Source organism: Pleurodeles waltl, chromosome 12 (genome assembly GCF_031143425.1).
Source record: "Pleurodeles waltl isolate 20211129_DDA chromosome 12, aPleWal1.hap1.20221129, whole genome shotgun sequence".
NCBI classification, from domain to species: domain Eukaryota; kingdom Metazoa; phylum Chordata; class Amphibia; order Caudata; family Salamandridae; genus Pleurodeles; species Pleurodeles waltl.
Genome location: NC_090451.1, coordinates 689620152 through 689764330, shown reverse-complemented (window position 1 = coordinate 689764330; position 144179 = coordinate 689620152). Strand labels below are relative to the sequence as shown.

The 144179-nt window shown below is 46.2% G+C and overlaps 1 protein-coding gene across 1 annotated transcript; it reads left to right on the top strand.

Moving 5' to 3' along the window:
- Positions 1–23741: 23741 nt before the first annotated feature.
- Positions 23742–123005, top strand: SLC2A4 (solute carrier family 2 member 4). The gene is made up of 11 exons (XM_069215518.1): positions 23742–24116; positions 80459–80575; positions 84677–84849; positions 85762–85886; positions 99508–99623; positions 101218–101380; positions 101857–102044; positions 106610–106714; positions 108056–108157; positions 116376–116579; positions 121940–123005. Exons 1-11 carry the CDS (start codon positions 24081–24083, stop codon positions 122147–122149), a joined length of 1539 nt encoding a protein of 512 aa, XP_069071619.1. The 5' UTR covers positions 23742–24080; the 3' UTR covers positions 122150–123005.
- Positions 123006–144179: the final 21174 nt, after the last annotated feature.

Here is a 144179-nt window from a genome sequence, read left to right as displayed (position 1 = left end):
TCACCAGCCCACTCTCTGACCCCTCCAGCAGCCATGTTCCTTTTGCAGATGGCGTGCTGTGAAAGAGCTTAAAGGAGGGTTATTGCTTTTATGCAAATGACTTTTCTCCAATGGCTTTATCCTCACATTGCAGGGTTTTGATGGTTACACTCAAGAAATACCCATTAACAAAATGCAAAAGCCCACACAGTGCGGTCTCTGTGTGAAAGGGTGACCTTGCAGTTAGAGCTGCCGACTTTGGAACTGGGTAAACAGGTTTGAATCCTGGCTTCAGCTCAACAGCCTTTGATTCTGGGAAAATCACGTTACCTCCCAATGCCAAAAAAATAATGATGTAATTGTGCTCTCATGTAAAGTGCTTTTATGCCCTTGGGCCAAGGCCGGGCTATATACAACTTGGAAAAACCCTCTGTGGGCTCCTTAGGCCTTTGTTTGGAGGTAGAGCCTCACCTGAGATCTTCTGAGATCAGGCTCTTTGTTAAGTCATGGGAAGCAGGTGATGATGACGTTAAAGTCCATACCCTGCCTTCTCTTAATATTGTAAATGTTTCTAGGAAAAATTCTCATTTCAACTGGATTGTGATCTGGAAGCCGCGGACCGTGAGGACGACGTGGGAGCCGTGGATCAGGATGGGCCGCTACCCCAGTTCCCCGGGGGAACCACGAAGAGTTCACCACCCAGAAGTCTCTATGACTTCTGGGTTAAGAGCCGCAAAGGGGACAACACCGACAGATGTGAGGAGAAAGGAGCAGGAAGAATGAGGAGCGCGAAAGAAGGAGAGAGGGGACCAAACCATGTAGAAGAGCCAGGAATCGAGGTGAAGATGACCAGGGTTGGAGGAGCGATCCACCAGAAGCCAGCGGAGGAGTCGAGCGGACCCAAGGGGAAAGACAGACGCACACTCGCAGCCACGTTCCAGGAGGAAAGTGGCTGCCCAAGGTAGGGACCCTCTTAGGGTGAGGAAGGGAAAAGGGAAGGGGTGGGGAAAAAGAGGGGGAAGGGAACAGGGCCAACTGAGGTTGCATGCAAGGACACTCCAACAACCCTGGGCCTTGTATTATATGAACACTGTGGAGCACCAAGAAGTCCGGTATCACTACAGAGGAACCCTTTGCTTTTTACCCCCACTAGCACTACCCCTTTTTCCTTAAAAACCCAGAGAACACTTACCTGATTTCTTGTCCCTTTACTGTTCCACCGAGGTACGATGTACTTCGACAGCGGCACCACCTGGGGAGAAAAGGAACAGGAAAGACTATTACCGCAGTGAACGAAGGCAAACGACGGAAGAGAACACCTATCAGCTCTAACCACAAATATACTTGACCTAACAACAATTAAAAAATAAATACTAGAGTAACCCTTTGCACAGTGAGTTCATTAATTTCAGTATAACAGGGACGCGCAGCCACCAGGCACCAGTTACATAGATTTAACAAGAAATATGTGTAATTATTTAAGACTGTGTACTCTCTTAGTTTAAAAACAATTAAAGATAAAGCTTATCCTTTGATGTAAAACAGGAGAGAGAAAGACAGTTAACATATGTGATGAAAACACAAACAAGCAAAGAAACTCTCTAGACTCGGTTCAGGTAAGAACTGTTTATGAGTACCAATGCCTGGTGCTAAGGGAACACAGCCAATTCATTAGCCCCCTAGCCTGCATCTACCAGCCTCAGATTTAAACATCCTCTCTTCACCAACATTTTACATTATCCACATTACACACATGCACCCTACCTACATTCTGCAATCTACATTTCTCACCTGCAGTCACGTTCCATATGCCATCATACCACACATCTCCTCCCTTAGCAATAAAATACAAACTATGTACATGGGACACTGAAATACGAAGATCCAGAATAACACTGGAAAGAGTGCACCACATACGGCCTGATTTCGAGTTTGACGGAATGATTATTTTGTCACAACACTGACAGATATACTGCCCGCCAAAATCTAAACCCCATTATATTCAATGGGATTTTGATTTCGGCGGACGGGATATTTGCTACCGTTGTCAAGGAGCAACTTGTCCACCGAGTTCTAAATCAGGTCTTAATCCCTTAACGGGACTAGCATAACACAAATCCTTTTTACCTGCCCCCGCCATTAGTTGCACTTTGTATACCACTGACACAAACACCACCATCACCATGAACAGTCGTCTCAGCTTATTTTCTCAATCCAACCTCCATATCAACATGCAAAAATACAATATCTTAGGTTCACTTGTCATTCCTCCAATGCTCAGATTGTAACCTCTCCTTCGCCTTTGAAATACAGCAAAGGCATTGTCTAAACCAGAAGGCATTCTTTTGTGGGGGTTTGCTCTTCCTAGAATGATGAAAATTTTAAAGGGCTAAGATTCCTCATCCAAATCCCACTAGGTGGTAAGCACTTCTGCAATCACTTGTATAAAATACAGTGGATCCAGCCCACACACAGTTCCTGTAAAGTAAATCTGGTAATGAAAAGCTATCTATACAAATATCATCATTTAGACACCGAAGACCTACACAAAGTCTCAAACCTCCTGAACATTTCAATGAAATCACCATTGGGCATAACCAGTCTGAAGACTGTACGGGTTAAATCCTTTGTACACAAGTCTTGCAAAAAACACTTTGAGTTTTCCTTTATATCTCATCTGAACAGTTCTTAATTTCTGGCATACAGGTTTTACAATGTGTCTGATCACCGTCTTATTTTTAAAACACCTGTACTTTTCCAACTTTTTTAAACACTTCTTGGATTTCAACCTTAAGTGCATCATATAATCTTCATACATCCTGGAACTTTCATCCATTGCATACGCATGAGGATTCGGGCTCTGGAATTCAGCTTTATAGCTAATTTTTCTTGGTGAGGCAAACCCAGGATAGCTACACCATGTTTTGCAACAAACACATTCCCTGTCATCCTATGACCCTTGAAATTTATTTCAGACCAAAATTAAACCTGGAGTTCAAATCTATATCCTGAACAACTTGATGGACACACATTAGTGAATTCTAACTTTTTTCCTGCCCACAATAATTTAAACAAAACACTCCCCTCGATTGTATACTACACCAAAGAGCCTACTATCATATTCACCAACACTCTATCCATAAGTACATCATACCTTCGTAATCCTTTACTCTTACCTCCAGTGCTCTGACCGGTATATAAAAGCACATCATCACTTACATTCATACAAGTATCTTCAACATCTGAGAGAACACAATTCACTCAAATCCTTGCACACCCTTCCAAAATGTTGTCTTTTCTTACACTGATTACACACCTCGTCAATTGGTGGTCAATTTTTTGCAATTGCTACATTTGTTGGACTACCACATCTGTAACAACACCCCTCCTTTTCCGATCTTTTAATTAATGGTGCTACCATGCGTCAGATCACTATTTTTGGTACCTTCATTAAGGAACTCCAAGTCTGGACACAAAATTCACAGTTACACCTTCAATATCTTTCATAGCTTCCTCCACATACCTTTCCAATAACTCTATCCTTCCTGCAGCATCAATTGCACCCTGCAATGTAGTATCTGTCAAAGCCCTCACTCTCTCTTGTTTTTTTAAAACTTTTACTTCATTAAAACTTAATCATGCAATACTTGCTCGTATGTAATGTGCTCAAAGTGGCACAACAAAGCTAAAGCTCGCCACGTGGAAATATATTGATCAATACTTTTCCATTCTTTCTGACCTCTTGAATAAAATGTACAATGTTCTGAAACCGTATTCACATAATTCTGATATCTCTCTTGCATCTGTCTTACTGCATTTTGGTACAAATGTAAATACCAGTATTTTTCACAAAGTCAAGATTTTGAATTCTTTAAGCTCCAGTGCCCTCAAAGACAATTTCAATAATGATAATTGCCTTTGCTGAGTACATAGGCCTTTCTTCAACATATTAACATATGCATGAAATAAATCAATCCACATGTCCCACTCGATGGGCACTTCTCCTGACAGAGTCAAAATTGGGAATAGGTTGCACTCTTGACATTTTAAAGATGTGTCTCGTCGAGAGCCCAGACAGGTAAGCAGCAAAGTACCAGTAAATCTACAATTAAAATCCAGCTGTGCCTGGCGGGCAGCTCCATCAAACCATGCCAGTCCAGCAGTGCCAAGTGATCTGATTGACTGTCCACAACATTGAGAGAAATGCTGCGGCCGCCATGACAGGACACGGGGACTTGATCCCAATGCCCCGCCTTTGCGTTTGTGCGGGACTTACTGGTTCTTATTCAGTGTTATAAGTATTTTAAGCCCTTGTATGGCACTGCTTTTGAATTTTATGTTTCTACCAAACAATAAGTTTGTTAACTCAATTGCTCACTGTACTCCGGACATACAACTGCATGTGTACACAATGTTATTGTGTCCACTCTTGTGGAGTGTACCATGTTTCTGCCTGTGGTGAGGGAGGCAACCGAAGGATACACCTATGTTAGACACCAGATGGTAGCGTCCCAGGCTTCTCGTCATTGGTGCAATCCCTTTACGTCAGGGCCCCTGCTGTGCGTTAGGCTGACTTCCTGGCAGGACCCAAGGATGGAGGAGGGTGTTGGCAGGCCAGCTCATATTTTTGTTTGCCTCCCCTCCCTCCAAATGCCTGAGATTGCAGGCAGGTGCTGACAGGTCGTGCCTTTAAATTAACTTCCTCTTAGTCCCTGCCAAAGCCTAAACTCCTAAAAGGACAGAAGGCAAGTACAGTGCAAGGCTTGGTCTGCCCTTCCAAATAAACATTTTAAAAGCAACTAGCTCCCTCCCTGCGGTAGAAGAAAACATTTTGTAATGGAGAGCCTGTGTGTTTGTGAGGCTTACTTCCAAAAAAACGAATTTGTTTGGATACTGATAAAAAATGTGCTCTGGTTTATATCATGGTTTTCTTTACAATATGTTACTATATAAGATTTTCAGATTTCACATTTTCTTTTAACTTAGACACCAGGTTTGACGCTGTAACTTGTTTGTTAGTTATGGTTGTTCATCATGTCTTAAGTTAATTTTTTCATGAATGTATCATTTTTCTATTTTCTCTTTAAGTAGGTCTTTTATTGAAAAATAATAAAGGATTTAGAACAAAGAATGAGGCTGTGGTCGGCACCTCAACATTATGTAATGATATTAATAATAATAATAATATTAATTGTATAATTATTGGACACATTGTATTCATCAGTGTAACGCATGGGATGACTAAGGCTGGAGTGAAATGCTGCCTAGTAATCCAGCCGCATATCACACAAAGTAAACAAGTGCAGCAGGAGCTCTAACCCTCTTCCAGATGGTTGTGACCTCAAGAGAAGTTTTTAAAAATGTGACCAGATAGGCACACTACCCCGCGGCATGTTTTCTTCGCAGCAGCAGCAAATGTTTGTCCCTAGACGTTCAATGTGTGCTCTCCCTGAGGTGCTTAGAAGCCTTAGCAGGCACTTCTAAAGGCACCCAGTACACTCCCGAAGGGCCCAGTTGTGAATGACGCTGAAAGTGTGAACGTGAGGAAATACTAGAGGTGCGGGGACGTTGTGAAGGTTTTTCCTCCTCAACTTTGGAAAGATGTTTGTAAAAACTTCACAAGGTTTATTGATTCTTACGAAGCTTAAGCAAGAATGCTGGAGAGTGCCGAAGCAGATGTGTGGGCTGATAAACAAGAGACCGTGCCAGATAAATACAGAGCCAGCGGCATGGCTGACTCGGTGGCGGGCAGAAGCCCTGCTGGGAAGAGCTCGCATTGTGTATTACAATTATGTCAACCCTGGTGAGAGGTTTCTGCTGCTGTCTCTGGGCCACTGGAATTATGAGATCGGTGGCAATTTTCACACAATTACAGATTTGCCGCATTTGCCACATAATCTGCAGATTTTAGCAAAAAAGAATTTTGATTCTAGATCAAACGGTTCAATTCAGCAACACGTGTTACTGTGTGGTGGAAGGCCTTTTGCAAAGTTGGACTGATCGCCTTTCGTCTGCTTATTGCTGTATTAGGATGTTATATTGTTACTAATGGGGTACAACCCACACCCAGACAGTGTTACTTAGTTTTAAAATGACAAAATAATTAAGTAATAATATTTCAAAATGTACTGCATTATGCTGCATGATTTCTCCTCGCTTGCCACATAATTTACTCAACCCTGCCACATAATTGGGCCATCTCCTCTCCTGCTGCATAATTCCAGTGGTGAAAATATTGGTATTACCCAATACAAATATGTCAGTCCTGCTGAAATGTATTGATATAATTGCAGATACATTATCAATATTCACTATGGAGAACTGGTTGAAGTTTGAGAATTGCGGCCTTTGGCTATCGGAGCAGTTCTAAGAGAGGGCATCTGGAGACCAGATTCATTGACCTAGCACCACTATTGGTCAAACGTCAGATCGCTATGGCTTGGATATCTGCGAAGGCATTTCTGCTGGGAATGGGCCGAAGGTGACACTTGAATTGCTGGGCAAAAACAGGTGCACAAACTGCTTGATGTAACTGCATGGAACGAGTTATGAATAGCACTAGAGAGCAAAGGTGATGAAAAGACCACCACAGCAGGTGAGAGGGTAGGGAGATATTGTTGACTGTCAACTACAAGGTACTCCTCTCCCTACATACATTGTAGACTACAACGTGTACCGTAGGGTATATTGTGTGTATGACAAATGCCCAGCTGCCTGGGTATATTCATACGATCAAACAAAATGGGCCTTAATTCACAGAGGTAAACTTACACTTTTGATGTAAGGTCACTATCTTTTGCTATTCACAAACTAAGAGTGTAGTTCTACGTGCAATATCTTTAAGACTGCAGAGACTGTATTATCTTTTAATGTGCAGAGCTCTCCGCAGCCTTAAAGATACTACATGTAAAACTACACCCTTAGTTTGTGAATAGCAAACACAATCGTAAAATTACAGTAAAAATGCATGTTTACCTTTGTAAATAAGGTCCAATGCGTCTAGGATTCATACACCCATGAACATTAAGTCAACATCCACTACGTCTAGTACATCTCAGCACGCAAAGCCAAGCCGAGGTTTACCCAAGACTTCCAACTTAAGAGAAGGTGAAGTTCTTTGCAAGCCTTACACAGTATGAGACTGCACTGATGGAGCTCCCAAGACACATTCCAAGGGTTCATCAGTCCAAGCACAAGAACTGTAAACCAATCAAGAACTCCAAAACTAACCCTGAAGCCTTCAAGGTACAACAAATTGTTTTCTTGCCCAACTCACAGGACACACGCTAAATGTAATATTTGCAAAGCTAGGACAAGCCACAGTTACAAACTCCTCCAAAAGCTGGAGCGACCACAAAATCATTACCCTCAAGATCCACACACCTATCGGTAACAACACTTCAAACACAACAAAAATTAACAACAAATGCTCGTACAGACAATGGAAAAAAAGACATCCAGGATCTCAACACCCAGATCACTGACAGAATATTGGAATTAAAGGTCTTGTGTAGCCAGAATATCATGTTAAATATATTGAGGACCAAAATATCGAGAAGATAAGTGCAACTAGAAAAGTATAGATTTGCTATTCCTAATGTCACATCTATGTACCTTGAAGATATATAAATAGTTAAGGTACAGATCTGTGGAGTCATATATAGTCAAAATTTGCTTGCCTATAGATTCTTACTTTCACAATATTTGTGTCCTCAATATTCTTGACACAATATTTAGTCCCACAATATTTTTGGTTCTGATACTCTGTCTAAACACGTCAACACCCATCTTGAAAAAAAACATATGAACATGCAGCCGAAAGGCATGCACAGCTTTTACAACTGGATCTCAACAGCCCACATCCAGAGTTGAACACAAACAAAACACAACATGGGCTATGACAAGATCAAAAGAATGAAAACATAACTCAACACACTTCAACACAAACGGAGAATATCAGGGGATGAAACAGAGAAAACCACCCCCTGGCACTATAAAAGATCCTTCAAAAGAGCCGTCAGACCCAGAAAAAGACACCAGTGCTTCACATGTGTGACTGAAGCAGAGTGCTCGTCCAAGTAACTCCATAAACTTCTGGCAGAATTCTGACAGAGCGCCTAAACACAGAAACACCACAGTCACAAGTCTTCAGTGACAAAATCTCCAATGAACTGATCTAAGAAATTACAAAGATTGAAAATTACCTGAAGGAGAATACAGACAACACTGCAACAACGCATGACCTATCCACCACAAAAAATACACCAATAACCATTCTTCAATACGTACCTTCAATACCCTGCCACAAAGAGGTGTTCCCTACATTAGCATACAGTGGCATCATCAGGACCCTCATTAGACCCAGTACGCCAAGGATCTTTACAGCTATTCTGTGCTTAACCTGTGCAGCAGAGATAGCCAGATGCCTGCTCAACAGGTCAGTGGAATTAGGTTTATTCCCACCTCAGCTCAAACCCTCCTACATCAGACCTCTCCCCAAAAAGGAAAAACCAATGTGATTTAGCAAACTACAGGCCCATATCAAATGGACAATATTTGAGAAAAATGTTTGAGAGAGCAATGTTCAGTCAACTCTCTAATTTTACCAAACATTATGAGTTCATGTCAGACCAGCAATCCGGTTTCAGACCAGGCAAAGGCGCGGAGTCAGCCATCATATCCATCTGGGATGATTTAAGACTCACAGTGGACAAAGACGGAGTGACTGGCATATTGCATTTGGCTTTATCAGTTTCATTTGACACTGTTGACCACCACACACTAATGCAAAGACTTCACAATTTAAGAATCTGGGAATATGCTTTAAAATTGATTGCTTCTTATCTCACAGACAAAGTGTAGCCTACCTACCCCCTTTGGCATCAGCCCCTCACACATAGCAGTGTGGCTTTCCTCACAGGTTCATCCTATCCCCTCTATTTTTCAACATCAACCAAAACCCTAAAAGCTTATACATGTGGGCCTTGGTACCTTTGCTCTCCATGAGATAAAAAGAAAGTGTAGGGTGATGGAAAAAAAAGAGACATGAATTGGAGTGAAGACTAGACAGCCTCTGCATTCAGCAGTGCAGACAATAGACTTCCAAGAAAGTGTTTGGGCCTTTACACATGTTTATTTTACACATTAAGCACTGTATATGGGGGGTGAACTCATGTCAGCCTATTACGCTTGGTTGCATGAGGGTCCCCGGCTATCTTGCTACACAACTGTCTGAAATAGACTTTTGTGGCGCCCAAATGTATAAATATTGTGGCCAATTATTTTTTCAGAACTTGGGAAACACTTAGAAATGAAAAAGCAACGTTTTCTGAGGAGGAAAAGATGCTGGGTCAGTTAGGAGGATCAAATGAAGAACAGGGCGGCACAGAGATACAGTTAAAGGGAATATTCAACCCTTGTCTTTATCACAGATGGAGCCTCAACTAGCCTCTATGGACGTCATCATGCATTGACGCCCTTTTGTAAATTATCCACTTCATGGAGCACGTAATTCGTGGCTCACCAGCCCTGTCAAGTGTCACACATGGGGGGTTAGTCTAACGCATTTCAGTGTCTGATCCCACAGCGACCATCTGAAAAACTTTAGTCATGTGAATGAGCATCTCTGGATTCTCGTCAAGGGCCTCTGACAATAAAGAGTGAGAGCTCCGCCGTCAGCCTGCTGTGCTGATAGGGAAGGGGTGCCGACAGTAAGAGAGTGGGACCAGGAGAGGTAGCAATGGATGTGAGCATGTGGCTTTCCGAGGCCTGGCATCGCCTCTTTAATCTGTATGAATAATGACAGTATATGCTAGCAGAAAAAAACTAATGGGCATTTTTTCACTTTAGTTATTCCAGTTGAGCTTTTCTAGTTTTGAGATAGCTTTAATTTTGTGCATATTGTTTATTCTACTGAACCGTGATGCACCCTATTTCTAACACCTAATTAGTGGTATTTTGACTACTAGAACATTAGAATGCTGAGGGCTCCTTTGGTGACGACGGAGTGGTTATGGGCTTATAAAGGCTGTATAAGCCCAGAGCTCCAGCATTCCAAAGTTCATCTTTATGTTTCTCTCTTTTTAATTTAGAACATTTCACTCTATGTTCTAATAACCTTATTCCCTTTGGACTCCGGCTATACGAGTTGCAAAAGGCCTTCTCCCTTGTTATATCCTCTCTGCCAGGGTATCTACCCCCCAGGTGTTGGATCATCACAGTGCCTGTTGAATTTGTTCCTATCAGAAGACATATAATAGGATTAAAAGTCCCAGAATGCACCAGGATGTGTTAGTCACCCAGCATTGGCATTCCAGCTGTTTGAAGGTTGTTTCTAGACAATTATATAATATAAAAGAGGTAATTTTGGAACTGTGTTCATGGCATGAACATATCGGCTTTATTTGCGGGGAAACAAATGCCACTCAAAGTGTCATAAATATGGCATTAAGGCGTTACACAGGAGAGCGCTGAAAACAAAAAATGTCACTCATGAGCAAATTGGAAACTTAGCAGCTGTGGCTGAAAGAAACCAGCCACTGCAGAGACAAAGCGTGCATTACAGTATGTCGCACTGAAGGTGAACAGATGTACCTCGCCTTCGACAGGTAGAATTGGCGCCATATGTGATGGATGGACCATGGGTACGCTCTGGCAACCCCTGCTGGTGTTATTGTGGATGATTATAATTAAGGCTCCCGGTTTTATGGTATTTAATTATTTAAGATTTCCGTCTGTATTTATCCATATTTATTTTGTGTTTTGAGAATAAATGGATTAATAAAATTGTATATTTCATTTATTTAACTGATCAGCATACACTTATGCTTTCATACCAGTCACGTTTTAGAAAATTAAGCAGCCAAATATAATAGAACACTGCACCCACAGGGAAATATTAGCATACTGTATAAATATAAGCTAACATATGCCCTTATTTAAGGAACTCTCATCCGGTGTGTTCTCTCTCGATGCTGTGTTTCTGCTCAGTCTCCCTGGAGAGACATTCACATGAAGAACAATTTCCTGTATTCGTCTGTTTTTACAAATACATACAGAGAGTAAACACATTGCTCTCTGTCTGTATTAAGCTGTAATGAAGTCAGTGAAAAAGGAAAACTGGGAGCCCTATTCCCATGTTCTTGCAAAGGCTCTCGCAGCTTCGCATTCCGACCGCTAGATGGCGCTCGTCACACACGATGGAGGGCGGCCGGCAGCCGGGCGGTCACACCTCCGCCCCATGCATCGCCTCCCGTCTGCACATGATGTCCCTTGAATGCAAGCCTTCCTTCCAGGGAGGGGGCGCGTGCCGCTGGTGCTGGGGGGGGGGGGGGGAGGGGGTGGAGGGGAGCGTCCTTTTATTTTTATATGTGCCCAGACTTTCTGAGGACTCAGTAAATCAAAGGCTGCAACAGGCGTCTCTGGCCACCCTCCCCACGAGCACACACACACAGACCCACGCACACACACGGCTCTGCACGCGCTATTTTGGGTTTTAGGCGAAATGCAGGCGGCACATGACTTGAGCCCTTTGCGCAAGGACGTGAGATGCCACCTGGTCCATGTGACACTGACACATAAATAACCTTTTACACCCTGCCTGACATTTGACAACACAGGCCTAAAAATACCGCGGTTTCTCACTTCTGTCACCTCCGACTTAGACGTGGGCACCTGGCAGCCGCGCAAGCGACGCTTGGGAGCACCCGGAGTGGAATCAGTGACCCCCTCCGCCGTGCCTAGCTTCAAGGGAGGGGGGGTGGTGTTTGGGGTGTCACCCTCCAATGTATTTTCGGAGGGGTACATGTGCTTTCAGTCGGACATGGTGAGGTGTCTGTGGAATTCCATACAGGGATTTGTGCACGCACACACTGACGAACATGCACACACATTCTCTCATCTCTGTCTTGACAGCCCTAAACAATGTTCATGTTATGTTACAAAACATTGTGTTTCTCTCATTTAGTACTCCTGCCAATTCGCATACATCTTAAGTTCAGCTGCCACTCAGGCCCCTCTCTGCGCCCTACGTGTTGTATGATGTATTTAAACACTATACGCGAGACTGATTCTCGATAAATCTGGAGTTCAAACCACCCCCCACAAACTTAGTGACCAAGCTACGTCCCTGCATTGTAAACACTTTATAACATAAACTTAAAAAAAGGTAACAGAAATTAAAGCGTCTAACTGCACACCTGATGTGTATGCACATTGAACAGCCAGTACTTATAGTTCATATAAAACATAATACGTTTTAAAAACACACTCAGACTTATCTCCGACGAGGAAGGAACTAGTTTTAGGCAGCTGTGAAAAATGTGCACATGTTGAGCAGTCACTGAAATGGAATGCAGCCATTGGCATAAGTAGCCCCTCCCATGCCGCATGCTGTGATAGGCGGAAGCAAAATGTGAATGACAGGTTTACAGACCAATGGATGAAGAGGACTGCCCATCTAGGTATGCATATGACATAAGAAAGTCTGGGAAAAACAATAGTCTCATGAGACAGCTAGAGTTGTCTGTAAGACGAGTCCTAAATAGTAGCCTTTGGCCCTAATTTTTAAAAGGCCGAGGACCCGTGAGAAATCCCAAAACAGCCCAATATAAGGTCGGACTCCTAACCTGCGCGCGCTTGGTGCAATGGGACTGGCAGGAAAACATATCCAGGCTGTTGTTCCTGCCCAGCTCTCTTCTGATGGAAGCGTCAGCAGAGTGGGCACAAGGTTTGGGGGAGGCACGTGGGCCCCGGCAGGAGTTCGTTGTCCTCACCACAGTGAGTGCCAGCTGCAGACATCCCCATAAGAACGTGCCCACTTCACCCTTGCACCGTCCCCTCTGGCTCCTGTGGTACATGCCACTACATGATGGAGAGTGCGTACATGGCACCATGGCTAACAGCCCGTGCCAGAGAGACTGCAATGAGTTACAGGGCTGCCCGTGCCAGCCCCAGAGACCCTGCGTGCAACGAGATATAGGGCAGTCCGTGCCAGCCTCAGGGAGGCTGCATGCAATGAGTTACAGGGCAGTCCGTGCCAGTCTCAGGGAGGCTGCATGCAATGAGTTACAGGGCCGTCCGTGCCAGCCCCAGAGACCCTGCATGCAACGAGATATAGGACAGTCTGTGCCAGCCCCAGAGACCCTGCATGCAGTGAGTTACAGGGCCGTCCGTGCCAGCCTCAGGGAGGCTGCATGCAATGAGATACAGGGCTGCCAGCCTGTGCCAGCCTCAGAGAGACAGCATGCAGTAAGTTACAGGGCTGCCTGTGCCAGCCTCAGAGAGGCTGCATGCAATGAGCTACAGGGCTGCCAGCCTGTGCCAGCCTCAGAGAGACAGCATGCAGTAAATTACAGGGCTGCCTGTGCCAGCCTCAGAGAGGCTGCATGCAATGAGCTACAGGGCTGCCAGCCTGTGCCAGCCTCAGAGAGACAGCATGCAATAAGTTACTGGGCTGCCTGTGCCAGCCTCAGAGAGGCTGCATGCAATGAGATACAGGGCTGCCAGCCTGTGCCAACCTCAGAGAGACAGCATGCAGTAAGTTACAGGGCTGTCTGTGCCAGCCTCAGAGAGACAGCATGCAATAAGTTACTGGGCTGCCTGTGCCAGCCTCAGAGAGGCTGCATGCAATGAGATACAGGGCTGCCAGCCTGTGCCAACCTCAGAGAGACAGCATGCAATAAGTTACTGGGCTGTCTGTGCCAGCCCCCGTAAGTCTGTCAGTTTGTCAACCTCCTGTGAGCATGCAGTGCCAGGGCTGCTAGCCCGTGCCATCACGAGTGAGTGAGGCTGCAGTATGTTAAAGGGATGCCAGCCTGTGCCATCTAGGGAGTGGAACTGCAGTGGGTTTTAAGGCTGCCAGCTGGTGCCCCCTCCAGTGTGTGGTCAGTAGTTAGAAGGCCGCCTGCCTGCGCCACCCCCACGTGAGCGAGACAATAATACCCGGCGCCAGTCACAACACCCGCCTCCCTCTGCCACCCCCGCCCCCATCTGCCACCCCCGCCCCCCATCCACCACCCTCTCCCTCTCATGAGGCTTGAGGACAGGTGCCCGCATGAGGGTCACTCTTGGGTCGAGTCCTACCGCCCAGCTCCCGTGTCCTCGCGGATCATAACACTGGCATTGTCCGGCTGGAGGGCACAGCCCAAACCCCCCCCCCACCCCCTCCCCCTCCACCCTTAAGGAGCCTAGAGGTCACCTTCAGTGAGCAGCAGTGACGTAGCCAGGATACCTAGATATGGGAGATTTTGGGATTAAAAAAGGGAGGTGGTCACTGAAGGGGGCGTGGCCTGTGCAATTATGACGTGGATTAAACGCGTAAATTACATTTATGTAATGTCCATGGTGTGCCACCCGACCAGTGCTCCGGTGCCTCTCTGAACTTCCTGTTATTGCACCCAGACGTAAAGCACGACTGACATACCCCTGAAACCAGCCAGGACCACTGAGTTCGTCAATATTTGCTAGACGTTCGACATTAACGATTCACGACAATGATTTTATTGTAAAGAATATTGAAAATGTTTAAATTCTGCAATTGGGAAATTGAGACACTGAAAGGGGATGTGCACATCTTACACGTCATCTCGTCACCTTTTTTTCACTCTCTCCTGAATGCACTTCATCGTGTCTCATTCACCCACTCACCTGTAAGCACTGAATTTTCTTTTACTTTCGTCTTGTCAATATTTTGACAACCGTGTGCTTCCTTCATACACCAAATCCTGCACAGAATCATAATTGCACCTGCAATATGTGCCCATTTCTCAGTGAGCTCTGCAGAGAGGCCAAGCATTGGATGGCCACGTACTTTGAACACATTTTTCACCCACTAAGAGGCAGTGTCAGAAACTCTCATAGCTTTAAGTCTTAACCTATGAGCTCTCAATCGCAATTCGTTAGAAATACTTGAACGTGACTCAGTTCAGTGTATGCACTGTACTACAGTAACAATGGTACACTGCAGATGCAGAAACACATCATCCTTGATATAGTTTACTTAATTTTGCATTCCTTAATAACTGTGCTTAATTTGTACTAAAACGTGCCAGTTCACAAAACCCTCCTCTTAAACATGCGGCTGCTGCAATTAAATGTGCCAACACGGAATACTGAGGCAGCGCAATCCTGAAGCCTTGTTGGTCCTCTTTAATCCATTTACAGCCACTTTCTGCCCTTTCAGCTCACTTTTGCAGCCTTCTGTTTCTCCCATTGTGACACTTTTTTGTTTTTCTCTTCCTCCATCTTTTCCATTTGCTGGAAGTAGAAGTGCTGGCCCTTAAAAATAAGTGCCAGTGCTCTGCACGGGAAACAACAAGCACAAATTAAGCACTGCCTAAGAGTATTAAACGTGAAATATAATCAAGAACTAAGGGCCTGATTTAGAGTTTGCCAGATGAGGGTACTCCGTCAGAAATGTGACGGATCATCTGCCTGCTGTATTACAATCCCATTAAATCCAACGGGAAACATAACACAGGACATTTGATGTTTTTTACATTCATTCTTCAGAAATCGATCAGTGTTTTTACCACTAAAGGTAAGGACAAGAACATAGGACCTGTTAAAGAAAAGTTTCAATGTCTGTTCTTAAATACTACTGGGACTGACACCTGGAAGGACCTGGTCCACTTAAAGCCTTTGTCTTGGTCCAAATAGTATTTGGCTACATGTAGGTAGGACGAGCCTGTCACCAGCTCTCAGCTACATGGGTGCACTCCTAGAAACTACGAGCTGTATTTAAGTTATTTGTGTGTTTTCTTCAGCATGGCCTGGGCGAATGTATTAGATTACTTTTCAGTGATTGTGCTTAAGAACACAGGATCTTATACAAGGAAACCTGGAAGCAGCAAAGAAAAAATAAATTTTACCCACTGGCAGGCAGATTGCAGTTTGGTTTCCCAAGAAAGACACAAGCCTCAACCAAGGAAACTGCTGGCTTTGCTGTGACTGGAGGCCTGTAGAAACTGGACTATTACTGGACCAAAGAGGACTTCAAGAGACACTGAACCCTGTGGCCAAGGTTGCCCCACGTGGACCATGGACCAAGAAGTAGCCCCTGGAAGCCCCTGTCGACCGTACAGCATCCGCAGCATGTTACAGCATCTTCAGCATTCTGTATCCCTTGCATCAGGACCACTCCGTTAAAGTCTATGGCGGTTCACCAATAGAGCCAGGAACTGGACAGGATACTGCTTTAGTGACAAGGTAACTGTTCTATAACTCCTTACTTGGCCCCTTGACCTCCTTCCTGCCAGAGTTAGTCACCCAAAGAGGACGAAATAGCGAAACACGTCATTTAAAAAAAAAAATAATACAAAGTTTTTTAACTTTCCGCCTACCAGTGCTTGTTGGAATTTGAGTGCAAAACAGTGATTTAACATTGACTTAAAAATCTGTATTTCCAGAACCCTCTGGTCAATTTTATTTATTTTGGTGTCTAAATATTCAGAAAAATAAGATATATTTTTATAAAATGGTGTGAGATTTCCTTTGTGTTGTATGACTTCCTTATTTTGTTGTTAGGGTGCTTCTAAATGCTTTACACCTTTTCCCTTGTTGAAGCTGAACTGCACAAACCCACAGCTACCCAGAGTTGAACGAAGGTTTAAAAAACGAGCATGACTGGAAGCAAGTCAGTAACATGAGTATGTTACACGGTCTGGTCCCACAACTATGCCAGATAATAACCATTTTCCTCATATGTGGTAACAGAAATTACTACACATACCAGAACTATCTCCAGCACTCATAATCAGACACACAAAAGCAGATGTGAGGAATACTTGCAGATCGCAACCACTATCATAAGCTCAAAGTATTCCAACTCTACGATGGAATGGAATGCTACCAAGAGTAATTGCCAGTGGGTTAGACTCTTTGCAGACATTTGTCCCATCACTCTTTGTGTGTTCCATGTAGTAGTCATAATCAGAGCGTAAGTCAGTTGTGGCTGTTGCATGACCCACAGCCCATAAAGTGGCTGAAATTAAGATTTCTGAGTCTGGGTAAACATCGCTTCTCCATGTTCCGGGTTATGCGATATTGTTAGGCCTGCTGTATACGGTGCTGGGTGAATACTTTCAATCTTGGTAGGGTGTTTCCCTATTTTTATTATGAATATCCTCGTCCCAGAAAACTTGCTGCAAGTTCTTCCAGAGCTGCCAATAGGGAGGATGTTACAAATAAAAAGGTTTGTGAACTTTCCCAATCCAAGATGGAGGCCCACTCCAGGTGAAATATTCAACCTCGGGGAGGATAAACGGGGACTGGTAGGTGGCAGCCATATTGGAATCTTTAGTATAACATAATGTTTACCATGGAGCTCGCTGCTTCCAAATCAGTGTTTGCCACCTCCTTGCTTCTGTATCTGATTGATGGTAGTTGCTTTACTGTTGGATCAGTTTTTTCCAGTAGCCTTCACTCGTACGAGGGTAGTATTGTGTTTCTGAATTCCATTTTGCAGAACAATTCCTACTAGGTTGAATATCCAGGTTATGATGTTAACAACCCTTTCTCCTGAAAGACCCTAAACTGAGATGACAGGACTACAAGTCCCAGATTTTATAGGAAATACAACTGGACTGGAGCAGCACAGCACGCAAGGAACAAATAACTTGGCAGCTATGACTGGTGTTAAATTCTTCAATACACATTACACTGATTAAAGAGGAAACCTAAGCCTGTGTAAACTATAGTGTTGTGTGTTACAGGAGCATTACCTAAGCCTCATAAAGTATGTGTAATTGCAGAGTGCTTGCAGGAATAATGTTGCCTTGTGTACTTGAGCACAGTTCAGGAGAAGAATCCATACCAGGTCCAAGTGAGGGGAGTGTACAGCAGTGTGCATGTTCTCAAGTCCCTATCTCCTTGTGCACTCGATTGCAGCTTCTTTGGAGAACAAGGTGGGCGAGATACAGCTGCAAGTCCTGAGACTCTTGCAGTTTAAACACAAGTCTAACACATGGGTTGGGCTAGACTTACAGCACTCTCGCCCGGACGTGTCCCAGGGTGTCGCTGTTAAAACACTACTTGCTCCCACTTTATGTGGACTGTTACCTCAGTTGCAATCACAGCCCTGACCAACAGATGTCGCTGTAAGACAACTGTTTTGCTCTCCTTTGATTAATGTAGTCGAAGTTTGCTTGTTGAAGCAGCGCTTCTGGCCAATTTCTTGTGAGCAAGATAGATAATGTATAGGGTGACCAGATTTTGAAAAGGTAAAACTGGGACTGGTTAGACATAAAAGTAGGACTAAAGCCTTTAGTCTCACTTTTATATCTGGCCTGTCCTGTAAATGTGTGTGTGTCTGTGTGTGTATATACACCCCCACAACACACACAAGAGCAGGCAGCAAAAGTATTTAAGACTCTAGAGGTGCATGTGACAGGAGAGCTCACCTTTTACTTCCGATTCCGACAGGACACCTGGACAGTCCTTTGAAAATGAGGACTTCTGGTCACCCTAATAATGTAGGTGTGTGTTGCTGTGCGTATGTGTTTGTATATCAGTATAGAGGTAGGGGCATAACCTGGTCAGGAAGACTGGAGGGTGTAATCTTTGGTTTTCCAACAATCACGCGGGTATATAATGTCAAAATACATTATACGACAAGCAGGACACGTGAGAGGGGCCCTAGGTGGCAGTGGCAAGGGAGACTAATGTGGCTTGGTAAGGGTACTAAGAGAGAGAAACTGAATATTTTGTAAAATAACCAACATTTTGGAAGACTTTTAAATCAGAGAGGGAGAGTGTGTGTGCTTTTGTCTGTGTTTTTGAAACCATTCCTTGTGAAATCTGACAAACACCTCACAATACCCGATGGAAACCACCTGTACCCAACTATTTTCCTGAAAATACTTTTTTTAGGGGGGTGTAACATCCCCCCTAAAAGTACGCCCCTGTATGGGGGACACACCAAGTATACTTGTTTTAAAGTGTACTCATCTCCACATGCCTTTGGTTGTGAACATGTACTTTATGGAAAGTTGTGCAAGCTGAAAAGGGCGCAAATGTTTATTCTGGTTTGAACACGAGGTGCACTGGTGGGATCGCTCACATTCTGTTTGTTTGCACAAGCATAGGACCTTTTTCTGTGTGCACAGGGTAATCAAAGTCGTACGTTTGTGTGCACTTTAGGTCTGTTTTGTGCACATAAAGGATGACATTTTGTGCACGTAATTTTTTGTTTGAGCATAAGTTCTGCTTTTGGGCACTATAGTGCAATGTGTGTGTGTGTTTGCACATTCCATTCTGTTTGTGTGCACATGAGGCTTGCAGTTTTTGGGTGAACTGCTCAGCCAACTGAAATAACACCCTCACGAAGGCAACGCTGTGCACCGGGAGTGCTGTGTGTATCCTCAGCAGAGGAGGTAATGAGTTACCTCTGTATGCACCAGAAGTGCCATTTGTGTGGACCACAATTACTGCTCGCGGGCACATACGTTCTATTTGTGTGAACATAAGATGTGTTTGTGTGCACTCTGAGCCTCTCTTGAGAATGTTGTGCACAAGGTCAGTTTATGTGCATTCCATGGGTAGGGTGACCAACTATCCGTAACTGATACAGATGCCCGAAATTTAGGGCAATTGTCAGTCATTCAGAATTGAAGCTTTCAATGACAGCATTTGTCCTTTATTTCAATGGTGATTATTGACAGTCAGTCATGGGGCTTCATATGGCCACCACTGGCACCAGGGCGAAGAGGACACAGCATGGTGTGGACCTCTTATGTCCTAGGCCTGCGTTATGACTGCATGGTAATGTGTGGAAATGACTGCATGGTAAGGGTAATGCATGGCATTGGGTGCATGGTAATGGTAATGCGTGGTACTGACTGCGTGGTAAGGGTAATGCATGGTATTGGGTGCATGGTAATGGTAATGCGTGGTACTGACTGCGTGGTAAGGGTAATGCATGGTATTGGGTGCATGGTAATGGCAATACCTGGTATTGACTGTGTGGTAATGGTAATGCGTTATACTGACTGCGTGGAATTTGTCATTCCTCTTTGCCCCCCCCCCCACCACGGATCCTCAACTTAATCCTCTTCTGTGACCTCTACTACCACCTTGAGGACCTCACTGATCCCATCATGCCCATTCTCAAGGACATGTCCAACCTCAGACTTTCCTGGTGAGTGGAAGGCCACCCACGTGCCGCCTAACACCTAATGGACCCCACCTTCACCAGTTTTAGTGACATCACAGTAGTCACCGAACATCTGGTCTGACCACACCCTCATCAACTTCAGCATACCCGTTCAATACCACTGCAGAAACACCATCACCAAATCTTCGCAAGGGGCCAAGAACAAGATCTTAGAAATATCCTGATCTTCAAAAATCCTACACTATTGGCCTCAACCTCCCTGAATCCGTCTCCAACTTCAGCGCCTGAATCACTGGCTGCACAGATACCCTGACTCCTCTTAAAGCCACGAGAAACAGATGGCAAGCAAGGTGGTACACAGAAGAGCCCAAGCTCACCAAACACCACTGCAAGCAACTTGAACACAGATTGCGGCAAAGCCAAAACAATACTGACAACAGCACCTACAATTCTGCCTTCAAACGGAAACATCAGCAAATCAGAGCCACCAATGCTCCATGAACAGCAACTGTATCGAAAGCAGGGCCAACAGCACTGAAGAAATCTATGCCTTAGTGAAAGATTTCACCTCTCCAGCAGCAAACGTCACCATTGTAACACCCACTCAGGACCTCTGCACCCATCTGTTCCTATTCTTCAGCAACAAGATCACTATCATCTATGAAAACGTCAATCCCCAATCAGACCCTTCCGCTCTCACAGCCCTTCTGCTCATCTCTGTCATCACCCAGGGGACCACCCTCACCACCTGATCCACCATTATCCCTTAAGAAACTAAGACAAGCATGTAGTCTATACACTGTAAAGCACCCGCAGACCACTGCCCTTACCAATGGACTGGACCCCATTAGTGCAACCCTCACCCTAATATCCTAAACAACTCAATCATCACAGCCACCTACCTGGATATCTGGAAACACACCACAGTAGTCCTTCCCATCAAGTAACCCTCAGCAGATCCAAAGATGCTAACTAACTTCTGGCCTATCTCCCTGCTACCATCCACAGCAAAAGTCATGGAAATGACGATAAACAAATGCCAAACCACCCACCGCACTGACAGCCACCTCCCCAACACCACTCAATTGGGATTCATACCCAACAAAAATACAAAGACCACTCTCATCGCCACCATGGGTGACATCCGGTTGATCATGACCGGAGGTGGCATCACAGCCATGATCGTATTGGATATATCTGAAGCCTTTGACACCGTCTCCCACCCATTCTTACTCAACCACTGCAGGAATCTGGCAACCAAGGTCCTGCCGTTCACTGGATTTGCTCCTACCTGACAAGCCACACTCAGTCAGCCTAGCCACTTCACCTTGGACGTCATCAATCAATCAGGATTTATAAAGGGCGGTAAATCAGCTGTGAGGGTCTCAAAGCGCTCGTCGTCAACGTAATCTGTGGATGTCACAAGGATTCTCACTCAGCTCCACTCTACTCAACGCCTACATGACCCCACTGAACACCAGCTTCAGTAGCCACGGTATCAGGATCATATCCTATACTGATGCAACTCATACTCTCCCTCACTGACGATACACCAAGCATCTGGATCAATTTATCCACCAGCATGACCAAACTCACCAGATAGATGAAAACCGAAAGCCTCAAGCTGAACACGGACAAGACAGAAGTAGAAATCTTCAGCAAAGACACCTTGCTCTGGGACTCCTCCTGGTGACCTGCCATACTCACACCCTCACCCCTCCCAGCAACACGTGCAAAGAACCTCGGAATAGTAATCGACATCCAACTCACCATGACTGGCCAAGTGAACGCAGTTTGGGTTTAACATTATTCCAAGTGCTAGAGTAAATAATAGATTTATCAAAGTCGGTGGCAACAGCTGCTTAGAAGTAAAGTCCTCAAGGTGCTTACCAAGGAGCAGTTTTATATCACCAAGGGTTATGAGTTAGTTTTTATGACAAGTGAAGACAGGAAAGGTATCAAAGAATGTGTGAATTGAGGAAGTAGGAGATTTATTTGGACGATGGATAACCATTATGGACGTAGAGGTTTTGGGTAATAAAGTCAGGATGGTTCTTATGACATCATCGCCTATGGCTAAATATTGAGGGTCAAATTTACAAAAAGCTGCACAGCAGCAATTGCTATGTTGTGTGAACCAGGGACAGAAGAATTGTGGCATATCTACCAAGACGTGGCGCAGTTCTGCTCTCTCCCCCACGCTGGCACACTATCAGCAGAGATGCGCCAATGCAGGCATCCTTGCGCCAAGGTGCAAGTTTGTGGTCAGCATAGATTTTGTACAGGGAGGAGTCTCTAAAACTATGCTTTAAGGCAATGGTTCCCAACCTTGTGACTTCTGTGGACCCCCACTTTATCATTACTGGAACCCAGGGACCCCCACTGAATCATTATAGGAATCCGGAGACCCCCTACACTGACTGCTGGGACCTAATCTGTTAATATTATTTAATTTTCTAAGCAGTCGCGGACCTCCTGAGGAGGCTTCGAGGACCCCCAGGGGTCCCCGGACCACAGGTTGGGAACCACCGCTTTAAGGCAATTTCTTCTTCCTATGCAAAGAGGAAAAATACAAAATGTTACACCAGCCTCAGGTACACCCCTTGACGCAAAGTAAAACAAAGTAGCGTGCTGCGTTGCGTTACTTTTGGTTACAAACGAGCACAAATCGCCATTTGCGTTGATGGGTAAATACCAACCTGGATTTTGCGTTAGGTCTGCATTAAAAAGTACTGCAAACCCAATGCAAAATGTTTGTTAATCTGGGCCTGAGTGTGGCTAATCTGCACTGCACGGGATGTTGGTAGGTACCTCCTTCAAGCCTGAGTGGTTACACGTGCACATGGTCCAGCTTGACATTCTTCAGGCCTCTTGTGGGTATTCAGTTCCATTCATTCAGTACCTCTGCTCAGTGCATCACCTGGCCTTGTCAAAGTGTCGGTCTGACCCAGACCTTACCTCTGGGGCTTAACCAGGACCTCCGTTAACAAGCGAAATGTGGGGTGGGGGAGATCTTGGAACTTCCCCTGACGTCGGCTGTCACGCCCTGCGTGAAGTCTGCCTGTGAATGTCTGATGAGTACTATTACGTGTCATACAAACCGCGGAACACAACACCTACCTCCGTCAGGGGTCTCTGTTATTACTGCCCGGCCTTCTCGGGTGGTCACTAGAACTGCTCTTCTCTCCTGAAATTTGTCCTTCAGTTGGACTTAATACTGACATTTTTGCAGTCATCTTCCAGAATTTGCCTCCATCCAGGTGATGACCTTATCCACGAGATACTCACGAAGACTCTCGAGGAGTTTGCGCACCGGGGGTGCAGTTTTATGTGCACGTAGGGAGGGCAGTTTGTTTGTGCACACGAGGAGTGCAGTTTGTGTGTGAACATGCGATGAAGCTTGTGTGCACACTAGAGCGCAGCCTGTGTATGCACACGCAGCTTGTGTGTGCGCACCCCAGAGCGCACTTCCTCTGCACACCTTGGCCCCCGCGGTGCCCTCTCCCCCCGTGGGTGCCCGCTGCCTGTAAACTGCTCCCAGCAGTGAATGCCCTCTGCTGGAAGCTGGCTCCTCAAATGTCACCTCACCCCCCCTCCCGGCCGAAAGGGGCGGCGCGAGGGGCAAGGCCATGGAAGAAGTCTTTTTAAGATCTCCTCTCTGAAGGACGTTTCAGCCCCTGGGAAGCTCGAGCGAGAAGCTGCTGCCCCACTCACCTCCCACTGCACCCACCCTTCCAGCCCTGCCCCCTCCGCACCCCTCCTGCCCACACTTGCCTCAGAGCCCCCTGAGGCAGCGCCAAGAAGCCGCCCTCTCCCACAGAAGGTGACTTCCTGGCCCCATCACCCTTTGTCTCCCTGGGTCCCCATCCCATGGCTCCGTGAGGACTTGAGAAGTTTTTGCAGAAGGAAGGCTCAGCGGGGCACAACCTCTGGTGACCTTCCACTTTGGCCAAGGTCGAGGCCCGAGCAGCCTCCTACCCAGGACTGAGCCATGCCGGCCGGGTTCCGGCCCATCGCGGGCAGCGAGGTAAGTGTCTGAATGCTTTTGTGTGTCTTTCTATAGCGCTTTGAGCCAGAGAAGGCCGCCTCCAGGCGCTGGCCATCGGACAGTTCCTATAAAACGAGATTTCGACTTGTACCCGGGGACCCGGATTTCCTACTCGAGGGTCTCTCCAGAGTGGGGGTCCTCTGGCCTTCATGGGGGTGTCTACGTTACTTCTGGGGAGATACATGGCCTTAGCCTGGCATTAACAATACGCATCTCCCTTTGCTAATGTCGACTTCTTTACCGGTACATTTGCATTTATTTTCGTTTAAAATACCTTTACATACGGTTGCCACTTGCAACAGATATAAAGCGCTTTAACGCCATTGGCGCGTGTTCGTTCCTCATAAACCAAAACACAAAGTAAAAAAACAATATATAAGTGAGTGCTTCGAAGCCTACCAGGCGAGACGTGCTAGAGCTACCGGCATTGGTCCAGGGCGGGCACTGAAACCAGTCTGACAGTGTACCCAATTGGCCATCTCAAGGAGCTGCCAGGCCATTCTCGATAGACCGTGCCTTCGAGTCGTGAGGCGCTATATCGAGACCGCCCAAGTGTCCCATTTCCTGCAGCACCGTACTCCTACAGTTGGAATGCGAGCATTTAGACTTTTTTTAAGCGCTATATCATTAAAGACCCTGATGTGAACTAAGCACCTTGAATCCTCCTGGCTAGAGTTCTTCAGAGCAACCGGTTCTGGGCACGGGTGACGCAGAGCTCCAGGGGGTGAGCCAGTGAGGGAGGCTGTGCTGTGGAGTTCAACAAAGAACGAGGGCGTGCACAGGCTCAAAGTTTTTATTCAAGTAGGAGCCAGGATCACCACGGAGGTTTCCTAGCGTCAGTGCGTGGTGATTCCCCGGCGACTGCTCTGATTTGGCAGAACCGACTTCAAGCAATGCTTCGGGCAGCAGAGAGGGATTTCAACCAATAGGAAACCAACAAACATTTATTTTTTACTCGTTAAAATGCGCATAATAATATACAACCTATGTCATGGGCCAATAAATACCCCCTGGAGCTTCGAGCAAACTGCTGAGCCTCAGGCCTGTGGCTTATTACCTCTACCAGAACCGAACCCCTTCCAGAGCCCCCTTTCACATTCAAAGTTGGAAAAGTTTGCTGAAAACAAAACCTTTCTCCGTCGTTACCTCGAGGAGGCGTACATTTTGGCTCAAAGCCCTGTCTACCTTTTTTGGTAGCAGGGCTTTGTGTCAAAATCCACGTAGCGCCTAAGATCCGCTCCCTTGACTCAGAGTAACATAAAGTGGTGCATAGTGCCTCGTAGCATGACTTTAGGAACACTTTACAACAGTTCATGAAGCCTGTGGGAGAACTGGGTCTCTGTGTTTATGAATTTCCACAAGTATGCGTGGGTGTTGTCTACTTGTCTGATTGCATGTGTGTGTCATTTTTTCAGTCTCCCTAAAGAGGCTGTATAAGGTTTGGTGTGTGTGTGGGGGGAGGGGGGGGGGGGAGTGTTGTATCCAGTGCTGGGGGTCCCCTCTGGGGTGTTGTGCCCAGTGCTGTGGGCCTCCTCTGGAGTGTTGTATCCAGTGCTGTGGGCCTCCTCTGGAGTGTTGTGCCCAGTGCTGTGGGCCCCCTCTGGAGTGTTGTGTACAGTGCTGTGGGCCTCCTCTGGAGTGTTGTGTACAGTGCTGTGGGCCTCCTCTGGAGTGTTGTATCCAGTGCTGTGGGCCTCCTCTGGAGTGTTGTGCCCAGGTCCGTGGGCCTCCTCTGGAGTGTTGTGTCCAGTGCTGTGGGTCCCCTCTGGAGTGTTGTGCCCAGTGCTGTGGGTCCCCTCTGGAGTGTTGTGCCCAGTGCTGTGGGCCCCCTCTGGAGTGTTGTGCCCAGTGCTGTGGGCCCCCTCTGGAGAGTTGTGCCCAGGTCTGTGGGCCTCCTCTGGAGTGTTGTGTACAGTGCTGTGGGCCTCCTCTGGAGTGTTGTGCCCAGTGCTGTGGGTCCCCTCTGGAGTGTTGTGCCCAGTGCTGTGGGCCCCCTCTGGAGTGTTGTGCCCAGTGCTGTGGGCCCCCTCTGGAGTGTTGTGCCCAGTGCTGTGGGCCTACTCTGGAGTGTTGTGTACAGTGCTGTGGGCCTCCTCTGGAGTGTTGTGTCCAGTGCTGTGGGCCTCCTCTGGAGTGTTGTGCCCAGGTCTGTGGGCCTCCTCTGGAGTGTTGTATCCAGTTCTGTGGGTCCCATCTGGAGTGTTGTTTCCAGTTCTGTGGGTCCCATCTGGAGTGTTGTGTCCAGTTCTGTGGGTCCCATCTGGAGTGTTGTGCCCACTCTGGAGTGTTGTGCCCAGTGCTGTGGGCCTCCTCTGGAGTGTTGTATCCAGTGTTGTGGGCCCCCTCTGGAGTGTTGTGCCCACTCTGGAGTGTTGTGCCCAGTGATGTGGGCCTCCTATGGAGTGTTGTGTCCAGTGTTGTGGGCCCCATCTGGAGTGTTGTGTCCAGTTCTCCGGGCCTCCTCTGGAATGTTGTGTCCAGTTCTCTGGGCCTCCTCTGCAGTGATGTGTACAGTTCTGGAGGTCTCATCTATAAGGGCTGTGCCCAGCTCGAGCGGCCTTTTTAAGAATGATGTGGTCCTTTCCAATCACTTTACCTCTATAGTGGGGTGTTTTGTTACTTTGTGACTATTTCTCACTTGAAGAGGACCTCCTGCTGGCTGTAGGGTGACATCCAAAGACATTTACAGGTCACTCCTCGGCCCTTTCACCAAGCCACCGGATGCCATCTCTAGGGTAGAAAAAGGCTCTCCCTGGAGCAGTCAAGGGACCATGAATGCCCTTCCAAGGGCAGCCGTCCCTGACCTCTAGCAGCCTGGGTCAAGCACAAATGGCCCACCTCCTGAGGATAGGATATGGGCGGTCCCACGGAGACAGCAACCAGTGAGCTCGCTCCAGTTCTAACTCCGCCAGCAGTGACGTCACTTGCTCAGTTTGTCATGGATTGATGACATCACCGGGCACGCTACCAACGAGGGCCTGCTTACATGGGCGTCAGTATGCAAATGGATTCTACGGAGAACATTTGAATCCGGTTGTATCTTGGAATCAGCCATTGATGTCTAAGGTTTCTGCTGTTGGATATGTTTACAGCCCTGTTAAGTTTCCTAGGTCTGTCTGTGATGTGCTGCTCCAGTTCGGGTTTCTTATTTAAATTCTGGGACTTGTATATGTTGTTAATTACATTATAAAACAGGACTACAAGTCCCAGAATTCAAAGAAAATAAGAGAGACTTGAGCAATATATCATGAACGGACTTAGGAAACCTGCCAGCTATGTGTTTAGTGTTCAATTTACACTTGGTGTAACCAAAGCCAGCAGAAACCATTTTTATCTGGTATGGTGGAATTTGGATGGGGGATTGTCAGCCACTGATGAATTCACTCCCCTGAAGTTTAAGGGTACCAGATGTCTCCATGTTACCAAGATTGTGGTGCACCAGTCCTGGCTTTTATTTTCCAGCCTAATGCATTCTGGGAGTTGTAGTCCTGGTGCACTGCACATGATATAAATGAAATAAGGGATGTGCCTTGCGTTACCTGGTGTTGGGAAGGCTTTTCATGGGTGTAGCATGTGCATTCCCAAACATCCACCCATGGATTTTGGTGCATTCTCTGATTTACCATGGCTTGTAAACCTGGGAATTTGTCAAAATGCTACACTTTCCCCAGTGAGGCGCAAAAAAGAAGAAATATCATTAGTTGTCCTCGTTGCATCCTCTTAGTACGCATACTGCATTCTGCAGGACACACAGAAAGAGGGGAATCTCCTTTAACAATTGTTTTTCTGTGTTAAGGAATACTTTCCGGTTCAAACACAATCTTGCCTGTAAAACGGACACCCTTGCACCATGATGCAAGGGTGCTTGCGATGGCACTAAGCAGCACACAGTGCATTGGGGTTAGGAGGCAGCAAAAATGAGCCATATCTTAGTAGGTATGGAGCAATCCTACAGTCTCCCTTTCACATAGCGCAGTGACATTGCTTGCTGCCCTCCGCGAAAAATTAGGAAATCTACCCGTAAATCTCTGCATGAAATTCCAGGGAGGAATGGGAAATTACTGGGGGAATGGGACCAAAATTTACAGATTTACGTAGAAAGCCATCATCTTAATGAGAAAGCTTGGGGTTCCACTTGATTTCCACATTGACACTGATGCCCCAGACTTACCGGTAACCCCAATATTTGTAAGTGTGCGGGGGCAGACTCTCCTGGAGGTTTACCAAGGCACCTGGGATGAGGGCCTAAGCCTGGCTGACATCCAAATTGGTCCCAGGGTAAAGGGGCAACAGGGAGAGTGGGAATAAACTGAGGGTCAGGGACCATGGCAGAGGATGGCTATCTTAAATATTCAGCTACCACTAAGAGCTTGAGAGAACCCTCCCCCATCCAAGCCTCTCCTGATGGCAGGGATGGGGTCTACCATTAACGGTAGGCAGGGCCTCTGTAGAGGCACAAGACTACAAGCCTTGCTCGCAGGCTGCCCATAGGCCCTAGAAGTAGGGGTTCGGGTGAGGGGGGTGCTGCAATGCCCCCAAAATAGCCATGCTGAAGTTCAGAAGGTGAATGATCAAGAAAGGTGCCTTTAACATTTGTTTTTTATCTCGTCAGATTTGCTGTGCTTTCAAAGACAGGTCAAATGTCAGACTATGTCTTATGACAAATGAACATTGAAATTGGTGCTTAGTTTTCTTTCTTCGACTGCAAAGTGAGAAGAGTTTCTCAGATGTGCTATGAGACTATCTTGCTGGCGTGAAAGGAAAGGCTATAGAATGTCATTTGTTTCTTAATAGTTAAACAAAGTTTAAATACCTGTAAATGAACTGTACAAATATTTAAAAATATATCAGCAGTTTGAAAACACAAATGAAGCTGTTTTTTATAATTCTGAAGTGAGGCACAGATTTGTATTGGTTCAAACCGAGCCACTCCAGTTGGTGATACGCAAATGACAAATATTCACGGAAACACGATTTCCACACTTTATCATTCATGTGCTATATAGTTTTATCAATAAAACTGAATGCCTGTGAAAAATCAGTGGCCATTACAATGGAGAATGCCAGTGTGGTGCCATACAACGCTTTTATAATATATCTGAAACAAGGTTGTCCAGCATGCACAACTGGTTATATACTACACCCTTACCACCAGTTCTTAATCTGTGCTTGTTGTTTCTGGTGGGGGGCACTGGCACTTATTTGTGAGGGCCGGCACTTATTTTTCTGCCTCAAGCATTTACTCAGAGCAAAAGACACATATGAGAAAGGCAGAGGACGAGAAACAAGTGTCACAAAGGGGGAAAGCAGAAAACTGCAAAAGTGAGCTCAAGGGGCAAGGAGTGGCTGTAAATGGATTAAAGATACCCGAGATGGCTTCAGGATGACACTGCCTCAGTATTCCGTGTGCACACATTTAATTGCAGCAGCCACATGTTTAAGATGAGGGGTTTGGGCACCGGCACGATTTATTTACAAATTAAGCACTGCCTACCATTCTCCTGCTGAGTGGGCGTGGCTCTTTTGCTTGAGCGAAACCTGGAATTTTCTCAAACCCTATGAATTTAGTGATGTAACAGTGATGGCAGCCCCCCAACCCCACCTCCAAACTTGTTTCAGTACCACTGAGGCTGCCGGGAGTGCTCTGTCCATCTCTGCCTACTTGGGATGAACAGAGGGGTTTTGAATGATTACGTGTGGAATTGCAGGGCAGCCAGGGGCATTGCACGGTCAGTAAGTTTGGGGGTAGGTGAACTTCAGATTTCTGAACAATCACCTTGGGATATCTTCCTAAATACATTAAGAGAAGCAGGACTCAAGGGAGGCTTAAGAGAAGGTGGAAAACAAAAGCAGTACAGATTGTTAGGGGTACTTAAAACACAATAGTTTTCAAAGTAACCAAGTTTCAAGGTAGAGACGAAAAAGAGAAAGCAAGTGTGTATGTGTGTGTGTTTTTTTTCAGTGTGGGCATGTACAAATCCAGGGTGAAATCTGACATATACCACACCATGCTAGACTGAAAGCACCTGCTGCCAACTATTTACTACAGAATACATTTTTAAATGGGGTGCAACACCCCAGACATCTCCCGAAGCTATGCTCCCTAAGGGCAGCCTATCACCCCAGACTGTAAGACTCCTTTTCAATTGCATACATAGCCGTCCAGTGATGGAAGTGAAAACTGATCATGCAAAAAAAACTTTCATTCTGGTAGAGCTAGGCTTCATTAGGACAGTAACAGGTAGCGGATTAATGACACCATCGCAAATGGCCACAAGAGGATACAAGAATCCAGCAAATTGATTACATTGGGCCTCTAGCTAGATGTAAGGAAGAATCCAAACAGCAAAATATTAGTTTGCCTGGAGTCTTTGGACTGTAGCGGTAGGTACTTAGACTGGAGCTTTGTCCGTGACCAATAGCAACTATTATTTAGGTTAAAAATGAACACCTAGGCAGGGTAATAAAAGGACAGATACAAACACCTTATAGATCACCAGTTTATTTTCCTGTAAGTCTGCATTCTCATCCAATACTACACAGAGCTATCATAAACTCAAGAGCAGAGGCATTACAATGGCCAGTCATGCATTGTACAGTCTGCTCCTCTAACAGTCCATGCTGTCAAAGTAGCGAAAACACCAGAGCAATGACTATCCGTGCTGCATACAGTGTGCTCCTCTAGACTCTATGCTCTCAAAGAAGGTTCAATAGTGCCCAACTGAGCAACAACTTCAGAGTACTTAGGTTTGTGCATCCCGGACTGAGCCTAGAAGGTGTGGTGGCTTGTGTTAGTCCTAAGAGATGTCCCAAGCTACCCTATCAAAGGCCTCTTTAAAGCTCCGCCAAGACGGAACATGCATCTGACTGCATGGTCCAGTGGGTGTAAGGCTTACATCAAAGTAGAACTTTACACTAGTGGTTCCAGAGTTTTTTGGTGCCACATGTTTCCCATCCCTCCCCCGGGTAGACTAGGATCGACAATACTGCATAAAGAACAAGAAACATCCCCAGCGCTAGAAACCTTTGCCCAAGCTAGGATGGACTTGCCACTTTTTCTCAAAGATCCATGATTCACCAGTGATTTTAGAAGGAGGGGAATCCAGTGAACCAGGACAGTGATAAAACGAACACGCAGGGTGCATGTGAGCAGCCAAGGGAGCAGTGAGTAACGTGGTAGCTTAGTCAACCCTGCACTCAGGGGAAAACCTTGTTGCACCCGCCATGATCTCTGAGTGATGCAAGAATGGACACCTCCCAGATCTAGATGGAGGTCGCCATTCTGGCTACGAGGGTGTCTAGAGACACTTGGGCTTCCGGAAGATCTCCAGCGAGCATAAGCATTAAAGATCAAACACCAGCAGCAACACTGAACTCCAACTAGTTCCTTTGTGCACTGAACTTCCAAACCCATCTAAATGGTACCCAAGGTCTGCAGAGACCCACCAATAAAATACCTTTCTGTATTGCAACCAGTGGCTCCTGTGATTTAGTATCCAATTGGACTACAGGAGTCCCAGAACATTCAGTGAGCAAAAGCATTTAGACTGCATCCAACAGATCCATGTTAAGGGCCCTGAAAGCCGTCTGATACACCGACCCTTGCCCTTGAGCAGATCTCTCAAGCTTCTAAGTACTGCACGAGTAGGTCATCCAGCCAAGTTTATTCTTTCCATTCTAGGAACTGCAGCCCTGATTTTATAATGGGATATAAACAGAACTACAAATTTCAGAATGCAAAGAAAAATTCTGGGATGGGTGATCTGCTCGAACAGAGATTTTGGAAACTTGAATGCTGTGCGTGGGTTCCCGGTTCCCCCAGGGCTATCACTGGAGAGTGAGTCATTGCTAACCTTTACAAGCAACTGAAGCCAGTGTCATTGGATAGTCGGAGAGTCTCTGGCGCCCACACTGGTTTCTACAGATGTCCACCTGTAAACCCATCCTGCATGAGGTTGCCAGATCTCTCCATGTCACCAGTTCTGGGATTTTCTTTTACAAATCATTGTTTCCATGTATGCGCTTTTGAATCCACTGAAGCGTAACAGGAATTCAACTCCCAGAATGCATGTGGTTGCTAAATGACATCCCATAACTACAGTATTACTACATGGAGTCACGATGATCTGTAGAAAAAAAAATCTTGCAATTTCCAGCCTTGGGTATATTTATAAATTGCCCAGACACCCTCTAGAGACCTCATCTGACCCTGTTGCTGTAGAGAAGAGCTGTGCTGTTGGCATAACATAAACTCATCACGCCTCCAGGACAGCAAAGCCTGCCGCAATCTCTAAACGTGGTGGAAGGCTTGCACTTTAAGAACATATGGTTCAGAAAAGAGAAATAAATAGTAAGAACTCACTGTCCAACTTGGTGCAGCATCAAGCTACTGTGGGTTGAGCATTAAGGGAAATGCTTCAATTACTTATCGGTAATTGCATTTTGCCAAGTCCTACCTCGGTTTGATTCATTACATGGGAGGCAGCCATGCTCCAGACACAACCAATCAGCATTTGAGATTTATAAAAGCCATCCTTCCCCTTACCTCTTACTCGTCCTCTTAGTACGCAAGCCACAGACAATTCAGTGGGCCTGGACCCTCAGCGGGGAGTGCGGTGGGTGTTAACGAATCCCAGCGAGGAAGGACTCTGCATAATGCAATTACCAGGAATGAACTGAGACATTGCTACCTCATCCCTTCTCTTTGTTTCATTCCATGCGAGAAGTACCAGGTCAGTACCAGGACATCTGAACACATGCTTATACTTTAGAAGCAAACACATTATTGAGCTCAAGCTCCTGTATTGTTCTGTAATGCTTCGTAAAAGTTGAGGGCACAATCTTGCGTCACTGCTTTACATATCTCAGTTCGTCCGGTGTCCTGGATCTCTGCCACTGTTGCTGACAGCCATCCCCTGGTAGGCCTACCCTGAACTCCTGAAGGTGAGGGATGCCCTGGTGCATTGTAAGCCATCTCTACAGGAGGTCCTACTCATCTGCTCATAGTCTTGACTGAGGGTTTAATCGATTTCTTCGCTGGCCAAAGTTCACAAAGAGGGCTGAGGAGGCTCTGAGCTCTTCTATCTTGCCAGATAACATAAAAGAGCTCTCCTAACAGCTAATGCATGGAGACACCTTTCTTCTCAATCTGATAGGACTGGAAAAAAGGAACAGCGGAACAATATCTTGGTCTCTGAGAAAAGCTGTATTTACTGTTGGACTAAACAAAGGTCCTGGTTCCAAACAATCGTCTTCAAAAGCCTTAAGAAATGGATGTCTGACTGAGAGAAAGCCCAACTCTCATGACTGCCGCCAAGAAAATGGGTTTCAACATTAGGATACTGATGTCTACGGAGTGTAAGGGCTCAGATGGAGGATTCTTCAGAGCCTCAAGCACTAACAGTAAATCCAGAGAGAGAAGTAGCTGAACCACTGTTGGCCTCATATTCCGAAAACCCTTAAAAAGACAAGCTCTAGCCATGTGCCAAATTGTTCTGGGAAGCATGAACCACCTTTTTCAGGAACCATTGTATTCTCTATGATGGGCCTTTTAATCCCAAACAGAATCCATCCTCAAGGATGGATAACATGCTCGACAAATCTGCTAGCTAAGGATCTGGATTTCTTGAGGAACATTGATTACAAAAAGACGTCTAATGTTTGTTATGTGATTTTAAAGTGGTAGACATCCTGGAAACCTGCAGTGAAACAGCCACCTTCTCTGAAATCGCTTTACTTCTCAAACCTTTCCACTCAAGTTCCTCCCGAAATATATATATATATATATATATATATATATATACGATACATCAAACACAAAAAAGTGTGTTAGCTGGCATTATTGTTATAAGTCTAACCACTTGCAATCGCTCATGGCAGCATTCCACCCTAAAGTTATTTTGCTTACCATGTCAGCTCTGTCTGGACACAGCCATATGCAAATCAGTCTTGACCCTGCTGTTCTGCAAACTGTCCAGTCTGAAATACCTGGCCAGGTCCTCCCTGAACAGGACACAAGCAGCCCAGGACTGGTTTCACCCTGATTATGGCTCTTCAGTAGAGTGTAGCTTGGTTCCAGTGTTACAGCAAGCACGGTACCCACGTCTGTGCATACCCTTGCCACTTGGAGTGATATATCAAACACATAGAAGGTGTTGGCAGGTATGCTTGCAATACGTCTAAACACTGGCAGTCGCTCAAGGTAGCATCCCTATCCATCGGTCCTGTGCTCACCACGCCTCTTCAGTGTGGACCCAGCCATATGCAAATCAGTCTTGACCCTGCTCCAATAGGCACAGTCTAGCCTGAACTGACAAGCCAGGTCCTCCCTGAACTGGAACACATGCAGCCCAGGACCGGTTCATGGGAAATCATGGGAATCCCGTCATCGCTGTGAGTTCCATTTGTCAACCAACGAAATGCCGCTGAGTCACTGAACTGCTTTTGCAAAAAAAAGCTATAAGGTTACAACTTGTTGGCGGTCTGTGAGACCCTGGTTGCCCAATCTCTTCTGCTGCCAGGACACCTGTTTCAAGCTGTCCTTTTACAAATCCTTGGTGTGCTAGTCCAACTGGATCAGTTAAAGAAAGACTGCAGCACCAAACTTCTCAGTAAAATGCTCTTCATAATGTATCAGTGAAACATTTAAAAAGAGAAAAAAAAAATAACACATGCACTTGCAAAATGGTGCCTAAACCTCACAGTTTAATGGCGCTAAACTGGCATAGGATTTTTAAGACTGGGGCAGATGTGGGATTTTACTGCGCAATTTTCCATCGAAGTTTGCTAATAAGTAAAAGGTTTTACAGGTAGTTCTGAAGGTGCACTTAGTAAATATTCCAATAGTTCACAGTCTGCTGAGCATGCCCGCCCCTTCTTACGGTAGTTTCAGGGTGCTTTTGCTGGAATAAAATTCTGAAAAGTTTGGGCCAAATGGTGTCATGGGATTGCAGTTGTTTGAAATTATTATTTTATGCAATAATGGCCTGCTATAATGTTTTCTCAAAATGTATAAACTATTCATTTGTACCTTTCCATTTAATTCCATTTTCCAATCTTACCCAATTGCATTAGATTATGAAACATGTAAAAGGTCCGAGATTGTACTTAATAAAGACATAAAGGGACGATGGAAAGTTACACTGGTTTCATGATGCCAGGACGCAGACTGCAGGGCTATACCTCAGGTTACACAGAAAGTACACAATCAGACACAGGAATTACTACTAGGATTATATGGAACTTTAAAGTTCACCCAACAGACACATCCACTGAGTCACACCAATCTACAAACCCTGTCCCACAACTGCAGCAATGTAGAGTGTAATAATGTTATACTAAGCTGTCAGTATAGACAATGAAATGTTTCCACGCAACTCATGAAATAACGCCCAGTACAGAAAACAGGGCCGTCTCAAGGTTGGCACTTTCCCAAGCATGGGAATTCTACTGACCTATCCAACTCTTTTTGACACCCATGTTACAACAAGATTGTTCAATACTTCAAGGGTGACATCCCAAAGCAAAAGGTGACAAACACAGAAAGAGCCCTGAGCAGCAATTGTCCTCTGGCACAAAGCAAATAATGCTAATACGTAAGCAATAAATATCTCCATTTTGGCTTGGATTAATATTTAAACGGCAGCTTTAAAACTATTCGGAAAATACTCATATATCCAACTCGCACATTAACATGTAATTTTCTGAAAATACACAAATAAACACCCTTTATAAAAGCACTTGTCTCCAAAAATCAGCTTTTGCTTTCAAGTAAATCCCCTTCCTCGCCAATCAATAGCACACAAATTTATGAAAACACACACCAATGTCATCACATACTCATGTTTTGTAAATTCATTACTTTAGTACTCAAATATAAGGTTGTGTATTTTTTTTTTAAATAACGTACTTTCTCCCTTGTTTATCTTTATTAGTCTTGCTGCTTAAGTCGCCAAATTTCAGCATGGAGTTTTCAATGGGCCTGCTCATTTTCCACTGTCACGCATCACACAAACTGTGTCACTGTCCATTGTGCAACCTCACATGCTCACGTTCAGTCTAGCATGCTTAGGGCCAGCTTTTTAATACCTTTAACACTAATGTTTGTTGGGGTAGTCACCGGATACCAAAGGTTATCATTATGTGAGGCAATCCCATCTTCGTGTCAGGTGGCCACAATATCTCGTCAGAGATCCCTGCCGTATGCCCATGGTGGCCCCGCTAATGCCAGGTCTGGCTACAGTACTGCCAGGGATCACCAGCTTTATGCCAGGGATGGGCACCATTATGTCAGGGAGGGCACCCATTATGCCAGGGATGGGCACCATTATGTCAGGGATAGCACCCATTGTGCCAGGGACGGCCTATTTAATGCCAGGACTGGCTGCAGTAGTCCCATGATCACCACAATAATTCAAGTGATGGCCCAATGTGATAGGGATGCCCAAGATTGTGCCAGGGAAGGCCGCCGTCATGTCGGCCATAGACACAATTATGTCATGGATAGCCACAGAATACCAGGGATGCATAATATAACGCAAAGGATAAAGACGTCATTCTAGGCATGACCACCATCTTGCCAGGTTTGGCCATCATTATTTGGGGATGGGCACCATAATGCTAGCAACTGGAGAAGCCCATATGTCCATTCTCCCTGCCTCTTTCTCTGTCTTGCGCACAGACGTGTGCCTGCTGCAACAGAACTACCTTTATTAATACACATTCTCCCAAGCCACTGCCCTAATTACTTTCCTGCTGTTAGGTCTGAAGTTGCTCACTGGCAACGCTCACCTCTACTCCGGTCCTCATAGGGTGGGTGGTGGCTGCGGGACATGGGGAGGGTGGTGGCTGCGGGACATGGGGACTGTGTGGTTGCAGGACCAGGGGAGGGAGGTGGTTGTGGGACATAGGGCTGTGTTGGTAGGCAAAGTCCACAACTTTTCTACATCTCTGCAGGACCGGACTCAAGTGCTGGCCTTGGGAAGCTCAGATCCTCCTCGAAGATGAGAACGACTGGAGGACCCCAGGGCTCCGCGTTGAGCCCCACTCTGTTCAACTTGTAAGTGGCCCCTCTTGCCTCACTTATGGACTCCTTCGACATTTCTTTGCAAACCTATGCCGATGACACACAGTGATTTTCAGACATGTTTGCAATAAAACAGAAGGTGCTACCACCCTTAGAAATTGCCACCAAGCAGTGTCAAGGTGGTTGGTCTTAAAACTCCATATTTGTAAACTGTGATGAACGAAAATCATAGTATTTGGACCAGATACATCATGGCCAGCTGAGTGGTGGCGGTAGACTCTAGGGGACTTGTCCCTGTCCTCATCTCAGACTCGTAATCTGGGTGCAATGATTGCTAACAAACTGACTTCTACTGAACATGCCAAATCCATTTCTTCCACTGGGTCCCATCTTCTACTTACAATTAGGAAGTTTCTCCCTTTTATACCTTCGAATCCTGGCTAGGATTTGTTGCAGCCAGTTATCTTGGCTAGAACGGATTACTGTATTGCCCTTCTGGTTGGCCTGCCCAAAATATTTGAGTCAAAGAGGACAGCTTCTAAAAGCACGGCTGCGAGAATGATACCAGGACTCAAAGGAGAACCATCTCCCATCTTCTGCAATAACTCCTTTGGTTGCTTATAATCAAAAGAAGCATCTTCAAGGCTTTATGTCTTTACATAAAACATTGAGAACGGTTGCTAGGAAACCTATATGCCAACTCTTTTTTAATAGTACACACTTTCAAAGGGTCTCAGGTATAAACATATAACTTTGATCAAAATCCCCACGTTTCAAAATTAGGTCAAGAGGTCGCTTTTTAGAGGTATTAACGGCTAAGGCCTGGAATTCCCTGACAGTCTGTTTTCCCTCTCAATCAAATCTTTGGATTTTTTTTGGAGGCAGTTTAGGACATTTTTGTTCACAGATAATCTTAACTCTGGTTAATCTTTTAGTACCGACCTTTGGGTTTGTTCCTTCATGAGCGCCAGGACACTTCTACCTGAAGTTGCAGTTGGCGCTTTAGAAGTGATTTCTCTCACTCCAGTAAACAGAAGCTTACTAAGCCACGGTGTAGGCCCGGCATTAGGAAAGCCTGGGAGCACCTCAATACAGATAACTCCACCTTGGAGCCCGCCAGACACACACAGCACCAACAGGGCCCAGGAGCACCCGAGGGACCAGGGGCCGATGGGAGAGAGTTGGGATGGCAACCAACAAGGACAAAAATGGGGTCCGCCAAGATCCCCCTTCTCCCACCATTGGTTGGCTTTTGTTGTCTGTCAGATCCAGCCAACCAATTCGGAGTAGAGGCTGCTGTTGCTTGTCAATGTCAAGCATCCATTGAGGGACAAGGCAGGGACTGGGGGCGGGCTTTGTCTGCACTGAGAGCACAGGTATGACACAACATCACCTAAGGGCAAGCTTCCTCTGCTCTATTCCTGCTCTTACACGCACACTGTGCATGTCACGTGCACGGACAGCAACAGCCTGGCACATGTGCAGTGTGAACATGCAACGGCTCGCAGCCAAGGTGATGAGAAGATGTGGCCTTCTGCCTAGAGCAGCTGCCCTTGGAACAGAGGAACCACTCAGGAAATGGCTGCCTAAAAATGTGTGACTTGCTGGTGCTCACGTAAAGCGCTCTGATGCCCTGGGGCCAGGTTGGTGCTTTATAGACTTGTATAAAATAAAATAAGCTTCACTGCTAACGTTGGAATGCGCCGACAGCGGATATATGCGTTTCCTGACTTTCTATAACACATGGGTCTATTCCCCGGGCAGTTACGGTAAAACTCAAACAGGAATTTCCTTTGCGGAGCAGCAGTTAGACTGCAATGTGTGGAAGGAAATGCAAACCTGGCCAAAAACAAAAAAAACACACACACAAAAAGAAGGTCAAATCTCATTCGTGAGTGCGGATTTCAGTTTTTATTCCGACTGATCACTTATAAGAGACGGTAATATGCATATGATTTAATGCGTTTCATATTTTTGTCAACCTACTATAGGGAATAAAGTACCCCGGCCTGCAGATTAAAGGGGGGGGGGAGGTGTTAACACAGATTGGTTTTGTGCCCCAAAATGCACGCGATCAGAGGATGAGCGCTTTGGACAGGCGCAGAGCTCCCCTGTGAGTTATCACTGGGGCTCCAGGTTGTATGCTGTTTTTAACATTTCTGTCTATTTATCCATAGCTATCTTTTCTCAGCGTATTTGTGTTTTTTACACATATTTTTCTCTGGTAGCATATTTAAATGCCATGTACAATAAAATAAAGCAGTCTAATCACCGGAAAAAAACAGCATTGTAATTATGCCGCGTTCATAAGAAGACGCGTCACCGAGTCCTTTTTATTATTAATAAAAACATTTCCACATTGACAATATGCTCCGCTTTAGTCACGATTCCAGAGACTCAAAAGCATGTCTAATTCAGCATTTTTCCTTTTTTGAAACAAATACAACAGGGAAACAGATTGTTTTTTGTGTTTACATAAAAAAAACACACACACGTGTCTTACTTGATGACAACCTTCGGATTTGCATTTGGTGCGGGACATTTTTCAACACAATCTGAAAGGGAACATCATTCTGCATTGATGCACTCAGCAGCGCCTTGAAGCTATGACCCGTGCTGCAGTGCTTAGAAGTGCTGAAATGAATGCGCACCAGGGCATTTTAATCAGAAGGTGGACTAGGTTGTCGTGTCTGTATTATTTACAGACATAGAGATGACAGGGCAGCACAGCGGCAATGTGCCTCTGGGAGAAGGTTTTACTCGGCGCTTTTTTATTAAGGTGTAACACCAGGTGTTGTGAAGGTTTCTGTTGCTTTTCGTCTGCCTCACACAGTAGCCCTCCTGCATTCTGAATGGTGTGACGTGCATCAATGGTGTAATTGTAAATTGTATTTATATAGCGCTTACTACCCGTGTTGAGCCGTTATAGCGCTTTGCAGTAAGTAGCAAGCTACTCTGGAGCAACAGCTCCAAGGGGGTAGGTCAGTAAAACTGCTTCTTTTTCCCTGTAGGATTATTTCTCTGAAGTTTGTTAAACCTGAACTCTTGAGGTCTCATCTCCTGTTTCACAGAGGTGGCCCCCTGCCTAAAATACCAAATAAACTGAGTTGCATGTATTTGCATACCAGGATGGGACTGCCAAGCCTCTCTATTTGTAACTCTCTGGATGAAGGATGCTAGCTGGTGACCCCGTGACCAGTCAGTCTGGACTTCCTCGAACCCTCACTCTAAGTTTCTCCCTTTTACGCACACCTTGCGCATGGTTGCGCTTTACGCTATATAAACCTCTATTAACGTATAATCCGGAGGCTCCAGGCCACTTTTTTTTTTATTATGAGCGTTTTAATTGAACCGGGTCTGTTCGGGTCATAGACCCGCCAGCAATTAACAAGCATTTGCAATGAAATGGGTCTCGCGTTTGCTCGAGTTAGAACTATTAGTGTTGTAAATTCCTACCTGGACATTTGTTGCCACATAAATTGAAAAGTAAAACAGTTGACAAGCCGATTCAACGCGCCATAGCTGCCATGTGCGTGAGCGCAAAGGAGAGACACAAAAGGAAAAAGAAGTTCGCTCGCAGTCAGTAGTAGGGGCAAAAGTGCAATTATTCATGTAACAGGGTCGATGGCCAAGGTGGTAACAAAACTGCCCCAATGAGGGAAAAACGTAAAGCATTTACCAATGATAACAAAGGATTTTTGAAAGGCAAGCCCATGAACGAGTGATGGTGATGGGCGTGCGGTGGGCGTGGTTAAAAACCCACAGATAGGATTACCACAGGCCAGAGCGCTTGAGCGCTCAACCTAAAAACTGACATTTAAATGGGTCCCTATCAGGCCATATCGTAATGTCATTAACATTACTGCCAAAAACAACGATTGATTTCTAAACAATGAATGTAAAAAACAACATTAAGGTAATCTATGACATCCATTTAATTTCTAATTATATTTCACATGTTTAACCCTTTTAGTGAATGCAAGACTGAGTACGCTACTTCCAGGATGTTGTGTTTCTGTATTTTTAAGGGTAGTACATTACCCTTGTACAGTGCATTCTGTGAACAGGTCGCCCCCAGTGTTTATAACAGGTCACAATTGGGAGCTCTGGAGCTGAGACTGAAGGCATTGTCAGTTTCTTTTTCAAGGTGCCTGTCAGTGGCTCAAATAAGCTGTTGAGAATACATGGCCATCCGATCCTTGGCCTCTCTGCAGACCTCGCGGATCAGTGGGCACATATTCCAGTTGCAATTGTGATTCTGTGCAAATGTCAGGGAAGGAGGTGCACAGTTGTCAAAATATCAACAAGACAATGTAAAAGATAATGGATGTGCACAGGTGAGTGGGTGAGTTGTGTGTTGGTGGGAGGTGAAGTGAAGGAGATGCGAGGAAGTGCATCCAGGAGAAAGTGAAAAGAGGGTGCTGGAGAGAAAAAGATGAGGTGTAAGTTATGCAGATGAACAAGAGACTGGGAGAAAAAGGGAGTACGTGTATGTCAGAGCCATTATAGGAGTGAAAGAGATGCTCTGAAGGCCAATACCCCTTTCACAGGCCTCAGTAATGTTTAATTCACAGTCTCAATTTCAGAATTAAAACATTTTCAATATTATTTACAACAAACGTATTGTTGCTGCTCATTTATATTAAACGGTTAGCTAGTTCCTTAGGCTGCACCAACTAACAATGACCTACAAAGTTACTGAAGTTTCTCAATACATGGAAGGCTAAAGGCTCAACACAGCTGCTGATGTGCACTGAGAATGGTCTCAGAATTTGCATATTCACTCACTCATCATATACATTTCTCTCAGTGAGTTAAGCCCTCACTTTATAGATCTGTCTTTAGCCTACATATCACTAACAACTTAGGTGTACATACTCTGTGAGCGATGACATTTTGCACAACTCTGCCCTGGTGAATGTGCTCTGTGGGAAATGGAAAATTGCACTAACGCTTTCTGAGAGAGAGGGAAGCTTGCTTTGCTACTGCCAATCTGCCCCTATTTTGAGTGGCAGTGAAGCTTGCACTGGTGCTGCCAAATTTGTACCTGTCCTGGGACGAGAAAAGGTTGTGCTGAGGCTACTCTATTGGTACCAATCCTCTGGAGGAGGGAAGGCACACTGTTTCTGCCCAGTGTGTAGCTGTTTCATGACGAGGGGTGTTTCCTCTGCTGTTGCTCCTTCCTATAAAAACAAAGGGTATCTGAATGCACTTGCAAAACATGCCCTGGTCAGTGAGACGCTGTTATTGAACCCAGGGCAAAACTAGTTGAGGTGCCCTAACCCAGAGACCCTGATTTCAATCCCAGTTTCCCAGCCTGGACAAACTGTGTGACCCTGGGCAATTACTCTTCTTCAGTGATGTTCATATTTGAGAGCACCTTCAAAATAATTCAGTTCAAGATGTGCACTGTACTAAAGCCCCTCTCTTCTGTATAATTTAATAAAATTGTCATCAGGGCAGAATAGGTAAAAAATGTGATATCCACCCAGGAACTGAACTGCACAATGTGGCATCAGGAAACCTGGTTTCAAAAAAAACATCCAGAATCAGTCAAACAGTGTAATCTTAGGCACTTACCCTTTCCCCTGTGCGTCTTTTACCATGATCACCACATTTGAGCAGCACCTTTAAACGGTTCAGGATGCAGTCTGTACAACAATCTGTCTTTTGTATGGTTTAAAAGACCATAATGTTGCTGTATTTATAATAGAAATAAAGGCTTATGCAAAAGAAACAAGACAATTGACTTGCATCCCGAGTTATTAATAAAATTGGCACTGCAGAGAGGGTGTGGGTGACAAATTTTAATAAAACCCACTCACTGAAGTGATATATTCTAAGATTCTAAAGTGAAACAATCCTAAATAAATTTTTCATATGTAAAATGTATAAATACAGTGGTAATCAGTGACATTTACAGCCATTCCAGGCTGATCTAAAAGCTGCTTTCATGCTGCTGATTTTCCAGACAGGCTACAATTCAGATGGAGCCGTGGGAAATTACGGGACTTGGCCGTCACTTCCACTGTCCTATCGATGCAGGTAGCGAGGTAGGAGATGCCTTGATGCTGGGTGCATAATATGCAGTCTCAAGGCCTATGCCTTCCTGCTGTCCATACCCAGGGACCTGGGAGGGCAGCATGTCATGGCCTGTTTCATAGCTCAAGCTATGATTACAGCGACTCGCCCTGCAAAACATGCTGCAGGTGATGACAGTGACACCAACAGCATGTTGCAAAAAAAAAAACTTTCCAAAAAGTGGGACCTGGGGGAAATTTGCCCTATCACTCCCTTCTGAGGGATTATTTCACAATATTTGATGTGCGATACCTGTATTCCTTTGGAAGGCACCGGAGCCCAAAACAGCCCCGAATTCAAGCACTGAAACATTTTGATAGAAAAGAGAAGTAAGGTCTATTTGCTCAGCCCCCTTGATTACAATTTTGTGGTAGGGACACACCAGTACATAATATTTTTTGATTCACCCACAAAAATGTTTAATGTAAGTCCGACAGTTTAACAAGTAGAGAACATACATGCTAACATAAGTGACATGAACTCACCCAAACTAGCGAACCCATAGCTAGGAAACTGTAGAAACAGTGAATAGTAGTTCTCTTGAATGCTGCCCAGTGCAAGATGTGGAACCCACTGATGACACATACTATACTAGTTAGGTGAACATTCATCAACCTATATAAGTACATTAATGTATGGTAATTCCATGAGAGGTTTGGCTGTTTTTTGCAGGTGATTTGTGCCTCCTGTATGTTTATAAATGCTTATTAATATCCTACAACAGTCTTTTAACACCTCTCAGGCACTCTTTGGTGTGTTAGCTACCTGTGGTGTGAGGGTATAGTATGGTGTTCCTTCTGCTATTGCCCCCTGTCATTTACTGATACTTTGTGTTAAGATAGGGTTGTGCAGCTGCTATCCATGTTGTACGTTTGCGTTGTGAGGCTCGGTATAAAACTTTGCACTACAGTAAAGAAAAATCAAATCACATTGTGAATGTTTGTGAATGAAAGATTGAACCCTCACAAAATATGTGAGCAGAGCATATTTTCGGCTTTACAAGTCAAACAAGCATTTTTGTACTGGAGCAGGTAACTTTATAAAAATTTAAAACCTAGCTGACAAGTGGTTCCATGTCGTGTATAACGCATCTAGCCAATTTTGGCCATTTTTGCAAGCTGGGGTTGTGAACCCATTAAATGTAAAAAAAAATATATATATATACTACAATCCTCCAGAAAGCAACATGCTGCTCGCTGAAAAAAATACATGTTCCTGGCTCTCTGTCTGTTTATTTCTTGTAGGCAATCATGAGTCAAACAGCCCAGTGGGTGGGAGGGCAGAGGTGCCTTCCTGATTCAAATGTGAGCTTCTCCTTTTAATGGGCAAACATTACCACGTGTTGGAGAAACTGTATTTAAGAGGACCGTATTTACCAGACACAGAGAGCACCAGCAGTTAACACTGACTAGAGACACAGGGAAGGGAAAAATAATGAGATGTCACCCATCTTCATGACCCCATCCTCAAGGCCTGTGTGATTTACGTGGCTCACTTACAACTCCAGTGTAATGTGCCCTGCGTTAAAGAAGTGCATTACTTGCTGCAGGTGCTACCCCGAGAGGACTCTTAGGGCCAGATGTAGCAAAGGTTTTTACCCATTCTGTGTCTATGGAAAAAAGTGTTCGTACATATGGCCCTTAGTGCTCAAACCTATTCCATCATGACTTCTTCTCTGAGTTCCTTTTCCTGTCTCGTGTTTCCTGTTTCGGGCTTGGAGACAGCCCTGAAGCTCATCTTCAGCCTCCCTCCCTGACTCGTTGTCTATCAGTCCTTCCAGTTTGTCCTTCTGCGGCCGTATTACAGAAGTGCCCCAGGGGTGCAACGGGCAAGTGCACCCCCTTTGTGCACCTGGTGGGACTTTTGTATTACCGAAGAGGTCGCAGACGCCTCACTGTACTACAGATGCGGGAGCAAAGGCTAAGAAGCTGTCAGGAAGCGCACTGAAAATGTGCCATAAGTAGGTGGTGTACTCTCCACGCACCCCTAAGGGCAGCCTTCTCGAGGGGCCAAAGGGGGTCCTATGGACAGATATCCCCTTGCATGTGGGTGCTGTTGCTTCCTGTTTGCACACAGCGCACCTGTTTAAAGGACAGCCATGGCGCAAACAATAAAAGTGCAGCCTTATCGTATTACAGCCCCAGACCAATCATATTTTTATGCCATGATTCTTCAGATGATTAAATTATTTTTTCACTTCCACAAGCCAACGGGTCAAGCTCTAATCTAACTTTTAAGCACAGCAGTAGCCAGCCTAAAGATTCAGACCCCTGATCCAGATCCCAGGGGCCTGAAGATCGAGCATCATTTCCAAGCCACTGGTCCAGGTCTCAAGAACCTAAAGATTGAGCATCATTTCCAGGCCCCTGGTCCAGCTCTCGAGAGCCTAAAGAGCGAGAAACATCTCCAGGCCACAGGTCCAGTTCCCAGGAGCTTGAAGATCGAGTTTCATCTCCAGGCCACTGTCCCAGGTCTCAAGAGCCTGACGATCATGTATCATTTCTAGGCCACTGGTCCAGGTCTCAAGAGTCTTAAAATCGAGCTTTGTTTTCACATGGACCAAGGAACCTAGGCTGGGCTGAGGTTCATTGTCACACTGCGCTCCCTAGTCTGTGACCGGACACTTTAGGGGTGCTGGTACACTGAGTGCCACTTTGCATCCCTGGTTCCTGAGGGTATATCATGGTGTCTTTTGTTCTGAGTGTGACTCTACTCTGCCTGATTCCCGAGTGTGTACCCCAGTGGTTCTGGTTCTTAGTGTGACTCTGCTACCACTGATTCCTGAGTGTGTACCCCAGTGGTTCTGGTTCTTAGTGTGACTCTGCTACCACTGGTTCCTGAGTGTGTACCCCAGTGGTTCTGGTTCTTAGTGTGACTCTGCTACCACTGGTTCCTGAGTGTGTCCTCGGTGTTTCTGGTTCATGTTCTTAGAGTGACTCTGCTCTTGCTAGTTCCTGAGTGGGTTCTCTTGTTTTCTTGCTCTTTTTCTGAGTGAGACTTTGCTCTCTATGGTTGCTAGTGTGTATCCCGGTGTTTCTAGTTCGTTTTTTGAGAGTGACTGCTCTTCTGAGGTGTTTCTGGCTCGTTTTCTGAGTTTACCTCTACTTTGCCTGGCTTCTGAGTGGGTTCTCGTGTTTCTAGCTGGGGCCCTGCAGTATGTTGAACCAAGGAGCACAAGAAGTGGCAGTGGTATGTTTCTTTAGCGAGGCGAGGGGCGAGGCCTCCAGATCACACAACGTGAAATACCTGAAGGAAGCCGAGGAATCCGTCCTCCACCCCAGCTTGTTCCAGGGCGTGTCACAGACGTATGTCTGCTGCAGGGTGTGAATGCCAGGAAAAACTGCAGTTATAGCAAGCTTTGGCCGAGCCAAAGCTTGTTTTTTTATCCTGAGTCTGCCAAAGCTTTTTTGCCAATGCAGTTCATAGTCAGCCCCCAAACAATACAAGGCCTGAATTAGAGTTTGGCTGTGACGGATATCCCATCCGCAGTATTACGATGTCCGTAGGACATAATGGAATCATAATATGGCGGAATCGATATCCGTCACATTTGTGACAGGGTAATCTTCTCCTACAAACTCTAAATCAGGCCCATAGCTCCTTCTAATCTGGACATCGTTATAAAAAGAAATGTTGCACATGTTTAATCACACATGCACATGTAAGCATCTTGACGCTCTCGGCTCCAATGTCACAGTGCATGTGTGTGCATGCATCACCAATCTTGTACATGCTTCCAAGATGGTGGATGCCTATCTTAGAACAGTAAACAAAAACAAAATCAAAGTGCGATAAAACACATTGTTTGTAAAAAAAAATACAAAAAAAAAAATGCTGTCAGGCACTAAACTGCAACTAAAACACAACAGTGTGGAGTGCTGAGGGAGGGTTTGGGGGATTGAAATTAAAAAGCAGCAGTGGCGAGAAACGAAGGATCTTTGTGGGTCAAGGGTTAAATAAAAAAAAAAACTGAAATCTCGAGCAAGACGGGACCAGGAAGCAACGCAGAGTGTGGGAGCACGATGAGAGGTGGGGGAGGCAAGAGACGAGTAGGGAGGGAGGAGCAACACAAAGCATCGGCGGACCGCCCAGGGCAGCAACTGCTGCATGTGCTGCGCCTGTTCTACGCAGTAAAGTATACAAAACGTGATGGACAGAAAGGGAACACAAGCAGCCCAAGACTCTCCCTCATTACGGGCTCATCAGCCAGGTACAGCTTAGTTCCAGTAACAGTGTGCACGAGACCCACGCCTGTGCATACCAGTGGATGAAATTAATTCAAGCATTCCATCCATCAGTTTTTCTGTACATTAGTGTGCCGCCTTAAGTGTGCCAGGGATGCACAGATGAGGGTACCATACACACTGTTACTGGAACCAAGCAACACCCGGCAGATGAGCCCATAGCAAGTCAGTTTAAAAGCAAATAAATGTTCACTGCATAATGCCTCGTACCTCCTTAATAATTACCTTTTCTGCGCTAATATGGGGCCATCCATGCAGAAGAGGCTGTTCAGATATGATGTTAGGGGCCATCCCCTACCCCCCATGAGTACAATTCTCCTCACAAGGGTGACATTGTTAAGTACCACTGGCAGATAACAAGTTGCAGAATGGGACCACCAGGGCTGACATGCAACCACCTCACTTAGCTGGGCAGCCACTAGCGGTCGCCACAGGTCACCCGTCTCTCCCCTGACATGGTACAACCCACTTTTCCCTACAGTAAAACACAACAACCCCACACTTTCCTGCAACTTTTCAGAACTCCTAGTGACTCGAAATTATTGGGCTTGTTGTCCTCTTGGGCAGACCCGCTGTGTGGGTGGTGCATCCACACTGCCATCTGGTTACTGTCCCCACCTCTTGGCTTTGGCCAATGCCTTGGAGGGTGTTCTTGGGGTGTTGACTTTTGCATTGCACCCTTCCCGCTCCCCTCCCTCCACCTGCACCACAGTCAACTCCCCTGATGACAAGCAGGACAGGAAGGCCTAGAGACCATGCTATTAAATTTTCCTGCAAGAAGTTGAATACCTAGATGTTCAACTAAGACCACCTGCAGGCCTATGCTTCTGCTTCAGCGCCTTGATACCCTCACGAGTGATAAGCTTTTGCACACAAATCTACATAACATTAAATTAAATGTTCAGCTCATTTGAAAAAAGTAATTAATTGTAAACTAAAACATACAGGTGAGAGATATATCAAGCATTTCACATGCAGCAAACCTCTCCTTTGCATTAAACAGATGTGAGACTGAACACATTAACAATAGTAATACTGCAAGGTATAATGAATGCATCAATCAGTTCTATGTAAATGCCTGCCAGCTGTCCCTAAGTAAATTCTTCCATTCTTTAAATAAAAATATTATTCTTAACTTTTTTCCTCAGTGTACTCCTTATGAGGAATCTCTTTGCCTGATCGATTCATCTGTCACCACATGCTCAGTCTTCTACTGACACCCACAGGGGGTGTTTGCATTCATCACATGCTCCACGCGTTCCCTTCTGTGCATCAGCAGGGGTTGGAAGCCTTTTAGGCTGGTGTAAGCTTTATACACTCGTGAAATGTTTCCACACTAAGATTATGGACCTGCATGGGGCAATGAGAAGGCCACTGACACTCAGTCATCCACAAAGACATGGCGAGTTGAAGACGCTCGAGTGTGGACCCTGGTACGGAGCACCGACTGTGCCACTGCCTCAGGGACACTGAAAAATGGATATTAACAATGGCATGGGGCACTTTCACTGATAGGCATGCTAGAGCAATGACTGACAGGGAGACGCTGGGGCACTCACTGAGACACTGTCTCACAGGCACCAATGAGGGCTTGAAGTGGGATGAAAAAACTGGGGGCCTCTCAAAGAGGTGTGGCTGGTGTAGTTAAGGGCGTGGCTTAAAAACACGTAAGCTAAAAATCTATGCTTAGCATAGTGTGCCGGCGACTGGTATTTTGATGCTTGTTTCTGTCAGGGCATCCAGATATATAATACAACAACTGACATTACACTGACAACAAGGCAAGTCTATTGGCTTTCTCAGTGGTTGTTAGTTGCATTACAATGAATAAGCAACAACAATGGCTTTGGTGTGTAACTTATTGAAAAAGCTCTGAAATGATGAAACTGTGAAAGAACTATGATGAGTCTCTTAGGAGTTGCATCAAAGGCAGGGAAGGGTGGTACTGTTGCAGTGTTGAGAATATTTTTCACCCCGAGGAAGAGGGCAAAAATGAAGAGCCCGATAGGGAACCGTCATAGCACCTGCTTTAAGAACTCAGCACCGGCAGGACCCAGCCCACTTAAAGCCCTGACACCAACACTTGGACACTGGTCACAAGACATTGAGATTGACACACAGGAAGATTGCCAAAAGCACGATGACATATGATCGCCGACACTGAAATATTAACAATGATGACATTCCTTCGAGACATTGACGCAGGAAGACTCACACTGAAGGTGTGGAAACCCTAATATCTCGTTCTCTAGTCTTGTTTGCACAGCCTGGCTCCCCTTGAAACTTTCTGACTATGTTCCTACTCCACTTGAATTTTAACCCGATTTTAAGACATATGAAAGTAACGTTGCTCATCGACATCACTAGTAAATGGCCAGCCCCAGAGGATAGGAGTTTTGGATTTTCACGCTCATCGAAGACTGCTCATCTGTAAGCCTAAGGACACTATGGGCTGAGCCTGCAGCATGGATCCTGCTGTTCTCTAGGAAATAGTGCATCCTCCTTGTTTCAATGGTATTCATCAAGCACGGGCAACTGGACTTATGCGTTTGGGTCAACTTCAGTCCACAAACCTGTGATCAGTTTCTAATGATGGGCATAGAACTACTAAAGTCCCAGAATCCAGAGGGCTGATTAAAAAGCACCGGCTGAAAGGGTGACCCTGGTGGCACAGGGTCAGTTGGCATCTCCTTCTCTTCCCTCACAGGGATATCAGGGACCTTCTTTGATAAAATGACAATGTGCGTTTGTAAAGCACACATTCACATAACACTACAACACGCTGGTTGTAAATGCTGGTACAGACTAATGTAAGCATGGCAGCCATGATGGTAAGAAGCGTTGCCCAATAAAAGTTTGAAAACTGTGCTAAGAACAGAGTCCAAAATGGGTGGAATCGGACAAGCACGACATCCCCATCATTTTTTATTTTATGAAAAACGGTCCACCTACTTTTTGTGAAAAGACAACCATCCCGGGAAGGTTCATTTTAACAGTTGAAATGGTTCAGGTGAAGTCTAAGACATGAAGAGGTCATTATGACCACGGCTATAGGTGGTAATGTGGCGGTAGTACCGCCAACAGGCTGGCTGTACATACCGCCACATTATGACATTGGCAGGTTGGCTACAGCCAACCTGCCAATTTACCATCCGTACCGCCATGGTTGTAGCAGCCGCCGGGCCAGAGATAACAAATCTCCTGCCCCGCGGCCGCTATTGTACCGCCGGTGGCATTTTGAGCCTGCCTACTGCCATGGTTTTTGTGGCGTTAACAACACCACAAAAACCGTGGCAGCAGGCCCTACCAGTGACAGGGAATTCCTTCCCTGTCACTGGTAGGAAGCTCACCCACCTCCCCACACACTCCCCAGATGTCCCCCACCCTCCCTCCATCCACAATCACCCCCTTCTGATCCCCTATTCGCCCATACACGCACACACTCGCAGACACGCACCACGCATACACCCACTCACTCACACTGGCATAACGCATTCATTCACGCATACATCCATTCATGCTTGCACACATCCGTACACACATTCACACTGACATGCAGACACACATTCACATTTCCATTTGTACACGCATTCACACACATGCATACACCCATGCAAAAAATACTACACACAGATGCATTCATGCACACACTCTCATATTCATGCACACACACACACACAAAACACCTCCTCACCCCCTCTCCTGTCAGAAGCCCAACTGACCTGCATCCAGGTGATCTTCCGGCAGGGAACGGGAAAGGGGTGCTGCTACCACCAGCAGCGCCTGCTAGCAGAACACCGGCAGACCATATCAAATGTCATGATATGGCTTGCAGTGGTCTACTGGCGTGGCAGTGCTGGTGGTAGCAGCGCCACCTTACCACCATCTTCCAGTATGGCCACGGCCGAATTTCCGCCGTTCTTGTGGAAGAAGTCCGGCTGTGGTCATAATTTGGTGGACAGATGTCTTAATAAGGGCCGGAGTCTCCTGTGCTGTGAAACCGAGAGTGGGACAGACAGGTAAACAAGCCTGCTTGCAACTGTGCCTGCTGCCTGAAAGAAATATAAATGTGTGTTAATCTACAATGTAAAGGGTGCTTGGAAGCAGGTATTGGCTTTAATTGATGTAATCACTTGAAGCTTCATGATAATACAGGTTTATTTCTGAGTGGTAGTGCAAGGGAGTTACCACCTGAGCTCTGAAGTGTGTGCTTTTGAGGAACAGTTTGATATATTTAAAAAAAAAAAAAAAAGTGCATTAGGTACTTCTGGGTATAACTAAAATCTATATTTTGTAAACACTTTTTTAACTTGAAATTTTTTTAGTATTTTGGAGTAGCCTATTTTATACTGTGTGTAATGCAACTTTAGAATAATGACCTAAATATTCATAATGCTTTCTGTCACAGGCTTGGATCTTGTAGCACTAAAAATACAAAAGTCACTATTCTCCACTGCACAAACCTGATTGAGTTCTGTGGCTCTCTGGTTACACACAGAGACCTCTGCAGCGCATTAACTAACAGAGGTTTCATGATATCCGCTGATTAATTTAACTTGTATTTGTTTTTATGGGCGAGCGCAAAGCGCTCCGTCCATTCTGTAATCTCTCTTTGGGCTTCAAACCATGCCCATGTCAGGTCCATCACTTTCATTGGTTCGTGGGCTTGCCTTTTAAAACCTGCTTGCTTTCATTTGTGAAAGAAATGCATACTTCATGCCTTTTCCAGGTGTTTAGCCCACCTACAGAGCACCGGTAAGCGACTAAAAACCTATGAGGCTCGATGTTTTCAGCCTCTGGTCCGGACTACTTTATCTGTTTATTTTCCACGCGGTGCGATCGCGCTGCATTTTACATAACGCGATCACGCTGCGTATTTTTGTTCTTTACATCGCTAATAGCTCTAACTCAAGCAAATGCGAGACCCGTTGCATTGAAAATGCTTGTTCATTTAAGCTGTGAATTATTTTATACATAGTTACCTGAAAGTGAAGGACCAAACAAAACGTACTGAATATTTTGTTTTTTTAGTCACACCTTTGACCTCGCTCCACCCCCCCCATACTCAGTGACCCCGCCCAACTGAATGCAGAATCACAGTTCCCATTCTTCTTTTCACTACGCTTCGACTGCTGGCTAAGAAGTACTGGTACATTCCACTGGTTTTGGAGCCATGCGGTGAGGTATTGGTAATGTCCAGTAATGTACAGAGGACCTACTGTCAATACCAAAAAAATAATGTCACAAGGGCAGACTGCAGCATTGCTGAAAATGCTGGCCCCATCCCAGGAAAGAGTTGGTAACTCTGGTGAAAAGCGCTTTTACTGACGTCATTGGCTCCTTTCACTGCATTTCACCCACGCACCAGACAGCTGCCTCAAATCAAGGTGAACCAACCATGCCACCACCTTCTACAGTAAATTGTTTTTTATTTCGAGCACTGATACAATTGTAATGTACTTTAAAAAGCACAATTAGCCATATTTTTTTACAAAAGAAAGAGACCTCAAACTCACTTTAAAGTGGTGTTTAAACTTTATTATTTTTTTCAACAGTGTGGCTGGCCCAAAAAGCAACATGTTACTCATGTCAACCAAAACTACGCGTGGAACATATCCAGTACCCGATGTATAAATATTTATCTTAGCTGGGCTGCTTTAAAACAAATGATTTGCCTTAGGGTATAATTTTAATCATGACAAATAATATAAATATTACAATAAAACATAGTGTTTGAGAGGTGTCCGTTGGAGAATACAATTTACCCTCCCTCTAAAAGCCCCTATAACATACACTCCTGGTTGCGGCTCTGCCCCCAGGCTAAGAGATTCCTATTGGAGTGTGATCCTGGTTTCATATGTTAATCCACACTCTTCCATGTCCTGGAGAGAGCCAGATGCTCACCAGTCAGTCCTCTTATAAGCAAGGCCCATGCACATTATGTGCAATGCCCAAGGTCACACGGGAAGTCTGCAGGAAGCCGCAATCAAGCACCGGTCCCCGTGCCCTAGGCCGGAGATGACGTCCCTTGCAGGAGACCAACTCAGTCGGTGCACATTTATAATTGAGTTTAATTGCAGGTTTTGAGCGCGCGCCGCCCTCCCAAGCCATCCAATGGGAGGCGGAGGCTGCGATGGGCCCATGGGCTCGACAGGCAGAGCTGCCCAGATTGGCCGAGGGTGACGTCAGCAACGCACGTGCACCCCCCTCACCTGACCTCGCTGCACAATCACGTGCGCACGAGGTGTCATGGTATCTGGGCCCAGCTGTGTGCACCCGATACAAGCAATGGAGGCCCCGTCTCCATGGTGAGTCTGGAGACCGGGTGGGGAGGACTCAAAGTCACCGAGTCCACGCTCCACCGCCTGACCTTGGGCCTGCGGAAAACTTTACAGGTATTTTCGGTGCCCTGGGCGAAGGGACATTTGGCTGCCTCCTTCCCCGAGCAGCTGCCACAACAGAGAATGGAGAGAGACAGAAGAGTTCCTGCTCAGACATTGGTGTTGTGATGAATAGCTCTGATTTGCAAATGCACCAGGGTAAACTTGATAGAATTGTTCCCACAAAAATGTCTCCAACTCGGGAATAGCTTCACAATTTCAATGTTATTCCATGTTTAAGAGGGCAAATATGTGAAACTAGTTGCAATCCCACTGTACTATTGTATTCCTAAATTATCAGCAGTGCATGAAGTGGACAACTGTATTGCAATTCCCGCTGTGGTTAAAATCAAGGCCTGCGTCACTGGCGCAGTAGCCAACGATGGATGGATGAGCAGCGACTTCTTGGAAGTAAACCCATTTGAACAAGAACATCTGGGTTGGATGGGTCTCTCAATGGTGTATAAATGATGGGGCCCCGGCCCAGCTCCTTTGCTCATAATTGAGAACTTGGTGTTACCGATGACTTAGAACCTAAACACATTCCTCAGATATTCAACCTGGTAAAACAAAGGTGCCAGAGAAGCAAAAGACTGAGTCCAAGACTGTCAGAACAACCACACAAGTTTTTATACAATAAATTATCGTTCTGGCCAACGCAATCCTTTGCCTCAGCAAGTATTTCCCAGTGACTGTGCGCAAATTCAGCTTAGTAGGAGGCTGGCCCTTACTGTGGTCTGGATTAGTCTCCCTTTCATTTAAAGATTATTAGAAAACCCAGTCCTGTTTACAAATTAGCACAAAAAGGGGCACTTATTGAATTGATGTATGAGTGATTTCTTCAGCGACAAGGGACCATCTTTGAACGCTTTACAAATTATTTTAGTGTAACAGTCTGAACACTGATGGTGACCGGAGGAGCAGTGCACGGCATCATGTGTTTTAGCTCCTCAGTGCCCTTACGGATATTGATAAGTATCTGCAAATCAATCTATGCACCACCACAAAATGGACAGACAAGTCCATGCTGCAAGGACATGCTTCCTTCTGAATATAAATACCGGCGACCGCTGCGATGTCACTGCCCAGCACGACTCCTGTGTACTTGCACCATTGAGGCGACTGACCAAGCTTCCACATACAACTTCCTCCACAACCTCACTGTAGTGAATTGCCCATAAAACTGTAGGAAGTACTTCTTTTGGGGAGCACAGTGCCATGTCAGAGTTGGTGGGCACAAGACCCTAAGAAAATAGGCCACCACCATAGGCGAATGGTGCATTTCATAGCATGCAAGACCAGGACCAGTGGCCAGTGCCTGCAAAAACGTAAAGACCATATTTTATGAGAACATGGGACTTTTCTCCCAAAGGAAGACGACAAGTGCTAATTAGTGCATTTTGTTTCATTTTAGTCAATGCTATTGGCCACACGCCATTCCCGACTGTCCAGGCACAGAGATGGGCAGCTTCCTTATGCTCGGTTGCAGGTATGGGCAGTGTCCACAAGCTCTTGCACTACATCCTTCTCTGTACTTCTCCCTCTCTCCTCCATAATACTCTCTCTGCGCCTGCTGCCAGGTACACTCAAAGTATTATCGCTAGATGCAGCATTGAGGGAAGCCAGGCCACCCTCCATCTATCTCAAATTACAAGGGAATCAGAGCTAAGAGAGACTCCCATCACAGGACGTGCGGTACCAAATCTGAAGGACTGAAGTCTCTGTGGTGAGGGTCCTAAAGGGTGTCCTTTTAAATAATACAAATAAGCTATTAAAGTGAATATCTTTAACACTGACATCTATGTAGATTTTTCTCTACTGCTTTCTATGGTACTATGGAACTTCCACTATGCCGACGGGGAAGCATGTGAATCTATGAAAGATCCATTACTGGAGGAGAAGAAAATAAGTTACTTACCTGTAACTGCATTTCTCCAGTATTGGTATCTTGTCTATCGAACAGACTGGAGGGGCCCCACAATGAGTAAACACAGCCCTTCCCAAAAATTACAGGTGTTCCTTAAGAATGGGCTCCTTCTCACTCAAAGGTGAAAGAAGGTTCCTGTATTGCTCGGTTTCCTATATCTCACAGGGTAAAAAAGGTTTGTGAAGGAGTGGGATTCCTCTACCGCAGGTGAAAGAGGGTTTCATGCACAAAGACTTTACATCAAAGGCACATAATGACCACAGAAGTCTCAGAACATCGTTACCACCTGTAGCCAACCAACGGACAACCGTACAACCGAACCAGAAGGAAGCAAACATCAACGTCCTTTGACAAACATGTCCATGCATGTAATGATCCACACAGATCCATAACAAAGTCTAGCCATTAATCCTACATGATCCATCATTGACCAATACACAAGTCCACTCAGACCTCAAGAGCAGCTATCCAGTATTACTCCGCTCCCCAGGTTTATTCAAGCTGGCAGAGCAGGGGCATAAAGTGCATCGGATGGGGGAGAGAGCAGATGGGAGGAAAAGAGGAGGAGAAGTACTGTAGGAAGTTGGCTCTGTATGCACTATTTCAAAGTAAGGAATAGCATGCACAGAGTCCAAGGGTTACCCTCAGAGGTAAGATAGTGGCAAAAAGAGATAATACTAATGCTCTATTTTGTGGTAGTGTGGTCGAGCAGTATGCTTATCAAAGGAGTAGTGTTAAGCATTTGTTGTACACACACAGGCAATAAATGAGGAACACACACTCAGAGACAATTCCAGGCCAATAGGTTTTTGTATAGAAAAATATATTTTCTTAGTTTATTTTAAGAACAACAGGTTCAAATTCTACATGTAATACTTTGCATGAAAGGTATTGCAGGTAAGTACTTTAGGAACTTTGAATAATCACAATAACATATATACTTTTCAAATAAAACACATATAGCTTTTTTAAACTAGACACAGTTCCTAGGGGAGGTAAGTAATTGTTAGTTCTTGCAGGTAAGTAAACCACCTACGGGGTTCAAGCTTGGGTCCAAGGTAGCACACCGTTGGGGGTTCAGAGCAACCCCAAAGTTACCACACCAGCAGCTCAGGGCCGGTCAGGTGCAGAGTTCAAAGTGGTGCCCAAAACACATAGGCTTCAATGGAGAAGGGGGTGCCCCGGTTCCAGTCTGCCAACAGGTAAGTAACCGTGTCTTCGGAGGGCAGACCAGGGGGGTTTTGTAGGGCACCGGGGGGGACACAAGTTAGCACAGAAAGTACACCCTCAGCAGCACGGGGGCGGCGGGTGCAGTGTGCAAACACACGTCGGGTTTTCAATTGGAATCAATGGGAGACCAAGGGGTATCTTCAGTGATGCAGGCATGCAAGGGGGGGGGCTCCTCGGGTAGCCACCACCTGGGCAAGGGAGAGGGCCTCCTGGGGGTCACTCCTGCACTGGAGTTCTGATCTTTCAGGTCCTGGGGGCTGCGGGTGCAGGGTCTTTTCCAGGCGTCGGGGTCTGGGAGTCAGGCAGTCGCGGTCAGGGGGAGCCTCGGGATTCCCTCTGCAGGCATCGCTGTGGGGGCTCAGGGGGGACAACTTTGGTTACTCACAGTCTCGGAGTCGCCGGGGAGTCCTCCCTGAAGCGTTGTTTCTCCACAAGTCGAGCCAGGGGCGTTGGGTGCAGAGTTGCAAGTCTCACGCTTCTGGCGGGAAACGCAGTTGTCTTGAAGTTGCTTCTTTGGAAACAAAGTTACAGTCTTTGGTGAACAGGGCCGCTGTTCTCAGGAGTTTCTTGGTCCTTTTAGAGCAGGGCAGTCCTCTGAGGATTCAGAGGTCGCTGGTCCTGGGGAAAGCGTCGCTGGAGCAGTTTTCTTCTGAAGGGGGGAGACAGGCCGGTAGAGCTGGGGCCAAAGCAGTTGGTGTCTCCGTCTTCTCTGCAGGGTTTTTCAGCTTAGCAGTCCTCTTCTTCTTAGGTTGTAGGAATCTGAGTTCCTAGGTTCAGGGGAGCCCCTAAATACAGAATTTAGGGGTGTGTTTAGGTCAGGGAGGGCAGTAGCCAATGGCTACTAGCCCTGAGGGTGGCTACACTCTCTTTGTGCCTCCTCCCCAGGGGAGGGGGTCACATTCCTATCCCTATTGGGGGGATCCTCCATCTGCACGATGGAGGATTCCTAAAAGTCAGAGTCACTTCAGCTCAGGTTGCCTTAGGGGCTGTCCTGACTGGTCAGTGACTCCTCCTTGTTTTTCTCATTATCTCCTCCGGCCTTGCCGCCAAAAGTGGAGCTGTGGCCGGAAGGGGCGGGCAACTCCACTAGCTGGAATGACCTGTGGTGCTGGAACAAAGGGGGTGAGCCTTTGAGGCTCACCGCCAGGTGTTACAGCTCCTGCCTGGGGGAGGTGATAGCATCTCCACCCAGTGCAGGCTTTGTTACTAGCCACAGAGTGACAAAGGCACTCTCCCCATGTGGCCAGCAACATGTCTCGAGTGTGGCAGGCTGCTAAAACCAGTCAGCCTACACGGGTAGTTGGTTAAGGTTTCAGGGGGCACCTCTAAGGTGCCCTCTGGGGTGTATTTTACAATAAAATGTACACTGGCATCAGTGTGCATTTATTGTGCTGAGAAGTTTGATACCAAACTTTCCAGTTTTCAGTGTAGCCACTATGGTGCTGTGGAGTTTGTGTTTGACAGACTCCCAGACCATATACTCTTATGGCTACCCTGCACTTACAATGTCTAAGGTTTGGCTGAGACACTGTAGGGGCACAGTGCTCATGCACTGGTGCCCTCACCTATGGTATAGTGCACCCTGCCTTAGGGCTGTAAAGCCTGCTAGAGGGGTGACTTATCTATACTGCATAGGCAGCGTGATGTTGGCATGGCACCCTGAGGGGAGTGCCATGTCGACTTACTCGTTTTGTCCTCACCAGCACACAGAAGCTGACAAGCAGTGTGTCTGTGCTGAGTGAGGGGTCCCCAGGGTGGCATAAGATATGCTGCAGCCCTTAGAGACCTTCCCTGGCATCAGGGCCCTTGGTACTAGGGGTACCAGTTACAAGGGACTTACCTGGATGCCAGGGTGTGCCAATTGTGTAAACAAAAGTACAGGTTAGTGAAAGAACACTCGTGCTGGGGCCTGGTTAGCAGGCCTCAGCACACTTTCGATTCAAAACATAGCATTAGCAAAAGCAAAAAGTCAGGGGGTAACCATGCCAAGGAGGCATTTCCTTACAGGTAGGGATGGAAAAAAAAGAAAGGAAGGTATGCGTGGGGCTACTTTAGTTCACAGTCAGGCCTCGCCCATGGGTTGGGCAGATGGCGAGGTTCCGATTGGCCCTCCGCGTGGGCGCTGCCTCACCTGACCTACCCACTACAAACACAAGCACACAAGTTGCATTTGGTACAACTGGACAAAGCTGGCTTTGTAATCTTGATATAAACAATGGAAGCTCCGTCTCAATGGTGACCATGGAGACCGCTGGCCAGGCAGCACCCCGGAGGGCTAACTCCAGCACTCACTCAATGTCACTCACTCCATAGCTGCTGCCTGACCTTGGGTTGTGGACAACAGAGCAAGGATATCTGGTGCCGTTAGCAAAGTGACATTTGTTCACCACTTTTATTGCACTGCAGCGCAAATGTGATGCATGAAAATGTGGGTAGGAACTATTAGACTCTAATTCCGAGACCCGGTGCTGTTATTCATCGCCAAGATATCTCCATGGGTGAAAGTGCACTTCACAAATACATGCTATATTGTATCATGGTATTCTATATTATCCAGGGCGGGGCCAGAGTCCGATGCCTTGAGTGGAAAACATGATTTCTGTGGAAATGTAGGCGACGGGTAACACTACATCCATTTATATCACCTGCACTAAAGCTAGACATTGTCACCAAGTATCCTTTAAAATTTATATCCACTCCTAATTCAACTATTGGCTATGGCCACTTGGTCACTGTAACTTTTTTATGCCCACGAGACCAAGGATACTAATTCACCAAAACGCGAGACACAGCAGAAGTGACATCACACAAACCTGATGACATCATAAGATTGATCCCCCGTCTCATGCTTTGCCCCTCAACAGCCTCCTATTTGCGGTTTAGAGGCTAGTGGTCTTGCAGAAAGTTATACCACTTTATTGAGCTCCTGTTGAAATTAATATATGAAGGGACCTTGGGAAAGAAAGACTGAATGCCTTGAGTCCTCATTCTGTACCTCATGGTAAGTTTGTGGATTTTGGTCTTTGCTATTGAATGAGTTAATGTCCCAATTACTTACCAGCAATCTTCATTACTTTGAATCTGGCCTACTGTGTCACAGTCTTAACACGCAAGGGGAGCCCTAATCCAGGCACAGGCATTTCCTTTGACACCGACTCCCTACTCTTGCCCATGTCAGGGATCACGAAGGCACTGCCAAAAGAGAAAATCAACATTAATCTAACACTCTTTATACTTTCTGTAGTTTACACTTCTTGCAAATGTCAGGCAGCTGTTGAAGGCCCAAGTGTGCTACAAGGGTCCAAACCTCTGATGTCAACAAGGGATAAATGGTACATGATGTCACTTCTCCTCTCCCTGGCATTTTGGTGAATCATTGCCCGTGCACGAGGTGAGGTGTTGTGAACATGAGACATTGTGTTTTGGACTGACTGCCAGGAGAAGAGGACACGGGACTCAATAGATGGCAGAAGTTCAGAGAATGTTTCTGGGAAGATTCCTTCTCACTGAACTGAAGCAGATGGCAATCAACTGTACCTTAAATACAATAAGGGTGGCAGTCAGGGTATTCATAGAATGCTAAGATCAGCATAGTGAGAGAGAAGACGAATAGGACTGGGGCTTTCCAAACCAAGGACACAGGACATCCCTGAGTGCCAACAAGGAGCAGGAGCGGCACACCTGAAACCTAATCCTAGGGGCGAAAAAGGGTGGACTCACCATCCTCTCCCACACAGTCTCCTTTGTAATGAACACCGACAGCCAGGACAAAGTGAACAAGCACTGGCTAATCAAATAGTACACACAGTAATTTTTTTCAGCCTTCCCCAAAAGGTAATTGGCAGTGCAAGCTTATATCACACACAGAGATACGTAGATACAAATAATGTAGAGCACCCCACTATATTGTGCACAACCCAACTCTCAGTGAAACTTCACACCACAAATGGGGTTATGCCAGATTGCCCATCAGCGTCCATACGCCTCAGTCTCTCTATAAATGATCTCCCCATGATGATAAACTTGGCTGTGGATGGTTTCCCAAGGATCAGACATAAACAAGTCACCAAATTCTCTATTGTGAAGACTCACTGAAGCTGTTCTGCAATGCCCTCTCAGAATGATCAATCATTGTGGCTTGATACTGCAAAGGTTAAACCATACTAACCACAGAAAATCAAGGTCATGTCCTGGGGCCCTTTGATCAAGGAAAAAAAGTAGGGAAATTCTCACTTCAAGAGCTGCAGCTGGGGATTTTCGTTTTTTATGCAATTAGCTCTTGCCCCCTCTCTGCAGGCATTATCGTGGACTCATCTCTGTGGAGAAGCCACAAGGCAATCAGAAGCCACTGGCCCGCAACCATGTGGGCTGTGGTCATTTGCCTGGGAATCCTGGGGCTAGTTCTACTGTGGCTTTGCAAACTGGGCCACGTACACCCTTTCTGCACTCAACTCTACGGGTAACAAGGGCGAGAAGTCAAAAGCTTCTGAAGGAGGTAGTGCGGGGGTAGGGACTGGAAACTCAATCAAACAACAGGCACAATAATTTATTGTCCAGCCCAATGTTTTTCATTTAGTAAAAAATTACGTATTTTTAAGTCACACCAAAACAAGATGCTGCACGCAAACGTCAATCACCACGAGGTCGTGTACTACAGGGTTATCTACGCAGAAATTGGGCTAGATTAAAGCACAGATGCAGAAGTTAGGCTAGATTAAAGCACAGCTGCAGCCTCAGTATAGGTGTATATGAGCAGCTTCCTTGGTTTCTCGTCCCAAGGGTAAGTGCTGTTAAAGCCAGGTTATTGTTAAAGCATTGATTTCACATAAATATGTTGCAAAGTTCACAGTCATTGTTCGGGTCAGGCAGTTGTTTTTGCTAATATGTTGGGCGCCTTTTAGGTTTAAACTCATTTATAAGGGCCACAGCTGCCTAAGGATTGCAGGCCTGCTGCTAGTGCCAGCTCACTGCTCAGCAGTTCCACCTTCTTCTCTTTGTGCTGAGCCCAGGGCAGAGGCTTTGGGGATGCCAGCTTCAATCAGGTAGGCTAGGCACCAGTACTCACAAAAGCTGGCTTCTCCTCCGGTATGTGGTGCGGATCCCCGGTCTCGGCGATCAGAAGGTGAAGCCAGGACCACTCAGTTGTCCCCTTCTGGTGGTGGTCACTGGAGTGGACATACTGAGGAATGTCAGTGAGCTGGCTTAGCTGTTGTTGCTTCCACGTAGAATCACTTGTGGCGGCCTGAGACCTGCAGGCAGACTCCAGTCAACTCGGATTCTTCTCCCTCAAGGGTCCATTGCTCTCGGCCACCACTCTTGAGTTTGGCATCTGGGCTTTTCCTTCCTCTGGCAGTCAGCTTCTGCTGTTCTTGCCACAATTCTCACTATTGTCAGCAGGTCAGGCAGGCTCCCAGGTCATAGGCAGACCCACAGCTCTTCCATGAATGTATAGTTTTGTGCCAGGTGTGCAGGTTGCTGTAATGTTCATTGTTCGTAAAACTGATGGGGAATAGTTTGTGTTATCCGCAGACCATGTACTTTAACGTCCGTTATGCTGTGTTACACAGGTTTGGTATTGTGCAGCGTACTCCAGTTACTTAGCTGAAGGATTACTACGCAGTCAGAGGCCTTGGCATAGAGCCAGACTCATGATGCATTAATGGATATTTGGAAAACTGCAGCCTGTTGGTGCCAGTATGTAAATGTGGCCCCGGTAACCAAGTGGTGGCGACTCCTGACAAAAGGAAGAGCGGCTGGTTTCTTCCGTTGAAACCAGGAGTGTGTCTCAGTGACAACCTGTGTAAATGGGTGGGTAGACGTAACATTATTTGACTGTGCTCTACCACATTATAAACATTTTAATATCATTCTGCCAAAATATTGTATCCAGGACATCAACTACCGCTATAAATATATATATATATATATATATATATATATATATATATATATATATATATACTGAGAATACTGAGAAGGTAAGCATATATAGATAAGTTCAAATTTACTCTTATTAACTCCACATCTATGTAGCATGCTTAAATATATATTTTGGAAGAACAACATTACTAGCCTCAGTATTGTGGTATATAATTTGGTGCATGAGCTCTACTACAATAAGTCATTCAGGTCGTCTCACAGTAGGTGATCCATTGGGTCATTTGACCATTGTGACCCTCTCCCAACCAGAGGTTGTCATCTAAGGGCCATGTGATGTGTCAGGGTGTTCTAAAGTCACGTGCATAGTGGTGTGTCCTACTGGTGTGAGCTCTCGTGTGGCCACTGAACTTTAATAGACAGTACTTGTCTGAAATAAATCTGCCTGGTATGGTGATGACGCACATTACGCTTTCCAAAGAATGACTTTCATGAAAGATAGCTCGCCTTCCAGAACATACTATGATGATCAGAAGGACGCTGAAAAATTGACAAAATGGCCGCCAAGATAAATTGTCACAAAGTATCAATTTCAATAGCCACATTCAACTTTGATTCACAGTGACCAGGGAGACTTTAAGTTAAAAGTCTCAATAGAGAGGTTACAGCTCCCTATGCATTCCTGAAAGTTAGCCTCATGGCGTACAAATTCTGTGCCTTTTGAACAGACACAAGTAGAGAACTCAGTTCAGATGTTTATAGTAAATTTGGAGGCCACACATTTTACTTTGCACTATATACAGGCCATTAAGGATTATTATTATTTTCTCACTTGTGTAGTAAGGCATAACACTTGTTGCAGCCCATGTTACAAAAACATTTTTTGCATTGCTGTAAAATTGGAGGAATTCAATTGTGGAACTATTGCTGAATATATTTGACTTGTATACTAGTTTTAAAGTAATTTATGTGTTTAATGGAGATTTTAATTTAAAAACTAGTCACTGAAAATTATAAAGCAGTGAAAAATGATTTTGCTAATTTTAAGACAGAGGGCCTGATTACAACTTTGGAGGAGGTGGTAATCCGTCCCAAAAGTGACAGTAAAGTGACGGATATACCACCAGCCGTATTACGAGTCCATTATATCCTATGGAACTCGTAATACGGCTGGTGGTATATCCGTCACATTTGGGATGGATTAACACCCCCTCCAAAGTTGTAATCAGGCCCAGAATGTCTTATTGAGTAAATGCAGGATAATGAAATGGGCGTCCTGCATGTTTTGCTCTGGCTAGAAATGTTACTTCAGACCTCATACCCTTTGTTCCATTTCCCTTTATGCAAGCTAAAAAAATATTTTGCTGATGGGTTTGCTCTGTTATATTCCCACAACGGTTGGGTACTCTGATGTTATGAGATATTAAACTTCCAGATACTTTCCCAAAAACTGTTAGTCACAGAAAAGATTCCTAGAATTAATTTAGCAAGTAAAATGGAAATCTGATGTTTCCATTTTGCGTGGAGGTCTCTGGATACGTAGGCGTTTACCTTCAGAGGGAGGTCAGGGTATAAGGATAAATTTTGAATAACCAAGTATTCTGTCCCCATCCAATATTAGGCCTTGTAAACACTGCACACCAATTTCTTTTGTGTGTTTTTCCTTATTTTTGTCTATTTTATCTCATTGGTTTGCATAGTGGTGGTATCTGACACAAAGACCACCTTTGAGTGCTGGGTATTTAAAAACATAATCATGAATATAATTTTCAGGGTATACTGCTGCCCTGACAACATCAGTCGAAGCAGCTTTGGGGAGTTCCATCAATAGGTATTGGATGCCAAGTTGCATGGCACACAGTCTATTCGGCCATGAGACCCTGTCCATTTTTATGATGTTCTGATGAGAGCTGGAGAGGCGGAACATGACTCTCAAAAAAAGTTAGTTTTAAAGTACCTTTCGACCAATGCTCTCTATGGGATGGCCACTTTGTTTTGTGTCACTCTGGATTGAGCATGTCTTTCTTGTGTTCTTCAGAATGGCTCAAGGATAGCCACTTGGTTTTGTGGTCTGTCTGATTTAAGGCTGTCTTTGTAGTGTTCTTCAGACTGAGAAGGGCTAGCTATTTGTATTTGTGTCCTCTGTTGTTTGAGGATATCCTTCGTGTGTTCATCAGACAGAGACAATTGCTTGCTACTTAGTTTTGTGTCCTCTCTCGTTTGGAAGTGTCTTTATTGCGTATTCCTGAGATGATGATGTTTTTCGTCAGGTCGATTTCAGTCCAGTGGCTTAACTGATTAGACTGTGGATGGAGCAGCTCTTACTTCCCTTAGCAACTCGAACAAAAGACTATGGGGGTTATAACAACTTTGGAGGAGGTGTTAATCCGTCCCAAAATTGACGGTAAAGTGACGGATATACCACCAGCCGTATTACGAGTTCCATAGGATATAATGGACTCGTAATACGGCTGGTGGTATATCCGTCACTTTACCGTCACTTTTGGGACGGATTAACACCTCCTCCAAAGTTGTAATAACCCCCTATGTGTTACATTGTTGCCAAATGAAACAAGCACTGGCAAAACCGTGTGGTCTCGCCTTTGAAAGGCAAGTGCTGCCATAACTGGCTTTTTAAAAAAAAAAAAAAATTGTACAGGCTACGGGTCCACGTGCCCCTACTTATGCACTCTGTGGACCAGGTGTAGTGTGGTTACGTTATGTAGAGTTCTTAGTTTAGCTTGGCTGTAAGCAGATCTTGTGCAGAAATATTCACAAATTCCTCGGCATGTGTGTGCCACTGGGAACCTGTGCATGGATAAGAATGTCATCTGTAGGCATACTTATGGATTTGCCGTACCTGACACATAATCCACCATCTGCTGTATAATTTATAGATTGCAATAAAAGAAATGTGAGCTCGCACAGCTTTAAAGTTATTACAAGAATCACCAGCAAAGAGAAGAAGTTACAGCATGCCTTTTCAGTTAGAAGCTTGTTCTATCAGAGTTATCTTCACAATCTAGTTATGACCGACAGTGCAGTCAGTTTTGCATGACACACACGAAAATGCTAGCTTTCACAGAGCACTTAAAAAGTGTGTGGGAATATTTTAAGCACGTCCCAGATTGGCTGATAGGGGCAGTTCATTGTCCAGGATCACACAGTGTAGTGAAGCAAGATATTAGATTTCAATCTCGATTCCAGCATGGGTGACTTAGCTACTTGGTCACCTGCCCTGCTCCTGCAGACTATGCCATTCATCATTAGCTCTTATTGGAAGTCCCAGCCAGGGCTCACACCAGTGCTTAATTTGAGCCGGTGGTTTCCAGTGCAGGGCACCGGCAATTAATTTTGAGGGCTGGCATTTAGTTTTCTGCATGTCATTTATTGCGAGCAAAAGAGACAAATGAGAAAGACAGAGGAAGAGAAAAATGAAAAAGCGTCACAAAGGGAGAAAGTAGAAAGCTGCAAGAGTGAGCTGAAGGGGCAGGGAGTGGCTGTGAATTGATTGAATAGGCCCGAGATGGCTTCAGGATTACGCCGCCTCAGTCTCATGTGCGTGCACATTTAGGGCAGCAGCGGCATGTTTCTAGGGAAAGCTTTGGGTACGGCAAGTTTTTATTTACAAACTAAGCACTGACTCACACTGTGTGCTGTTTCTCAGAATCCAAAGTACCAGCACATCCAGGCAATGCTTTACAGACCTCAGGCTATTCCAGTGATACTCAAAGTATGGCCGGGACTGTATGTGCCTCTCCTGACCTTTACATGCAGCCCTCTGGTCAGTGCAGTACTGGGCTGCTGTTTGCTCGACTCATAACTAACACAGAGATAGAAGTTAACTAAACAGGCAAGCCTTTACTTAAAGGTTATTGTGATGTTAAAGAAAGGAAGTAACCAAGTTATCCTGCACCAGCTAACTTCAGAAACACATTTATTTTTAAAGACATCTTGCAGCAAAAGTATAAAAATATTATGTGGTCTCTTTCAAATTCAAACGTGTATATCATTAACATGCAGAAATGCTTCACCTTAGTACATCACATATCAGTGCTTAATAAGCAGTTTTTTTAAAGCAATAGTTTTCAAGCATGAACTCACAAACATTCGTTCCTCTCCAATAATGAACTAAGATGCAAGTCAGTTGCTAAGTGCACTCTTTGGGCCGGGGTGCAATTATTCATGGAAAAAATCATAGTTTATTTAATCAAACACAGTTTCCCCGTCGCCCGCATTTCACATTTCCACTAACTTTTTATCACACTCTGGCCTCCGCCTCGTCACCATTTGGGTGACTCAAGCACGACTCATCTTCCAACTCCTAAAGGCACACCCTTGACGTGCCCTGACGTCGCCCAGTGCTAGCGAGGCCCGACTCCAGGAATACTCCTCCGTCATCGCTGGCCTCTCTGTAGGAAACAAGACCCTGGAGCCCTGGTATGTGTCCGAGGCGGGCACGTCCCCGTGCGCCAGGCTCAGCTGTGCCTTTCCCTCAGCACCAGACCATGCGTGCTGCCCTGCCAGAGCCGCCTGGGGCGAGGAGTTCCAACCAACCGAGAGTACCCAGGGCCCATTGCTGCATAACATCCATTCTTTTCCGGTTCGGCTGCCACGTCATGAAAACAACCAGTGCTTAATTTGTAAATAAAATCGTGCCGGTGGCCAAAGCTCTCCTCTGAAACATGCGGCTGTTGCATCTGAATGTGCGAGCACAAAACACTGAGCCAGGGTAATTCTAAAGCCATCTAATACCTATTTAATCCATTTACGGCCACTCCTTGCCCCTCAGCTCACTCTTGCAGATGTCTGCTTCCCCCCTTTGTGGCGCTTTTCCACCTTTCTCTTCCCCCGTCTCACCCATATGTGTCTTTTGCTTGCAGTAAATGCCGAACGCAGAAAAATAAGTGCCGGTCTCCAAAAATAGGTGCGGGCGCCCCCCCACTGCAACCACCGGCTCAAATTAAGCACTGTAAACAACATAGGTGGCCTTTTGATGCTGGGCCGGCACACACAAATGTCTGCAAGCGCAAACAAAGCCGGGCAAAAATTGAGCACACCTCTCCTTCGCTTCCCCGGGAAAAGGGAGCCCTAGGTTTACCTTTTTTAGGTAAAAAGGCACTGTTCTAGAGCTTTTATCAAATCGTATACATATAATATTGTTTTGGTTACCCCCACTGTGAAAACTGGGATATAGGAGCCTTTTTCTGTGAGATTAATTGCTAGGCCCTCTTAGGTGAGATAGTTTGTTTACCAAAATCTAATTTTGTACAACTTTGTAATATTATGATTGTGTGCCCTATGGGGGGCGTGGCCAAGGACCTGAAGATGGCGCACGCCTGAATTGTTAGCTCCGGAGGGGCCGACGAATAGAAAGTCGGTAATGAGCCCTCCCCGGGCCGATTGAGGTCCAGGCTGCGGGGCAAGCCCAGCGGAGGGGGCCGAGCGTGTGTGGGCCTCCGCGGCAGCTCCAGGAGTGCCGGAATCTGCCCGTCGGGGACTTCAGAGTCCATGGGCCTGAGCACGCGGCAGAGGCCGCGGCCTTGCGTGGTGCCGCGAATCGAGGTGGAGAGTGCACGGACGGCACAGAGCAGCGGGAGACGCCGAGCGGGCTCACCGGTGGCGGCAGAGGTGCCGGCGGGGGCCTGGGGGCCCAGAGGAGACCGTGCTCTGCTGAGGCACACGGAGGCCGTGTCACTGGAAGCGGGCGTCCCCAGAAGAACACAGGGGGCGGGCCCGGGACTGGGGTCGCGGCCATGGACGGGGCTGCAGTTTGAGGCGGCCCGGAGGCCTTGCATGGTGCCGCGAACCATAGCGGTGAGAGTGAGGACGGCGTAGAACAGCGGGAGGTGCCGTGCGGGCTCTCCAGTGGCAGCGGAGGAGCCGGTGGGGCCGGGGGGGCCCAGGAACGATCGCGCACTGCTGAGGCGCACGGAGACTGCGCCGCTGGATGCGGGTGGCCCCAGTAGCACACAGGGGCAGGCTCGAGTTCGGGGCTGCGGCCACGGGCAGGGCGGCGGGTTGAGGAGGCCCGGAGGCTGAAGATAGTGGAGGACGCCGGCGGAGACCACCAGCTGGGGCGGAGATGCCGTTTGGGACCTGGTGACCCGGCGGAAGACGCACTCTGTTGGGAGGCGAAGTGGCGCTAACCCAGGCCACGGGTGAGGCCCCCCAGGAAGGATTGGGGACGAAGCAAAGCCACGAGCAAGAGAGTGGCAGTGCGGAGCGATCTCGAGGTAGGGGCGTGGCCCAGGGACAAAACTGGGGAGCCGCTTGACTTGAGGTGGGCCTCTGGGACCTGGCACGCACCGAAGAAGCAGAGTGAGTGAGGGATAACGGGACCTGGCGGACCCCTGCAAACACTGGTGGCTGGTTCGGCTGAGTCGGGGTCGGAACGGGGTGGCCCCGGACTGGGTCGACCCGAGACCCATGGGTGCTGAATGGGGACCCGGGGCTGAGGAATCCAGATGATAGGACCAAGCCAGCGAGACAAAACGGCCAACTGACGGAGCTGGCGGGCGGCGGACCGCGCCCCCGGGGGTGAGCGATGGTTGGATTGCCCGAGAGGTAGAATCGCGGACTCCCCCGGGCGCATTGCGGTACTGGAGAACCCTGAAAGAGTAGGACCGAGCACAGAAGTGTCCCTGGTGCAACAAGGGAGGCTAGCGGGAGGAAACTCAGAGACATGAGGAAGAGTGACAGTTGAGAGTCTACGACGGGCTAAAGGACCCGGAGTTGAAACGGATAGCGCCTAAACGGAGAGTGTCTGGGGAGAGGCATTCCGGAGTGGAACAACAGAAACTGCTGGGGCAGCTGCCGGAGGCCCGGAGCGGAGTCCGCTGTTGATCAGATGCCCCCCAAGAGCCGCCACAAGAACAGAACCATGGACACTGCAGCCCAGGCCGAGAGCGGTGATTTGGACACACAGGGCCACATGCAGATCAAAGTCCAGGATACTTTAGATAAAATACTCGGGCGATCGAGGACACCAAAACAACGTTACAACGGGAGATCAGTCAGGTAGCAGTGGAGGTGAGCCTGCTGAGAGCGGACCACCATAAACTGGCAGAAAGAGTTAAAGAGACAGAGACTGTACTGGCCGATATAGAACCAAAGCAGAAAGACCTGATGGCTGAAGTGACCTCCCTGGCTGACAGAGTGGTGCGCCTCGAAAAGAGAGCTGAAGATGCGGAGGGGAGGAACAGAAGGAACAATGTGCGCGTGGTGGGCCTCCCGGAGGGGGCTGAGGGTGCGAACATTGTTGAATTTCTGGAGAAATGGTTCAGTACGACAGTGGCGCCGGGGCGCTTGACCCCCTTCTACACGCTGGAGCGGGCACATCAGGTGCCGGCGAGACCCCCTGCTCCGGGGAGACCCCCCCCGGGCCGTGATAGCTAAACTCTTACACTATAGAGACAGGGACTCCCTTCTGCAGAGGGCCAGGGAGTGGGGCCCAATTAAAGTCGCAAATGGGGAGGCGACACTGTTCCCGGACTTTACCCTGGAGGTGCAAAATAAGCAATCTTCGTTTCTGGCAGTTAAGAGAGCCCTAAGGGAGGAGGGAATTCAGTACTCGCTACTCTACCCAGCCAGACTAAGAGTGATAATGAAAGGGAAGACAACGTTCCTCCAATCCCCTGAGGAGGCATGGGAATGGCTCGAGTCACGTGGCCCCCGGGCGGGAGGTTCCACAGGAGAGGGCCCGACCGGGGATAGTGCTCGCCGAGCCCTGAAGGGAAGGAAGACCAAAGACCGCAGACGACTGGCGCCTACACAAACCCAGAAAGAGAAAGGCAGGAAGGAAGCACTGGAAGCGGCGGCACGCATGGGTGGTGAGACATCCCCTCAGGAGGGCTCCGGGAATGAAACGGACGACACGCTGGTGTCCTCTGCGGGAGACATGGAACATTCGACCCGAGCCCCGAAGGTGACCCCACAAACGGCTGATGAACTTGGCTAGCCCGGGCCTGCGGAAGGCGCCGGGGACTGGGCATGTCAAGTGAAATAGCGGCCCCTCCGGACTTGGCCACCCCCCGGAACAGAATCTCGCCTATTCAGAATGGCGAGTACAGCTGATCAAAGATTGAACAAGTTGCACGGTTGCATAGTTTACTGGGCAGCCTACAGGTTAGGAGGTGCCCTGGGGACTGGGAGTTGGGATACACAGTTACTAGTTAATATGGCAATGTGGGTGGCAGAAATTGATTGCGGTAAAGTCATGATGATGCGGGAAAATAACTTCGCGACCGGAGAGAAGCGGGGGCATTGTCACCAGATTGAAATCATGAAATGGCGGACTACAATTTATTGACCTGGAACGTTAGGGGGATGGGCACACCAGCTAAAAGGCACAAAATACTCTCTTATCTAAAGAGAAGGGGGGTACATGTGGCATTACTACAGGAAACACACTTGGCGTCTGGAGAGGGAGAGAAGCTAAGGCGCAGGTGGAGGGGGCAGGTGTTTGCATCGGAATACTCAGCCTATGCAAGAGGCGCATTAGTATGGATCAGAGCAGGGGTCCCCTTCACAATGACCTCTTCCAATATAGACCGGGAGGGAAGATTCGTGATATTAGAAGGGAGGCTACAAGGTATCCCGATAGTCTTGAGCTGCATATATGCCCCCAATCAAGACCAGGTCCCCTTTATGACGAGCCTATCGAGACACCTCACACGCGAAAGCGCAGGAGAGCTACTAGTCGGGGGGGACTTTAACGCAGTGCTAGACACAAACATGGACAGGTCCACCCCGCCTCTACAAGGGGCAGCAACAATCAAAACAGCCAAAAGGCTGAGTGAGTGGCTGGACACGTGGGGGTTGTCAGATGTCTGGCGAATGCATCACCCGACGGCTAGAGAATACTCATATTACTCGGGTCTCCACCGAGTGCACACAAGAATTTATAGAGTAGTCTGTATAGCAGGCCTGATACGTAAAATGACACGCTCGGAATACTTAGCCCGCACCTTGTCTGACCATAATCCCTTGTTAATAACGATGAGAGTGTCAGAGGATAGACCCCCCATACCGTCATGGAGGCTGTCTCCTTCGGCTCTGGAGGACCAGGCATACAGAGAGGCCCTACGCGGTCACTTGGCAGAATATATTGAGACAAATAAGGGGTCCACTCCCTCCAGGGCATTGGAATGGGAGGCGCTCAAGGTGGTGACTAGGGGATTTTGCCTGGGGCAGTCGGTAGGGGTGAGGCGCACACTTGAAAAAGAACTGAATGCCCTGGAGAAGGATATGCACGAGAGGGAGCTGGGACAAGGGAAGACAGCACAGGAGAATGAAGAATATAACCGAGCTTGTAGGGAACATTCCCGCATTGAAGAGCAACTCCGGTGCCACGATAGGCAAAAATATTTAGCATCCCTACATGCGGAAGAGGGTAGATCGGGGAGACTGTTGGCGTGGCTGGTCCGCCCGGGAGGACAGGGTGAGCCCATCACATGTGTAATAGACGGGGAGGGGTCTTGCAGACTCAGGCCGGGCCCCATAAACGACGCATTCAGGGAGTATTACTCGCAGTTGTACGGGAAATCCGACGAACTGCAGATGGAATCTCTCGATAGATACTTACAGCAAACTCCACTACCAACACTGAATGCAGAGGAGAGAGACAGCCTGGGGGGACCAGTAACGATGGAGGAAGTAAATGAAGCGATAGAACAGTTAGCACCCGGAAAGACCCCAGGGACAGATGGTCTCCCCATGGATTTTTATAAAAAGTACAAATCGCTGCTGGCCCCCCAATTGACAGAGATGTACGCGGAGGCGCTGCAAGATGGAGAACTACCACATACAATGCGGGAGGCTTTAGTGGTACCGCTCCCCAAAACAAAAGACAGGGAAGCTCTGGTGACAGACTTCAGGCCCTTATCAATGTTAAACAGCGACTTCAAAATACTAAGTAAGATAATGGCTGCTCGGTTGCTCCCTCTTATGACAAAGTTAGTGCACGCTGACCAGAACGGTTTTGTCCCCGGCCTCAGTACCTCCCTGAGACGGGTGTTCACGATCCTGCACATGCCCAGGGACCAGAGGCCGCTAGAGGGGGCCTTACTCGCGGTGGATTTCGAGAAGGCCTTCGACTCCATCAGGTGGGACTATTTAAGGACTGTGATGCTTAAAATGGGGCTGGGGGTGAGGTGGGTGAAATGGGTGGATTTGCTGTACTCATCCCCGTTAGCGAGAGTTAAAACTGGAAGGATGATCTCCAGTGCATACCCAGTATACAGGGGAACTAGACAGGGCTGCCCTTTGTCCCCACTATTGTTTGCCCTGGCAATCGAGCCCCTGGCATCGCAACTGCGGAGTGAAGGCGTGGGCAGGGGAATTATCTGGGGTCCGTCTGAACATATAGTTTCTCTGTATGCAGATGATATACTTATTTACATGAGGGACGTGACAAGTGGACTCTCGTGGGCATTGGGGATACTAGAAGACTTCGGGGGCATATCGGGACTCCGACTTAACCGGAGGAAAACATACGTATTCCCCGTGATGTCAGATAGTGCACGCCCGGATGCGTGCCCAGCTGATGTGAATTGGGCTCCGCGGACATTTAAATACCTAGGCATACAAATATTTCACGAAATAAATGATCTTAGGGACGGCAACCTCGGTAGGACACTTAGATCATTGCGCTCCTCGGTGGGGTTCTGGAGATCATTAAAACTAACAGTCATGGCCAGAGTGGCGCTCTCAAAAATGGTCATGCTTCCACGCCTCCTCTACTATTTTGCTAACTTACCATTACAGATCCCCGCGGCATGGTTCCGAGAGTTGAACGCCTTGCTCAGAGAACTGATATGGGATGAGGGCCGCAGAAGAACTGCGCCCTCGACCATCTGTAGACCGACGCGATTGGGAGGCCTGGGTGCCCCAGATTTCGTAGGTTATTACCTGGCATCCCAGCTACAATGGGTGGCCGGCTGGCTAGCGGGCAGGGGGCGGCTGAACCTGGCTACCGCACATGGTGAAATTGACGTAGCTCAGATTACAGCAAATATGGTGGGCAGGAAGATGGCCCCCATTAGAGGCAACATAATGTACAATGTGGCGATGAGATGCTGGAAACAGTGTGAGAGGAGGACCGGAGTGGGGCCACCGTATTCTCCCGCTCTGCCGCTGGCGGCCGTCGCTCTGGATACGAGAGCGGAGGGGCCAGGGGGACTGGGACTGGGACCTTGGACGAGAGCAGGGATAGAGACAGTGGGGAGCTATTCAGGGAGGGGGTGCTGAGGAGCTTTGCTGATGTAGTAGGGGGGGGGAGCCCCAACAGGACAATTTTTACTCTTTGGAAGGTTGGTGCACACCCTGAAGGAGCATTGGACCACGGTCAACGCAGAACCCGCTCCCCACGGGGTGTTGCACCTCCTGCTGACAGAGGGAGAGGAAACCCACCTAATAGCCAAAATATACAGGGCCCAAATAGAGGTAGCTGTGGACCCCCTAAGATCCCTAAGAGAAAAATGGGTGAAGACAATTGGGCGGGATCTGACCGAGTCAGAGTGGACTAGAGCACTTGCTTATCCTAGGGTGATTTCACGCAACACTAGACTGAGATACATCCAATACAATTACCTACACAGAACATACCTCACTCCCCAACGGCTGTACCGCATATACGGGGGGGAGCCCAAGACCTGCCCCAGATGCGGAGATGGTGATCCCGACTTTGATCATATGATGTGGGGATGCACGATACTCCAGGGGGGCTGGGAAGCGATGATGGCGAATCTCACGGAGCTGTTCGAGACGGAGATCCGGCCAACCCCCGACTTGTGTCTATTGGGCCTCAGAGCTAGTGCCAAATGGAGTAGGGTAGAGAGCCGTTTCCTTGACCTGTCCCTAGCCCTCTACAAAAGGCTAATTACGAAGGGCTGGAATTCGATCGCACCCCCCTCACTGACAGAATGGAGAAGTGATGTCACAAGATGGTCCAGAGCAGAACTGCGGGTCCTTAAGGCTGAGGAGGCCAGGGGGGTTCGCCAGACCCCCATCGCCTCAGAGTGGGAAAACCTAGTGACAAGCTGGGACGGCCTAACAAAGGGACCAACGGCACCTGAGGGGATGGGCTGAATTAGTTGAGAGGGTCACCTGATGCACTTGTAAGGGAAGGTTCCAGGAAACAGGAGGGGAGGAACGTCGGGTGCCCCGCCAGTCCGGGCGCAAAGGGAGTGAATACAGGGGATAGGACGCAATGACTAAAAGAGCGGAGGAGGGAGGGAAACAGTAGATAGTCCATTCCTACATAGAATGAAACTCCATGACGACCCCCCCCTCCTTGAAGTTCAGCAGGCACACCCACATAAGCCATTAAGTTTATATATAGTTTGTAGTGGAGTTAAGTCTGTTATTAGGTCACCAATTTAAAAAGTAACAAGAGGCACTGAAAATACTGTCTCCATAAAATCGGATTGATCATGCGTAGTTGGCAATGGTATACAAGTATTATTAAAATACCGAAATGAGCAAGTAATTGTGGAACACAATACAAACGCAGCAAAACAGTGGTGCGGACAACTAAGTAGAAGTGTATAATAATGACAAAATGTTACTGTAAAATGACCTACATATGTAAAACAGCAAACAGTTTAATAAAAATATATTTGAAAAAAAAATAATAATAAATAATATGATTGTGTGCCCTATGGCTGCTTTGTGGGAAAGTTTACACTCAAAACGGTAGGCTGGAGTTGGTTATGGAGACAAGCTAGAGGCCTGATTGGTGCACTGGGACAAGTTATGTCCAGCGCTGTAGGCCTGATCTGCTTATTATGAAAAGTTATGACCAAGACAGTAAGTCTAGCTCATGTATTGTGAAAATAATTCATTAAAGCTAGCAGGCCTTTAACAGTGAGTTGATATCCAATTGTGTTACAGTCTACAGACAGGTATTTGGTTACATATAATCTCACAGATGATCGTTGTAGCAAAGAGTTTTGGTATTGGCCACCCACTCTAACAAACCCTGGGGTTTGCACTGTGATGATTCTTGTTAGGCTCTACTGAGGTGGTTGGATATTACTTTGAAAACTATATTTCTACATATTTGTAATTGTATAATGCATGCATGATGGTTGGCAGTTTATGTGCATTCGAATAGGCCTTTAATTGGTTATGGTGTCAAAAAAATGGTAAAGGCGATCGGCCTTGCCGGTTCATTGGGAAACGTTAAACTAGATTCCTAGATTAGATCTATTTATTATGAAATGTTATAACAAAGCCAGTAGTCAGCTTAGTTATTATAAAAAATGTGTTAAAGGCAACAGGCATGTAGTGATGAATTGTTGTTACACTGCGCTGAAGCCTGTAGACCGGTATTTTATTATCTAAAATCTAACAGATTAACAAAGTAGGAAGCCCCATGGATAGATGTGCACCACATAAATCTTTAGTAGGTATTTTGTATTGTATCTGTAATTTTACACATATTTGTAATGTTATCATGGTATACCCAATGGCTGCCTTCTTGGAAAGCTTACGCCCAACACAGTAGGTCTAAAGTGATTATGGTGACAAGCCACCCTTGGGGGCAAGCCTATCCACTTTTGCAGCAATTCCTTTTTGCCCATCTGCAAACAATCCCACAGTGCATTTTATTCCCAAAATAATAGATCGGGAAACAATTCTCCCTTAATGCAGAGCCTGTGTGCCCACCAAGAGGCGAGGTGAGGGTTGTGAGATTTCTGTACTCACTCAAAACCGGTTCTTGGGGTAGTTCTACTCCCACTGGGTTTGGCGCCACCCTTTATGAGGGTGAAGGCTGGTTCTTTCCAGATGTCACTTGACATTTACTTGGGCCCTTTGGAGTTAATGAAGTCCTTTGGCCCACTCCAACTGGTCAGATATCTGCTGTGTTACAAGCAGGGGGACGAAGGCTGTGGCATCAAAAGTGAAGCCGGGGTGGAGTAAGAGGCAAGGGGAGGTGTGCACCAGGCCCGGTTCCAGGAATTTATATCTGGATGGGCCAAGGAGACGTTTGGGTGGATCAATGTGTGCCCAATTTTTAACAATTCTGGAGGTAGCCTACAACCAAATCACTTTTGCCCACGTGAGGAAGCACTCAACAGTTGCTTTCTCTGTGGCCTCTTTTGCTGTGACTGGGAGGGCCAAAGGTCATGTTTGGGTGGCCCTAGCCCACCTGGCCCACCCGCTAGAACCGGGCCTGGTGTGCACCATGAGGTGAAGGGAAAAGGAAGAGGCGGGTTGTCAAGCCACAGAGCACAAACTATCACAGGGAGGGAGAGGTGAGATGGCATGCAGGGCATTTCTGGGCACCAGCTCAGATTAAAGCAAATCTAGAGGGAAAACTGCAGACATCATATTTGTCTTTCTTAGGATGAGTGCAAAGAATATACCAGATTGTTGGAACTGATCGGTTGATTGCATTATATTCATCTAAACCAGCCAGGGACAGCTCAGACTGTGAGAAGGATAGGATGGATGGGTGACCAGGAGAAAACAAGGTAATCTATACATAGCTGTCAAGTTTCCCAGGTCCATGTGTGATGTGCTGCTTCAGTACAGGTTTTCTCTTTCAATTCCTGGATCCAAAGTCATGTTTTATAATGGAATAAACAAGACTACAAGTCTCAGAATTCCAATAAAAAAATCCCGGAGTGTAGCAGAACACCACGAATGGACCTGGGAAAATTGGCAGGGGTGTCTATGTCCCAAGGAGCTTCTTGCTTTTTTCAAAGATATATGTAAAAAAAAACTCGGATTGGCAATGGTGAGAGTCAGCTGGAAGGCCCCAGAGGCTGTTTTTTAGGCTTCCCTTGAGAGGCGACCCAGAATAACAGAGGTCTTTGTAGAGGAACAATCTATGAAAGGAAACCTTTCAGATATCAGACCTCTTCCATTCTTGTTCTTTGTCTGACCAGGAGAAGACAAGGTCAAGTAAGTACCCTGTCAAAGAACTCCATGTTTTTTCACCAAGTTGGCTGTTCACTTGTTGCTTGTCTTATACACATTAGAGCCCCCCAATAATGATAATCTTGTTGAATATATTTGGGGGATGTAGGCTTGTCTTTCAGAAGGTGCTATGGCCTAGTAATCAACAGAACACTGCCCCAGTGAAAGAGTTGTTTGCATCGACCGAGCCATGGAGACTTGACTCTCAAAGGAATAGCAGGAAGTCAGCAGGTGCTTGGAACAGAAGGTGCATTCCTGCTTCCCACCTCCCTTTTGTACTTCTTTGCAGTTAGTTTGCGGGACAGACAAGTGACCCATCTAGGATTCCTTTCGACGTCTTGTTGAACTGCTGTTTGTCTAAGTCAGGAAGGTTGGATTTGTAGTGTCGGATAGGTCTTATGCCTTGAGGGGGTGTTTTGTGGCACAGAAGGTTGCTCAGTCTAATTTTAGTGTCTGCTGGGAGGACAGCTGGTGTCCAGGCCTTGCAGGGACAATAGGCACAGGACAAGACATGTGGTAGAATCCGAAACTGTGGATATGGATATTGAAGGTCAAAGGTGGAGGCAGCCCCTGAAGGTTGTTAAGTAATTCACCAAAAGTATGGTATGGAATCATCCTCTCCAAGGGCTCAAAGGACATCACCCGGTGCAACAAGTATGGAATGACTAACATTGAAAGATCTGTATGTTGGCGCATGATGCTGGACTCCGATGTGAAAACCTCTGCTGACAAAGGGACAATAGACTTAAGAGCACTGTGAGAGGACAATGAAAAAACTTCTATGTGGAAGGCGGTGGGAGTCAGCTGGAAGGAGGTAGATGCTGAGTTTTAGGCTTCCCTTGAGGGAAGCCCCAGAGTGAGGAAGGTCTATATATCGAAACGAAAGAAATGAAAGAAACCAATAATCTCATAGGTCAGACCTCTTTTAGTCTTGTTCTCTGTCTTGAAATCCCAGTGGAAAGAGGATGCCCTTTTGAGGCTGCTGAGCATGGTCCTAGCAGTAACATCAGCAGTAACTGGGTACAGGGGTCATCGAGGGAGGAAGGCACATGAACTGATATCCTCAAGGGGGGAGATTTGGATTTGGGCCTGATGTACATCTTGGCAGAGAGGAATACTCCATCACAAACGCGACGGATATCCCATCCGCCATATTACGATCCCATTATATCCAATGGTGATCGTAACACGGCGGACAGGGTATCCGTCATGTTTGTGATGGAGTAACTCGTCTGCCAAACTCTAAATCAGGAACTTAGGGGGTTATTACAACTTTGGAGGAGGTGTTAATCCATCCCAAAAGTGACGGTAAAGTGACGGATATACCACCAGCCGTATTACGAGTCCATTATATCCTATGGAATACGGCTGGTGGTATATCCGTCACATTTGGGACGGATTAACACCTCCTCCAAAGTTGTAATAACCCCCTCTGTCTAAGAAAGCGCTCTGCAGGGCATGGCCAAAGCTGGATTGAGGCCACGTTCTAGATTGAATCAGTTTAATTGTCACGGTACAGTGCCTGCTCCTTCATTGTGTACTGATTAGATCTGGGACAAACAAGTAATTTGGCAGTAAAGCATGTAAGTTTTTTTTGTCTCAACCAGTTTGACCCCTTAAGGACCTCTCTTCTCTAAGTAAACGTAATGCAGCTTCAGGGTAATTTTGGGGCATGGACATCAGAAAATGCACAGGAGTGTCCAGGTAGCAGCTTCCAAAGGCCATGTGACTGAAGCAGAAAATATTTGTAGCGCAACAACAAATCACCTTTAAAAGAGGCAACGGAAAACTGCTACCCGTGGACTGTGTGGAGAAGATGGTTGTAGAGGTAAACACCCTAAAAGGCTCTTGAGTAGAAGAGAGAAAACTGAGGCATATCTTTGGGTAATAAAAAATATACTTAAACAGAGAAACAGCCCCTCAAACTTTGGATCACAATATCCTGTGTCAAGAACTTAGGATGAGAAACAGGTAGTTTATACCTGCAAAATGAGTAGGGTGACATTGCACAAAAATAGAAGGCCTATAATTTCCCATTAACCAAGAGCCACAGAATGACAGCGCTCATCAACACAGAAGTACAGAACAGGTACTAAGAAAATACATATAATGAAATGTTTGAACTCAGTATCATTCCTGTTAATTAAATTGCTTTCTTATAACAGCCACTAACTATCCCTGCTTTGGAACAAATAAAAACATGCCTCCCACTGTTTTTAGTCATCCCTCTCGAAAAATCGTGGCACGAGGAGAATTTCCCCAAATCTTGGACTGCCCTGGTAAATTTGGGATCCCTGATCACCCTAGAAAGGAGGAGACACCAGCAAAAACATAGTAACTGAAGGGAGGTGCACATGGGGAAGGCAGGGAGCATGGAGTGCTGCACATGCGTGGTTCCAAACCTGTCCATTTAATTTAAGATTTCAACATTTACAAGCAGTTTTATTCCACATAGTGATGGTAGATACCAGAAGTGGGTACAGGGACCTGTTCAGTCACATGAGAGAAGTCCTCTGTAGGAGGACAGGCAGGTCACTGCAGAGATTGGGGAAAGAAGTGTCTCGTATGGGACATGGCACACGTGGCCACTGTTGTAACCCCCTTGGCGCTGTCTGATTTCTGTTTTGCAGCAGGAGCAAGTGAAGCAGAAGAGGGTGACAGGCCGCCTGGTGCTGGCTGTCTTCACTGCGGTCTTGGGGTCCCTGCAGTTTGGGTATAACATCGGTGTCATCAACGCCCCCCAAAAGGTAAGACTGCTGCACAAAATATGACGTTGTTGGGAATTTACTGTGCTTTTCGGATGGGCTGGACTGTTGTTTAGTAGTTTCAGGGGGTTGAATATAATTTGGCTGGAGCCTGTTTATGAATCATATCACATGAACATGCATTTTCAAACTCTGATATAAACATGGCCCATATTTACATCTGCATCTGTGGGCAATGCTTGATTAGGCAGGGCTGGAGGCGAGACTGAGGACATGGTCATTCTTTGAGGATGAGAGACATGTGGGTCCTTACTTGTTTGATCTGCATGACAATGGGTTATACTTATTTTTGTAGCGCGTAATTGTTGGTACCTCTTGTGTATTGTAATTTCAGAGGTTTGCTCACTTTTGCAAGGGGTTTATGGTCCACTTAAATAATCTGGGGTAATTTTGCTTGTTTTAATCTCTTTTTGGATGCAGTGCTGCAGGTTTACTACTTTTTTTTTTTTCTGGTAGGGGTGTTAGAAATTTGGTCTCTGGTTGGCAGAGTTATGCACCCTGTCCAAGTAGGGACCACAATCCTAGTCAGGGTACGTCAGTTAGACACCATGAACTAACCTGTGCTTACCCTCAAGAAGCTTAGACAGAGCAGTCAGGCTTAATTTAGGACGCATTGTGTAAAGTATTTGTGCAACACTTAAAACAGTGAAACATTACAAACACCACACGAAAATAATAAAAACTAGGTTGCCTACTATTGTCCGAGTAGAGTCTTACGGTCCTCTAACGACTTTCTGGCTCGGAACCTTAGAGTACCTATGGCGAAGGCTGGTGGATGATTTTTTTTTTTTTGGGGGCCCCTGATGATGGAATAACCTTCCTTTGATTCTTCGGCAGATACAGGATGAATTCTCTTTTAGGGGAAAACTTAAGATCTGTCTCTTTTTTCACAGTAAGCTTGTGCAGTTGGAGATGTGTCATTGTCGAGCGACGCATCCGTTGATGTGATTTCCTCGAACAGCATTGCGTTGGCAAACCCCAGTGCAATGAAGGCAATACGTCGTCGTTGAGCCGTGCAGCTAGCAATGCAATGTCTTTATCCTCAGCAGCAGCAGCAATGCAGCGGTGTCGAGGGGAGATGTGTCAGTTCCTAACTGCTCAACAATGACGATGCATGGATTTTACAGTTGCAGCACTTTATACCTACACCTAGGGGCCCAGGACTGGATTGGCATCCCTTGGCAAGCAAACGTCAAGGTGCTGTTGCAAGATGGAGTGAAGTCGTTGATTTCCCTGAGACTTCAGAACTGGAGGCAAGCCAGCAAGTCCTTGGAGTCACTTTGGTTCTGGGGATGAAAAGATGCAAGTCCAGGCCTTCTATTTCCCAGGCAAGGAGACAGCAGACATCAGGGCTGGCACAGCAGAGCAGGAGTCCAGCAAATTCCATTTGAGTGACAGCCCTTTCATCCATGTCCTTCTTCCTGGCAGAATGTCCTTTGGTCAGAAGTGTACTTGTTTGGTGGTGTCTGAGGTCCAATACTTATACCCAGTTGTACCTTTAAAGTGAGAGAGACTTCAAGGAGAGGCCTTTGAAGTGCAGAGAGTCCCTGCTCTACCTGTCCTGGCTCCAGACTCATTACAGGGGGTATGCACCTCTTTGTGTGGGGACAGGCACAGCCCATTCAGGTACAAGTGTCAGCTCCTCCCTCCCATCCTGCCCAGGATGGCCCATCAAGATGTTAATAATCCAGCAGGATGTGAATGGCCCATCAGGCACACCTAAGCTCCTTGTTGTGTGTGGCTTTATAGAGGTAATGCACACACCTCAGCTTTCACCCACCCCAGATGTGTATCCAGAGACAGGCAGAAGGCACTAGATGATTTAAAGAAGAAAATGCCAATTTTCTACAATTGTACTTTATTCATTATAATATAATACAATATTGTAAAATAGTCGCAGACCCCCTAAGTAGGCATCGCGGACTCCGGTAATGAACCACTGACGTAGACCATTAAAGGGCTGTTTCAGATCTTCTCGCTATATTTCCTTATCCTGAAGCTATGTTTTGTAAGTTCAAGCTGTCCAAGAAAGATCGCCTTGCTGGTACAGTTAATTGTCCTTCAGGTGAAATCTCTGAAGGGGAGTTGTAGGATTTATCCTGGATAGCTGCTTGTAGCATGCAGTACTGCAGGTTCCACTGTAGGAGTTTTACAGGGGTCTGAATGCAGACTTTCATACTGAACATAACATTCTGTGGTAAAAAGTTTTGATTCCTTACCCCAGTCTGGAGTAAGTTTAATATTATAGTATTTCAATATTCAGTATGCTGTGGGTAGTAGTCTCAGATTTTTGACCACCACAGATGCATCCTCCCCAGAATGTAGTGTCTGGTAAGGTGTTCCATCATAGATGTGCCCTTTGCAGACTGCAGAGTGTCTGGTGAGGTGTTCCATCACGGATGTACCCTCCTGAAACGCGTCTCCTCAGACTGCAGTGTCTGGTAAGGTGTTAAATCATAGATAAACCCTCCTCAGGCTGCAGTGTCTGGTAAGGTGTTCCATCATAGATGTACCCTACCCAGACTGCAGTGTCTAGTAAGGTGTTCCATTATAGATGTACCCTCCCCAGACTGCAGTGTCTGGTAAGGTGTTCCATTATAGTTCCCTCCTCAGACTGCAGTGTCTGGTAAGGTGTTCCTTATAGATGTACCCTCCCCAGACTGCAGTGTCTGGTAAGGTGTTCCATTATAGATGTACCCTCCCCAGACTGCAGTGTCTAGAGTAAGGTGTTCCACTATAGATATACCCTCCCCAGACTGCAGTGTCTAGTAAGGTGTTCAATTATAGATGTACCCTCCTCAGACTGCAGTGTCTGGTAAGGTGTTCCATTATAGATGTACCCTTCCCAGACTGCAGTGTCTAGTAAGGTGTTCCATCATAGATGTACACTCTTCAGGCTGCAGCGTGTCTGTCTGGGAAGGTATTCCATCATACATATACCCTCCCAAGACTGCAGTGTCTGGTAAGGTGTTTCATCATGACAGAGCATGTCATTTAGATTCAGTTGTACTTTTTGAGACCGGTGAGCCCACACGTGTTTCTTTCTGTTTTTGTGGTTGTATCATTTGACGAGGTAATACGTTGGGAGTGCAGCTCACCGCTGTATTGAATCCTCCAGCTGGATACATTGTATTGGTGAAAGCCCAGTCAATGTTTGCTGTGGTTTTTTTTTTTCACTTTGGGAAGAATTGTTTACTTTGTAAGAAGTTGTAAAGTTCCAAAAAAGGATGCAAAGTAGCTGCGGGAGCTCTTTCGACATACAAAATGCCTTTGGGCTTGTAATATGTTTAAGAGCCTCGTAAAGGATCATCAGTGACTTTGAAAGATGGCTATCCTTTTGCCAAGGATACACAGTATCCACGTGAGCTAATTCCACAACTTAGACGAAGAGCTTTCTGTTTTGTAACACACTCAAGGACAACGCCCTACCCAGACTGTGATGGGAAGGGACGCAAATTAACTTATGCTGCACCTTTGAGCAATTGTGGACGTTTTTTGCGTCCTGGATGTGGTATAATCCTTTTCTTACCCACTATATAGTTTGAGATACTCAATCAAGGGTTCACTGACTCGAACTCTGTAGGTTGCTCCGCAACGTTACTGTCCTGAGTCAAGGCATTGAATTTCCATTCTCTTCTTCGAAACGTCGACAAGCTTTCAGTTGCGTCCTGCACTGTATTATTACAGTGTATCTTATCAAGCGTTGATGTATATGACATTTTTGCATTTATATGTGGCTCTGGTGTGTTTATTTGTTCGTCTGTTTTTCTTTTTTCTGCTATTAGTTAAGCTGTGAGCAATTAGCTTGTTCTTTGAAGATGTATTTCTTTGCATGCAAAGCAATTGCTTGTGTTATCCGTGAGGACCACTTTGTTGTTTGCACTGCACACATGTATGAATGCATGTGTGTGTATATTTGTAGGTAGAGTGCTAAATTTTAGAGTCCAGTTCCATCTTGCAGCGGGGCAGGAGCATAGACAACTTTTTGCCTGGGCTCTTAGCGCGCACTACAGTGATTTTAAACTTAACTAATAAGCACTCGCTTAGAATAAAGATTTATTTGCACTTTCCCCTGCTTTTCAGATAATAGAGCAGAGCTACAATGCCACGTGGATGCACCGGCAGGGGAAGGAGGACCCTGAACCCATCAGCCCTTCCACCCTCACCACGCTGTGGTCCCTCTCCGTGGCCATCTTCTCCATCGGAGGCATGATCTCATCGTTCATGGTGGGGGTCATCTCAGAATGGCTGGGAAGGTAGCTTTTTAAATTACTTCTAACCTTCCGACTTCTTGAGCTTCACCCTCTCAAATGTCTTTTCCTAGTTTTTCCACTCATCTCCTTTCATCCCTTTCACTACTTTTCTTTCCCTATGACCGGTCCATCCGTCTTCCCTCTATTGTGAGCCATTCCTCTAGCTCTAGTCACTAACTTTGCTTATTCTCATGCAGGTCTTTTTGAAACGTCAGTCACTTGCCCTCTTTTGCGTGTTCTTGTCTCGCCCCTTTTCCTTCCATGGCATTCGTTCTTTTTCTGTTTTTAATCCTTTCTTTTTCTGTCTCACGTTTTACCCTATTTTTGCTTCCTAGCATACCTTCTGTTTGCTTTCATTGTTTTTTCTCTCCTCTGCCGTTTTCCCTCATGCTCCCCTCTTGTAGTTGTTCCTGTTTATCTGTATGCTCTCACTTGTTCTCTTTCTTTTGCATTCCTTTTCTATCCCCACTTCCTGTATTCGTTCTCTCTCCTTTTCTTTTTTTTTTTGCTCTTTAGCCCTTGTGTTTGTTCTATTAGCATTGGCTCTTAGTCTTTTTTAAACGTTATCTGTTGCTCTCTATCTCAATTTCCTTCTAAATTTGTATTTCCCTGTCTTTCTTTCAGTCTTTTTTTGTTCCTTGTCAACCATGTTGCATTTTTTTTCTCATCTACCACTTCTATTGGTTATGCCCCATTTCAATTCCCTTTAATTGTTTCTATCTTGAATTATTTTCAACCTTTCTTTCGTTTTTTTGTCAAGTTTTTTTTCTCTATTTTGTCTCATTGCGCATTTGTTCATTTTGTGTTTCCCTTTTTTGCGCCCACCTACCAGCCATTCTACTTCTAGAGCATTGTCTCTATTCTCCAGATTCTCTCTTTCCTTTTCCTGAAGCTCTGTCTTTTCTCTTTCTGTAGGAGGAAGGCCATGATCCTGAACAATGGCCTGGCTTTCATTGGAGGGGGCATGATGGCCTTGTCCAAACTGTGCCAGTCCTACGAGATGATGATCCTGGGACGGTTTTTCATTGGGGCCTATTCAGGTAATAACAACATCCTTGTCTCTTCCATGTGTTGTTCTACGTGTCTGTGACCTGCCTCTGTCCCTCCCTCCAGGGCAGTTTAACAGGAGTTGGTGAAGATGCTCTTCACCCACTGCAAGCCCTGTCCTCTGCCGCCCTGACAGGCCCACGTCTTCCTCCAGAGAAGCACAGGCCCAGATTTATCATATAATCACACAGCGCACTGCAGTAACGAAAAATGCTGTGCTGCATAGGAAGGAGAGACAGGAGAGCACCATATCTACAGAAAATGTCTCTCTCCTCCCGCCTCCCTAGTGCCGGCGCTAATTTTAGCTCCTGTGCGCTAATCACGTGCTGTAGGAAGTTGGCTCTGTATGTGCTATTTCAAAGTAAGGAATAGCATGCACAGAGTCCAAGGGTTCCCCTTAGAGGTAAGATAGTGGCAAAAAGAGATAATACTAATGCTCTATTTTGTGGTAGTGTGGTCGAGCAGTAGGCTTATCCAAGGAGTAGTGTTAAACATTTGTTGTACATACACACAGGCAATAAATGAGGAACACACACTCAGAGACAATTCCAAGCCAATAGGTTTTTGTATCGAAAAATATATTTTCTTAGTTTATTTTAAGAACCACAGGTTCAAATTCTACATGTAATATCTCATTTGAAAGGTATTGCAGGTAAGTACTCTAGGAACTTTGAATAATCACAATAGGATGTATACTTTTGACATAAAACACATTTAGCTGTTTTAAAAGTGGACACAGTGCAATTTTCACAGTTCCTGGGGAGGTAAAGTAATGTTAGTTCTTGCAGGTAAGTAAACCACCTACGGGGTTCAAATTGGGGTCCAAGGTAGCCCACCATTGGGGGTTCAAAGCAACCCCAAAGTCACCACACCAGCAGCTCAGGGCCGGTCAGGTGCAGAGGTCAAAGAGGTGCCCAAAACACATAGGCTTCAATGGAGGTAAGGGGGTGCCCCGGTTCCAGTCTGCCAGCAGGTAAGTACCCGCGTCTTCGGAGGGCAGACCAGGGGGGTTATGTAGGGCACCGGGGGGGGCACAAGTCAGCACAAAAAGTACACCCTCAGCAGCGCGGGGTCGGCCGGGTGCAGTGTGCAAACATGCGTCGGGTTTCCAATTGTTTTCAATGAGAGACCAAGGGGTCTCTTCAGCGGTGCAGGCAGGCAAGGGGGGGGGGGGGGCTCCTCGGGGTAGCCACCACCTGGGCAAGGGAGAGGGCCTCCTGGGGGTCACTCCTGCACTGGAGTTCCGATCCTTCAGGTCCTGGGGGCTGCGGGTGCAGGGTCTTTTCCAGGCGTCGGGATTTCAGAGTCAGGCAGTCGCGGTCAGGGGGAGCCTCGGGATTCCCTCTGCAGGCGTCGCTGTGGGGGCTTAGGGGGGCAACTTTGGTTACTCACAGTCTCAGAGTCGCCTGGGGGTCCTCCCTGTAGCGTTGTTTCTTCACCAGTCGAGTCGGGGTCGCCGGGTGCAGTGTTGCAAGTCTCGCGCTTCTTGCGGGGATTGCAGGGGTCTTTAAATCTGCTCCTCTGGAAACAAAGTTGCAGTCTTTGTTGAACAGGGCCGCTGTTCTCTGGAGTTTCTTGGTCTCTTAGAAGCAGGTCAGTCCTCTGAGGATTCAGGGGTCGCTGGTCCTGGGGAAAGCGTCGCTGGAGCAGTTTTCTTCTGAAGGCAGGAGACAGGCCGGTAGGACTGGGGCCAAAGCAGTTGGTGTCTTCTTTCTTCTTCTGCAGGGGTTTTTCAGCTCAGCAGTCCTCTTCTTCTGTAAGTTGCAGGAATCTAAATTCTTAGGTTCAGGGGAGCCCTTAAGTACTAAATTTAAAGGCGTGTTTAGGTCTGGGGGGTTAGTAGCCAATGGCTACTAGCCCTGAGGGTGGGTACACCTTTTTTGTGCCTCCTCCCAAGGGGAGGGGGTCCCATTCCTATCCCTATTGGGGGAATCCTCCATCTGCAAGATGGAGGATTTCTAAAAGTTAGAGTCACTTCAGCTCAGGACACCTTAGGGGCTGTCCTGACTGGCCAGTGACGACTCCTTGTTATTCTCATTTTTTCCTCCGGCCTTGCCGCCAAAAGTGGGGCCGTGACCGGAGGGGGCGGGCAACTCCACTAGCTGGAGTGCCCTGTGGTGCTGGAACAAAGGGGGTGAGCCTTTGAGGCTCACCGCCAGGTGTTACAGCTCCTGCCTGGGGGAGGTGTTAGCATCTCCACCCAGTGCAGGCTTTGTTACTGGCCTCAGAGTGACAAAGGCACTCTCCCCATGGGGCCAGCAACATGTCTTGAGTGTGGCAGGCTGCTAAAACCAGTCAGCCTACACAGGTAGTTGGTTAAAGTTTCAGGGGGCACCTCTAAGGTGCCCTCTGGGGTGTATTTTACAATAAAATGTACACTGGCATCAGTGTGCATTTATTGTGCTGAGAAGTTTGATACCAAACTTCCCAGTTTTCAGTGTAGCCACTATGGTGCTGTGGAGTTTGTGTTTGACAGACTCCCAGGCCATATACTCTTATGGCTACCCTGCACTTACAATGTCTAAGGTTTGGCTTAGACACTGTAGGGGCACAGTGCTCATGCACTGGTGCCCTCACCTATGGTATAGTGCACCCTGCCTTAGGGCTGTAAGGCCTGCTAGAGGGATGCTGCAGCCCTTAGAGACCTTCCCTGGCATCAGGGCCCTTGGTACCAGGGGTACCAGTTACAAGGGACTTACCTGGATGCCAGGGTGTGCCAATTGTGGATACAAAAGTACAGGTTAGGGAAAGAACACTGGTGCTGGGGCCTGGTTAGCAGGCCTCAGCACACTTTCAATTCAAAACATAGCATCAGCAAAGGCAAAAAGTCAAGGGGTAACCATGCCAAGGAGGCATTTCCTTACACGTGCCTTTTTGCCATGGTGCAAGGGTGTGCGTGAGCCCAGCATAGGTTTTGTACTGGAAGGGTACAAAATACTATGCTTAGAGACACCTTAACATTTTTCCTACTTTGTATGCGTGCTTCACAGTGCAGCACGCGTGCAAAGTCAGAAAAGAAAGGAGAAATTAAAACAGTGTTTACACTTGCAACCTTTATGTCCTTAAAGTGCATCCGTAGCCGATAGAGAGAGCATTAGAAGCAACAGAGGCGAAAGAACATTGTGCCCGTAGGTTTTCTACCAGCCATGCACAGATCCAGCTGGTGCCACTGTTCGCTTCCCACAGCCAGGAGGAGGATACTGTTCAGGGGAAGTCCCAAAAGATGGATGAGGGTACTTCCCTTGTGTATTTAGCCGTATTTGTCCATGCAGATGTAGGGGGGCTTGATGGTGGTAAGATCCGTCAACTAGGGTAAGAAGGCGGCTCGGATTTGCCGGGACGGACCTGGTATTTCACCAGCTGGCCCTGTAGATTTCGGGAAATTTATCTCATGTCACAGTTTTTAAAGGGGGTTGCCTGAAAACGATTGGAGGTGCCTTAATGATGTCTCCAAAGCATGATTAGTTAGGAGTAGATAAAAGAAAGCAATTTAATTACCAAGCCTGATACTGACTTTAAAAAAAGCATTTTATTAATGTTCTTAGTTTCTCTGCTTTAATTCTACGCTGATGGAAGGTGTCATTCTGCGCACTTGGTTGAAGTTAAATTGTTGTCCCTTTTCATTTTTTATGAAATGTCCAGGTTTTTTACTTTAAAATTCTGGTCACCTTACCACTGACGCCACCAGTGCTGGACCAATCCCTGGCACTCTTTTCATCACCACTGTCACCTCTGTACTCCTAACACTGTGCAGAGGGAAGGAGAGGTCACAGGTAGCCAGCTGGGGTGATGACTCTAGGGCAGGTGTCTCCAACGAGTAGTTTGTGAGCTACCAGTAGCTCTCCAGCTCCCTGTGAATAGCTCTTGCGGGTGTAGCCTGGGCTACTACTGTTGGAGCTTTTGCTTGGGCGAATTATAATATATATACATAAATTAAAAAGCATGTATTCAATATAAAAATGTGTGTATTTTCAGTACTCATAAGGTGTTGTGTAGAGAAAAATGGCTGAATTTTCTAAATGTATTGAAAGTATTATTTGAGAGATATTTATTACTTATATGGTTATGTTGATGCCAGAAAAGTTGCAGTGGGCTGTTGTGTATTACACATTTAGAGGTACTCCAAATTGAAAGCGCTCCGTCCCGTGTTGGAATCTTTGGGCTATTAAACAACCCCCATGTGACGTCAGTCACTTTCATTGGTTCGTGGGCTTGCCTTTTAAAATTTGCTTGCTTTCATTAGTGAAAGGCACGCATAAGTCATGCCTTTTCCGGTATTTATCCCTCCTTGAGCGCACTGACCAACTACTGAAAACACACAAGGCTCGATGTTTCCGCCCGGGTTCTGGACTACTTTTTCTCTTTATTTAGCAGCGCGATCGCTGGGCAGTAGTCTCGTGCTTTGCATCACATCGATCTTGTTACATAGGTAATTGCACTTTTGCCGGTTACATGGATAACTGCACTTTTGCCGATAGGTTTCACTGCAAGCAAACTTTTATTTCCTTTTGTGTGTCTGTGTTGGGCTGAAGGCGGTGGTCGGCTCGCTTATGTGAAACCTTTACTTTTCAGTTTATATGGCAAGAAGTGTCCGGTTAGTTATGTGAAACTGTATTACTTTTCATTTTCAATTTATGTGGCAAGAGTTTACAATGCTAATAGCTCTAACTCGAGCAAACGTGAGACCCATTGCATTGCAAATGCTTGTTTCTTGTTTTACTTTACTGCTAGCAACTCAGCCTAATGCACCAATGTGATCACTCCTGACAGTCTTGGATAGGGCGGTCACAACTAAATCACTAAAGTTAACAGCTAGGGATGATGTGCACTGAACATAAGTAGCTCTTGTTGCAGAAAAGGTTGCGACCCCTGAACTAGCGTGAAAGGGCAGAACACACAGCTGACCCCCTGGTGCCACAGTATAGCCTCCCCCCCCCCCCTTCCAGGGACAGTGCCAGGCATGCACGCGCGGGACGAGCTGTGCAGGGCACGGGTGAAGGTTAAAGACAGAGATGTGGGGCGGCAAAGACAAAAATAGCACATACCAGAGCACGGGGCGAGGAAGGAATGCATTAGGACTGCAGGTATTATGAAGGAGTAACTGAACAGAGGGGGCTCGGACCAGACCGAGCAGAAGCACTGAATCCTACCCCGGGGTGAGCAGTGGGGGGCTCTGGGTGTGGAACTGTGAGTAGAAACCACGGAGCCCTTCAGTCCTGGTGGGGGCCACGACAGATGGCATCCGGACCCCCCACAGACACTGAAGCGGCTCCTGTCCCCACCCCGAGGCACCCGTGTACACACAGACAGCACAGGTGTCTGTACAAGAACAGAGGCCCCGCCAAGGACACACCGGATCTGAAGCCAGTCTCGGGCAGAACTGACACCCCAGCTTTCACAGGCCATGTCCTAAAGAAAGCCGGTGCAGTTGGGAAATAGGGGTCCTTACCCCCCTCTCCCACCCCGGCCTGGAGTTCCCAGCCCTTGTTTCTGAAGAGCCTGTCCTCTGCACATACATGTCGAATCTAACGCAGACGGGGGTGTATCTCCCCCACCCACAAGGGGTACGCAGAACTTGGATCAGCTTAGACATGAAGCTGCCCTAACATGGAGTTAACATTGTCTGCGCACATCCTGAGGCCTGCAAAAAAGTCTAACGAGTTCAACCTGAGCTCAGAAGGACAAAGGGAAACTTAGGACCATTCAAGAAAGTGTCATGGCGGAGACAAGAGTTGGGGGGTCGTAGAAGCATGTGCTGGGGACTACACTGACAGGTTAGGAGAGTGTACTCAACACCAGGGGAGAGCCCTGTGTGCAGAGACAGGCGGAAAAAGACAGCTTAGAGACAGCACAGACTGCTTAGGAGAGTATACAAGACCAGAGGTTAGCACTGTGTACAGAGAGCAGGAGAATGCTCAGAGACAGCACTGACAGGTTAGCAGTGTGTATTCAGCACCAGAACCGGGCCCTGTGTGCAGAGAAAGAGAGCAAGAGACTGCTCAGAGACGGCACTGACAGGTTAGCAGTTTGTATTTAGCACCAGAGCCGGGCCCTGTGTGCAGAGACAGAGAGCAAGAGACTGCTCAGCGACGGCACTGACAGGTTAGGAGAGTATGCAGAGGTGACCCCTGTGTGCAGAGACGGAAACCAAGAGACTGTTCAGGGTCAGCACCAACAGAGGTCTGCAGAGAGTACTCAGAGGCAGAGGTGAGACATGTCTGCAAAGCTGGAGTGCAGAAGACTGTTCGGACTAGCCTGCTCACGGGTTAAGAGTGAGCAGAATAAGATGTGACACCCACCAGCACTAACAGGTTACGAGAGTGCACACGAGGGGGCGTGGCCTGTGTGCAGAGACAGAGGAAGAACATTCGTTCAGAGACAGCACTGACAGATGTTAGGAGATTGTACAGACCCAGTGATGAGCCTCGTGTGCAGAGACAGAGGGAATAAGACTGTAAGAGACGGCACAGACATGTGGAGCCGGTGGCCAGAGTCAGGGGCAGAAGACTTCAGAGAGTCGGAGGGGAGAATTTTGTTCAAAGACAGCACTAAAAAAAGTTTAGGAAAGTGTTCAGAGACAGGCCCGAGAGAGGTTTGGAGGTTGTACAGAACTGGACGTGAGACGGAGAGCAGGAGACTGCTCAGAGACGGGCTTCAGGGAGGCTGGGAGAGTACACTCTGAGAGAGGGCCGCAAATAGGGGACGGAGTTCCTAGGCCATCATGGGAGGCACCAGGAAATGCAGAGATACAGATGTGTGGACTCTGCGCTGTACGGAAGGTCCAAGCCCAGGGGTTCCGAGAGACAGAGCAGTCTCACACATCAGCTCAGTGAGAGACCCCCGGGGCCTTGCCTCCCCCTGCTATCCATCCTGCTGCTAAAGTAAGCCAAGACGTCCTGTGCTCTGGGGAGTGTGAGCCGGGGGCTGACAGGCCGGCTGGGCTCAGGACCTATATATACCCGAGCTGGGGATATCGAGGCCTACCTCGCCCTCTTCCGGGTATCGAGAGAGGCCCGGATGTCCGAACCGGGGACCGCACCCGAGGGTGGGGTAAACAAATATAACACTGCACACCTCAACCCCACTGTGTATGGGCATTTAACTCCTGACCTGCCAGGGTGTTGGAGTATGTCTGGGGATTTGATTCTATTAAAATAGAATTGATATTTTTCATGAAGCGCTTATATTTCCGGTGGACGCTGCAAAGTGCTAGATAAGATAAACAGGGAGAAACAAGCATTGGCAAAGCCAATGGTTCTCACCTATGTGAGATCTATTGACTTTGCCAATGCATTTTATCCATGTTGTTCACCGGCATGGCTAAAAGCCAGTGGCGCTTAGTGACACAGAGTATCATGGAGTGACAAGCAGCGATTCGGAGTAGGGCGTCATAAAGCGCAACATAGTTTTATAGAATGGAGTAGGGTAGAGTGGCGTAGAGTGGATTGGCATCGTGTGGAGAATAGTGTTGTGGATTTGAGTGTTGTAGAATGGAGTGTCAGAGTGGGCTGTTGTAGAAGAAAGTGGCAGAGTGAAGTGGTATAGAGCGGATGTGCGTAGAGTGGGGTGGCACAGAATGGAGGGGTGTAAGTGGCAGAGTGGACAGGAGTGGAGCAATGTGTCGTAGAGTGGAGTAGTATGTTGTAGAGTGGAATGGCGCAGAGTGGAGTAAAGTGTCTGAGTGGAGTGTCAAAGAGTGGAGCAGTGGCATAACTAAACTTGAGGGGGCCCCTTGCAAAGTACACGAAGGGGCCCCCTCCACACTTACTCAGGAGCACTCAGTTCTGGGTACTGTACTGAGGGGGGCCGCCTGGAGCTCCGGGGCCCCTCGCACCACGGGAGCTGGAATGGAGTATGTATGGTGTGATACCACACTGACATTACAGAAAAAACATTTTTACGGCTAAATCTATGCAGCGCACAAAGAATATATTGAAATCAGCATCACCCAGGAGTATTGATTTGTATTAAAATATTTGTTCCCACCACAATTCAGAATTACATGAAATGTGGTTCTTTTGTGATTTCCAAATTCTGATACATTCTGAAATATTTGTATAGTTCATTTATTTGTATTTAAATTTTGTTGTGTGCTACAAAAAAATAACATCCTACGGCCTTTTTGTTCAGACCCCCAATACCCATCAAGATAATCACATAAATCCTCTTACTTCACAGTAACAGAAAGAAAAGTAAACACCAACCTCTCTTGGAAGATAAAAAGCCTAAGATTTGTCTTCTGTCCTTGAATGCACAGTAAATGTGACAAGATAAAAACAAAATGCATAGGCCTGTTTATTGCTCATTTGCTCCGGAAATCCAGCATGGTTATTTTAGGGGTGTTTACGCACCCCTCTCTCCCCCACTTCTAGCGCTCATGCCATGGGTATGAAATTGAGGAAGCAGATTGTGTAAGTTATGCTATTGGTAAAGAGCACTGACAAAAATAAACAAGCTTGTAGACAGAACGTTGCTCCTCACAAGCGTGCAAGATTGATGAACTGGTAGTGGCTGAGATAAGCCGAATCAGTCGAGCAGAAGGATAGGAGGCAAAACACCTTGTTGTTTGCTGCTATGAACAAGCATACAAAGGAGACAACTGAAAACTCCTGTACTCTCACTGAGCGCCTCATGAAAAAGAAAAAAAAAGAACTGAGAACACGTATGAAAGAGTACAAGGAGAAAGGCTGAGTGGTGGTAAACAGGCTGTGCTGTATGGGAAGGACAAAGATATGCTGGACAGCTTAAACCAAATCAAGCCAGTAAATACAAAGATATCAAATGTGAGTTACAAAGCCAATGGTAAGCAATGGGCGAAATCCATTCCTAGGGAAACTTTCAGCATTTCCTCAATATGTCTTTGCAAACAGAGAGCTGTGCTATGCTGTCTGGTAGCCGTTGACCTAAAAACTAGAGACAAGGTGAAAGGTCATTCAATTCTAAATGGTCGGTGGAATTTAAAATAGTGGGTCTCCTGTTGTTTGCAAACTGAGTACTTGTTGATTTCATGGTGCACTGGTAACCACAGTGAGATGTCCATAGGCTCCGATTTGGAGTGAGTTAAATTGGGTATGGCATAAGACCTCCAGTTCTGAGTTTTCATCTAGAAAATGGCGAAATACACAGGGAACTCATTTTTCACACTGAATTTCACAGGTAGCAGATTAGTTTATGTTTTTTTGCCTTTGGTAAATTTCAGGTTTAGTTTCTACTTAAAGGTGAGCGAGCCACTCCAAGCTCAGCCTGAGGCTCTGTTGGAACCTTAAGCCCATAACGAGCTAAACTTTCATGTGGCTTCTGCCTTCCACCCTTGCTCTACCTGCGATGTGACAATATGGCCAGAGCTGCTGACGTTGGAACTGGGGAACCAGATTTGAGTTTCGGCTCAACATCGTGTGATTCTGGGCAAATCACTTCATTTTCGAGTGCCTAAGAAATATGAATGTAACATTGTGTAATGCAACTGGTGTTCATGTAAAGCACTCCAATACCTTTGGGGCACGTTTGTGCTGTATACAAACTGCAGAAAAATGCACAACAAGGTAAAAACAAAGCTCTAATATAAAGAATGACAAAGAGATACCCACGGAGTGGCTGATTTGTACAAAGTGAAACCAGAAAACCAGGATAAATTGCATCTTCCCTGCTTCAATTATGCAATTTTAGTCAAATATTTGCTTTTACCAAAACTCATTTTTCTTGATATTTGCGTACGAAAGTACTTTCAAATAGATGATTTCAGAATATCAGCTGTATAAAGACACATTGTGTTTCATATAATACAGTAATAGTTGCGCTATAAAAACTGGGCCACGTGCAGGGTTCACATGACAACTTCTTGGTTCAATAGTGGCACTGTCCCCCCTTGTGGGGGAGTGGGGTCTGGAATGGTTCAAAGTTAGTTTTTTTCAAAATTACCACTTTTAATAAGTTCTTCTCAGTGCTGTAATGTGACATATTCATGTCCAGGCTTGCACATGTTAATGGAATTCAGTTTTTGAAGTAACATGGTGTTTATTGTATGATTTACATCCAGACATTTTCGAGCCTCGGGCACGATCTCTAAGAGCCAAGCCAGCCTCATGGCTCGGCTCGGGCTCGGCTCTCCCTTGCAATGTATTGGCTCACCCACCTCTAGTTCCTACGCAAACACGAGTTTTGTGCAGGGATGGGAATGTAACAGCCCACCTTTTATGAGGTCGGAACGTAGCAAAGCACGTGGTGATTTTACCCACGTCAAAAGCACTCCTTTATCGACCCTAGAAGGTTGAAAGACAAATTTACATGCCGACTCTGCAGTGACCGTGAACCCTCGGCCGCTAAAACCTTTGAGACAGAAGGTAGCTTGAGTTCCCTGATGTGAGAACATAACTGGAAAATAACTACTTTTAGGGTTAACTACCATAAAATATTTACTTTTAATTAAGCAAGAACATTTGCACAACCAACTTGTGTGGTCTGAATAAAGGGGGAGCGTTAATCCTCCCGACAGGTCACTGTAGTAAATGAATCTTAATCGGTTCCTGCTCTGTTACTTGAACCTGTCTAGAGTTCTGGGCCTTTTGAACGGCGTGCAGAGCGAGTATGAACTCAAAATGATATTTGTAAAAGAGAAAACTTCTATAAACGCTGCCATACCTTAACATCCAGTCACCTTCTGTTCATCAAACTCTAAGGCTCAAGCAATCCTTTGTAATCCAAATCAGCCCATTATTAACTCCTGCGTTAACATTTCGGATTTCATGGACTACATACAAATTAATAAAAAGTACTAGCGAGGTCTTTCTCCAGAGTCCAGCTTCAGAACCCCCCAGCCCCCCTCTAACTATACAGCTTCCCTGCTTAGAAGACTGAACTTTGTTTATTGACAGAAGTACATGGGGAATGTTGAGTTATCCTCGCGCACAGGGAGTGCTGCCACAGATATTTCCTTTGGCACATAAAATGTTGGAGTCCTGGATTAGACCATAGACACAACAACATTCAGCGTTAAGTGTAGCACAACAACTGCTGGAGTGCCTATGCAACCTTTAATGTTGGGCATTAAAAGCCTAGTGAAACACTTCGCCCATTCAGAAGAAAATAAAGCAATGTTTGTTCTGGCAAACTTTTAAAAAACGTACTAAAGAGGACGGTGTTTGCCCCCCCCCCCCCCCCCCCCCCGAAAAACTGAAGAGGACCTTCTGGGGGCGAGCCAAACTCGTGGCTTTTGTTGGCTGCCCACAGATCCGCGCAGCAGGCGCTCAGCTCGCTGAGCTAGCTTCAAAACCAAACTCTGCCTCTCCAAGAGTCATGTCGCCCTCAGCGCGGAAACTTCTCAAAGTGGTCAGCCCTGACCTTAGGGAGGTCACGCGGGGGTCAGCATGGGGTCACCAGCTGGTTCCGGCATCAGGCGCTTCCCCTCAAAGTGCCTTTAATAGGAATGACATTTTTTTCGGATAGAGTTGCCGTAAATAGGCGTGTGGCAATCAAACTGTTCTAAACTTGGGTTTTGGACTCCGTAAATTCTTTTGTTCACTTACTTTTTTTTATGAAGCAGTAACTCTCTCTTCGTTGAGAGATCAACTTTCCCTATTTAGGGAAAAGCTCTCTGATCACGTCAGCCTGGGCTCAGGCCTTAGCAGAGACGCAGTGGCCTAGCGTGGGGGGGTGCAGGGGGGGCCGGCCGCAACATCTTGGAAGAGACTAAAATCCACGGGTTAGGGGGCGCAAATTACTTGCCTTGCCCCGGGTGCTGATAACCCAGCTACGCCACTGCAGAGACGATAAACAAGGCTGAGAAGCGCATGCGGCCCAGAGTTCTGGAGAATTAACTCAGAAAGTGGGGTTGTGTCTTCAAACTGTTAGGAATCTTGCATCCTTTTCCTAACAGTGTTTTTTTAAACTGCTTCCTATATCACTTAAGTCGTTCTCTCTCCCTTGCATTGTTCTTGCTTGTTTACTTTTAATTTTTGTCGCCTTCACTAATTCTTCCAGTTTGTTTCACTATTTTTTCCCCTGCATTTCCATTCCCTTTTTTCGTGTTTGGCAATATTTCTCACTTGCGCTTTTCCGTTTTCTTTCAACTCAGCGTGCCTTCATCTTCACTTTCTGTTCTCGTGTTTGGGCACTTCAGTTTTTAGGTCGAGCCTACTAAACGATGCATGCGCTGTCTGTTGCCGGACATATAGTGGCTTACCAAGGACAAAGAGGGACCTGTTGCTTACCATTGGTTGGCGTTCCTGTCACTCCCACTAGTCTGCTTCTTATTTGCGTCCAATCTTGTCAATCTTCTGTTTGTCCTTCCCATGGAGCATCGACTCTTTACCATCTCTTTGATAGGCTAGCATCTCTGCTTCCACTGCTTGCTTTTGAGCACTACTTTTTTTCTTTTGTGTTAAGCACTCCAGGAGTGTATATGTTTCTGAGATGGCTCCCGCAGGTAATCCTCTTTCCATGTACTCCATATTTTCTCTCTGCTGTTGAACTCGCCAGCTTCTCCCCATTGCTTCCCCGCATCCTCTGTGTTGCTTCCCTCACCCGCGCCCTTCTTGCTGCTCTCCCCAACCCACGTGTTGCTTCTGCTCCTCTTCTTGCCCTTCCCAGAGTTGCTTCTCAGTCTCATATTGCGTTTGCTCCCCTCCACCGCTTTTAAAAAACGCTGTTGCATGTTTTATCTTATTTTTTTGTTACCGATCCAAGTCAGGGCTATAACTAAAAAGAAAAAAGTGCCTGCATCATTTTGTATGCATGAGATGCAAAGGATTTTTTTCGTGTTGAAAACTTTAACCACATTGCTGTGCAGCGTGGCAAAAAAACATTGGCAAAGTCAACAGCCACCACAGGCAAGGCCTATTGCCTTTGCCAAATGCTTGTTTTTTCTTGCTTGCAGGTCATATTCCTCTTCTCTTCTTCTTTTTCTTGCTTCTCCCTCAGCCTCCTTGCTTGTGTTTATTCACCTGTTTTCCTTATGTCTGTACTTGCTGTTACCACCCTGCATTCGGTCTTTCTCTCTCCTGTTTTGTTCTCTCTGCATTTGTCTTTCATTGCCTGGTTAACTTGCTTCCTTTCTTTGGTTTTACCTTTTCTTGTGCACTTGCTTGTTCTCCCTCTTTCTCGGTCTTGTTTTCCTCCTTCATTGCTCTTCTGGTTCTTGGACTCTTGTCTCATTTCCTATCTCTTTCCATTGGCCTGCTGCTTTCCCCTCTCAACAACTCTTCACATTTTCTCCCTTAGTCTCTCTTTAATGTGTAGCTTTCATTTTCCTGGTAGATATCGTTTGTCATGTTTCGCTTCATTTCTCCTAATTTGTTGGTTGATTTCTACATCGGAAGTTACCTTGTCCTTATTTAACTTTCTTATTCTTTATTTTTCAATCATGTTTCTTTTCCACTTTATTTTCTGGTTTTATCTTGCTCATTTGTTTTGTCCAACGTTTTTCTTTATGTCCTTTGTATTCAGTGTCTTTTTCTGTCACTCTGTCTCCATTGCCTTCCTCCTTGTTATCATATGAATTTTTGTCTGTTGTTCCCTAAGAGAAAGGAGTTGTCCAGTATCAGAAAGAGCAAACTGAGGTCTGACGACCTGCTGCATTTCACTCAACGAGGATTTGCCTTGCTTTCTTTCCTCTGACAGGTCTGGCCTCCGGATTAGTCCCCATGTACGTGGGAGAGATTGCCCCCACCAGCCTACGGGGGGCACTAGGGACCCTGCACCAGCTGGCCATTGTCATTGGCATCCTCATAGCACAGGTACGTCGGTCCACACCACAGCTCGTGCGCCGGCTCTATCACCACCAACCACTGCCGACAAATGCAGGCTGCAAAGTCACATACAAACACTTACACATGCACAGCACATGCAACGCCGCACCACACGCTCCCATCCCACTGCTGTTGCTACCACGCTTCACCCAGGACTGTCGCAACTGCTTTTCTGTGGAGTCCAAGGGTTAGAACTAAGCTGCTCACGAGCCTTTTTGAAGGAATTCTTAGCTCATGCTGACATGTCTCACACATCATGTTTACTTTTTACAGACTTTCCTGGGGTGAGGCCTGACCTGCTCTCACACCATGTTTACACTTTCCATACTGTCCCGGTCTGAGCGCTGACGTGGCTCAGATACCATGTTTACCTTTTATATACTGTCCCGTTATGAGCCCTGTCCTGGCTCAGATGCCATGTTTACATTTTATATACTGTCCCGGTCTGAGCCCTGACCTGGCTCATAGAACATGTTTACATTTTTTATACTGTCCCGGTCTGAGCCCTGACCTGGCACATAGAACATGATTACATTGTTCATACTGTCCTGAGGTTTAACCTAGCTCTCACCCTATGTTTACTTTTTCCATGGTGTCCCGGACTGAGGTCTGACCGGCTTCACTCACCATGTTTACATTTTTAAATCTCACATGAGATAGTGCGTGCTCTGTAGCTTGCAAGGCACTTTGTTAACCCATAGCTTAACATTGACTGGCTTCATCATCACTTTCACTTCTGTGCTTCTCCTTTGTCAGCACGTGCCAGCTTAACTTCCTCTTCACGTGTTTCTCTCCCTCCGCGCCCGGGAGCATAGCCCAGCTACCGCTTCCTTACCTAGCGAGTGTCCATCTGCCTCTCGTACTTTCTGCCCAGACTGCTTTTCTCTTTTAGTTATAGCACTCCATAAGAGTGCATGTGCATGCAGGCTGTCTCCTTTCTGGCCTTCTGCCACCCATGCACCCACCTTTCCTACTCTGTTATTGCTTGCCCCTCCTGCCCTCCCATCCGCTCCATGTTGTTGCTTCCCCCTCCACCCTCTAGTCTATCTGCATTGTTGCTTGCCCACCCCGGGTCCCTTTCAGCCGCACTGCTGTACGACATGGCTAACAAAAAATAACATTGACAATGCCAATAGTCAATGCTTGTTCTATACAGCCTTGGGCTGAGGCCTGACTTGCCTCGTACATATATATTTATTTTTTTCAGTACAGTCTTGAGCTGAAAACAGGCCTGTCTCTCATACAAATGTTTACTTATCTAGTACTGTCCTGAGGCCTCCCGTGGTGCACTCATCATGTTTACCTTTTACATACTGTTCCGGGCTGAGGACAGGCCTGGCACTCACAGCAGTGTTTACTTTGTTAACACTGTCTTGGACTGAGGCCTGGCCTGAGTCCCACACCATAATTACTTTTTACATACTGTCCTGGGCTGAAGCCTGACCTTTCTGCTACAACATACTCACTTTTCCATTAAGTTTCTGGCTCACTGACCTGACTCACACTCCATACTTTCCTCTTACATAGTCTCTCTGCCCATAACTGAGTTTGCTCACACAGTTTCCTTTCTTACTTCCTATAGATTTTAGGCCTGGACTCAATCCTGGGGACGGCAGAGCTCTGGCCACTGTTGCTCGGCCTCACAGTCATTCCAGCCATGCTCCAAGTAACCCTTCTCCCCTTCTGTCAAGAAAGCCCTCGCTACCTCTACATAATCTGCAACGAAGAAGCGAGAGCTAAGAAAAGTGAGTGGGTGACTGAACGGAAAAGGTGCTCGAGGGAGCATGATCAAATGTGAAGAGAAATCCCTCAACTCTAACCCATGCAAAGGCAGTCGCCAACTGGCCTTCCTGAGAAAGGAAGCACACATTCCAAATTGTTTGAAAAAGGTTCTATGTGGTTCTCATTATTCAAGAGGAGATTGTAGTCTCCACCATGGGTTTGTTTACATCAGGTTAAGTAATGAATAACTAAAAGGGTCACTCCTAATGTAGTGGGGGTCATTACTTGGGATCTTGGAATGGTCAAATCTCCATAGACGTGGACACTTTTTCAGAAATATAAAATCCCGTAACAGAAGATTTGCACAGATTGTTTTGAGAGATTGAGTTGTCTGGGTCCCACAGGCTAATGATTCATATCCCTGCAAGGACAGCCTAAGAGAGGGGAAACAGTTCTGTCTCTGGTAAGGAAACAAAACAGCTCTGATTCTATTTTGCAGACTTGAAACTCCTGACTGGAAAAGACGATGTGTCTGAGGACTTGACGGAGATGAAGGAGGAGAAGAGAAGGATGGACATGGAGGCCAAAGTGTCCATCCTAGAGCTGTTCCGGTCTAAAGCCTATCGACAGCCAATCATCATGGCCATCATCTTGCAACTTTCCCAACAGCTCTCTGGCATCAATGCTGTAAGTATAAGTAAAATCTAAGAAGTGTGATGCTGAGAGGAAAGGGCTTGTGAGCAAAGAACTCTAGGATTGTCTTCAGTAGACTGGAAGTATAAATTGCTTTTGTGATGGGTCAAATGTATTACGCTTCAGTAGGGAAGTTAGCGGGTGATTTCTGTTGGATTTCTTGGCATTTCCTTGATTTGGATTATATTGACAACTTTTGATTTGTCTTCATTGATCTTCTCTTCTGTTGAACATATTTGATGTCTTGAATTGAAGTACATTAACATTGAACTTGGCTTAGGTTGGAATATGCAACTTCTATGAGGATTGGATTTGATGGAGCATTCTTGGACTGTATTAAGAGGTTTACATTTATTGGCTTTTCTGTTGCATCTAATGGACTTGTTTTGATTTTAATTTGATGGCTTACAATATGGTTGGATTTAGTTGATTTCGGTTTATTGTCTTACCCTAGTAATTGATCTAATATTACTATTTGTTTGCATTTAATAGATTCCAATGGACTTTTTTAGACTACCCTTAGTTTAGAAGTCATTGACAACTCTTTTTGGGTTTAACACATTACTCCGGGGCACAGACCAAAATATTTAATATATTGTCTACTCTAGCCTTGGGCTTAATGGATTACACCTTAGTTGGTTTCAGTGGAGTGGGTTTATTGCTGCGGAGTCTTTTGGGTTGTGTTTTATTGATTGTTCCAGTTATATTTACTGGACAGTGTTTGAGTATGTTTATAAGAATGGCTTAGATTTATGGATTTACAAATTGGCTGCCTCTTAGTATGGAGAGATAGATTAGTCAAGTTGGACTTCATAAAATAGGCTTGAGATGACATTTGTTAAGCACACTCAGGTTGACATTAATAAATTACTCTTAGGTTTGAATCACACAATTGTATTTATTGTTTCAGCCAGTTTGGGACAAGCTGATGACCATTTGCCTGTACTTGGTGAATTAAGCCTGCTGGTGATCCCAGATTTGTGTTGGGTTTTACAGGTGAATTATACACAGATGGATTTTAAAGAGTATTCTTGGGTTGTTACATTTGATAAATTACTTCTATCTTTCATCTAGAAGATTAATTCGAGAGAATCAATGCCTGCATTAACATTGGCTAAGCTGTGTCTGACATCCAAGGATAGCTACGTTGGTGTCCCATTGTGATGTGGCTTAGCAGACAAGAAGGTTTTGGTAAACTGGTAGTCTAGGGGGCACAAAGGGGGTGCACACAAGAGTCAAGGAATTGAACAATTTGATTTACAAATGAAAATAGCTTTTGCTTTAATGCCTTTACCATGAAACAATAATATGGATATTGTAGGAGGCTGGCCTGGCTTATAGTGGGTACCTTGTGGTACGTACACCTTGTGCCAGGTCCAGTAATCCCTTATTAGTAGAATAGAGGTGTTTCTAGCAGCTTAGGCTGATTGAGGTAGCTATAGCAGAGCAGCTTAGGCTGAACTAGGAGACATGCAAAGATCCTACTATACCACTTATATCATATAGCACAATATCATAAGAAAACACAATACTCAGAGTTACTAAAAATAAAGGTACTTTATTTTAGTGACAATATGCCAAAAGTATCTCAGAGGATACCCTCACTTAGGAGGTAAGTAATATACACAAATTATATGTACACAAACCCAAATCAGGTAAGTAACAGTGAGAAAAGTAGTGCAAACAATGTAGAATCACAATAGAATGCAATAGGTAGAAATAGGCCTAGGGGCAACACAAACCATGTACTCCAAAAGTGGAATGCGAATCACAAATGGACCCCAGGCCTATGGTAGGTTGTAGAGGGTCACAGGGAGTGTAAGAAAACAGTAAGGGTGTCCAAAATACCCCACCCGAAGACCCTGAAAAGTAGGAGTAATGTTACCCTACTACCCCAGAAAGACAGAATAGTCGCAATAGGGGGTTCTGCAAGAACCACAAGCACCAGCAAAACACTGAAGACTGATTCCTGGACCCGAGGACCTGTAAAGGAAGGGGACCAAGTCCAAGAGTCGCGATAGTGTCCGGAGGGGGCAGGAGCCCACTAAACCCCGGATGAAGGTGCAAAAGGGCTGCCTCCGGGTGGAAGAAGCCGAAGATTCTGCAACAACAAAAGGAGCCAGGAACTTCCCCTTTGGTGAGAAGATGTCCCACGGCGTGCTGGAGGTTGCAGAAGTATTTCCACGCAGAAATACCGCAAACAAGCCATTGCTAGCTGCAAAAGTCGCGGTTGAGGATTTTGGGTGCTGCTGGGGACCAGGAAGGACCAGGATGTCGCCCCTTGGAGGAGGAGACAGAGGGGGCGCTCAGCAACTCAGAGAGCCCCCGCAGTAGCAGGCAGCACCCGCAGAAGTATTGGAACAAGCACTTAGAAGATCTGAGGACAGCAGTCAACTCAGAGTCACAAAGGAGGGTCCCACGATGTCGGAGTCCAACTCAGCGAGTTGGGAATTGCAAGATGGAGTGCTGGGGACCCAGGCTAGGCTGTGCACAAAGGAATCCTTGGAAAAGTGCACAGAAGCCGGAGCAGCTGCAGATCACGCAGTACACAGGATTGTCGTCTGGCGTGGGGAGGCAAGGACTTACCTCCACCAAATTTGGCCGGAAGGGCCACTGGACTGTGGAAGATACTTGGACCCAGCTCCTGTGTTCCAGGGACCACGCTCGTCAAGTTGAGAGGGGACCCAGAGGACTGGTGATGCAGAAGTTTGGTGCCTGCGTTAGCAGGGGGAAGATTCCGTCAACCCACTGGAGAGTTCTTTGGGATTTCCAGTGCAGGGTGAAGGCAGACAGCCCTCAGAGCATGCACCACCAGGAAGCAGTCGAGAAAGCCGGCAGGATTAGGCGCTACAAGGTTGCTGGTAGTCTTCTAGCTACTTTGTTGCGGTTTTGCAGGCGTCCTGGAGCAGTCAGCGGTCGATCCTTGGCAGAAGTCAAAGAGGGAAGTGCAGAGGAACTCTGATGAGCTCTTGCATTCGTTATCTGAGGAATAGCCCAGAGGAGAGACCCTAAATAGCCAAAAAAGGAGGTTTGGCTACTAAGAAAGGAGGCTTGGCTACTGAAAGAGGTAAGCACCTATCAGGAGGGGTCTCTGACGTCACCTGCTGGCACTGGCCACTAAGAGCAGTCCACTGTGCCCCAACACCTCTGAATCCAAGATGGCAGAGGTCTGGGACACACTGGAGGAGCTCTGGGCACCTCCTCTGGGAGGTGCAGGTCAGGGGAGTAGTCACTCCCCTTTCCTTTGTCCAGTTTCACGCCAGAGCAGGGCTGGGGGATCCCTGAACCGGTGTAGACTGGCTTATGCAGAGATGTGCACCATCTGTGCCCATTAAAGCATTTCCAGAGGCTGGGGGAGGCTACTCCTCCCCAGCCCTTCACACCTATTTCCAAAGGGAGAGGGTGTAACACCCTCTCTCAGAGGAAATCCTTTGTTCTGCCTTCCTGGGACTGGGCTGCCCAGACCCCAGGGGGGCAGAAACCTGTCTGAGGGGTTGGCAGCGGCAGCAGCAGCAGCTGCAGTGGAAACCCCAGAAAGGCAGTTTGGCAGTACTCCGGTTCTGTGCTAGAGACCCAGGAGATCATGGAATTGTCCCCCCATGACCAGAATGGTATTGGGGTGACAATTCCATGATCTGAGACATGTTACATGGCCATGTTCGGAGTTACCATTGTGACGCTACACATAGGTAATGACCTATGTGTAGTGCACGTGTGTAATGGTGTCCCCGCACTCACAAAGTTCGGGGAATTTGCCCTGAACAATGTGGGGGCACCTAGCTAGTGCCAGGGTGCCCACACACTAAGTAACTTGGCACCTAACCATCACCAGGTGAGGGTTAGACATATAGGTGACTTATAAGTTACTTATGTGCAGTGGAAATGGCTGTGAAATAACCTGGACGTTATTTCACTCAGGCTGCAGTGGCAGTCCTGTGTAAGAATTGTCTGAGCTCCCTATGGGTGGCAAAAGAAATGCTGCAGCCCATAGGGATCTCCTGGAACCCCAATACCCTGGGTACCTAGGTACCATATACAAGGGAATTATAAGGGTGTTCCAGTGCGCCAATGAGAATTGGTGAAGATAGTCACTAGCCTGCAGTGACAATTGTGAAAACAGAGAGAGCATAAACACAGAGGTTCTGGTTAGCAGAGCCCCAGTGATACAATTAGGCACCACACAGGGAACACATACAGGGCATACATTATGAGCACTGAGGTCCTGCCTGGCATCCCAGTGACACATAGGCAAAAACAAACATACATACAGTGAAATTGGGGGTAACATGCCAGGCAAGATGGTACTTTCCTACAGATAAACATCCCAAGAAGTTGAAACAAAAGTGTTGCCGTAAAAGGGACAGAAATTATCTCCTAAGTGATGGGATCTCAGGAAATATAATCCAGAAAATTTAGAAAAGGCAAATGAGTGAGAGATGGCCAGATCGAGAGACGGAACTCCAAAGTCTAACAGAGGAATACAAATTGGTTTTTTTAACTTGTGAATTATGTCCAATAATTATTTCCCAAGCTAAACTCTTAATTTTATCTTTCCACAGATATTTTATTATTCCACCAGCATATTCAGCAAGGCCGGTGTGGAGCAGCCAGTGTACGCCACCATTGGAGCTGGAATTGTTAACACAGCATTCACTGTTGTGTCTGTAAGTTTCCTGGTCTCTTCAAGAGTTGTGGGTGGCCCTGTGCTGAGGTCTGGGTGGAGGGCTCATAGCTTAATGTGGGATGAATGTGCTTTAGTAGCTGGGGTTCTGTGCAACACTTAAGCCAGTCGCAGGGTCACTGAAGCTGGCTTAACCACGGTGTTGGAGTTGGGTTGTAGCTATGCTGGAGACAGAGGTCACTGGCGTTTGGTGGGTGGTTATTCTGATGGAGCATGTGCTAAGTGCAGTGATATCACACTGCTAAAAAGGAGAATGGCCCCAGCAGAATTTTAACCCCATGCGCATAATTTGCTTTCCTTCTACTATCACTTTAATGACTTCTGCCACAGACACTTGCCTCTGGAATTTCTCAATTAATCAATTTTTCTACATAATTCATCCTAATGCTGGACTTTTCCCACACATTTATTCGTATTTCTGTACACGTTTATTCATCGACCTTCGCCTCCACTATATCATCCTCTGCCTCTTCGAAGACTTCATCTTGCTCGTCATGTGTTTGATCTCATTCATTCTCCCTACACAAAACTTTACTTCTCCACATACTCATTCTGCACATAGACCTTTAGTATTCCTTACCCACACTTTTAATCTAGTAAGGTAGACACGGACTGATCTCTTGGCCTTTCATCGTAGCATACACAGTATTGACCAGGTGATCTTGAATTGCTTGTCAGTGCTGCAGGATCATTTGTTTTGTAAAAACTTTGAGTCCAAGACAAATAAGAGTATGCTGTAATTAGCGGGTTTTATTCACTGTTCAACTTAGCATGCCAGCCCTCCAATAGCTTTGCTGGTCAGTTTTGATCTCTAAACTCAAAGTAAACAGCCTCATGCTTTTAGAGTCACCAGGGTTCTTTGGACTGTCTGGGTCTACAATTGCGTTACATAATCATTTTTTCTGACACTGCAATTGCTGATTTTGGCCTAAAACCTTGAATTAGTTGGAGACTCTCTGTAAGAGTGGATTTAACTTTACTCTAGTGGACTGCAGTTATTCCAAGTCACTGGCCAACTCTAGTGTGCAGCTTTCTTTTTAGCAGTCTTTCCTTTCCTGGTTTTACAACATTCAAATTTACACATCGATGTCCCAAACCAAGAGGAAAGCTAGTTTGATGCCAGTTGTGGCATTTGGGTCAAAATAATCCATAATACTGAAATTCAGCGATGGGAATTGATAGTTGTTTGCCAGGAGATGGGGAGCCCTAGAACCGGTGGGCTACAGACTCAGTGCCGATGAGGGGAGGGGACCATGTTTCATTGCAATACGCCTGATGATTATGAATGGTATGGTGACTCCTTGACTCTTCTGTCTCCTCACAGCTCTTTCTGGTGGAGCGGGCTGGCCGTCGGACATTACATCTACTGGGATTGGCTGGTATGAGTGGGTGTGCAATCCTGATGACCATAGCCCTGGTGTTACTGGTGAGTCACAAATGATCTGCATTAGCTGGTTCATGAACATTGCCCCTGGTCTGCAAGCTGTGCCTGGCTTCTGTGAGTTGATAGAGCACAGCCCCTGGTGGCTAGGATGGGTATCTCATGTGAAGGCTATCAGCAACCTGCAGCCACCAAGTAGGACACAGGGTGGTGCTAGAGTGCAAGTTCCTTTGTAGTCGTGAGGCAGCTCTCACCAGTTCACACACAATACACGCATTCAGGTTTTTTTATTTTTATTTTATTTATTTATTTATACAAATTTGCATATACCAACAATAACAACCCCAGGAGCTATGAACATAGCACAAGGAGTCCATAAGTGTGCCCACAAGAATATCAGGGATAACCAAAAGCAAAGTCCAATGAACAAGTGTCCCAGCGGGGCCGAGCCATAAGTCCAAGTATCATCCCATACACATGCCAATAGCAACGACATAGAGCACACCCCCAGGGGGAATCTAAATGCAGGAGCTCTTGGGGTATAAACCAACAACAACCACAACAGCAGAAGGATGGAGGCGGCATAGCAGACTCACGCAGCAGGATCGTCCCCCAAACAGCATTTCCAACACGTGCGGGAGCAATACCCTATCCAAACAGTCATATGCATGGCCTTGCGCACGCCGCAGAGACTCTCTCAATTTATCCCGATGATTCCAAAAAGGAACGGAAAGGCGCCCAAATGTCTCTAGGGCAAGAGCACGCCGGAGCCATCTCCCAAAAGATTGACAGCTGCTCCTGACAGAATGTGGCATCCCGCAGCCAATCAGTTCTCTGAGGAGCCCTGCCCAGCCCCCAGCAGATCGACACTCTTCTCTTCACCAGCAAAAGCATAATGCCACGAGGCGTCTCCACTCCACCGGCACCTCATCCAGCAGGCCCAGCAACGCCATCACTGGAGAAAAAGGCAGATTCAAGCCAGTCATGCCGGCTATCACATGCATCACTTCACCCCAAAAGGCGCGCACCTCTCCACAAGTCCACGCCAAGTGCATCCGGAGCATGGCAGCATTCACATTGCGCATCATCACGCAACCCCATAGCCCGTAGACTGCGGGGGGTGTAATATAAGCAATGTAAAAATTTGAAGTGTATGAGCCACAGTCTATAATTGGGCAACAGTGCTCTCATGTGCACGCAGCAGCTTCTCCACATAGCATCAGTAATCTCCTCCCTAACATCCCCCTCCCATTTAGCCCTAGCAGCCTCCACTACCTCCCTCCGCTGCTCCTGCATGCACCTGTATAATTTAGTAACAAGCTGACACGGGGACTGTGCGCGCCACAGTAGCTCAAGCGCCTGAAACGTCTGCGACATAGTCGGAAGACCAGTAAATCGCGCCCGGAGCATCGCGTATACCCGCAACAAATATAGCCTATGGAGCACATTATCAGCTCCATCACTTAGCGCCTTCTCCGGCGACCGCAAACGCTCATTCACAAACCAGTCCCCCAACATAGACTGCCCGGAAGCAGAAAGAAAATCACACAGTCGTGCATCGCTGGACATTCTCTCATCTGCAACCTACAGCACAGGCATTGCGGGCACAAAGGGCTCACATCCATCCGACCGACGCATTAGAGCGGCCAAAGCCCCAGAAGTGCACGTAACGGTGGCCACCCCCCTGGGACGATTCCGGGACATACATCCAAGCACCCTCGGCAGCCGTTCCGGCCACACCGCATCACTCTCGACCGCAAGATGAGGCAGATACCGCACCGGACGGATCCAATAGTACGCAAAGTGAGCCTGAGTGCAGTAATAGTACAGCTCCAAATCAGGGGCGGCCAGCCCTCCCAACTCGAACGGCAGGGTCAGCTTCTCCCACGCGATCCTGGGCTGCCCACCTGCCCACACCAGCCGCACCAGAGCCAACCGAAGCCTCCGTAAGAAGCTCAGGGGCAGCACAAGCGGAAGGTTAACAAAAAGATACCAAAATTTGGGTAAGACAACCATCTTGCCAATGCACCCAATCAGTGAAAGCGGCAGGGAGCGCCACACCTCCAGCCTGTCCTCCAACCAGGCCATCAACCTACCATAATTAGCCAGCCAAAGGGTCTCGACATCACAACTGAGCCAGACACCCAGGTAGCGGACTGGGCCCTCCGCCCATTCAACAGGATAACGCAACGAAAAACGTGCTGTACTGGCAGTAAGAGGGAGCACCACCGACTTAGACCAATTCATCACTATGCCGGAGAAGGTACCGAAGCGGACAACCTCAGTGAGCAGAATATCTAGATTCCCCCTCGGCTCCCGCAGATACGGCGCAATATCATCCGCGTACATTGAAACCAAGATCGGACACTGCCTAAACATCAGCCCCCTGTGATTGTGATGCTGCCGCAAATAGGCCGCGAGCGTCTCCACCGCGACAGCAAAAAGGATCAGAGACAGAGGGCATCCCTGACAAGTTCCCCGCGCCACCGGGAAGGGGTCCAATATGCATCCGTTCAGTCTGAGCCTCGCAACCGGATCCGTATACAGCAAACAAATCAACCTTATAAAGCGCGCACTCATACCAACCCTGCCCAGCAGCGCAAACAGGTAGGGCCAGGACAGGGAATCAAACGCCTTTTTTCGCATCCAAAAACACTGCAGCAGCCTCATCCTCCGTAGTGAGGCTACCCAGCACTGCGAAGAACGCGCGCAAATTGTGCACAGAACACCCTGGCACAAAACCAGACTGATCCGTAAGCACCAAACGCGACATCAACGGCTGCAACCGGAGCGCAATCAACTTGGCTAAAATTGTATTGTCAACATTAATCATGGAGAGCGGGCGGTACGAATCGCAGCTACAAGGATCCTTGCCTGGCTTAAGTATTGTAACGATCAGCGCTTCCCGCAAGGAGGGGGGGAGAGTGCCCGCTTCCAATGCCACAGCATAGACCTCCAACAGGTAGGGAGCCAGAATATTGGAGTACTCCTTATAAAAAGCAGGAGTCAGGCCATCCAGGCCCAGAGCCTTGTCACCAGGCAGTCCACTAATTACTGCCTTGACCTCCTCCACCGAGAAGGGCTCATCAAAGTAAGCTCTATGCTTGTCATCGAACCATAGCAGATTGATCTTGGAGAAGTAAGCCTGCACCATATCAAGATTCAGTTCCGCAGGGACAGAGTATAGAACCTCAAAATATCTTGTAAAGACCTGCATGATACCCGCCGTTCCAGCCACCCGCCGGCCCCCCTGCCCGTCGATCTCAGTGACATACCCACTTGCCCAAGGCTTGCGCAGCATATTCGCCAGTGTACAGCCCGCCCTGTCCCCCTCACCATAACGCCGAGCCCTGGCATATTTCCCCAGGATACAAACCTCGCGATTGGAGGCCTCTTCATATCGGGAGACCGCATCCCGCAAAGTCGCCACCGTCTCATCAGCCCAATCTGTCACCAATTTCGTCTCCAACTCCACTATCTGGGACTGCAGCTCAGGTAATTCACGACGCAAGGCACGAAGCACGCCGTGCTGCTTAGAGAGGCACACCCCTCGAATAACCACCTGGAAGGCCTCCCACAGCATTACGGCCGAACCCACCCCACCGAACACAACTTCAAGGCACTCAATCAGTGTCACTTAAGGGCGCCCGCTCCGAGCCCGAAGCTCCAGATTGTTCAGCTGAGGAGCGCCGAGGGAGCGTCTTGACAAACTTAGCCGCCAGCTACGGATCCGTAAAGAAATGCAATGTTCCGCCATGCTGTATCCGAAGCTTGGCCGGGTAGATACGCGAAAAACGAGCTGCAGTCAGACTCAAAGAGCGTTTAACCGGCAGGAACACCTTACGTGCTGCTTGCACACTCGGAGTGTAGTCCGGAAAAAATTGCAACTGTGTTTCTGTACACCACAGGACGACGATCACGAGCCTGTCGCAGCACTGCATCGCGGTTGCGATAATTCAAGAGGCGAAAAATAACAGGTTGCAGCGGGGTCCCAGGAGGAGGCAGAGGGCCCAAAGACCTATGGGCCCTCTCCACCACCAGCATTCGAGAAAGCTCACCTGGAAACAAATCAGCGAGCATTTTCTCCACAAAATCTTCCATCCGCCCCATGTCCATGGACAGAGGAAGGCCAATCAACCGAACATTGTTGCGCCGGGTCCGCGCCTCCAAGTCTTCATTCTTGTTCTTTATGACCTCCGGCACTCGCTCCATCTGCAGCAAGTGCTCTCACTCCCCATGCTGTTGATCCTCCATCTCCGAGGTGCGCGACTAAATTCTCAAATCGAGCATCATGCTCATCTACCCGAGCACTAATGTGGTCCATCTGCTCCGTCAAATGGTCCAACTTAGCATCTATTCCAGCCAAGCTACTCTTAAGATCCATAAACATGGATTTAATAGAGTCTCCAGAAGGCCTATCTTTCATCTGCACCTCACCAGTCTGCAGCGCAGAGGTGCTCCCCTTCCGCTTACTGCCTTCAAAGGAAAGCTTGGCCTGTCGCTGCTCTGCCTTGCCCATCGCGTCCTCCGCATGAAACCCAGCCTCAAACGTTCCACCAGGCGCCCAGAGCCAGACGGACCCACAGCAAGGAAGATACCAACCGGCGGCCCTCGGAAGGATCACCAGCCACCGGTCGAAGCACACCAGCCGACAGCTCCACTCCACCAGAAGTAAGTACTCAACAGCAGTAACGCCAGCAGTCGTCGCCCTAACGGCATGGGCAGCAAGCAGAATGCTCCCTCAGCCCTCCACAAACGCCAAAAAGAAGGAGAAAAAAATCGCTGCTGCCTCCAAAAGGACAACAATGGAAAGCGGCAGTTCAAAACACCACTGCCTCCTGCAGGCCCAAAAAAGCCCCCACCCCGCGGCCCAAGACACACGATTCCGCTGCCTCCTGCTGGCCCAGCAAGGCTCCCCCCCGGCCCGATCCAGCCGGCAACAATTAACTGCAGGCTCCCCCAGCAGGGCCACCACCAGGAGGCCCAGGGCGAAAACGCCCCTCCACGAGGCCAAAAAGCCAGGCCTCCAACCGCACAGAAGGGTCTCCCGGCCCCCGGCTTATGGGGACTCCTTCACCGCAAGGGCGACACTGCCCTGAGGGCCCTCACCAGCCACCTCCAGGCCGGCCCAGCAGCACCGCCAGGCCTGCTACCTCCAGGGAGGGAAGGCCTCAGCCCCGCGATGCGCACCTCCAGGCCACCATGCACCACGATGCAGCCGCACGGCAACGGGCCCAGGCCCAGATCAGGCCTACAGCGTCCCGGGGGTGGGGGGTGTGGCCCGATAAGACCGCCGAAGGCCCCCCAAGCAGCACTTCCTCTCACCTCGCTTCGGCCTGGGCAATGGGGAACCCCTCCCCAGCCTCCACAGCAGCCCACGGCGGCCCGCCCAGCTGAGCGTGCTGCCCTCCTGCAGGCCAGGCACCAGCGGGGCCTCCCGCCGGCCCGCCAGCCCACAGAGCAGCAAGCCGCCAAATTCACAGACCGGGGGAAATCCAGTCCAGCCAGGAAATCCTACGCCCGGGAGGCACACTTACTACGCCGCTGTCTCAGGGGAAATAAAGAATAATAGCCCTAAGTCCGGCAGAGCCTCACACTGTGACGGCCCTCTTGCTGGCAGGCTAGCCACGCCCCCCACAATACAAGCATTCAGTTTGTTTCTTTTATGCCCCAGGAGGAAGTAATAAAGTGTAGGTAGGACAAAAGCAAACACCACCAATACAAATATGTTTGCTCAGCCTCCAGTCTTGGGCTGATTCACACAGCCAATATTCAATTCCAGCATTCTTACGCTGCAGGCTGAGCGGGAACGCATCTAACACAGGTCATAGATGTAATAAATGGTGCAAGTCCAAGTTGGGCAGCACTTGAGATGAGACATGAACTAATCTCAAGCCCTCCCAGCATTGCTTCACCCTCATCAAGGACTGCGCCTGAGCCCACTTCCTCCCACTAAGGGCTGTTTCTGGCCCTCTTCATCTTCACCAAGGGCTGCTGCTGGCCCTCCTCTTCCTCGCTAAGGGCTGCTCCTGGCCCTCCTCTTCCTCACCAAGGAGCGCTCCTGGGCCCTCTTCTTGGGGCTTTGTCTTCCATCCCTTAGGCTCTTTTCGATGAGACCCAGTTTCCAATTGTCTCTGGGGGCAGCAACCTCCTTCTTCCCCAATTTAGCCATTCCATTGCTCACCAGACACAAGGAAAAGTTCCTTAATTGTAATATTCATTTATCCTGAGGACCTCCATTGAAGTCATAAACACAGATTAGTCTTGCCCTTGTGCAGGATCCTGGAGGGCTTAACTAGAGATAGCATATCTTAACAAACACACACAGACCAAATCTTAAAGGGAACATTAACATAGATGACAGATAATTGTTTAAGATAGGAAGCAGTTTCCAAAATCTGAAAAAAATGTTGCCCTCCAACTTTCAGGCAGCCAGTGCTGCCAACACTGCCCATCATGGTCTGCCCTAACAGAGCAGCAAATTCCTGAATTCCACTTGAATACAGACTGTCACACTGCCAGAGAATAGGGAGGGTTGTTTAGGTCTTGAATGTAAGGTTTCAGGATAGATAAGGAAGAGTGCAGGTAAGCATGGGGTCTTCAATGATAGTCATTGAATATAAAAGCCACCTTGATCCCTAACAATGTGTCAGTAGACAAGAAGAGCAAACATTTTGAGAAAGGAAAAGGATAATTCCACCCTAACAAGGGAAAGAAGCCTGGCCCACATGGCCACCTGCACTGGATTATGATTTGAGACAGTAGTGTATACTTAACAGATCTCCAGTTGGCTGCTACGCACATCTCTGCATCAGGAATAAGGCACTGGCCTTCCTGGCAGGGGTTTGTCAGCTTCTGATAATGGAGAACGATACATGAGACATTCCAAGTTGCTTTAGTTTGTGTGGAGGAGGCCATTTTCTTGATTGGGATATATTGACAAAAAGTTGTTTCGCTTTTTTAATATATATATGGCCTCCAGGTAATAATCTATTTCTGTCCAGTGTTTATAGTGAATTCTCTGCTATAGAGATTGCTTTTAGAGTGCTAGATATTGACTGATGACATGCAAATGAAAGATGGGTCTTCATGACTTATATTTCTGTGAAACCCAAGGTAGGGGTGAAAGTTTTGTCGTCACTCTGTGCAAGCATTATTACAGTGGGACTGCACTGATATTGTGTTCAGCCAGGGTTCCACTGAGAAGTGCCAAATATGAATCATAAATTCATTGTAAATGAAATGTAATAGTACAGACATTCTGTTCAGTAACACATGTTTGCGTTAAAGGCTAACTTTTCCCACATCCAAAACATTCACATGGGCTGTGTCTGCCGGATCCGATCCCAGTGAAACAATTCTGATTTTGTCTTGCAAATTTATATGCTATTATTTTTTTCCTTTTTTTATGGGTGGGGCATAGAGCCATTTTGTGGCTTCTGGAAGGCAAGGGGACCTCGGTGCTTTGTTCTGAGAAAGGCACGATCTTGTGTGATAGCCGCACTGTCTTCTGATAAAAGCGATTTCATCAGCAATGAGTAGGTTTAGCAGACCATCGAACCAGGGGTGTCTAGTTTCAAGCACCTCTCACCAGACACAGCCACCGAGTAGCACCTGCTGACTCCCAAGTAAGATGCAGGTAAACCAGAAAAAAACAAGTTTTGTAAGGAAAGCGAGTCATGTATTTAACATCGCTTTGTCTCCTTCTTACATTTTAATACAAAAATGTCACAAAATGTGTGCCACTTAATAGGGGCTGGTCATCAGTGTGCCCAAGTTCTGGAGCCTAGCCTCAAACTGAAACTAGACCTTCAGTTTTGGCCCCGAGACTTATTATCACGCCTGTAAATATTTTAAGTACAATTGTACAAACTTTAGTTTGAAACTAGTGTTTGTTCCAGTTGGGCTACGCGCACTTGCAGATTAACATCACTTGGTGCCCATGTACCCGCTGAGCCTTCAAGTAGATCCCTAGTCATTTTTTTCTAAATATGTCTCTTATCACCTTTTGATCCAAATGGAGTTGATGTTGACGTGCTCTCTGACATCATTGATGACATCACTGAAACATCTGAAATGACTACACTGATGGCAACTCTGTGTATGGCAGGGGAGCGGCAGCAGTATAAGAAGATGACTAAACTGGTGGCAGATGTAGATGCTCTTTTATAGTCCAAAATATTAAGGAAGAGTGTTCTGTGCAGTGGGTCCGGATTGAAGGGTATTTACTGATGATGTTTACTCTCCTCTTCTTTCTGTGCAGGACAAGGTGCCGGCCATGAGCTATGTCAGTATGGTGGCCATCTTTGGATTTGTGGCCTTCTTTGAAATTGGGCCTGGCCCCATCCCTTGGTTTATCGTGGCAGAACTCTTCAGCCAAGGTCCGCGGCCAGCAGCCATGGCAGTCGCAGGATTCTCAAACTGGACGGCAAACTTCATTATTGGGATGTGTTTCCAGTATGTGGCGGTAAGTGTTGGAAAGATGGTTAATGTGGGCCGGCACAGAGCCTCATGTAAGCCAGATTTTAGTAGGTTAAGAGCAGGTTCAGGCATGGTTTTGGCATTAGTGGGGACAATGCTGCTGAGTGCATAACCTCAGCTGTGGGTTTGGAGAAAAAGACAAGCAAAGCTCAAACAACATAAACAGACCTAGGGATTGGAAGTAAAAAGTTCAAGAAAAAAGGGACAAATATGGAATTACAAAAGAAAGTTGTTTGTAATCCGCACTATGATCCTAATTGCCTTAGCAAACAGTTCCTCAAGGGTTGACCTTGAAAGTTAGTGGTAATGCTGGACCAGAAATATGGGCATTGCTGAGAGGGACACCCTTCATTTCATTGGGGACAATACTTTTCGGGTAATAGAGACTATGGTGTTGTATTGAGTAAGTTAGTGGGGTCATCGCTGGGTTCCCAAAACCCTGTGTGCAGTTCAAGTGCATGTTTGTGTGTACCACATGTATGATAGCACGACTCAGTATGTTATGCAAGCCAAGGTACTAGGACTGTGGAATCCATTCTGGATGCCCCTGGTTTAGCATGGCAGAAGATAAAGGATGAGGACAGCTTCTCCCAGACAGCAGAAGTGCATTGCCTGCATTCTGAGGCTGACGAGTGAGTACCCACATACTGAGCTGGGGAGGAAGAGAAAGGCCTCTCTGTAGAAACTCCACGATGGCCTGTTAGCAAAGGACTGCAGATTAGTTCTTCCGGAGCGCTGTCATATGGTGGATCACAGGGGTGAGACGGTACTTTCTGTTCCTCAAGTTGAGAAAGGTTCTCGATTGGGGATCTCCTTTTGTCCTCTGATCACTGGTCACACTTAACTGTGTCCATATTGGTGATACCCCTCCCCCATTTGCTAACTGCTGTGAAAAACATCACTTTGCACAAAGCCTGTGGCTGGAGAGCGGCCTGAAATCGACATTTGAAAGACTGGAACCAGTTTGAAGTCTCAGGCAGTGAATCCAAAGCTCCTGTTTAGAAAATGTGTACAACTGTGGGTTACAAACCACCACACTTGGTTTCCATCTCAAGTTCTTCTTGACATGGGAAGGGAGTGCTCCACAGAGTGCTTGAGAAGCTGCTGTGTGCTATGGGCTGGTGTCTGCCAGGCTACCAGTTTCCAAGAGGTTAAGGGATTTTACTTTAAGCCAAAACTTTCTGCTGGTGGAGCCAATGGTCTTCTTACAGAGTCTAGAGGCCTGTACACATGCTAAGAGAGGGAAGAAGCATTCCTGGCCCTGCAGGAGGAGAGCCTGTCCAGGAGGAAAATCCGAGTGTTTTACCAGTGTGAAGAGCTCCAGTAAAAAGTTGATGGCACAGGACAGTGATCCAGGAGTGATCCGTGCTGTAACACCCAAACTCTTGGGACAGTTCACAAGAGAGTTGTATCGAGATTGCGTAAGAGCATGTATTTCTGTGAAGCCCATCAAGGGGAAGAAAGCAATGTTGCACCTGAAGTGCAGAACCTTGATCAACCTAGAGGCTGAAACTGCCCCCAAAGACAAAACTGCGATGAACTCAGCCTATAGGCTGCAACTGCTGATTGCTTTCGACTCGGAGGGCTGCGGCTTCTGGAGTCAAGTGCTGCCGGCCCAAGACCACAAACCTTTTACTAAGCAAGGCCCCCGTTTTCTGTGAAAGCAGTGAGAATCTGTGAGGGTGGGTGTGCAACCCGTACCGCTGCACAGCCCAGACTGCTGTCGGCACCCAGCAGATAAGCTGCATTACTTAGCCTGAACCAGGGTGCAAACCGAATGTCCCAGCTTGAGATTATTTATAAAAGAAACAATGAAAACACTAGAGACATTAAGAACTTTGAACCAACCTGCACCCGAGCCCAACGGTGCATCCAGCAGCCACCTGGGCGCTGAGCTGAATTATTATTGGGAACGAGCTAGTAGACTTGTGACGCATGAGGCATAGAAACCTTAGGGAGAGTACATGTGATAGCTGGTCCCGCATAGGCATGTGAATTGCCGCCAAGGATGCAGACACCTAGACTCACCCAGTGACACATTGCCCATGCACACTTTCTGATCACTCCTCTGTCTTCTGTTGGCAATGCGCATCCCCAGGGAGTACAGTGAGCATTTACATGGCGACTGCCAGCAGGGGCCTTGCGCGATCAAGTCTTCATAACTGAGGTGTAGGAGGCCATTGTGGACTATCTTACCCGCAACAAAGTCACTTTAAAGTCCCCTGGGACCCTCTGGGAGACATTGAAAGTGGTGATTAGGAGAGTCTGCTGGGCCAGCAGCATGGTATACTGCGCTTGTTGCGCCAGGACGTAACGCGACTGGAGCACATACTCGAGGATCTTGAAAGAAATTAATATGCTACTGGTGACACTGCATTCCCGGCTGACACCTGGGCCAAGCTCAATCAGTTTGATGAAGCTGCGCAGCGCGAGGTATGCTCCCTCGGCATGAAGTCTATTGTTGCATTTTAAAACTTTCTAGTTTGATACAACTTACATATAAAGTGGGTGCACAAAGTAGTTACAAAAGAGTGTGTGGTAGTACACACGGGTGCCCGGAGTGTTAATATTCAAGAAAAAGTAGAATTTTGAAGAGGTAACGTGCAAGCTCATTATAAACCAGCAGAAGCTCAAAGAACCCCACTTTAGGGAGCTATACATTTTTTTAAAAGGTGATGGTTTTCAGTATTTTAATTAGATGAGCAGATTTGTCATTTTCCAATAGAATGAGTTGTTAGAAACATCGTTTCTGAAGTTCTGAAGGGCATTTCATACATTTATTTGCTGTTCAGTATGTCAGTCTACTACAGAAGGATGCATTCTTCGTAATTTCCTGCTTTGAGAGTGTTTTTTTTGTCTCTGTATAGGTGAGCTTGGGCTTCTGTTTAAGGTCTCTCACTAGTCTGTAGCCAGTTTGTAGTCCAAACACGTAGTCCCAAGCCCCAACCTGTCTTATAGTAAACTCTGTTTCATCCCTTTTCTGAAGGCAGGAGTTAGAAGGGTAGTTCCTGATTGCGGGGTGGGGAGCACTAATTATTGGCACTGCATCTGAAAAAGACTAGCACAGTGATTTTTGTTTACAGAAATTCTAATGTGAGTTGTCATCAATTGTAATATGCAACTGTACTGTATGCTACTACACTCTATGCCACTCCACTGTATGCTACTCTATGCCACTCTCCTTTACGCCAGGTGACTAACTTTTTGCCATGCTGAACAGCAGCTACGGTGCTGTACAATGTGGCTTAAAGATATTGGCAAAACCAATAGCTCTCATGTAGGGGAGAGCTATTGGCTTTGCCAATTCTGGTTTCTTTTAGGTTCTGATATACTGCTTCTATCATAATGCATGTTGTTCTCAGCTAGCAGCCACTATGGATTGGTAGTAAAGTACAGCTCTGACGACAGAGGTGAGTTCGACAGCAGCCTGCCTGATAAGCTCAGAGCTGCCTTCAGAGAGGAAGGCTCGAATTATGTTGCCCTGTAAATAAGGAAATCCCAGAGTCTAATCTTCGAGGGAACTAGTGATTGAACTTTTGTCCAAAGGTCTTGTTTAATTACAAGGTGTTTTAGTGTTGAATGTTCAGTATTTGCCATTGTGTATCTTTTGATTTGTTACTTAAGTGCCTTTGTAATGAAAGTTTGCTACCCAGAAGTAAAGCAGGGATTATATATGCAGGTGATTGTGTTTGGGCAAACAGAAGAATTTTGGCTTGTCTGGGTATAGTTTGAAAGCTGTGTCTGTTTCTTTTTGTACTTTGTTAGGATCTGGCATCTTATTCAGAGGTTAGGTAAGGCAGGCAGGGTGTTGTCAGTGTATATTTGTGAATATCAAAGTCCAGTCCGCTCAGTTCTTAGTTTAGGGGTCCAACTTAAGTTAAACAGTTTAGGGGCCAGAATGGAGTGTTAGCATTGCGAGGGAGACAGCCTTCACAGTGCGGGCATTACAGCGCAATGTCTTCATCATGCATCCTTTACCATGCAATCCCTCTACCACATATGTTTTTACTATGCATATATATCTTTACAACAGATGCCTTTAGGAAAAAGGAAAGTGCTGCAAATGGCCCTTTTGCAGGGTTATCCCCCAACTTTTCGCCTTCCTCTTATTTTTTCTGATCTGTATTTGGGGGATGAGCAGGGGTTATCTGAGCTGGGTATCTCCATTACCCAGACTAGAGTGAGGGTCCCTACATCGACAGGGTGCAATCCGACATCCAACTAGATACCCCATTTCTAACAGTAAGCATATATATAAGGTGTGTGTATAGATAGAGAGAGCTAGATAGATAGATATATGTACTAGGGTTTAGAGTAATTGTGTTATTAGGGTTTAGGGGTTGGTAAGGGTATAAGGTGGTAATGGTGTTTTTTTAAGTTAGGGCGTGTAAAGGTTTAGTGGTTGGTAACAGCATAGGGTGGTAACTGCATTTTTAGAGTTCAGTGGTGGGTAAGGGAATATATAGTGTTTTTATGGTATAGAGGTGGGTAAGGGTGTTTTTAGGGTTGGGTAAGGGTATAAAAGTGGGGGCGGGTTGGCAGCTGTCCCACCAAAAAATATTTATGTAATTTTAAAAGTGGGGTGGTATGGGGGGGTTCCCCATTTGAGAAATAATTTTAGTGTATAATATTTTTTTTTTTTTAAAGGGGTTGGGGGTCTCCTAATATAACAATTATTTATATGTAATATGTGTGTGTCTATAGACATGTATATGTCTATAGACACACACACATTCTTATAATTAACAAGTAGAGGTTTCAGTTTCCTTATAAATATGTAACGCCATGCGTGGTAAAGGTATATTTGTGGTAAAGGCCACAGGGACTGCATGAACATCAGACATGATGCGCATAGGCAGGCAATGGCTCAGACTCTAGACATGAAAAGTAGAGACAGCTCACACTCCAGACGTTTAAACAGTCAGGGGATGATACGGCACAAGCCGTAAACAAAAGTACAGAGATGGGGAGTACTCACACACACTGGAAAGATGCGAGAGCCTTCGTGAAAGTGTGGGTGAGTACTCACTTTTAGCAACTGACTTTGGGCCTGAGTTAGAACTCGGCAGACAGGTTTGCTCGTCACAACGGTGAAGGATATCCCGTCTGACGCACTCCAAATCCATTATATCCTATGGAATTTATATTTCGGCGGACAGGATATCCGTGTCTACTGTGACGAAGTAGCCCATCCGCTAAATATCCATAGCCTTTAACCTTAACGTAAGAGAATCTGGCAGCCATGAGTAGAAAGCTAAGGACTGCTACAAACCAGAGCTGAAGGGAGATCTTGAGATGACTGACTGGTGAAAGTCCAACCTCCCCTAACCCAATCTTCTCTTTCAGGACCTGTGCGGCCCCTACGTCTTCATCATCTTCGCCGCCCTCCTGGTGGGCTTCTTCATCTTCACCTACTTCAAGGTCCCCGAGACTCGGGGAAGGACATTCGACGAGATCTCCAACATGTTCCGGCGGCGCAACCCCTCGCTGCTGGACCACGAGATGAAGCCGGGCACCGAGCTGGACGACTTGGGCGATGCGGATGCTGATGCTTGACGCGCCGGAGGAGCGGGGCAGGAAGGAGCCAGAATCAAATGGACAGCCGGGAACTTACTAGCACTTTTTCAAGCAGGGTTTAGCAACACACCAGCAGAACTTGGGCCAACAGCAAGGACATGCCCCAACTTTACTATGTTTTTCATTGTGTGATTTTCAGTTGTGTGCAATACTCTTTCCCCTGATTCCCACCACCGTGGGTGGGGAGGACTAGTAACTGAATGCAGGGTGCAGGACAACACAACGCCTGCCCTGGCTGCTGTGGCAGACCCATGAATGCAGGTAAGGCGTCCCTTTAAGAGTCATTCGCTGTCAATACATTTCATGACACCCTACTGACCGGGGGCTGCAAGCACAAAGATTGGAAAGCAGGCAAGTCAACAGCACAACTCCCTACCCCCCTCCGCCTCCCGCTTGAGCACGTGGCTGGCACAGATGCCCAAGGTCTTAGGGGTGGTGGCACAAATGGGCGCCGCCACAAGGCTGTCTCTAGGCAGACGGACCACAGCCGCCAAGAAACTTCCAACAACATATACACACCCCAGGCAGTTTCCGTGACTAGAGCGCAGCGCCCCAGGACTCCCTCCAAAGCTGCAGAACAAGCACTCAACAGAAGCAGCCGTTCATCTATTCACTGACCTTCTGTCGCCTTTAAAGAAATTAGTCGCACCCACTTTTATAAACAAAAAAGACCTGTGCAGAGTAAGTTAAACACAGAGTGGCCCAAAAACAAAAGCCTCGCAAACTCATGAAAATACTTAGTCGTGGTCTGCGAAGAAAAAAAAGAAAAGCACACAGACCTTCCTAAAACCATGAAAGGCACAGGTCTTCCATCTGTGCTGTGGGCTCATCTGCGGGCGAGAGGGGTGGCGCCTCAGCATTTACTACGGTCCAGGGAGAGAAAGACACACAATATGCTGAAAACAGTGCTATGTTTTCAGTAACTGAAAAATAAATTAAAAGGGACCCACTCTGTAATAGCATAGCTGCCAAGGTTTCAGATTGCTATGTGTGATATTTTCATACTTTCAATGTAATTATGAGTGACATTTCAACGACTATAAGTGACACTTCCTTGCAAGCAAAATCAAGCGATGAAGAGGAGGAAACCACATAAATATCGTAATATAGAGAATCCTATACCTCCCGTTGTACGCTAGCGCCACCTCGTGGCCTTTGATAAACACTAATAGGAGTTTACCTAGCAAAGTGAGAAACTGGAACAAGAAAATTTTACGGCACTCAAGGAAACAGTTCTTTTGCGTGACAATCTCAGGCACTGCCGTAATGCGGGAAAAGTATCGGATATGCGTTATTCTAATGCAGGATGTGTGACACTTGGCAGGGCTGTAATAGGCCGTCAGTAACCTCTTGTGTCATTCAGGTACTGTAGATGTCAAAGTCGGCTTCCCTAGGAATCCCTAACCCTTCCATCCCCCTTCAAGATAAAGTGTCACAGTCGGGATACTGTTATATTGCCCACAGCATTTTGGCAATCCTGTATTTGACTGTATTTTTAAAAGGGATAACTGAACATAACTTCCATATTTGAATTGTTAAATACGCTCACAACTGCAGATTTTTTTAGAATTGTGATAAAACCTGTTCGTCTTTCTGGGGGTGTGGGGGTCCTGAGTGGTCTGATTGCTTTTATTTATTTTTTAAACACCAGTGGTGCATTTAAAAGTTCGACGGCCACTGGACTCACTTAAGCAGTCTTGGAAACCTAATGTTACCAATACTTTAACATATACTTAGAGTGGGCTTTGTGTCTTCCCCTGCTATGACTGGACAGTTTTATAAATTGCCGGGATCAGCCTTCTCTTCCAGTTTGTGGGGCTTCTCCCTGTTGTGACTCCAGATGTCCATATGGACCCTGGGCCTCCTCGTAACAGAAGAGGCATCCTGAGTAGCCATCTTAACTGACCATAGTTCTTCCTACACATTGGGATATCATTCAACAAAGCAACCACACATGCCAGGTTTCCATGCGTGGTGGCACAGACATTAACAATGCCAGGATGGCTACTAAAGATTTTTTTAAGCATGCTTTACCCAAACTGGACACTAGCTGAGAAAAATGTGAAGAGTTAGAGATGGCTAGACAATGGTAAGGAGGCTTACCAATAAAAAAAAAGTCAGCCATTTTGTCAGGCTTCTGCTATTTGAAGGGGAGTTTTTAGTCAAACCTCTACCTTGGCAGGCCCCCTGGCCAGATGGTGGATCTAGCCTGATCACATATTTTGATGAGGACCTGGTAGGTGAAATTAGAGTCTGAACCTGCGAAAGGTAGGTTTGCAGCCTTTATAGCTGCCATGGTCTACCCACATTTGCACATAACTATTGAACAGTGAGGCTTGCACATTTCCCTATCGCAGAATCAGCAGCTCTAGAGCATCGTAAAAGGTGCCTTGACAGGTATGTCCAGTAGAAGAGGAACCAGAGGCAAGAACCAATGAGATCAAGCTGTGGATGTGTACCATCAGTGATCATGATAGGAAACACAGTTCTGGAAATCCCATAGTAGCCTGGGTCCACAGATCTCCTTCCAAGCAGACAATTGTGTCAGAGAAACCACTATTGAAAGAATTGCTCATTGGCAGTGGTCTTGACTCGTGCACAGTCATCAGGGGCTAAAACAGCAGGTTCATGAAGACCTATACGGTCAAGTTCTCACTATGTGGAGCATCACTGGGAATAAAGACTTTGTGCACCAATCTGCTAAATAGATGAACCTGTCAAATGCAAGAAAGGCTGAACTAGCACACCTGGGGTGAGGGGCAACATCCACGGTGGCAAATATTAAGCTGGAAAGGGTGACTATTAAAGGTGGCACTGATTTGGTGAAAATACGCTAGCGTGGTCAACCGCAGCAAATCTTTCTTGACATTAAGTGGTAACCACAACTTGTAACATGATGAAACAGGCAAACACAGCTTGACACTAAACTTGGTTGATGGTAAAACATGGCGACCTTGCATTAGGACTAGACTTGCAGGGTGTTCGTCCTTAGTAAACATACCTTGGCCCTAAGCTTATAGAATAATCAAACGAGACAACTAGCAAATTTAGGTAGAACTAAGCTCGTAGGATGGTAAAAAGCAGGGCAGCCTAGGCTCGACAACCATCTGCCAAGAGTATGGACAGAGGTGATGGTCTGACACCTAATTTGTTCATTTGGACAAGAGGCTCAAGAAACTGTGGCACATGGAAGGAACCAGGCGAACTACAGTGTAGTCAATGAAAATTCTCAAGTATAGTGCATGGACTCTATAGTGTCTACTCCACATGGTTTCAATCATACATCTTCATTGGCCAACGTTTCTAAGCAAGAAGCCACAATGTTCCGGGGCTTTGCACATCTCTCCCCTGTGAACGTTTAGCATGGTGGCGCATTTTTCTTCAAGACTAACCATTTAATGTACAAAGGACAAAAAAGGGTGCTAGCTGTTTTATTAATGCCACAGTCTGAGGACTCTAGCCTCGTTGTGACGAAAAACAAGGTTGAAAGCAATCTTCTGTCTCTTGGTCAACAGTTCAGGCTCACCATTGAAGAGGAAATATTACCCCTGAGCTGAGCTACAGTGTTACTATTAGTGAATGAACTTAAAGCAAAACCATAATTGCTGCTATTACACAACAGCCATTGCAAAGCACACGCGGCAAAGCAATACCCGATGTTGACTGCAAGCAGATCCGTTATTGAATTTGTTCTTGCAGGTGGATGTCTGCCACAAGCACCCCTTTCGTAAACAAGCAGCTTTTTACCAGCATGCCTGCCTTCCTAAAACAGCTCGACCTGACAGTGCCTCAAGGCTGAGCTACTGAGAGCACATTAAAGGCTGAACATTGCTGAACCATAGGAAGGCGGACTGACAAAAGGCAGAATACCTTGTTGCACTGATTTTAGGTTCTATTTCTGACCCAATCCCAGACAGAGTGGCAGAGGTTATAGTAGGTGGTGGGTGCTTGCGCCAGCCTGGCGTTGTATCATCTCTTCACCCCCTACATTAATAACCAGAGAGGGGTTATTCTCAGCATCTGCTGTTGCTTCCCTGTTACCCTCAGAACACAAGGCCAGTGTGTGACTCTCTGCATAGTACCTACTCTCAAAGGATCCCCCCTTTCAATTAATGGATGCCTAACAATTTGCTACCCTGTGCTGGTCTATGAGTAGAAGGCCTTGAAGGCTGTGCCATGGCTTACACCACAGGATCTCTAATGGAGTGCAATTGGCTGTTTTGCCCACCCCTGGGTCGAGTCCTAAACTAAGGCAGAGTCCCAAGAAAATTCTACTGCCGCATGGAATACCTGCAAAAGCCTTACCAGAAGAACACAGTCTGTTCATCTAAGGAGCCTTCAATGCTCCAAAGGCTACTTTAAGGTCTGTACTTATGACAGTCATCAATGCTGTCTGCGGCTCTGCTCACCTCTCCTCCCCCACTGCGAAACACTGTCAGGAGCTCTCTCCTTACTGAACCGAAGTTGTCTATTATGGTGGTCGATCCTGGACTGCAGCTGCCTCAGCCCTCTATGTCTCACTACTGACTATCATTACGACACAAGCTCTCTGTGTTCAACAACTTACTGCAGGCCTCTCTCCACAAGCACAACTTCACCTTAGCGAATCGCTAGTCACACCTCGCCGTCGTAGATGTTACCTCGTTACCAGACTATCTGATAAATATTACTTCGGCACCCACCCACACAAACCTACCTCATCCTAAGGTCCTGCAGCCTCCTTCCCTCACCCGACACTCAACATCCCCCAAAATTGTGCCTTACTACTGAAGCGTTACCTTGTTGTACTTTTTTGTTGTTTTTTTGCCCACTTTCATACACAGACTGGATGAAACACAGAGTCAAGGAGTAAACAGCAATAATATTTTAGATGTAAGACAACACCTCACCCGTTGCTCCTACCCATCAACAGTCATGTATCTGGTATCACTCGGTTACTCGAGTGCATTACCATCAAGTCTACACACTGACACACCCCTTCGTCCACAGAGCTAGGTAGAATGCTGTAAAGAAGCGTGCGGCTAAAGGGGAGGCCTGGAGGGACACTGTACTCATGAGATGCTTTCATACCATGCACAGTGCATTTACTCCATCCCTTGGGCAATCCACTGTCTGCAGAAGAATGTGCAGAATGTTTGTACCTGGAGGCAATCTGACCAACCAAACCCTCCTACACAGGGGTCTCAGGAGGGGCACCACCGTTAGAAGAGCTCTTACCTCCTAAGCGCATGCCTGAACACAGACTAGGCAAAAACAGCATACCATCACCACCCCTTCGAGGTATTTAAGAGCCTACACCAAACACGCCCACAGCCAGCCCCAACAGGCATCAACTGGTTCTGCCTGACCAGGGAACACCAGGCTGTGAGAAATCATGCGACAACCTCCACAACGCGTTCTTTTGCAATTATGTTTCGCACAGTCTCAGGCGCAGAAACCTGCAGCTTTACTACAAATGACAAAACACATTTCTGAAGAAAACTTGTGAAAACGTAGTCTTCTCCAGTTCAGAAAGCTGCCCCATTTAAGGCAGTTCTTTCAGTGGTCCCTTTGTTTTTCCATCTGTACAGGATTTTTACTGTACGTAAATTCCCTCAGGAATAAGGCGTGTCAGGTCTAGCGATGAGCTGATGTGCATGAAACAGCACTGGTAAGTCCACAAAGAATGGTTCATAAACCAATAAGTCTTTCTCTTCCCAAACTTTGCTAGCCATGGACAAGAAGGTCTCACAACACAAAGTAACCTGTTGGATATCTATGGAGAAATGCACTGATCTGACCCACCTTTAACTTTCATGAATTAACATATGAGCACAGTTCTTTGACATGTGAATGAAAGGTGAAGCCCAAGTACCTCAATTTTGAGAAGGAGGATGGACTTCAGCTCTCCTAGCTTGCTGTGGGTTTAAGTATGGGCTTGTGTAGCCTACTCCAGTCAGTCTATAACAGGCCCATGTGATTGCAAGTGTCACTGTGTAACATTTTTTGTATTTGTTCAAAGCACAGAAAGTAATGTATCATAGTATTTATATATATAAAGATGAACTTCTGAATCCCAAATGATGCCTTGTTGTAAAATGTTGAAAAGTGCAAGAGCACTTACAAAAGCACAAGCGAAATGTTGGTGAGCACTGAAACACTAAAGAAAATGTTACTTACTTGTAATGTACTTTCTCCTGCATTGTTCTCTTTCGTAGATTTGCGTGCTCTGAATGTATCCCAGTCAGGTTGGGGACTATCAATACATTTAAAGAGCAGTATTACAATGATTACATGTAATCCAGTAACTGTTCCCTCATTCACGCCTTTTCTTCTCAAAACAGCAAGGTTGAAGGGGTCTAAACTTGCAATCTCACCACCTTAGATCACTTCAGATTCAAAAACACAAATGCTCCAGGGACAACTCGCCGGGAAGCAAGGTAGGTCAAACATAAGTGAAAGATACTTAGGCTAGAGAGCTATAGCAACAGATAAATAACATTCTTCATTACTGGATCTTTCATAGATTCACATGCTTCTGAAAAGAATAATAAGAAGTTTATAACAGCAGGGGTAGACTCACCAAAAACTCTGCAACACCACCTCTTGCTTCACATCCGCATTGAAAGTCCAGACATTTGTGTAGAGTAAAGGCGTATAGTGTCTGCCACAGTGGTATTTGCATAAGTCTTGCAATGGTATCCCTGAATAAAAAGAAGCAGCTGTTACAAAGCTTCCCAAGAAAAGAGTAGTTGTCCTTCCTTCTGCAAACTATGCATGACATAAGGCATGTGGCCGACTGCAACAATCGATTGAAAGTACATGGGCTAGATTGCTGAGCCCAAGGTAAGGAATAACTTGTGTATTTTTTGACAAATGTTCTGTCAATGAAAAGGTTTTGGTGTCAGATAGGGGGATCTGGCTGTCAAGAATATGCAGAGGAAATTTTGATTGTGGTATTTGGTCCCTATTGAATCTTTCATTGGTAGTTACACTGTAGGTTGTGAAACTCCAAGAGAACATGTAATAAGGACTTAAGATTTAGTTAAAAAAAGAAAAAAAGAATTCCATGCCTGCTTCCTCATTCAGACAAACATTAACAAAGCCAATAGGTCTGGGTTGTTACTGAAAGCACCTGGATGCTTCCATCCATGAAGCCACTCACCACTCATGCAGGCAGCCATGCAATCACTCATCATCCATATATTCAGTTGCTCATCGTTGCATACATCCAACTATTCTTTCACTCTTACAGTCATTAAACCAATCGCCCATCCACAATATCAGACAGCAACTCGTCAATGAAGGGACATCTTCTGTTATAAACCCGATCTACTAGCTTTCCTGCTAGTTTGTGAGGGCCCAGTGTTCTTCTGGCAGTGTGTAACTGCTAGTCTGTGAGTGTTGCCAGTGGTGCAAGATTGCTAGTTTGTGAGAGGTGTGAAAGTGCTCTCAGTAGTGTGAGATGAGGGGCGCAGCTTGGTCAGTAAGACTAGGGTGGGGGGCTTTGGGAGGGTGAGTTTCAGATTTCCCAACAATCATGCTGGAATATCACGATAAAACTCATTATCTGAGAAGCAGAACACAAGGGGTGTTTGAGGGGCAGTGTAAAGTTAGATTAGGGTTGGATTGTTAGCAGTACTTTAAACAAAATACTTTGTAATATAACCAACATGTTTTAAGAACTTCAAAACACAGGAGAGAGAGAGTGTGTGTGTGAGCATGTAAAAATCCCAAGTGAAATCCGACAGATACTTCACTATACCCATATGAAAGCACCCATACCCATCTATTTAATACTGAATGCATTTATTAGAGGGGGTGTAACACGCCCTCTGAAGCCACACCCCCGCGTGAGACTGCTAGTCTGTGAGGGATGGGAGTGCCGTCAGTGGTGCAAAATTTCTACACTGCGAGAGTGGTGTTGGTAATGTGAGACTGCTAGTCTTGGGGGGGGGGGTGAGACCTCTGGTCTGTAAGGGGTGTGAGAGACCTGCCTTTAGTGTGCAACTGCCAGTCTGCAAAGGCTGTAAGAGTGCTGCCAGTGATGTTTCACTGCAACTCTGATGGTATGGAGTGCATGAGAGGGGTGTGTGACTGCTGCAGCGTGAGAGTGCGGCCAGTATTTACAGTGTCCTGCTTTTCTCCTTAAAGGGTTTTAACAGTTTCCCTTGTGTTTTCGTTGGGGTTGTGGCGAACTCTGTAGAATCCGCTTCCTCTACTTGTGACCCCTGACACCTTCCTTCCCTAAAGAGGCTGCTCAACACATGGGTGGCTGTTTATGTACTTTGGAGAACTGTTACCCACTGACAGAAAAGGACTCAAGAGATGGTTGTTCGAAAGAACAGGGCACTGTGAGCAGCTAGCAACTCCAGCGCCTTGAGACCCTCACAGGTGATTGGCCACGCTTTATAAATCCTGATTGACTGACTGCTGGCAGGTTGCCCACACCCACCAACACCCCCTGAAAATACCACAGACCCACAGATAATGTGCCAACTGGCTGTTTTTACTGGCATAACCAAACCTAGTTACACCTGCGAGGAGAGCTTCAGGCCCCTATCTTTGGACCCCTCCCTCTGCTCCAGGAGTCCGCCTCCAGCTTCACATGAACAGCTGAGCAACAGTTTCTAGCACCTGCTCTCCCTGGCTCAAGCCAGCAAATCCAGAGCCAGTCCAGCTCCCCTCCATGCTGCGACACAGTATGCATGAACAGCAAAAAATGCACAGGGTCAATATTTGAAACAGCTTCACAGGAGGCAACAGGTAGGATCAGCCTACTGTGCAATAAACATATTCTTACACGTGCAAAGAAGATGCTCTACCAGCATAGTGAAAGAAACTCTATCCACCCGTCATTGAGACGGAGGGTGGAGGCTCTGGGAGAAGAGTTGCAGCTGTCAAAATGACACAAAAAATATCACTGATGGGGGAAACAGAGGTAGCATAGCACAGAATCTCACCTATTTGTTTACTGCAACACACACTGCCCACAACACTGTATCATTACAATTGGATGGAGCAGCCATCTTAGGAGTAGAGATTCCGAGCGTGACATGCCACGATACACCAGCCCTGCTGCAGAAGGCGCATGCAGCATGACATGCATAAGCTGTTTTTCAGCAGCACTGCAGCAGCTGGAGCATGCGTTGTCCCAAGAGGGGGCTTCAAGGGAGATGGGCAATAGCAGGGCTCATTCTTTGGGGGCAGTTGCAACAGCCATGCACCTCCAATTTAGTTCATATGGGAAATAGTTCGGGAGAGGATCGTAAGGCAGTCAAGGATTAATAGGCTCCAACTGCGGCACTTGTGGTGTCCTAATTCTACCTCATTACAGGACCCCACTAAATGCATCCATCTGCACTTGAAGCAAGGTGAAGCAGTCCAAGGCTTACACAGGGCAGTGGCGTGCATTAGAACCTCAGAGCTCTGGAAGGCTCATAAAACATAGTAATCTCACATCCAGCCAGTTCTTTCAATTTAAAAAAAAGAAAAAGTGCTTGAATTCACACACAACTCAATAATAAATGAAAATTTACAAATCCATGTGAGAATGTCTCAGTGTTACACAATGTAAATCCCCTTCCTATTGCATCTGTCATAAACGTTTCTCTATGCTACGTATATTGTGTTTGCCACAGGGTCTGCATTAATGTGCATCAGATTGGTGCAATACAATTACTTCATTGAAGGGATACCATCTGCTGTCCAATTAAAAGCCGGTAAAGTGGATGGGGCGGAATCTCCAGCCCGGCGGTCGCTATAGTAACCTAGCTGCATTTTGAGCCAGCCTACCGCCATGGTTTTTGTGGTGTTAGCAATGCCACGAAAACCAGTGACAGGGAATTCCTGGCAAACAGAAGGGAGCGGCGGTGACGGTCTTTTGGCAGCCGTCACCGCAGCGGTAGGCGGTTAACCCGCCAATGTCTTAATGTGGGCCTTAGTCTCCAAGGCAGCGAGTCATAGCATTTAAAGGCTTCCTCAGAAGGATGTTGTGGGTTAGGAATGCAAAGCTCTACAAAAAACAAAATAACTATTATTTTAAAAAACTAAATGTAGTTCACACACAGCTAATTACTAAATATAAAATACAAATCCATGTAAGACTATCTCAGCGGTAGACAATGTAAAATTCCTTCCTACTTTATTTGTTACTTTGTTAAACCACACAAAGCTCCTTCCTACTGAATTTGACTGTTGGGTTGAGTTCTTACCATTTTTTGTAGCTAACTGCGGGATCAGATGGACCTCTCCACTTGGCAGCACTGGGACAACGCGGGTCCTGTATGGAAGTTTAGGTGAAACACAGAGCTGGGATCAGCAGACATTTTTTTCTGTACTGGTTAGAAAACAATGCGGTTAGTCCAGTCTGTAGTTATGTTCCAAGACAGATACTTCCCTGCAACGTTTACATAACTTATCACCTATTTGTATTGTGACCTTCCCCAATCCATTAAGTAAAAGATATTACCTTCTGTTCTGGGTCAATTGACCCGGAGTATAAAAAGTAATGACGAGTCTGTTTGGTGCGTTACAGCATCGCTCGACTCACTGCTTGATCCAGAAGGCTTCCGCTTTTCTTCCTACCTCCCGTAAAAGGGTCCTGGCTGCTGCTCTTGAGTTGCCTGTATTGTGGGAGGTTTCTTGTTATTGTTTCTTTCCTCATAAGAGATGGAAGTTTCCTTCAATCTGCCACCATTTCCACTGATTAACCAGTTACCATGCTGGATTCAGAAGTGGAAATAGGTGGCAGAAGGCCTTAGTTTGAAACTAGAAATCATTAAAAAGGATGTCTCAGAAGACCAGCACTCGACAGACACTATGCAACCCGAGATAAGAAAACAAGTGCCATTTCCAGTTAAAGTGTAAATAGCCAGATCAGATCTGTGGAAGCCCTAAATATTGGGCATTGGCCTAATCCAGAGAAGAACCAACAAGAGCTGGCAGGAAACTGAAGGGAGAGCTCTTGGGAAGAACTGTAAATAACTAGGTCTTAAGTTTCATTGTAAAGAACATGTCATCGTTGGATGCATGAGATCAGAAGGCAAAGAGTTCCAAATATTGGCCATTTGATAATAACGTGCACGGCCTCCCTGGTGGTATTATCTTTTAATCTTTGAGACTACTAGAAAATAAGCTGCTGAGGAGTGAAGAGAACAGGCGGGCGTGTACCAGGTACAAAAGTGCATGTATATGAAAAGGCTTTGTTAAGAAGAATTTAAGAAAAATACATGCTATTCAATTTTGGATAAGTTTGTGGTGTTGCATTCTATCATCTGGAAGCCATAAATACAGGACTGTGCCCTAATCTAGCAAAAGCAACAACAACCTGTAGGATACTGGAGCGAGTGTTCCCAAGAAGGAATTGCAAAGTCTTTTTCAAGACCTTTACCTGAAAAAAAAGACAGTAAGATTTTAGAGACCCGGGGATTGGAAGAAAACTTGTCATATAAATAAATCCCCATCCTTTTGGTGGTTCTCAATTGGGGTAACACGGTGTCCTAATAGCTCAGGTCACTTAGATGATGACCAAATAGAGTGAGGTCCTCCTGATTCAACTATTTTGGTTTTTTCAACATTTAACTCTGAGCATGGTTATGAGCATTTGAACTATATCATAGGCAGACTAACACAACTGCTGCCCAGTCGAATGCCTGTAAAGAAGATCAACACTGGGCAGAGTCAAAGGCCCTCCTCCCCTCCACACTGCTTCCCTCAACACTTGTTGGTGACTACTTGAGCTCTAGTAGACAACTGGCCAGTCCTGAGAAGCATGTAGTTCACAAACACACCGGCAGATGTTCCCAAGGTATGGGAGATCATGGATAATGTTACCTTTATGATTACTGTTACTTCTAGTCCATGTGGAGTCTCCAGACCACTCACAGGGAAGATTGGCTTCTCACCTGTTTGAAAAATAAAGCTTTGCAAAGCGACAGTGCGCGCAATACATGGCCACGCCCGTTCTCCCGCTCGAGGGCACCCTCACATGCTCCTTCAATAGCAAGGGATCTATTAGTTTTGATGTTTGTTAAAGTGGCGGGGAGTAAGCATTAGTACTGAATTTGAGACAGCCAATGGACTAACATTACCAGGCCCCATGCAGATAACTGCTCTTGTGTTTGGGGTCCTTTGCATTTCTACCTAAAGTGCAGAATGAACGACAGAAAGCACAAAGAGAGGCGAGAAGTCAGTGTTGAGCAGTCAGTAATGTAAGCAAATGCATCACAGTTACCAACAAAGCCACCTTAGAACTTAAGCAAATGTAGTGTTGTGGTCAAGAAAGAAGCCTTACAGGTACATCTAACAATCGTGCATCTGCTAAATGCGATTTAAGAGACTTCGGCCAGGTACAATGCTTTATTTCTATAAATAGCGCATTTCTAAATTTTCTAATGGAAAATGGATTCCTCGCATCTCCACATCGCACTCAAGACTTAAGTAAAAAAGTTCCTTTACATAAAACTGACATATCTGCTTCGTACCTATGAACAGACACCTCACTACCTATTTAGGAATTCCATTAATCATAACTGATCTCGCTATCAGAGGTAACATTTCTCTACCATCACAACTGCCAGTCTGGCTACATAGGTGAATGTGCCATAATACACACAAGTAAAATATATATATTTGAAAGCACTTGTTTTATCTTCAACACTACAGGCCTGATTTAGAGTTTGGCGAACAGGGTACTCAGTTGCAAACGTGATGGAAATCCATTCCTGCTAAACTCTTGGTTCTCCTGCCTCATTTAAAGGCCGGAGGTCCTTCTTTAGTAGTCCATCGACAGAGGCCCTGTTGGCTCTATTGGCGGAATACTACCGCCTACGGACTGACAGTGGGGCCATCGGAGATAGGACTCTTTTTATGGGCGAGTGCAAAGCACTCCGTCCCATGCTGTAATCTCTCTTTGGGCTTCCAACCACACCCATGCCACGTCAGTCACTTTCATTGGTTCGTGGGCTTGCTTTTAAAAATCTGCTTGCTTTCATTTGTGAAAGACATGCATACGTCATGCCTTTTCCAGTGTTTAGAACACCTATATAGCACCGGTAAACTACTAAAAACATAAGAGGCTCATTGTTTTCAGCATGGTTTCCGCAATACTTTATCTGTTTATTTTCCACGCAGCGCGATCATGCTGGGGTTTACGTAGCGCAATCATGTTTTTTTCTTTTCTTTTAATTTGTGTGGCAAGAAAAGTCTGGTTAGGAGTTTACAACGGTAATAGCTCTAACTCGAGCAAATGCAAGACCCATTGCATTGAAAATGCTTGTTTTTGTTTGTCACTGCAAAGGACAAAGAAACAAAAATAATGATATCCCACACATTGGGAGAAAACTCCCAGGGTGTGGAGATCATCAGGTTTTTTTGTATTTCAAAAACAAACATCCCACATTGGGAGTTTGCTTTTGATTATAAAAAAATGTAAAGTTTGGTGTATGGAGCTCAAAACAGACTGTGGCAATGCACCAAATCTTTAGTACACTGAAAGGAACCACCATGAGGGTGGATCCTTTCAGTTACAAAGATGGCCACTGGGCCGGCGTTCATCTCCAAGTTTGGTGGGCGGAGTATCTTTAGGATGGCAGAGATGAGACACTATTTTTGGCTCTCTGCTACCAGACAGTACAAGCTGTTTGCAAAAGGCCTTTTGTGTACTATCCCACAAACTTACATGGGATACAGACCACCCATTGTCATCTATTGGCTTTGTCTCTCATTTGCTTGCTTCTTATGCGATGGCTTGCCTTACTCTTCTTGAGTTTGTACCACCCCTGAAACACAGCCTCTTTGCCAAAAATGTTTTTACCGACTTGTATACTTCCACTGCTTACTTTAAGCGAACTACATTTCTTTTTGGTTAAGCATTCCATGGGAGTATGTGTATTTTGTCACTCGCACACTCGTTTGCTTCTCCCACGGAAAAACACCAAACCTCTGCTCTCTGTGCTGCTCTCTCGTAGGCTGCCTGCACTAACCTTCATGTGCTTGTCCCCTCACACTCATTGTTGCGCCCCCCCCTTGTGTACTTCAGTACAAACCCCATCATGTTGCTGTCTCCCACATATGCTGCTTTTCCCCTCCACCCAGCTTTATTTATATTTTATCACCTCCCTCCAAGCTTCTTATTTTAAGTCTTTGGGCGTTCCTGGAGGCAACCTGAAGCTAAGTCCACCGCCTTATTGAAAATGCTTTTGCTCTAACGAAACTTCATTTAAAAAAATTTACCAATCCATTTTGGATCATTAAATTTTAAAAAAATGGCACCGACTTCATTTCGTAGACATGCATGTCATCCATGTGGACGCCTATGAAACTGCATGGCCAGCAGCTGCATTACTGTGCCTTTTTTCCCTTTTTGCCTGATACTAGACAGCACCAGAAAACAATGTTTGCAAAGCCAATAGGTCCACAAAGCAAGACCTACTGCCTTTGCCAATGCTTGTTTTTGAGTTGCAGCACACTACTGGGGTGCATGTGTTTTCTTGTTCCCTTTCCCACTGCTTCCATGACGGTTGTTTACTTCACACATGCATTTGCTTTGAAAAAGCACCATGGGGTATTAGAATGGTGTTTCTCCAAGAAAACATTCCAAAATGAACTGTCACGTGTACACACTTGGGTCTTTTTTTTTTTATAAAACACATTCAAAGATGGCCACATTTGCATGCACAAACCAGAGAAGACATTTTAATTTATCACCAAACAAAACAAATGATTGGCTAATCCAGTAGTTCTCCACTTGTTTTCAAAGAGGAGACAATTTGGCTTAGCCAATGCATTTCGTTTCTTTGACATTTCTTACTCCCTTTTTTCCAGCTGGTTGTACATCTGCTTCAGAACCTAAACCAAAACATCTTGGGAGAGACCAGATGAGGCTTCAAGAAAACGGGTTACAATCATTCCTGGTCAGAAGCAACATCTTTACAGAAAAGGTGATCCACTGAATAATGCTGAAAAGGCATATGGGTATCACAGGTATCTGCACAGCACGTTTCTGCAGTGGCCACTTGACTCTGAATAGCCAGCAATGCCACCTTATGTCTGATGAATTCATCATACAAGAGGAAGACAGAAGAATGCTGCTCATGCCATTGACATTACATGTGCATAAGACTACCTACCAGGCATACGTGCTGATATGCTGATAAGGTTTCCAAGACAGTTGTTTTTTCCAAATTCAGGTTGAAAGATCAAGACTCTTCCTGGTGGAGTACCTTCACCTTTGGGCAAGGAAAAAATGTGGTCTTGGTTGAAGGATTGGTACCATCATTACATGATGGAGATTGCACTCTTAAACCCTTAGGCATATACAGGGGATTGGTCTCTCATCACTTTTACTTTCTTGAAAATAAACATATATGCTAACAAGAAAGCAGGAACCTCACCAGTCCTAACCCAAGTAATATTGATTAAGGCGGCAGCTTTCCATGTCAAGAGTTCAATATCACAAGGTGCCACAAGACTGATTGGTTTATGCATTAAAGAGGTAAGAACCAAATTGGGATTACACTAATGCTCCAGTAAAAAAGCAATTACCCCAACATCTATTTATAGAGAAAGAAACAGAGGACAATGCATATGGAGACAACCAGGGATTGTAAATCAGCTTGTGGCATGATTGTTAAAATGCCATCAAAAGAGGCCTGCAAATGGTTCAAGTGATGTTCTAGAAGCCAATGGAAAAAGCAAAATATGTGCTGTGATACAGACGCCTGTTCGATTCTTTCCCGGAATTGTTTCACTATTCCATATATGGATGAGCCGGCTTCTTCAACCCCAGGCTCACAGTTCAGCAACAGTAGAGAGCAATGAACACTCATTCATGCAGAGTCAGGAGACAGAGCCTGAGAAACCCCTGTGAAGAAATTGTTGGAGAGTACAACTAGATCAGAAAACCTGATCCGTCTTTGCTGGACCAGACCACTGAAGATCTCTGAGGGTTAACATTCTTGAGCTTCTAGAGAATTCTGTGAACCAGAGCAGTTGGTGGAAATAATTTCCCACACCATTCAGTTGGATTTCATTGAAGAACGATAATAACCTGTCTCTTTGATGCAACACAACCAGATGTGCCAGAGTGGTCACGTGAAATGCATCAACTAGGACGAGTAATTTTAGGTTGTACAGATCTTGGAGGGGCCTGATGTCCCATGCTTCTTTCGAGGACAATGAAATACCTGGAATGAATCAAGGGAATCTAGATCCTGGTTTTAAGGGCCCAGAGCAAGAGGTCTCCGAGCCTACTGTTTCAGCCCTTGCAACGCTGACATTTCGGAGAGGAAGAAGGGTGAGGGAGTGGGCAGAAAGTACAAAGTATAACCTTCCCATGTTACTTTTAATACCTATTGACATTTGGTGATGGAAGACCACTGCTTGAAAGGAGAAAAAGGAGAAAGGAGAAAAAGTCATCCCAAACAGAGGATCGTTCAATAGATTAGAAATGTCCTAGGTTCACCAGAGAACAAGTTACTCGCCTCAGTTAGGGCTCCTTCTGATGGATTCTGTATTTAACCACAGATTTCTCATCTTTAGAAAGTCCCCAAGACCAGATTGGATCCAAGAAATTCTTCGGGAATGCTCCTGCGCATCCGCAGGTGTCCCTGCAGTGACTCCAAACTGCCTCAGAAATGACACAGCAGAGCCACATAATCAGCTTGCCTGTGCAGCGATGCCACAAACTCAGACATATGTAATATCACAATGACATCTCTATTTGGCCACACGGACCATGGTCATTATTGACTATGTCAACAGAGTCCACCGTGGGTCTCTTTCTAACCCATAAGTCGTCCTCCTGCAAACAAAAATATAGGCAGACCAACACTCAATTTTTTAAACAATCCAGTAGTGCTTCACACTTTGATTGTATAACTAAAAGGCAAAAAAACTAAGCATTTTCTGTTTCTGTTCCATATTCACCAATATATGTGCAAGTAACAGTACAACGTAATATCAACAAAGTGTAAAATACGCAGTCTTCAAGTGAGTGAATAAAAAACATAAATATACAGAATAAGACACAGTGAGAACACCATGGTTCTATACAATCTTGTTTCCTAAAATACAAAATACATGTGCATCCAGTTTTACACAATGTGGATCAGCAACGATCAGAGAACCAAGAGAGATGATCGTCAACATTTATACCCCATGGTAGTGTCATGGTCTCATCAGGACAATGTCATCTGGCTTATTACCAACAAGGAGCACACACTGTTGTGTATCAGCCTAGATTAATCCATGCCCAGATGAATCCGGGGGCATCTGCAAAGGATAACTCAAAAACATGTCCAAATTCATTCTCGGTCAGTGAGAATGAATATATTCAGGTTCACAACCAAAATGACAACGCTCTCATTCAATTGGACACCATACATTTCCATATCAATTATCTTCACCGCTGTCAGCTATTCCTCAGACACACCGGCACCAAATGCTTCGTGCAAAGATGCAGACCATGGAACAAACTGACTGAGACAGCGCACTGATTCTTAACATTAGACTATTTTAAATGGTAATGAGGCCACTCCACAGAGCGGGAAGCTGGATAGACAACGAGGAATCAGCAGATACAGTATCCACCAGAAAAAGCATTACCACAACGAAGTACCTTGTTCTTCCTATGGATACTTCTGAATGCAGATCCTTCACCTTCAGAATAGATACCACAGCAGTATCTTCCAATGCAGAAGGACTAGTGAGTGACATCAGACCAAAGAGTCCCACAGAACCCATCAAGCATAGTGACCTTCCCACTAGACATGACTGTCAAGGAAGTATAGTTTATTGCATGTTTGCACAAATTTCCATGTTGCAGCCTGGCAGATGTCTAGAAAAGGCACCTCTCGTGCCAAAGCCATTGTAACAGGATTGGCCCTGGACACATGGGCCTGCAGGATTTCAGGGGGCTGCTTCTTAGCCAGTGCATAGCAGATTTCTTTTCGGATGGCTATCCATATTGACAAGGCCCTCTTTGCACTGCCTTGACCAGAAAACCCTACAAAGAGCTTATCATCCACATGGTGGTCCTACATGCGGATAATGAAAAACGTACTGCCCTCTTCGCGTCAAGACCACAGTCTCTCTCTTCCTCCTTTGAGGGTGTGAGGTGGGGCAAAAAACTGCTAATACAGTGATCGACGGAACAACATGGATGGGAGTCACAACTATATGTTAGAAAGCTGCACAGGTCCTCATTACCAATGAGCCCGGAAAGAATATGGTGTAGCCCAGATAACTATTGTTCACTTAGGTCACACACTGATATACTAGCAATGACGAAGAAGATTTTAAGTAGTTAAAGTCTTTAAGGAGCAGATCCCATTGAGACATAGGACATGGTTTGGGGGAAATGTGCAAGTTAAGACTTTTACAAAACACATCACAACCGATGACTGTAAGACGACTGGGCAGGTAAATGCAGAAAGTTTGAAAAGGGGTTCTCTATTATTCTGCCCACCACAATTGCTTGCTGGGCGAATGAAAGACCATCAAAAAAATATAAGCCCTAAAGAGAAACTTTTCAGTCCTTCCTTTTTTGCCTCCGTTTAATAAAATAACCACATGACACAAGGGCAAGAAAATGTATTTGTCTTAGAAACAGAGTAATTCCAGTAACATTTCTGACACTTGCATGCCTTTGTCTCTATGTGAAAATAAAGAAGACAGTGCTTGACATTTGGCCAGAGCTCCTGTGATTACTGGCAATTGTGCTGGAAAATCTCCCCTTTACGACAAAAGGTTACTATTCTAAAGTGCAATTTTTTCCTACTCAATGCTCGTGGGCACTGCAGGCTTCACATGAGAATATATTCTTCTAGAACAACTGCTCAGTGATGTACTGCTCAGCCACTCCTTAAATATACATCGAATTTCGTGCACCAGTTTCCATAATAAACTGGTAAAATAAGACGGAAAGTGGTGATTGAAGCGATGCTGCATGAGATATGATCAATACTGACAAGAAAGATAAGTTCACGACCCAGCAAAGAGGTGCCTTCAGAGAGCAAACCCAAAGCATCATAGCTGAACAAGAGACTCTGCCTTAGACCTCCCAAGACATTGCAAACATTAATGAATACTCCACCGTTGCTGCAACCGAGGGATATGGAAGGTGGGCTTTCTAAGGAAGGGGGTGGCAAGAACATAAAGCTGAAAGGCTGCAGAAGCACTCTCGTCAGTCACAAGTAGTTACAGAAGAGGAGGGTGGGTGAGCACCACTGAAGAGGGAGTAAATGCATTGAAAGGACAGTCCATGATCCTATCAAGGCACCCAAAGCTGGTAAAGCCACACTCTGGGATAATGAGGGCCTGTAGAAATATTTGAATTTTAGGGGTTCCAAAAAATGGGAAGTCTAGGCTAATGATTTTTTGGGCGAAGTAGCTGATTCAGAGCCTGCTAAAAAGGGGTCACATTTTGAGGTATTTTATTTAACTGAATAAACTCACTGATAGCTTGTTCCTAAGGCAGGACCTAAAGATAACCCCAGACCAACAATGGCAAATGATTTGAATTGAAGAGATTGCAGCAAGTAACTGTATCAACAAGGCGGAGGATGGACAAATGAATGCCCACCTTGTCATGGTGGAATGCTGCATTTAACAAATACACGTCATAGAATTTATAGTGACCAGGAATGCAATCTAATAAAAAGGCAGCTTCAGGACAACGCCATGGAATCAAATGTCATATGTAAGAAATGGGGGTCATGAGATTCAGTTCACATCTAAATGAAGGCTTTCAAACTTGAGGGCCCAAATGCCACACAACAATCCTCATTCTGTGAGGGCCAATGAATGCTACATAGGTTCTGTATGTTCCACCTGTACAGCAGAGTCCCCTGGAGAAAGACATGAACTTGACTCGGCAGGTAAGGATACTGATGGCGAAGGGGCAAGTGCCAATCACATTCTATCGTTCTTGTTTTGGGACCAGCTGCTTGTTTACCTGGCATGCAACAAAACAAGGACATCTAGATGATCAAACACGAGCTCCAGACACCAGACGCTCAAGCTGAACAATTGCACTAATTAGTGGCCCACCACCTTCTTACATAGTTACATTTTGCCCTAGGGGTTTAGGAGTTGGGCTGCCATCCTCTGAGGGATTCCTAGATCAACAGCATGTCATTACTACGCGTGTCTATACAAGGCAGAGCTTTACAGTGGGTATTTTACAATGCATGCTCTTATGACAACAACTCATAACCTAACACCGAAAAGACCTTTACAAAGCACACCTTCAACATGCAGCAATTTTATAACACATGCTTTCATCACACGTGTTTTGGGCTCACATTTTTTTTTTTTTATGTGGCAAAAGTGATTTCCTTAATTAAAAAACATTACAATACTTTAATAACCCTTTTAAAAAAAACACACACACACACAATACCTTTATCATGAGGAAAGGTTGTCCCAACCAAGATAGCAGCCAAAACACTGTAGAAGGTAGAAATAATTAGTAAATGATAGTAAAATCTACAAAAAGTATATTTTGTAGTATTTGATGCCTATTAGTATGGCGGCCTCAGTGCTGAAGAGCACTGTGGGAGAGACAACACTCATCTAGCTGCAACAGTAAGTATATTTTGTTATTGTCAGCATGCAAGGGAATTCTCATTCTCAATAAAATGAATACTATTCTTTCATTTCCTAACAGAAAGAATACCTAATACTATGTACCTTGTCAGGATGAAAAAAAACAGGTTTGAGCGCAATAGAGCTTAACCAAAGACATCAGAGTAAAAATAATTTAAGTACACAACGTATATTGTGAACATTGTTAAAATGAATAGCATTTGGTCAGTGCAAAACGTATTCCTTTAATAGTCAACAATTATGTTGCAGTTTTAGAAATGATTAAATGACTAAGAAACAAACATTTACAACATTTGTAGTTAACTCTTGACAGAAATGCAACATCATATAATACTTTCAAAACACCATCACATCAACACATCATCCAAGTAAACAGAGAACAATGGTACATTAATCCAATATTAAATTGCTAAAAAACAATAACAATATATTTCTTTCTGCATAGCTAAAATAAAAAAAAAACGAACCACATTTTCAATCCAGAGGAATAAAGTACCAACGTTAACCTCTTTGTTTTTTCAGGATACCACATCAATTGTTTTTAATCTTTCCTCTTGAGACAAAAAGACATCAAACCTAAAGAAATAAAAACCAAAGAACCAACAAACAGTCTAAACAAGCTCCAGTCCCGAATTTAGATATAGTTCAGTTCTAGTAACAACCAAAAAATAACTATATAATGTTTCTTGAAAAGAAAATAACAAAACAAAAAATCTCTCACCAAATGTAAAAAATGTCACTCCCTTTACGTTGTAAAGAGGGGAAATTAATATTTTCCAAATCCAAACAGGCCAAGTAAAAACATAAGGATCCAAACATTAAATTTACTTTTTGTTTTAACAGAAATCATGATCATGGAAAACCAATTTGAATATATCCTTTGTACATGTGGCAACAGACTACTTAAACACAGTGGACATATTCATTGAAAGAAGAGACGTAGTGAGTCCTGGAGTCAATGGATGTGTGTGGACTACTTCTCAACTTTATACAGAGGCAGAACTCTTACTGTTGGTAATTTTGTTGAGCAGACAATAAAGCATATCCATTCTGCTTCTCCAACAGAGTTGGACGTCAGAGAACATGGCCAGCACATTAAGATGCATGGTACCACCTCCAAAGAACTCTGTGGCTTAGTAGCGCAAAGTATGCCCATGCATTTTGCTAGCACTATCCCAAATTTGATAAGAATGGTTCAAAGACAAAAACGGGCAGTAAGGCAGAACCAACAACAACAAAAAGTAGCACCATTAGCACTCCCCCCGAACAAACTGAGCCCTTTAACCATGAACCATTCTTCCTTTATGATAAAAAAAAGGACCTTAAAAAAATACTAATCTTTACTACCGTACATAGTATCCTAACTCTAGAAAAGAGTGGTATCTGAATGATGGATTGGGACATTTAAGTTACACCCCAT

What these genes read in the sequence shown, in the direction of transcription:
- SLC2A4 (XM_069215518.1), top strand. Translation starts at nt 24,081, where the DNA reads ATGCCGGCCGGGTTCCGGCCCATCGCGGGCAGCGAG. An exon ending in GGCCCATCGCGGGCAGCGAG is followed by an intron (nt 24,117 to 80,458) that starts GTAAGTGTCTGA and finishes TCTGTTTTGCAG; the next exon opens with CAGGAGCAAGTGAAGCAGAA. An exon ending in TTTCATTGGGGCCTATTCAG is followed by an intron (nt 85,887 to 99,507) that starts GTAATAACAACA and finishes TTCCTCTGACAG; the next exon opens with GTCTGGCCTCCGGATTAGTC.